At 36.5% G+C, this 121,896-nt stretch overlaps 10 protein-coding genes across 19 annotated transcripts in view; 5 read left to right on the top strand and 5 right to left on the bottom strand.

The window, feature by feature from the left end:
• The first annotated feature begins 661 nt into the window (after positions 1-661).
• On the top strand, positions 662-9,937 carry tnfrsf1a (tumor necrosis factor receptor superfamily, member 1a). Of its 2 annotated transcripts, XM_028469799.1 has the most exons (10): positions 662-1,280; positions 3,131-3,210; positions 3,291-3,405; positions 3,496-3,621; positions 4,106-4,261; positions 4,898-4,976; positions 5,653-5,708; positions 6,736-6,908; positions 7,166-7,286; positions 7,432-9,937. In XM_028469799.1, the coding sequence occupies exons 2-10, from the start codon at positions 3,166-3,168 to the stop codon at positions 7,722-7,724; spliced, it is 1,164 nt and encodes a 387-aa protein (XP_028325600.1). In that variant the 5' UTR covers positions 662-1,280; positions 3,131-3,165; the 3' UTR covers positions 7,725-9,937. The 2 variants fall into 2 exon arrangements, with proteins under 2 accessions (XP_028325600.1, XP_028325599.1); XM_028469798.1 differs by lacking the exon at positions 662-1,280 and having other exon boundaries at positions 2,863-3,210.
• Positions 9,938-10,325: 388 nt separating this feature from the next.
• On the top strand, positions 10,326-28,353 carry plekhg6 (pleckstrin homology domain containing, family G (with RhoGef domain) member 6). Its single transcript, XM_028469745.1, has 15 exons — positions 10,326-10,545; positions 13,133-13,313; positions 14,538-14,666; positions 14,903-15,040; positions 16,287-16,382; positions 16,457-16,507; positions 16,607-16,756; positions 16,991-17,101; positions 17,838-17,987; positions 18,066-18,200; positions 18,503-18,622; positions 18,705-18,837; positions 18,922-19,037; positions 23,400-24,841; positions 27,663-28,353. The coding sequence occupies exons 1-15, from the start codon at positions 10,526-10,528 to the stop codon at positions 27,841-27,843; spliced, it is 3,153 nt and encodes a 1,050-aa protein (XP_028325546.1). The 5' UTR covers positions 10,326-10,525; the 3' UTR covers positions 27,844-28,353.
• Positions 28,354-28,360: 7 nt separating this feature from the next.
• lag3 (lymphocyte activating 3) lies at positions 28,361-31,259 on the bottom strand. Its single transcript, XM_028469800.1, is given in 8 exon segments — positions 28,361-28,535; positions 28,643-28,770; positions 28,865-29,116; positions 29,186-29,287; positions 29,290-29,472; positions 30,466-30,695; positions 30,788-30,908; positions 30,984-31,259. Coding segments are annotated over 8 exon segments (1,182 nt in total). The 5' UTR covers positions 31,033-31,259; the 3' UTR covers positions 28,361-28,418.
• A 2,811-nt stretch (positions 31,260-34,070) lies between these two features.
• Positions 34,071-36,887, top strand: mrpl51 (mitochondrial ribosomal protein L51). 3 transcript variants are annotated; one of them, XM_028469832.1, is made up of 4 exons: positions 34,071-34,248; positions 34,325-34,504; positions 35,090-35,197; positions 36,556-36,887. In XM_028469832.1, the coding sequence occupies exons 2-4, from the start codon at positions 34,414-34,416 to the stop codon at positions 36,750-36,752; spliced, it is 396 nt and encodes a 131-aa protein (XP_028325633.1). In that variant the 5' UTR covers positions 34,071-34,248; positions 34,325-34,413; the 3' UTR covers positions 36,753-36,887. The 3 variants fall into 3 exon arrangements, with proteins under 3 accessions (XP_028325633.1, XP_028325634.1, XP_028325632.1); XM_028469833.1 differs by having other exon boundaries at positions 34,322-34,504; XM_028469831.1 differs by having other exon boundaries at positions 34,075-34,248; positions 34,377-34,504.
• Positions 36,888-38,238: 1,351 nt separating this feature from the next.
• vamp1b (vesicle associated membrane protein 1b) lies at positions 38,239-42,695 on the top strand. Its single transcript, XM_028469835.1, has 5 exons — positions 38,239-38,787; positions 39,845-39,977; positions 40,226-40,384; positions 40,758-40,809; positions 41,088-42,695. Coding segments are annotated over exons 1-5 (363 nt in total). The 5' UTR covers positions 38,239-38,785; the 3' UTR covers positions 41,105-42,695.
• Positions 42,696-43,077: 382 nt separating this feature from the next.
• Positions 43,078-48,780, bottom strand: tapbpl (TAP binding protein like). Its single transcript, XM_028469797.1, has 8 exons — positions 48,513-48,780; positions 46,504-46,716; positions 46,152-46,421; positions 45,869-46,069; positions 45,086-45,250; positions 44,894-44,991; positions 43,496-43,721; positions 43,078-43,413 (listed from the first exon to the last, which is right to left on the bottom strand). Exons 1-8 carry the CDS (start codon positions 48,556-48,558, stop codon positions 43,346-43,348), a joined length of 1,287 nt encoding a protein of 428 aa, XP_028325598.1. The 5' UTR covers positions 48,559-48,780; the 3' UTR covers positions 43,078-43,345.
• An 8,011-nt stretch (positions 48,781-56,791) lies between these two features.
• Positions 56,792-65,861, top strand: LOC114477481 (tumor necrosis factor receptor superfamily member 5). Of its 2 annotated transcripts, none has more exons than XM_028469811.1 (10): positions 56,792-56,845; positions 57,246-57,310; positions 57,515-57,858; positions 57,971-58,096; positions 58,772-58,918; positions 59,007-59,100; positions 60,894-60,970; positions 62,155-62,262; positions 63,232-63,333; positions 63,995-65,861. In XM_028469811.1, the coding sequence occupies exons 3-10, from the start codon at positions 57,792-57,794 to the stop codon at positions 64,174-64,176; spliced, it is 903 nt and encodes a 300-aa protein (XP_028325612.1). In that variant the 5' UTR covers positions 56,792-56,845; positions 57,246-57,310; positions 57,515-57,791; the 3' UTR covers positions 64,177-65,861. The 2 variants fall into 2 exon arrangements, with proteins under 2 accessions (XP_028325612.1, XP_028325611.1); XM_028469810.1 differs by having other exon boundaries at positions 63,232-63,357.
• A 479-nt stretch (positions 65,862-66,340) lies between these two features.
• rbp5 (retinol binding protein 1a, cellular) lies at positions 66,341-70,908 on the bottom strand. The gene is made up of 4 exons (XM_028469830.1): positions 70,522-70,908; positions 69,617-69,801; positions 68,530-68,631; positions 66,341-66,643 (listed from the first exon to the last, which is right to left on the bottom strand). Exons 1-4 carry the CDS (start codon positions 70,595-70,597, stop codon positions 66,590-66,592), a joined length of 417 nt encoding a protein of 138 aa, XP_028325631.1. The 5' UTR covers positions 70,598-70,908; the 3' UTR covers positions 66,341-66,589.
• A 3,325-nt stretch (positions 70,909-74,233) lies between these two features.
• Positions 74,234-93,345, bottom strand: ptpn6 (protein tyrosine phosphatase non-receptor type 6). Its single transcript, XM_028469775.1, has 15 exons — positions 92,540-93,345; positions 91,138-91,260; positions 89,788-89,982; positions 85,574-85,757; positions 83,351-83,467; positions 83,063-83,191; positions 81,436-81,532; positions 80,947-81,026; positions 80,714-80,860; positions 78,865-78,996; positions 78,638-78,792; positions 76,747-76,814; positions 76,469-76,620; positions 76,137-76,201; positions 74,234-74,353 (listed from the first exon to the last, which is right to left on the bottom strand). The coding sequence occupies exons 1-15, from the start codon at positions 92,545-92,547 to the stop codon at positions 74,257-74,259; spliced, it is 1,749 nt and encodes a 582-aa protein (XP_028325576.1). The 5' UTR covers positions 92,548-93,345; the 3' UTR covers positions 74,234-74,256.
• Positions 93,346-99,682: 6,337 nt separating this feature from the next.
• Positions 99,683-121,896, bottom strand: part of chd4b (chromodomain helicase DNA binding protein 4b) — a 23,346-nt gene continuing 1,132 nt past the window's right edge. Inside the window, exons 3-40 of one of the 6 annotated variants that reach the window (XM_028469727.1) lie at positions 120,274-120,416; positions 119,309-119,563; positions 119,106-119,221; positions 118,916-119,015; positions 118,612-118,807; positions 118,267-118,388; positions 118,047-118,170; positions 117,774-117,946; positions 116,986-117,231; positions 116,587-116,790; positions 115,442-115,653; positions 115,223-115,354; positions 115,028-115,127; positions 114,725-114,916; positions 113,630-113,830; positions 112,581-112,718; positions 112,297-112,418; positions 112,002-112,175; positions 111,699-111,840; positions 111,351-111,600; positions 111,119-111,243; positions 110,935-111,027; positions 110,552-110,693; positions 110,274-110,443; positions 109,999-110,176; positions 109,177-109,263; positions 108,110-108,201; positions 107,237-107,370; positions 106,138-106,282; positions 105,897-106,053; positions 104,540-104,625; positions 104,222-104,453; positions 103,843-103,899; positions 103,550-103,723; positions 103,081-103,189; positions 101,837-101,969; positions 101,554-101,749; positions 99,683-100,751 (exon numbers count right to left, since the gene is read on the bottom strand). In XM_028469727.1, the coding sequence (XP_028325528.1) occupies positions 100,549-100,751; positions 101,554-101,749; positions 101,837-101,969; positions 103,081-103,189; positions 103,550-103,723; positions 103,843-103,899; positions 104,222-104,453; positions 104,540-104,625; positions 105,897-106,053; positions 106,138-106,282; positions 107,237-107,370; positions 108,110-108,201; positions 109,177-109,263; positions 109,999-110,176; positions 110,274-110,443; positions 110,552-110,693; positions 110,935-111,027; positions 111,119-111,243; positions 111,351-111,600; positions 111,699-111,840; positions 112,002-112,175; positions 112,297-112,418; positions 112,581-112,718; positions 113,630-113,830; positions 114,725-114,916; positions 115,028-115,127; positions 115,223-115,354; positions 115,442-115,653; positions 116,587-116,790; positions 116,986-117,231; positions 117,774-117,946; positions 118,047-118,170; positions 118,267-118,388; positions 118,612-118,807; positions 118,916-119,015; positions 119,106-119,221; positions 119,309-119,563; positions 120,274-120,416 (5,855 nt within the window). In that variant the 3' untranslated portion in view covers positions 99,683-100,548. Of the gene's footprint in view, positions 100,752-101,553; positions 101,750-101,836; positions 101,970-103,080; positions 103,190-103,549; positions 103,724-103,842; positions 103,900-104,221; positions 104,454-104,539; positions 104,626-105,896; positions 106,054-106,137; positions 106,283-107,236; positions 107,371-108,109; positions 108,202-109,176; positions 109,264-109,986; positions 110,177-110,273; positions 110,444-110,551; positions 110,694-110,934; positions 111,028-111,118; positions 111,244-111,350; positions 111,601-111,698; positions 111,841-112,001; positions 112,176-112,296; positions 112,419-112,580; positions 112,719-113,629; positions 113,831-114,724; positions 114,917-115,027; positions 115,128-115,222; positions 115,355-115,441; positions 115,654-116,586; positions 116,791-116,985; positions 117,232-117,773; positions 117,947-118,046; positions 118,171-118,266; positions 118,389-118,611; positions 118,808-118,915; positions 119,016-119,105; positions 119,222-119,308; positions 119,564-120,273; positions 120,417-121,896 lie in introns of all 6 variants that reach the window. The other 5 variants (XM_028469726.1, XM_028469728.1, XM_028469725.1 and 2 more) reach the window with 5 other exon arrangements.

The raw sequence follows: 121,896 nt of genomic DNA, 5'->3' as shown, positions 1-121,896 counted from the left end.
AAGGGGCAAGCGAATCAAAAAATTCATTTAATGGTTCTTCTGAATTCCCTCATGCAGCGTACTGCGACGCAGGTCAGCAGCTGCATCCTCACATGCATTTTCTTCAGGAAATACAAATATTCTAGTTCTAGACTAGAATTAATTGTCATTCTCCGTTTCTGCTTTCTATTTGCAGATTGGGACTTTTTTCACTTTGAATAGGAACATTTTTTTTTTTTTTTATTAATTTTTGTAATGAGTTAAAAAGATCATTGCCAGAGGTTATTTTTCAAACTGCATTTTTTGTGTCTTTTCTTACAGAGGTGAAAGTATCAGATTACAAGTACTTACATTACTGTAACTGAGTTGCTTTTATGGGTACTTGTACTTTTTTGAAAATATTTCCAAATCAGTAATTTTACTTATGTTACATTTCTACACCCAACCGTCACTGAGTAAATTATAATTTTTTGTGATTATTTTTTTCATTTCTATTTAATAGCACATTGAACATAATCCATATGTTCTTTCCATTTCTGATCAACTCCCAGCTGCTTTCTTGGGTTCTGGTTGGGGTTTCTACCCATTATGTTGTCACCCACATGGCATGGCACTGTTTAAAGAGCTATACTTAGAGCCTGTCCTTTTTCTTTTTTTTTTCATTTTAAATTGAATTCATTGGTGTTCATTTATTTTAAAAAAAGAATTGTACATTTTGACAAACCTTGTATTTTATACAGATGCCTTTGTGGATAACAAATTAAGTTCCAAGCAATTATGCAAGATTTGGCCTCTTAATTTTTAAGTTTATACATGAGATATTTACTGTATGCAAGGGAACTGTGGCAAGATTTATCACCAAAAATAAACGTGGAGTGAAAGTAACTTAACTTTTACTTTGAGTACTATTTATTTGAGCTACTTTTAACTTGTACCTGAGGATTTTATGTATGACTATAGTATTTAGTAGTTCTATTTGATCTCATTTGATATCAGTATTCTTTACACTTCTGCTTTTCTCCCCTTTCCAAAAATATCGTCTTGTATCGTGAGCCCATTATCGTATCGGACTATAGTTCACTGTACCTCAGGTGACTTCGTGGCCAACAGTAGCTGTGTTTCTAGAAACGAATGGTGACGTAGGCTTCCCGTCTACAACCCGCCTCTTCTCCCCCTCCCGCCGGGGTTCGACTTCAGTTGTGACCGAAAAAGCGCTTCCAGCTCAGGCTAAAACACAGGCTGCTTTAATGTGGGACTCTGGAGGAGCAAAGACCCTGAAGTGGTAGAAAGAAGCTCCACAGGCGAGTATCGGTCTGTTGTTTGTCGGTCTGTGAGCAGATTAGGTTGTGTGACTTAAAACGAAACTCACGAGTGGAGACAGACATAATTCAGCGCATCAGACAACAGACAGCGGTCTGTAACCTGTTAGTTCCTCTAATGCTGTGCTTCTCAAATTGCGGGGCGCGGACCTTTCTGTAACTCCACAGTGTGTGAGAATTTTGACCTACTTCAGCCTATTTATTTAACTATTAGCTGGAATTGTATGACTTTGTATGTGCGATAATAATATTGATGCATTTGCAAGTTTAATTGAATACTCTTCAAAGTGTTGTTTTAATTATTTTTTGTTGCTGTCACAAACTAAACAATATAAAGATCATGTTACAAAGGCAATGTAAATTATTTAGAGTAGACTACCACAATCTGCCTATAGCCTTTCATAACAAGAGCTCTAAATATAAACTTTACACTAAGTCAATTACAGTTCAAACATATGGAAGCACATCATTAAGTTAAGATTTTGTATTATTATTATTTTACTTTCCCTAGGTTTTATAATTATTATTGTTTTTTCATCATGTTTTTTTACCGGCAGGAATGGGCTTCCATACAAACAATATGAAGTTAGAAAATGACAACAACCAAAGAAAATAGAACATATGTAGTTTTCGGTTCACATTTCACTCGCAGCTACCGTACGTTGCTTATCGCAGGCGTTTGTGTCCATGAATCATTATCACGTGGGTTTAATCAACGCTATAGTAGAATATGCTTTATTTTCTTAACAATATTTTTGTGTTTATTAAAAAGAAAAAAGTTTAACACAGTCTGGCCATTGACAGGTGAAGCAAATATGTTATATAACATAACATTATGCCATTGAATTGAGACACACCAGTTCTTTAGTCATTCATTGTGAGCTGTGGCGACACTCGTGGGATAAGTAAGGCTCAATGATGCACAATCACACGAGTACAGGACAGGACAGGTCTGCCCAGTGTGACTCACCAGAATAGAGGTATTTTGCTGAAATTCATGTTCATGCTGGTTTTGTCGGAGACATTTCGAGACCTGCTGAACATCACCTTGTGTGTGTGTGTGTGTGTGTGTGTGTAAAGAATTCCTGTGAAATGGATTCAGTGCAGTTAATAAATTCTGAATTTCTTCAGTGACACAGATATCATAATGTGGATGAAATTTCCCGCGTTATATCTATTATTGCAGAATTGCTGTATCGTGATATATAATATTGTGATGTATCGTATCGCGAGGTACCTGGCGATACCCAGCCCTAGCTATAAACTCTTTGTACAAAACATTAGTACGTTCACAGTATTGTTACTGTGAACGTACGCAGGTGTTAGCTTTCTGTTAGCATCTTTTACGTAAACGGGCCCTAAACCAGCTGTAAAATACACTAAAAACAAATATCTATCATCTTATTTCTTACCTATCTATTGATGAACTTGTTAGTCTTCCTAATCAATGAAAATATAAGTTTTAATATTTTTGGTGTGGACGTCTGAGCCTTTTTCTATCAGTATAGCCCTCAATTTCAATTTTTTTAAAATGGAAAAATGTGGAAAAGCTTGATATTAAACACATTTTAATCATTTTTAACTACATATGTATAGAACTGTACATAGAACTGTAACATGGTTTTTTAAAATTGACAATTTTAATAGAATTTTCATGGCAATTACAATTATAGTCAATTGTCTAAACTCAGTTGCAATTTAATTATGATTGCGTCAGCAACAGATTAAAAAAATTACAATTGTAAATATAATTACACTATAGTTGTCATTAATTATCAGTTACGCAATGACAGTTATAATTGACCCCAACCCTGGTTCCTGTTCTACTCTAGGTGTCTTCAGATGGATTGAATTCGTCGGAGAGAGAATGGGGTGCGCCATAGCTTCTTTGGTCACTTTTCTGCTCCTTACGGTGAGAAAAATACAACATTAACCTTCACTTTATTATTGGAGAATCATTTTTGTTTATTCATGATCAAATCTTGGTTTCAGTGCATGTCCGTTCATGCTGTAACAGTAACACCATTAGAAGAGTCAGAGAAGCAGTCGTGTCCTCATGATGACTATCGCACTGATGAGGGAACATGTTGCGACAAATGCTCACCAGGTAACTTCATGGTCCACTGCAGTCAACACGTCTTTATGTAAAACTAACAGAAAATAACATCAGACACTGAGCTTGGCTTTGGTCTTTCAGGGTTTAAACTTGAAGAGAAGTGTCACTTTAACGGCCACAGGAGTAAATGTGTGCCCTGCCCTCCAGGCCAATACAACTCTGAGAAGAACTACTCCCCCAAATGCAGAACATGCAGACGATGCAAAGGTAACAGCACGGCTTCCTAAGTTGTGGTTTAAACACTGTCAGTGCTCGATTCTTTCACGGGTCCTGATCCTTTCAACGCATGTGCGTAGAATTTTAAAAAAACGACGTTTTGTTGAATATTTTAATAGTACACATGTAAATATGTGACTGTTTTGTGGTGTTTATAATTGTTAATTAAAAAAGAAAAAGACAAAAAGAAAAAACCACCACAAGACGATATATACAGAAACGGATCAAAGCACAATACACGACATTGACACGCAAAAACCAAACAGAAAATAAAATAAAAACCAAAATAAATCGGAATTCGCTCAAAATATAAATTTAGATTCAACCTTTTACATACTACACAAACTGCCTTAAAATAGGTCGACCGGATGTAAATGCGTTTTGCGCATGCGTTGAAAGGATTGGGCACTGACAAACACTTGAGCTTTTTATTTTTAGGTTGCTCACTTTTCTGTCTTTTCAACTTGTCCTTCAGCCTCGAATTTTGAAGTGGAGGAAACGCCATGTGCCAGGCACCAGAACACTATCTGTCGTTGTGTGGATGGCTTTTACAAATACATGATTGACTCTGAAACGTACGAGTGTCGCAGATGTTCACAATGTGGATCTGATGAAACCGAAAGACAGAAATGTGAGTCTGAATTAGGGCTGGGCGATATGGACCAAAACTCACATCTCGATATTTTTTTCCAAAATGACGATATACGATATTAATTTCGATATTTTTACCTCAATAAAGTCTTACCAGAAAGACAATTCTGGGTTAAATTTGCTGATGAAAAATGCCACACAAGCATATTTATTAACAAACAGCTTCCCAATATTGTGCCACTTCAGTCTTTTCCTCCTCTAAGGACAGCACGTGTGAGTGAGTTCTTGTTTAGGGGTAATTCTGGGTTAGAAAACATTTGGAAATCCATCTAATTGTGATTTTCATCCTGTTCTGGGAAGTAACGAAAGCAGCAACTCCTAAAACGAGTATTTTTTTTATTTTTTTATTTTTTACAAAATATATATATTTCAGAAATATGTTAAAATTGTAAAGGACACTGTTTGACTGCACTCTATGATTAATATTAAAGTATTGTATGATGTGATTTTTACTGTGTGTGATTGTATGAATAAAAATAAGTCATTTACTATATCGCCAAAATAGAAAACTCGATGTTGAAACATGATATATTGCCCAGGCCATTGACAATGCATCATTCATTTTACCCTTACCATCATATCAGTGCTAACAGAATGTTTTTCTTATTGTAAACAGGCACTCCAAACCAAAACACAGTGTGTGACTGTAAGGAGAAATACTACAGAGTTAACAATCAATGTGAGCCCTGCAACAAGTGAGTATGCTGCTGCTTTTTTTTACACTCCTTTTCTACAATTCTACCGTTTCATTTAGCAGACACTTTTATTTAAAGCCAGCAGTTATGGTTACGGGACTTGCTCAAGAAGCCACAGTGTTGACCCAGGTTAGATTAGAACCCATAACCCTCTTACAATCCCGCTTCTTTTACCGTTACCCCACCACCGCAACCTTTACTTCCCTTTACGGTGTCAAGACAGTTTTACTTACACTGTTGATAAGGAAGTAGTTTTGATGAATTGAAACTACCAGCACAATTGCAACGTTGTTCAATCTTTCCATTTACTGGCTGAAAAAACAAAACAAAACCAGAAGTACTGAACTGAAATACTAAAATCAGCAGCTTAACATTTGTTGCTCATAACTGTGCATTTGAGTCATCGAGAAAAGACTCCCAAAACATCTGGATATCTTTTATTTGCTGTTTCTAGAGTTAATATTGGTAGACTTTAGGTGGAAAGAGGTGCAGAGAGTCAATAACTAGCATTAGTTGATGCGTAAATCCATAAATATTGTGCCGCTAGCATTATTAGTTTCTTTACCTCCCAGGGTGAATGAACGTTTGAGTGTCAAACTACATTTATTTGATTCTGTCTGCTGCATGTGTGTTGTTTGCTTCCTCTTCAGCTGTGAAACTTCTCTTTTCTCCACAGTTGCACAGCTGATTGTAAACATCACTGCTTGGCTCCTCCTGTTCAGAATTCAAGAGGTGAGAAACTAATCACTCGACAGGAACACGTTTAAACTTGTCTTCAAAGTGTACAAAAATGATTTGAATTTAAAAACAAAAAAAACCCTCTTTCAAACATAGCAGCTCTCACATTGCTAAAGAAACTTGACTCAATACAAAAACTTGAGTAAAAGTAAAAAAAGTACATCCTACTAAATTAAATTAAATCGGGGCTTTCGCCTTTAATTGGCCATGTAATGTTCGTACATTAATGGAATTCGTCCTCTGCGTTTAACCCATCCCTGAGGAGCAGTGGGCAGCCATTTTTGCGGCGCCTGGGGAGCAGTTCGGGGTTAAGGGACTTGCTCAACATCCCACAGTGATGGCCCAGGTGAGGCTTGAACCGGCAACCCTCCGATTACAAGCCCAGCGTCCTTAACCACTAGGTTAAATGTACTTTAGTAAAAAAAGCAAAACTAATGTCCCTTCAATAATAGGACAGGGTTTTATTTTTTAGGAACTTGTAGAAAACTGGTACATGGAAACAAAGTTAATTCTGTTACCTTTGAACACCTGGAGGATTTAGCAGTCATGATAAATAAAATATGTCAAAAAAAAAAAGTGTGAATGCTGAATAAAACCAAGAGCAAACTGGTACATGGAAAGAAATTAAATATGTTACTCTTTATCAATACCTAGAGAATTTACCATTCATTATAGATAACGTTTGTAAATTAAACGCAATTGTGAATTTGTGTCTTTTTACGTTGTGACGTCCTCTTCCAAGGTATTTAAAGTAACAAGCTCATTTTTAAAAAGTATGGAGTAAAAGTAAAAAGTCACCAAAAAAATAAATACTCACGTAAAGTGCAGATACAAAAAAACTACTTAAGTACAGTAACAAAGTCTTTATATTTTGTTACCCGTCACCTCTGCATTTGTGTAATGAAGCCAAGGTTCAATATAATGAGAAAAGCACGTTGTTGCATATTTGTCTGTAATCTTAATCTTAATCTTAAACATAAACTCATTGTGCTTTTCTCGGTTTGATCCCTGCCTCATTAAGATCCTGGCACTGGAAACCAGCATGTTATCAACATCATTGTTGGAGCTGTGTCAGTGGGTGTGTTCATGTTGTTGTCTGTGGCTCTCATCACCCACTTCATGACCAAACGTTTCACTAAGAAGCCGAAAACTCCAGCGCTCCAATCGGCCGAGGTTTCCCCAGACGTGTGCGAGGTACGTGAGCAACTTTTTGGTGCTTATTCTCCAGAGCCGACTTTCTCTCTGCGTTTCATTACCCTCGGACAGTGTTTCTCAAATGGGGGTACGTGTTCCCCTAGGGCTACGCGATGGCAATACATGGGTTACTTGAGGGAGAGAGAGAGAGAGTGGAAAATTATATATCGCTTATACTTTGAACTTTAGAAATATCGCTTTTAACTGCTGAAAAACTGTAATGGAAACACAGCTATTGATAGATGATCTGCTTACAGAAATTCCTGATCATCAATGAGGAATCCTCAGAGACCAGTGACGTGAAGGAAGTTGCTCTGAATGCCCTCTGTAAAAAAGAAACGCTCAACCTTCCTGACTGTGTTCCCTTGGAGATCAAAGGTGAGTGCACAGCTGCAGCTTCATTCAGCAACAGCTCAACTTTTTTCTTTTTTTTAATTTCAACATAATGTAATCTATTGTGCTCCACTCGTCTTTCCCACAACTCCTGCATGGTTTTTCTTTTCTTTTCTTCTGTTTTTTGCAGTCTCAGAGCTGATTTACATCGTGCTGGATCTGGTTCCTGTAGCAATGGTAAAACGACTGGTGCGTTCTCTTGGTGTGACGGATACAGAGATAGAACAAGCAGAGCTGGACTACAGACCCTGTCGAGAGGCTCACTACCAGATGCTGCGACTGTGGGCCAAAGGAGGCTTGCGCCCGGGATCCAGAGGAGAAATGCTCCACGGGCAGCTGTTCGAGGAGCTGGTGGACAAACTGAGGAAGATACACCTGGAATGGGCGGCCGTGGAATTGGAGACAAAGTACGGGGTTCAGTGACACTGCAGCATGTGCCAAGTGGAGCTTAAAGCCCGTCAAACCAAGTATTGTTCTCATTTAGGATTTGCTTTGAACAAAATGTGCCAATGGACATAGCAGTGTGTCTGAGGACTCCATCTCTGGTCCTGCTAATCATTCGCTGAAAGAACAAATAATGACAAAGAGTAAAGGATCAAATGACACTTAACAGGGAATATTATAAAAAAAACAAAAACAAAACAGAAGTTCCAAACAAGCAAACAATGGAGTGGGAAAAAAAACAACTAAGGAACAAACCTCCAGGAGAACCACAATGAAAGTTGATGACCACCTGCATCGACCCAGATTTCACAAGCTAGTTAAATTAAGATTTACCATCAGTATCTGTTCATTAAAGCAAAGATGAGGGAAGAAAATAAGAATCAGAGGACAGAGAGGGAGAGAGTAGGGCTGGGCAATATATCGTGATTCAAGATATATCGAGTTTTCTATTTTGGCGATATAGAAAATGACGTCTATATCAAGATATGTTTAATATTATTCATAGAGTATAGTCAAACAGTGTCCTTCTTTACAATTTTTCCATATCTCTGAGATTTCTTCTTTTATATCTAATTTTGTATTAAAATATGCGTTTTTAGGAGTTCTTTCTTTCTCTTTTTCTCAGAACAGAATGCAAAGCACAGTTCGATGATCACTGAGTGCGTCCTAACCCGGACCTTCTCCTTAACAAGCCACACTACAGAACTCACTCACACGTGCTGTCCCTTATAAGAGAAAAAGCCAAAAGTGCAAATTTTTGTTAATAAATGTGCCTGTGTGGCTTTTTTCACAAGGAAATTTAACCCATAATTATCTTTCTGGTAAGACTTGATTTGAGATAAAATGATCAATTTATTGTATATATCTTAAATATCGAGATATGAGTTTTGGTCCATATCGCCCAGCCCTAGGAGAGATCCTGAGCCATTTCTAGGATAGCATTAACTTCATCACTGGGCTCCTCTGTATCAACATGGAGGACGATGGCTCTACTTTGAAATCCTCACAATTATCTGAAGGATACACACTGCTACTGTATGAACTCTTTAAATCTTAATTCACATTCCGCACAGATTCTTATTACTTGCCTATGTTTCAAACAACTTTGGTGTGTTTTACATTGGAATAATCACGAAGTATTAGCATTATGAGTATATATGTTACAAATAGCACAAAGGGGCTAATTTTACTATTTCGCTAACTTTTAAGAAATAAGCTAAATGATAATTGAAGATTCTTTTTACACTTGGGCAGTATTTTACTGTAAGTATCAGCAAAAAGCAGCATTCTATTCTGATTATTGACGAGAGCTGAATAAGACTTTAATAGGATAACGCTACTATATAGCTGTCTTAAAATTGGTGCTTTTTAGATGATTTAATATTGGTTATTGACTGGTTTGTTATTTTTACTGAACTTTAACTATCATGTAAGTTTGTAATCAAGTGCATTCTAATGTTTAAAAATAATATTTTGGGGTTTATAATCCTAAAAGAAAATATAAAATACAGATATATATTTTTACTATAAAAAAATTGTAAAATAAACAAACAAATGTCTATTACACAAGTATCAATAATCAATAATGAATTTATATGGCAGTGTAATGTATTTGTAAAATGTTCATGTTTTTTTTTTTTTTCTTACAATGATTAATATGATTTTGTATCTTTTCACACCATCAGAACAATGCGTTCTTCATAAACTGTGTACAGACGAGTTGACTGACCTTTGCAAACCAACATTGGATGATAACGTGACTCCTGTCGCTCATGTTTGTAGTTTTTTATGATATCAGAAATTTCCCTTTGATCATTGGGTCCCTTTGAGTATTGGGGCCCTGTCCATCAAAAGGCGCCAGAAGCCCCGCCCACTCAACCTTTAAATAATCCCAAAGTGTATACCTCTGCTGTGCTTGTAAATAAAGGGGATTACTAATAAAAAAAAATTACAGCCCTGAAGGCATTCCTGTAAACCCCATCAATGGAGCATTACTTTTCACCAGTGGAAAAACAGGACACACCTTTTCTCCATGTGTCGCTGCCAAGAGACTTGAAGAAGATTCCTGGCCTGCAGGCTCAGACCTGAGTCACTAACTCTCAAAGAAAAACCAGAGACTTCAGGATGTTCTGCTTTGATGAAGCTTTTATTGCGTGAACATTTGAACTTTAAATAAAAAGTTTTAATGAAAATTTGTGTGCCTGGACCACACATTTGTTTGATGGGTGTGTGCTTGTGTGTTTTCTAATTTGCATGGAAGAAATATTTTAGAATTATGTTGTGTCTTTGTCCGCAGGCATGCCGTCGCTCTTCATTCCACCTCAAGCCTTAAATGTAATCACATTAGCTATGACATGTATTTTTTTAGGTATATGTTTGATGTGCGTGTGCTGACAGCAACAGTGTATCTTATTCTTTTATTCTTTGACTTTTTGCAGTTCATATGTTGCATGAAACAGCATTTCTCAGAGCACATCTTGCCAACACCTTGCCTGCAGCTTCTCTTCTAAAATGCTTTCCTCCTGTTGGCTGATCCATATGCCTGATTGACGAAAAACAACAACAGATCCATCACCAACCCCACAGCTTAACACTTTTACTTCTGAACCTCTAACCAGTGTTGAGCACCAATTTGCTTGCTGCAGAATCCAGTTGTTCCCGTCCAGCCAGTTGCCTGAGGGGCAGGTGCATGTGAAAGGAAGCGAGGGAGGGACTAGCACAGGCGAAAAGAAAAAGGAGGAGAAACCTAACAGAAGTCAGAAATGACTCTTTGAGGTGAAATGGATCCAACCAAGCCCAGGTAAACTATCATTTTTTTTAAACAGCAGTGAGTCATTCTGATTTATTCGTACAGAGGTAGCGAGGAGTGCAGGGTTTTATTTTGTCTTATCAGAAAGTTGTCCTCCTTTTGTAGTTGATTCATAGATACAGTAGATCTGTGCTTGTGAAGTTTGGATTGAGTGAAGGTGTTAAACCACTATCAGGTCTTTCTGTACAGTATTAAAGCACTATTTGTGTTAAATGTTGTTACTCTACACTTTCAGATTGTTTACAATTTGTGATTGTAATCAGGTATGGCACAGGGCTGAAAGCATTCGCCTCTGTCTTTTGATGTTTGACAGTTGACAGGAGCAGATGAGTGACGTCTGAATGACTGTGTTAAGTCTGCTTGTGTGAGCAGGTTTCCAGTGGCTCCTAAAGCTACACTGGAAAATCACTTACACTGGTCTCAGGAGGAATATGATGGTTTGTTTTCATATAGTTCTGCACTGAATAAGGGTCACTTTTTTTAAACCATGCAAACAGTGAAAAGTAGCTTCCTGTGAGATTTGGAAACATTCTTTGACTGTAACTCAAAGCTGCAGCAGGACATGCTGCACAGCTGTGTAACAGGAGCAGGAGACATGGAGACTGTTGGTGTCCTGTTCTGTTGATGCTGTCGTCCACACAATGCAACACTTCAGTTCCCTGGTGTCAATATAACCAGAAACACAATCACATCTGAGCATTAATACAGGAAAGAACAAAGAGTTATTATAGTAATATTGTGTGTTTTTTTGTTGTTGTTGTTGTTGTTGTTGTTGTCTTGCTCATTGTGCATTTCCGTAGTCCTTTTGCGTATTTTCCCTGTAATAGTATGTTTTTTTAAGTCAAATTGTGTATTTGTGCTGTTATTTTGCATTTTTTTAAGTATTTTTTGTGTATATCTGTTGTTGTTTTGATTGTTAGTGTTTTCTCATGTTTTTCTTATCTTTTGGTGTGCTTTTGTTGTCATTTTATGTAATTTTGTATATTTTTCTGAGTAATTTTGTGTATATTATTAACTTTTGTTGTAGTTTTGTGTGTTTTTGGAGTATTTTCTGTATTTTTCTGTGTCTTTTATTGTATTTTCCTGCAATGTTGTAATTCTTTGTGCTTTTTTTTATTGTATTCTTGCTCTTGTTTTGTGTATTTTTCTGTCATTTTGTACATTTACTTTGGGGGCCGCATAAAATTAGACCGAGAGCCAAGTGTGGCCCCCGGGCCGTGAGTGGCATATGCCTGTTCTATATTCTTACCTCTTAAACACCAGTGGCCTTGGGCACCAGTGTTTTGACAGCAAATCTTGATTTAGTTTGTCATAGTCTTTTGACTAAAATGAAATTTAGTCAGAACTATTTTGTTATAGTCTAGTAATAATTTCGTCCCTTGTGACAAAATGACAGTTTTGATTTTATTAGACGACAAAAATAGAAATATTTTAATATAGTTTTTTATTGACATACAGTATATATGTATTTTTAAATTAGTCACAGTCCAGTTATTGTCATTTTAAAAATGTAATTGACTATGATGAACATTTTTAGTCAACCAAATTAACATTGTCAGGAGGTTCTTCTTTAGAAAGTCGCTTTTCTCTATTTCAAAACAGAGCCTTGTAACTACTGATTAAAGATTCAATTCACAAAACCGAGACTGTTTTTTAGGCTTTTACATGTTTACTTTTTAGGTGTTTTAGTGACAGATGGACCAGGGTTATATTTTTGTTTTGAGCCCTGTGAGAGTCTGGCATCCTGTTCATGTAGAACTAGATGCTATGATGACATAGTAATTTACCAGAAGTGTTGTGCACTTTGTTGTTAATGTGAGTTAACTGTGGGGAGTTTTTGAATTGTGTGAAAGTGAAACAGAAACGTTGGGAGATTATTTTGCACTGGTTTGGTGTTGGAATAATTAGTGCAATAACTCTAATTTGTTTAAAAGTGTGAATGTAATCTGTATCTGTGTTTGTTGTTAAAGGTGTGTTTGCTGTAGTAAAGTGTCCATTGCTGTGTAAATGTTTCAGATTCATAGTTTACCATATAAATCAAAGCTAAGTTTAAGGGTTGTCTTTGATAGTCTCCATTAGGTTTCACATTGGTGGAGGGATAAAGGTTGGCAGGTCGATTCCTGTCAATATACTGAAGTGTCTCAGGTAAGACAGCGAACCAATGGAGGATTACTGCCTTTCATGGCAGATCTGTGACACGGTGTGAGGATGAGGTTTGGATCGAAGCCCTTAAGTTAAGCCACGATCATAGGCATTAAACAGACAACAGGTTAAGAAGTTTAATAACACATTCTCTTCAACAATGTACTCTTAACCAACAGACTTAAAGGACAGTGGTTTTATTTCTAGGGATGATAATACAAAAGGCTTCATACCTTTTGTATTAACCTGTTTTTTTTGCATTTGTGAAATCTTAATCCTCAAAAAAAAAAGCTAAGGTAAACACTTTAGTATATAATGTGACATAAAGTGGCTTCATTCTTGCTTTCTGATCTGTGTTCTTTGCTTTAAAGCCCTGTGCCTTTGCACACCCTGTCCTGACAATGAGTTACCCTCACTTCTTTTTCATTTTATTCAGCCTTTCTTCAAAGGCACCGAATGCAAACAACGGAGGGGCCAATGATCCAGTTATGGAGGAAACCGTACAGAGGGACTCTGAAAGCAGAGAGTCCGATGTGAACGTGTCTGCAACAGCAGAGACAAACCAACCCCACAGGGGGTCAGAAGGCCGACAGAAGTACAGCACCATAGGCCACCAGGCAAGTGTGCTACAAAACACACACACAGGAAAATACACAAACAAACAAACATGCATTATATAATAGGCAGTGGCTGTCCGTACGGTTGTCGTATCACTATACCGACATTCAATCCGTACGCAGCACCCCTCATTGGCCAGTTTAGGTCACGTGACTAAGACTAAACCTTACCCTAACCCTAACCCTAACCCTAAAAATTATGGCGATATTGGATTATAACTTAACCCTAACCCGAAACGCTACGTACGTGTACTTCGGTAACCGTACCAATAGCATCGGGGTTGTCCATACAGCAACCGTACAAATAGACACTTTCTATATAATATTACCCTTTGTGGCCAGTTTAGAGTGAATTGAAAAAGAGACTTACAAAGCTGATAGAATTGCTAATGGTTAAAAACATGAAATTTTTTTCTGTCAACATTTACGGCTGAAATTATTTCTATACCCTTGTTTCTGAAGTGAGAAATGTTTGTGTACAATTTGAAAATTAAAATTTACCTTCAGTAAATCTGCTGATATAAACACAAAGAAATTAATTTCTTTGTGTTTATATCATAACATTATGTTCCTGAAAATGTATCGTTGAGTGGTTGAATCAGTGGTTCCCAAACATTTTCTGTTGCGCCCCTCTTTGAAGAACAAAACATTTTCAGGCCCCCCCATTGCAACAAAATTTCAATGTAATTGGTAAAAAAAAATGACCTTTATTGAAGAAGGTCAAAATTGTGATTCTTCTTCAAAACTCATGAAAATAACACAAAACGTGCAATCACATTATTTAAAACAGTAATAATAAAGTTCTTTCAGTGCAAATATTTTTTTTTGTACTATTTTTCAAGCTTAATCAATATAAAGCTTTGTGTATTAAGCCCCGACGGGCAAATCGAAGTAATCTTTTGTAGCTTTTTTGACAGGAAATAATCCTCATTCGATCATCACATTTCAATGTGAATACATTTTTTAATGCGACGCCTCAGACTCAAGGATTAAGTACCATATATTTATCAGCCTCATATTCAAATAACATTAAATTTTTTGAGCTTTTAGATTGATCAATATATTGAGACAGAGGGTTTTCTCTATTTGACAACAAAGCAGGTACTTAGTTTATCTGGTTTTGTCGTCTGGCAGCTCAGTTGTATTTACTGTGGTGTGTATAGGAATGTTCAAAGTAAATTAAGGGACTAATATTAATTAATCCCTGTTTTTTCTCTTTTCCAGAGGCGGACAAAGCAGAAGGTGGTGACTGACTTTGCAACGATAAGTAAAGGATCCTCCACTGGCAACAAACCCAGAACGGCACTCAGACAGGTTCTGTTCAGCCAGGGAGTGTCTGATAAAGCGTCTGAGGTATGACATTGACTCATTAAAGTGCACACTATTCTACAACCAAACAGATATGGACATGCTCCAAACTTGCCCACCCTTTGCCTAAATCAACAGCAGCTTTTCTTGTTATTCTTTTGTGGCATATTTTTAGTTTGAACATGTAACAACAAGCATTGAGGAAGATCCTCTGATGTAATACAGCATCAGAGTTTCCTCAGGTAGTTTTTCCTCCCCTGAATCATGTTCATCTTTTACAGGAACGAGGTCAGCTGGATATGTTGAAGCAGGAACTGGAGAACATAACTGTGCCAACCAGTTTGAAATGGACGTGGAAAGAAGACAGTCAGGGTAGCACGCTGGAGACCAGCTGGACAGACATAGTGCAGTCTCACTCGGTAAAAATCTTACCATAAATAAGAATGGCAGTGCTAAAAATTTCATTAGAAGGAGCAAAAATTACTGGAACCTTCTTAGAATGTCATTCTGGAGATTTAAAACCATTAAAACAGCTTTATTTGCAAAGTAATAGGTTTAATAAACAAACATACTATAATACAATTTTCGTTCTTGGCCAGTTTAAGTGAAATGGTTGTAGATATACCATTAGTCCTTAAAGCTCCCACACTAAGTAAAAAAAACAATCTATAATTCTACAAAGGTGAATTAACAAGAGAGACAGATAATTGGGTGCAGAGATAATCAAGTATAGACGCACCAATAACTACCGATCTGTATAAGTGAAAGAGAAACTGGTGAACAAACTCCCCCATAATGGTGACCAGGTTCAACTGTGTTGAAATGACTTAAATGTGATGAGCCAGCTTTGTCCATTTGGACCTCACCTGGATCTCTAAACATGATACTTTATCATTTCTTCTTAGACTTTACCTTTTCATCTAAGTCAGAGATGGACAAATTCTGCCACAGCGAGAGCCACAAGATTGTAATTGTCTGATCCAAGGACCATAGTATTAACATTAATGTCAGCATTTAGAATAATGACCATCCTGGTGTTAATACAGGGAATAACAAAGGGTTTTGTTTATGTTGTCCTTTTGTGTTGTTTCCGTGGTGTTTTTTTTCTTCGAGTTTTTAGACATTCTGTGTGTTTTTTAATTCATCCTGCCAATTGTCTTGTCAATATGGTACATTTTTGTTGTCTTTTTGTGTGTTTTTTAAATCATTATGTGTATAATTTTTCGGTTATTGTTGTCATTTTGTGTATTACTATTTGTCTGTCATTTTGTGTGTTTAAGTGGTTGTTTAGTGTGTCTTTGTCGTCATTTTGTGTGTTTTATCAATAATTTTTTGTATTTTCTTTATTATCTTTTTGTGTTTTATTTGTTAGTTTGTGCACTTTTTGTTGACATTTTGTGCATTTTGCTGTCGTTTCCTATGTTTCTGGAGTTTTGTGCATTATGTTTGGCTTCATATAACTTCCAACTTCATGAATTATAATTTTGTTTTGGGGCCGAACAACATTTAGGTTAAGGGCCCCGTGTGTGGCCCCCGGGTCGCCAGTTGCCTTTGTCTGATCTAGGTGATAGATAGATTCCCTTGTGCCTTTTCGTGATGGTAAAAAGTCAGGTGACATCTCAGCCAATCAGAAGAGATGTAGTACTCTTATGTCTTGATTCACAGACAATGCCAAAGATGCAGAGGCGCCAACAGGAGGCACTGTGGGAGTTTGTCACCACTGAGCTCACGTACATCAACAAGCTGATTATCATCAAAGATGTATGTACCATCATGTAAATCTCTGCCAAACAGAGCTGAGTAGGATTTTCATAGCATCTCTGTCTCTCTCTCAGCTGGTCATGGCCGCCCTCTCCTATCTGCGTCAGCATGGATATCTGACAGAGGTGAGAAAAACTCACAGAACCTCTAATGATGTTAAAGTATTCCTTTCATCTGAAATACTTGTAGATCTGATTGGTAACTGTGACTTCTATCTGTAACAGGTGACTCCAGAGATCCTCTTCTCCAACCTACCTTTAATACTCAATGCACACCAGCTGTTTTGGCAGGAGGTGATTTATCCCATGTTGCATGAGGTCCGGAAAACTGGAAAGCCATTTGACCCAATAGACTTAGAGGCTGGTTGTATGCAGGTAGGAGCTCTAAATATATATTTATCTTCTGAAAGCATTTTATAAACATATAAAATATGTTTTACATTTAATAATTATTTTTTGTTAGATAGGACTTTAGTTACTTCAACAACTAAACCCAATCTACACCAAAGTACATCTGGACCACAAAATGTTTTCTCAGTTTAAGGTGTTAATCTTGTATGACTTGAAACACTGCTTCAATGTAACAATTCCCTTTCTCTTTTTCCTCAGTTCCAGGAGCGTTTCTCCTGCTATAAGGATTACTGCTGGGAGGAAGAGGACAGTGTGGAATTTTGTTGGAAGCAGACTGAGAGCAACTCACAGTTTCTCACTTTTGTCCAGGTACAGTGCAGTTGAAATAAACACATAGATAAACAATAAAGGGAATGGTTCAGAAACATACACTCACAATTTTTTCACAAATTTTTCAAACTGATTAATGACATAAATCTCTGTTATTGATCAATGATCATGTTGTTGTTTTTAATTATAGTCTGAATCTAATTATTTAGTATCTTGTTTGATATTCCTCCAGAAAAGAGCATACATTTTGAATATCCTACATTTATAACAAATTCAAAGTTCGTTAAATATGGTTTAACCATAACGAAGCCAGATTTACAGAGACCAAAAGCTTGCATAACAGTATGTGCAGAACAGTATCAAACTATCATCTGCATAAAGGTAATACCTAGCATTTGATAAAACCTGAAATGGATTGTTCATGTGGAAAGTAAAAAGCAGTGGTCCTCGAGTCAAGCCTTGGGGAACACCGTTTGTAATTGATGGAAGTGTAAAATGGGATCCTGCGTAATTCACACACTAAGTTTGGGCAAATAGAATAACTTCTTAGAGTCTATGTAGAAGGACAGTATGATCTAAAGTGACATTTAGGCAAATATTTTTTTACTTTAGAGACCTCCATAAAAGTACATCAATAAGAACATTAAAAATAATACAGCTAAAATATCTAGTCTAGTGTTACCCATGAATGTATCCCATACTTGAATCAGATTTCTAATTTTGTTGTCATCACATTGGTCTATTCATTCTTTTTTGTGTTATCCCTTTTGTTCAGTGGGTGGAAAATCACCCTCAGTGTATGCGAATGCGCCTTGGAGACATGCAGGCCAAACCCCATCAAAGGATCACAAAGTACCCTCTGCTACTCAAAGCGGTGCTGACAAACACGCAGGACACCGATGTGCAGCTCCGGCTCAGAGGCATGGTGAGAATAAGCACGACAGATCCAGGAACCCTCTCTCTCTCTCTATCTTTGTTTAATTAAATGTCTGCTTTTGTTCAGTTGTCCAACGTGAACAATTTTTTGGAAAGCATCAACGACTACCTGCGTCTGAAAGATGATGAGCTCGCTCTGTCTATCTCAGCTCAGAGGGTGGAGGCATATGAGGTGGAGGGAATAAATGAAGAAATTGACAAGGTGAAGCACATTTTTGGTGGTTGCTTTGTTTCAGTTTATAGTGTTCGGTTGCCTCGGGGGACAGATTATCTTAGATTAGAATATTTTTGATGTAAAGCCTGAAACCAAACACTTAACTCATTGACAGACTTCAAACTTGCTGCAATATTTTGCTTTAAGATAACTTAAAATGTACAACACACCTTGGCTTGAAAATGAAATATGCTATTAAATTACGGAGTCTAATTCTTCAAAGCAAAAGATAAAAAACAAACAAACAGATTTTCTTTCTGCTGAGTGCTGATGATTCATTTTGGGCACAGCATGTTCGAGAACTCTGCCAGTTCAACCTCACCTGTCCCATCAAAGGAGTGGATACCAAAGTAATACGCAAGTTGCTGTTGGAGGAAAACCTGAAAGTCCGGGGCAGGAGGGACAACAAGGTGAGCTGAGCTGTTGCATCATCAGCGTCATAGTGGTATTTCCCGCCTGCTCATTAAAATCTCTGAATTCTCTTTCGCTCAGCTGGAGGTGGTGGCTTTACTTTTCTCTGATGTGCTGCTAATTACCAAAGTTCAGAAGAAAGGGGAACGTCTGAAGGTGGTTCGACCTCCTTTGGCCCTTGACAGAACATACTGCATACCACTGAAAGATGGATGTATGTCCTGCCTTTCTACAAAAATTATGCACAATGCTTGCATGTGGTGATTATGTGTACAAACAGTATCCATGCCTCTGTCAGATTCTTTTGTTCTTGTGGAGATCGGTGAGCTGCAGAGTGTCATGAACGTCTTCATAATTGTGGCCAGCAGCCCAGAAAGCTGCTCCATGTGGGTGTCCACCCTTCACAGAGCAAAGGTAGGAAACTACAGAGCTTTAAGTCCCAAAGGGAATCCCAGACTAGTTGCTTTGCTATGATTTATTGCTTCTTTGGAACTGATGAAGCTGGATTTATCTGTATGTGTCAAATATCTCGATCAAATGAGACTTGAACTTGATTTCAAAAGTTGATTGTAGTTATTTTATAGTGTGAAAAATTTAGTTTTTATTTTTTTCAACGTATTTTGGACAATTTACCCAATACCATTACGAGACTATTTATTTACATCTTTTACATGTTAACAAACACCTAACAACTGCAGCCAATCAAGAGCCCTAAAAAGCAGTATTATTGGTAATAAGGTATAGAAGTTCATCCATGCACAAAATGTAGATATTTACTTAAGGTGGGATAATTTATCGTGCAACAAGATATACTTCACCAGATGTATCATTGAGTGGTATTGCAACAGGGGGGATAAGATAAAAAGTCTCCCACAATCAACTACACATGAGACCTACTTTTCACCCACTGAACCATTATGTGGAGTCTCAAAAATTCAAGCAAAATTCAATTGCACGCTTCTCTATTTTCTGGCTATTTACGATTTTAAAAATGCAAAAACTTGACGCACCAGCACCCCCAAGTACGCCAAAAATGCATTACGAGATAGGAACTTCCAAAAAAATTAATTCATCCAAGAATCCTGAAAATTGAAAGAGGTAGACCATGACAAGACAAGTAAAAAATATCATTAAGACCATTCATGAAGTCCAGAATCTTGAAAGGCGGCGCAGAGTGCTGAAAGCAGTGCAATTTGGTGAAGGCGGCGCGACGAAGGCATTGCGGCAAAGGCGGCACAGGAAATGGCGGCGCAGGAAAAGGCCAATTATTGTATAATATTGTTATCGCGAACCCATGGTCGTCTGTTGTTTCATATGGTGAGCTCAGAGTATTGTCTAACCCATAATATTTTACCCAAGTATTCCCTATCACTGCTTGTCCTGTCTTGTCTTGTTGAAGGTATTGATTTCACAGAGTGAATTAAGAAAACACCATAGGTAGCTATAAAATAATAAAGACTAACAATTAAAGATGCACTCGCTTTTTCGGTTAATCTAAAGCAGGGGTCACCAACGCGGTGCCCGATTTCTGCCCGACATTGTCCGGGCGGACCATCCTTCACTGAGCGTCGTTTCCAGCCGGACAATAATAACGATTACACCGCATAAGAAGAGGAAGAAGACTCTTCTTCCTCTTCTTATGCGGTGTAATTATATTATTGTAATAATAATATTGTTGTAGTAATAATAACGATTACACCGCATAAGAAGAGGTGTAATCAAATCCAACCATGTGTAGGGAAGTGTTTCTGTTATGGTTATAGCCGTTGTTGTATAGGCTATGTTTAATTTTCCTTTTGTTGATTATTTTTATTTCAAGCATACATTGCATAGATTGATGGATAAATTATGCAATGTATGCCTTTTTTGTTTAATTTTATGTTATTTATTTTATTTATTCTACTACTACCACCATTTACCATTTGCACGGGTACTGTGGAATTTGTTCTTTACTTTATATGTGTTTTTCAAATAAAAGAACACTGTGAAATTGAATTATTTCATTTTCTCTTTAAAAAGCAAGCTCTTTTGAAAATCTCCCTAATTTTGAGGTCTCAAGGTGGTAGCCCTTCGCATTAATCAGTACCCAAGAAGTAGCTCTTGGTTTCAAAAAGGTTGGTGACCCCTGATCTAAAGACTCACAATGGAGCGAAACGCTCTGCTTATTTCACTAATTTTGTTTTGCAAAATAAGAAAAACCCCAAGGTCTTGTTTTCTACTATTGAAAATCTTGTTGCACCATCACCGTCCCATGTGCCTGTACACACACTGGATGACAGTAACAATTTTTTAAACTCTTTTGTAAACAAAGTACAAGACAATAGGGCCAGTATCACTCCTCCCTTGGTTAGCTTGTGTACTGCTTCAACCTCTGTGAGCTCATGGTCCTCCTTCACTTCTGTCAGCCTTCAGGATGTTCAGGTTTTAGTTGGAAAGATTAAATCCTCATCGAGCCCTGTGGACATTGTTCCTACTTCCCTGATCTTAAATGTTTTTGACATTATCGGTCTTTGGATGGTATCATTGATAAACCTTTCAATTTTATCCGTCTCGGTCCCCAACTTCTTTAAATATGGTATAGTGAATCCCATTCTTAAAAAGTCTAATCTTGATCCGGGGGTGTCTAGAAACTACCGGCCCATGTCTAAGCTTCCCTTCATGTCAAAAATCATGGAGAAAGTGGTGGCTAAGCAGCTGACCTCATTCTTGGAACAACATGATTTTTATGATAAATATCAATCTGGCTTTAGGTCAATCCGCTCCAATGAAACTGCTCTTGTGAAAGTTTCCAGTGACGTGTTGATGGCTGCTGTCTCTGGTCATCCTGTATCAAAAACTGGTTGTCATCAAATTACCTCCAGATAAATTCAAACAAAACAGAAACTGTGATCGTTGCTCCTGATAAAAAGATCCCTCTGATTATTAGCTCCCTTGGTGATCTGGCCTCAAACAAGTCTCAGAAACCTTGAAGTTGTGTTTGATCTTTGGAGGGACACTATATCTCTAAAGTAAGGCATTTGTTATCAAAATCAGATCTGGAACTGGTCATCCACGCGTTTATATCATCCCGCATTGACTATTGTAATTCTGTTTTCACTTGTTTTAATAAGTCAACCCTAAACAGACGCCAGATCATACAAAATGTTGCTGCCAGACTTTTGACTGGTGCTCCCAGAACATCCCACATCACCCCCATTCTTTCTACTCTGCACTGGCTTCCAGTCAAGTTTTGCATAGAGTATATAATCTTAGTTCTGACTTTCCAAGCGTTACATAACCAGGCCCCTCAATATATCTCGGACTTGTTCTGCCCCTACACTTCAGGCCGCAGCCTTCGGTCTTCAGGCCAGGGTCTCCTAAAGATCACAAAAACTAAATTTAAAACCCGAGGAGACCTGGCGTTCCAGGCTGTGGCCCCCAGACTCTGGAATAACCTGCACCGGTCGCTCCGGGAGTTCAACTGTGTGGACACTTTATAAAAAAATTACTTACTTATTTACTTACAATAAAACATGATTTTTATGATTTCAAGAGTTGAGGATAACCCTTTCTCTCTTAGACAATTCTATCAAACTCTGCTCAAAAATGCCAAAACCTGAAACTTAAAACCATCCATGTGTCTAAAGGAGCCTGAATGTTTGGTGGTGCAAACTCTCATCAATCCTGGTTTAATTCGTCACAGAAGACAGACTTTGAATCAAACAGCTGTAACATCTGGAAACCTTCCATTAGAGTCTCAATCTCATGAATCACTGAAGTTGTGTTTGCACGCTAAGACTCAGATAAAGAGTTCTTAATCCTAGAGATATAGCATAACCAATCCTCTAATTAATATTTCATCCTCCACAAACTACATTCGTAGCTTACAATATCTATGATAAACAGACAGTGATTTAAGCAGTTTTTTTTTACTGATAATTTGATTTTCTTTTTATTTGTTTCTGCTTGAAAATCAAAACCATTATTTGCAGAAACTGTCTGAATCATTTTTTTTGTTCCTTATGAGTGCCTCACTCATTTTTGCCTCTGGGTGTCATAAATCTGCTTAGACAAACTGAGGCATAAACAATCAAAGTTTCACGAGAAATTATACCAACTCCCAAAGTTGACACAAACACATCAATTTATAATACATTTTTAAGACCCAATTAAAACATCAATATCTTCATTAACCTGAGCTCTCTTTAACAGCAATTATACAATAAGCATAGCTACAATAGATAGAAATCAACTGGGTGATTTTTGTCTGAGAACAAAACATGTAAATGTTTCATTTTTGCTTTATTTGTCTCCATGCTCCAACACACGTGAATCTAATGACTATGCCTTTGGATTCAGTGGCCTGATAATGAGCTACTCTTTACTATCAGCTGTGGTGGAACAACAGAGAATCTAAAATTCTGTTTTTTTTTCATTCAGAGCATGTGAATTAGATCAAATTTCAAACCGCTGTAGGACTGTTACGGATAGATAACTAACTATATTGTCACCTTGCCTTAAATTATTTGTGTAATCAACAATCAGTCTATCTTGGGCAGTGGTGGCCTAGTAGTTAAGGAAGTGGGCTTGTAATCGGAGGGTCAGCGACTCAAATCTCACCTGGGCTTCCACTGTGGGATGTTGAGCAAGTCCCTCCACCCTAACTGCTCCTCAGGTGCCGAACAATGGCAGTCCACCTCTCCTCGGGGATGGGTTGATTGCAGAGAACAAATTTTGTGTATGTAGCTCGGCATATGAGACAATAAAGTATTTTCTATTCTTTATTTCTGCTGTCAGGAAACACTGAAGAAACTGCGACTGATGGAGTACCACAGACAGTTGAGCTCCAAAGGACACCAGGATGCAAACAAACAGGAAGACACCGTAAATGACACGGAGCTAGAGGAACGATCCATCACCCATCCAAGAAGAGAGTCTGTAGTGAGTGACTTCACCAGTGTCCCTCATTCAATGAATGGATTTAACAAAGCGGAGCAGTACGTTTCTCAGGTTAAAGCGGCCTCTAATAATAAAGGATTAGAGTGGGACTCACAGCCCTCTGTCCAAAACCAGAAAGTATTGCACGGGAGCAACACAAGCCAACAACTCGAACCAGAAAGATGTGAGTGGATAGAAATGAAAGGATATCAAAGTATGAACCACATGGAGGAGGATGAAGGTAAAGTCGTTGAATCCAAAATTACTTTTGAAGGAGGTTTGACTCTGAACCACAGAACAAACTCTCCTAATCTGGACCTGTTCAATCAAAGGACTGCAGATCCTGTCAAACACAACACCAGAATTCCCAAGTTGGTTGCTGAACTACCAGATGTTGACTACCCAATGGAGGATGATAGCACTTTACAACATCGGGATCAGCCAAAAACGCTGAAGGAGGGCCCTGCGTTTGTGGGACAAAGACAGCCAGAAAAGTCAACAAAGAAGAACTCTGACTTCCACTTTATGAACCAGGGCATCCTCATGAATTCTGGGAGCAGTCATTCTGGGAAATATAACCTGCTTCCTAATACTTTTAACTTCCCCAAAAATTTGAAGTCACCAGGTTTACGGAAGAGGAGGCCAGCTGCTACATATCAGGGCCCTCAGTTACAACAGCCCTCCTCGCATGGCTTAGAAAGAAGCTGGTCTTCTTCACAAAACCTCTCCTCAGATTCAGAAAGCAACATTTCACTTGAAAGAAATTCTGTTTCCTCCAACAGCAGCTCAGAATCACACCGGGTGTTCACCTTAAGCTCCCTAAAGCCCAACCAAGGCATGTTTGGGAAAATGTCCCTTTCTGAATCAGAGGTGTCCGATGGGAGCCCCTCTAATAAAAGGCCCAATTTAAAAACCCAAAGAAGTACCTCGAACCCCAATATCAATCTCGAAGGAGTGAATATAAACCCCCTTCAAACACCCCACAAAGACAATGAACAACGACCTCACATCTCTCGAAATAATTCTTCTCCATTACTTGGTCTCTTGGAAAGGGCAAAGGAGAGAACGAGCACTAGGAACATGTCCAAAAGAGTCCAAATCCCCACAGCATCCGATGTTGTATCTAGGGTTCCTCCTCCTTCCCCATCATTTGCAACCACGCTGTCACCACCTCTCAGTGAGCAGCAGCTAGACAGAGACTTGGAGGAGGCTCCGGTGCTGATGAGGCGAAGAGCTCGGGCTGTGAGTAACGGATGGAAGGAGCAGCATGTGGATGGAGATGAGAATGACGGCAAGAAAAGGTTAGTATGAGGGTGTACACTTTAACTCAAGCTTATAGCGTGCAATGCTAATGGTAACAACCGAGAACCCATCAAAGGTTGAATCCCTCTTCATAAATTCCAAAATTAAAGCAAGAAATCTGAGCAGCTCAGAGCTCATTCAGCTAACTATGCACTAAAGCAACTTTTCTCAATGTGTGGACTACAGAGTAGACCATTGGTGTTCTTTGAGCGCCCCCTAGGGGTCCATCGGGTAATGTGCCAACATAATGAAAATCGAGGCCTTTCACAAACCATCAATGAGTTGTTTAGTGTTGCAGATATAATGATACAAGTAGCTCTGTTATTGTTTGTCCCACATTGAAGCAAAGCCTGTTTAAAGTCTTGTTAAAGACAAGCCGTCGCCTGCCATTGAATCCAGATACTTTTAATCTGTAGTCTCTTTGGCCAAGTCTTGACTTTAATTTGGTCAAAAATCTGTCAATGATGCTTGTAAAACAAATATTTTTTTAAGTTTAAGGTTATCCACACAGACGGATCCCAAATAAGTGCTTCACGGACGTCATGTAATGATTAGATTATTCTCAGATTAGAACAAGAGAAAAAATAATGAGCTATATAATGGGCATGGCAGACCATCCAAATCCAGCAACGAGGATGGTTTTACTCTAGGTGGAAATTACACTACCTTATCATCACTTCAGTTCCATCTGTAACTGAATGTTTCACACTTTAGGAAATCCTGAGTGATTTATGTACAGTTGTTCACATGTGCATGTTTTGAAACCAAGGCTGAATAATGTGAAGACAAAAGCACTCAGAGAGCATAAACCTCCACCAAGCACCAGATATCATCTTATCTGGATCAGTGATTCTGATAACAGCATCATGGCCAAGAAATGTCTATCCTTATTAATAATAATACAGTAGGTTCAAATGTATAGGCACCCCCATTTCTTTTGAATATTGCCATGAAATCGGATCAAATCCACAATTTAGATCTGATTCGGATGAAACTCAGTCAAACTTCACAAAGACTGGGCAATTATGACTGATATAGAAAATTTTGAAATTTTGTTAATGGTTGAAAGAGGGATTTTTGATTTTTGACACTGATCCAGAATCAGTATATTGATCAGGAACCTTTATAAAATTTTATGGACTCTTCCAATGGCGTAAGGTTAATCTTAAGGTTAAAATGTTGTCAAAAACCATTAAGTGCTTTTGACGTAATCCTGCTAACAGACAAAAAAACAAAACAAACGCTGATAAAAAATATTTCCTTTACATTACATTTTTTTTCTTGTGACTCCTGAACTATCGTGAGCTTGATGTTCCTGGTTTTGATGATCCCAGAGCTTGGTTATTGCTAGACCCTATCTAACTTGTCTGGCTAAAAAAGTGGCTAGATGGAAATAATTAAGGCTCTGAGTTAGATGTACTTACTCAGAGCGGAGAGACCCCGCAAACACATGTTTATGGCATCTATAAATCTAAATAGGCTGTGGGAATAAAAATCTGTCAATTGACAACTGTCTGCTTCAGAGCGACGAATAGAATAGAATAGAATAAAATAAAATAGGCCTTTATTGGTCACTGTATGATGGAACAACATTCCGTGTGCTTCATAAATATCAGTGCACTGAATAAAAAGTTAACGATCTTATATGCATAAAGTGCAACTAACCTCTCCTTTACCCTAAGTGAACTGAAGCCTGATCAACTTTGTTGTGTCGACAAAAATACTATAATTACAATACAGGAAGTGCCTCATCTATTCAATTATCTGAATAAAAAGGATGTTGAACAAATTGATTTAACCCTTCAAATTGGATTTTTATGATTTTGAAAATGTTTTATTTCCTTTTCTACATCATACTTAGTTGCAAAAGCCTCTTCCCATGAAGCTAATTAAGTTAACTGCTTATCAACAGTGAAGGAGATTAAAAATGAGTGTTCAGCAATCTTCACTGTTTGTTTGACGATGCCTGTGATTATATGTAGACCTGTGACAATGAAGACATTTGTGATAAAAGGAGTGATCAGTTGTGGTTGGACAGAGTGATCTGTGTTAATGGAAACTAAGAATAAGAGCGTAACCACAACAACACAGCCCACATTACTGCCTCTTCCTGACCTAATTTAGGTGCTGAGAAATTGCTTTTTCTGCACGAACGTGCATCTTAAATTCTCTCCAAAATCAGACAGAAAATCAGAGTTCCACATGATTCTTTAATATTTCCCACGTGATATAAAGGGACAAAAAAAAAAAAAAAAAAAAAACATTTTCAATCAAAAAAACAAAAACATTCAATCAGTGTTCAAATGCAATTATTTGGGTGTCAATTTTTTTTTGCATTTGAACACTTTTTCTTTTATTGAGAATATTTATTTATTTTTGATTGGAGTAAACTTGTTTGATTGAAAAGGTTTTTTTTTTTTTTAAATTATTAATTTTATTTATTTTTATTTAAAACATACATCTGAGCTCCACTATTTTACAACAATTTTGATCATACCAACAGTTTAAGTGATTGCCGATCACGGTCATTCCAAAAGAAAAATTCCGACCACATTCCTTTCTTTATGAGGATGTGTCCCCACTGTCCTCCCAGTTTTTAATAATGCATTGGACAGTTCTTTACATTATTTTAAATAATATATACTGTACAAGTACAAATATCATCCCTTTGGCATCTATCAAAAATATAAAACCCCAAATAGAAAAGTATTAAATGTTTCTGGTAACTCAAATGAAAATGTATCATGCCTATCTTTGTCATAAATGTTTTACTTTGGTTCCTGCAACGCACATACATGTTTGTTTTTTTTTCTTCTTCAGAAATGAGTTTCAGGAAGGAGAGAATGTGGACTGGACGGGCTGGTGCTTTGACGATGATGAAGTGATGGATCATATACAGCCCAGAGGAGAAGGACTTTTGGTGGGAATCAGCAGATCTTTGGCCTCTATAGGTTTCAATGAATTTTCAGAGCAGGATGACGGAGAGTACAGTCAGGTGTAGCTGTGGATCACCTCGTGAGGTTAGTCGTACTGAGCTGTCTGAAAGTGTCGTGGGTGAGTGCACATTTCAATGTGATGACGCCATGAGGAGAGAGAGCATGTTTTATTACAGAACAAATGCACAAACTGTTCAGACAAATGTTTCTGCTGCACGAACACTTTTAATTTATGACTTTGAATCAACATGTGAATAAAGACCATTATTTTATATATTTTTAGAAATGTGCAGATGAATGTGAACAGTGTTTTGTATAAATATCATAAAATGAATGTATGTACTTTATTTATACGAATATTGTTCTGCTGTTAGAGGAAGTCAATCTGTTCATTTATGTAAGATAATGTTTATTATTTGTTGATTATGTTTCCAAAGAAGTTTGCAGTTCATGCAATGTGCACTTATAAAACTATTAACAACAAAGGCAATAATTACACTATTATTTGTTTTATTTCTTTTCATCATGAAATATGGAACTGTTACAATGAAAATATGTACAAAATATGTTCAAACTGCAGTCTTTTGGCTTTTTGTAGGCAATGCATTTTTGCCTCACAGTTAAAAACAGTAAAAAAAAATCACATATTTACAGTGCATTCACTTTTCCTCTTTGATTCCTTCTCTCTCGTCATTTGCTCCTTTGAGATGGTGTGAACGATCTTCTCCAGTGAAGAGAACTTAGAAATCCTTTTCCTCTGTGAAAAACCAAAAGATTACATGAAAAACACAACATGCACCAAAAGTATTAAAGTAATCCCATCCATCCTTTTAGAATAAGAATTAAACAAAAGTCTGTTTTTACCCGTTGATGGTTCTTGTACAGGATGTGAGCCAGAATCAGCAGTAGTAGAACAAGGAGGAAAATGCTGATTCCTGCCACAGTGGTGGTGTTATAGGACACATGTGGAGGTGTCTGTTCACTCAAAGCAGCTACAATTTAAAAATCGAGAAAATGCTGTTTTTAACATTTTAAGCAATTATTATTTTAGAGAACTGTTCATTGTAACGTTAGGAGATAACATACCTACAGTTTCGACTTGATAAGTGACATTTCCCAAGAAGCCTTTTTTACCATAGAAACGACACATCCATTTACCACTGATGTGTTTCTCTGACATTATGGTAATGCTTGCTTTCTTTCCACTGTGGAAGATTTCTGCTGACTCGGTTCCATTGAAGCTGGAGGTGACATGAACCCAATCGTACTGTGTAACCTCAGTCGTGTTGGTCAGTTGGCAGGTCAATGTCAAAGAGTCCTTTATCTTTGAAGGAATGACTAAAAAGAAAGGCGATGTTTAAAGCACTTGTTAAAAAATGAATGATGATTATTATCTGATGAACTTACTTTCAGCAACAACCAGACGCATAGTGTGAGTCAGCCTCTGTCCTTCCACAGTCCCAACACATCTGTACAGACCCTTGTTTTCCAAGCCAACCATGGAGGCTGAACGGGTGATGATGATGGTGAGAAAGAAGGAGGAAGATGTGTGACACCAGGTCCAAACACGGAGTCCTCTGCCAGTTTCTCCCATGCTAAGCTCAGGGGCCGTGAACCAGGGTTGAAGGTGCAGGGCAGAGTGACTGAGGAGCCTGCAGCCGCGTACAGCATGTTGACAATTGGCTTAATGATTCCTACAATGAAAGGTAAACACAAAAAGCATGTACAAACTCTCTTAAAGCCTCATTACTGAAGATATGTTTATTTCACCAGCTCACCTTTAAAAGAGAGAAAAAAAATTTAGTCTCTATCATAAAAGGAGCTGCACTGTCTTTGATTGAGTTTAATGTATTTTAACAAAGTGAAAGTTGTTTCAATTAACAAATTAATTTAAATCTACATTTCCCATGAATTAACCTTTTTTTTAAAATCTAATTTGAATTTGAATTTATTTTGGCAGACTTCAGAAAAAGAAGGAAAAAAAAAAAACCGAGTAAGTATTTATATATTTTATACCATTATATATATAAAATATATTATTGCTGTCCTAGGTAAAATTGTTGCTCTTCTTCCTTATACTTACTAACAATATACGATTTTAAATTTTTTTAAACTGGTTTATGTTGCCGCTTTGTTTTATTTCATTCTTTAAGTCACCCCGGGTGGGGGGTCAAATCCCTTTTAGAGCATCCAATCTGGTCCGCAGGAAAAATTAAAAATGACAGAGAAAACATGTATTATTGTGTAAATTACCAAATAATCCAGTTGTAAATATCTCAAATTCCCCAACTCCACAATATTTTTAGGGGCTCGTATTTTTTCTTTATTTATATCACATGAATGCAGTCGTTTTTAACTGCAAATTGTGGAAAAAACTTCCAATTTCTCCACGAAACTTGCAATTTCTCACAAACAAATCCACTATTATTTACAGGAAAATTGGTAACGAAATCAAAACTTTTTGATATTAAAACTAGGGCACAATAATATTAGTTGTTCTTTTTTCTCCGCATAAATTGTACGGCCCACTTGAAGTCAAACTGGTCCATATTTGGTCCTAAAATGAGTTTGACACCCCTGCTTTAGGATGTTTACGAATTTATTTTATTGTCGAATCATTTGAGGTCATTTTTGAAATATCACCAGTGATTGTAGAGAGAATTTAAAAGTGTGTATAAAATTCTTACTTTTTATTACTTGAAGCATAACCAGACTTTCTGTCTTCTTCCTTTTAAAGACCACTTTGCACGAGTACAGTCCTCCATCCTCCTGGCTCACATTGCTGATGTGCAGACTGTAGTTGCCTTTATCAAAGGCTGTGTGGGGGCTTTGCACACGTTTGATGCCTTGGTTAAACCAGCTCTGGCCCCAGTACTGCAGGCCACTCTTCTCTCTCCTCCAAACTGTGCTGAAAACCCTAGAATGCAACAGTATGTCAGGGTTAACAGAGAAGAAAAGCTGGTGTTTTGAGCTGAAATTGAAAAAAAACGTGAAGATTTGTCTAGTCACCCGTTGTCGACTTTGGCCCAGATGATGGTTGGACTGGTGGGAATCCCAGTTTGGGTCTCACAGGGCAGAACTGCCCGAGAACCTTCTTCGGCTAACACCTTAGCTGTCTTACATGCTGTACCTGCAGAGAAAAACATGCAGTCAATATAAAAAATAAATAAAAGTACACTTTATTAGAAATCTGACAGATAATCACCTGATATAAAGAAAGCAAAAATCACAAATAAATATAACTTAAAAAACATTTTTGGGTTTTTTTTTTGTTTTTTTTTTTAACAGAAAAAATTAGGTTTCCTCTCTAAAAAGTTATGTGTGTGTCTCTGCGTGCTGTGTGTTATCTGATGTATGATTTTGGTTTGCATATTTCATATATTTATGAATGAGGCTGTGGGTGTGTTGATGAGGGCGGAGGGTTGAGTTTTTGGTAGTTCCTCTACTGATCATGTGACTTCGTGTTCGGGCTTCCTCAGGCTGGAAACTGTAAGACAGACATAAAAGGGGAGTCCCAAGATCTTACACAGTTTCATTTTCTTTTATCTGTTTGTCATATCAAATGTCACCCCTGTTATCAAGTTTCCAATTTAAAAAAAAAAAGGCTATTGATTATATTTAGATCATTTTTAAAGCTTGTTAATGTCATCGTTACAGGAAATAACATATAAGCCTACATAAGCAGGTGTTGTTGTAATAATACACATTTGCCCTCATTATTATTTGCTATGAACAAAATGTCTTTATTTTAATTTGTTTCTGTAATCAGAGTACATTTATGGTTGTTGTTACAGTACAAACAATACAGATGTTTTTATGAACATAAGAGTCCTGACAGCATTTGGTCTCAAACTAGAATAATTCAGCTTTCTCATGCAGTGTAAATGCTTGATGGATTAAACCTCAATAAAACGGAGAAATTCTCTTTACATGACGAAAAAAGCGAGTGAACAAGAAGTATTTGTTAAAATTTCTCAAAAGTAGAAAAACAACTTCCTTTGTTTTTAGCTACACATACTGTATTAGGCACATATTTAGCTTGTTGTGTTTGTTTTAATGTTTAGTGTCACTATATAACTTGTGATAACATGCACAGTCTGGGTCATATCTCAGTCATTTGGATTTGTTTTTGTTTAAATAGGTTGACTCAGTATTTCTCTAAATTAAGACATTTCAGGTATTTTAATCAATACAATTAAAGTTAGAATATTAAATGCACTAAAGCATCACAGCTTGTGGGGGAAACCTCAGAGCTCTTGTTCTTCATCTTGTGGTGACATTTTTTTTGTTCCTTGCTGCTGACTGACTGAGCGTTATAAAGCTCTAAATCGTTTAATCTCTTCCACCCGTCATCGAACACTCTCAGATTTGAGAAGATTGGATTCAATTACTGGCTTTTGTTTGAATCACTGCATGGGAAACAGTGTGAGTCACACACTAATACTCAACAATCATCTCTGCTGTACAGGAAAGGAACCTGCACATGGAAACAATTAGCACCACACCGTGAAGAGATGCAGATTATGGCCGTAACCAAGGAAAATAGTCAAATCAGAGGTTTTCTGTAAGGTTCAGCTGATGAACACTTTTTTCCTGTTTTGAGCGCTCAGTGACTTTGTGATTTAATGTATTCATCACGTCTTCTCTATGATGAGATCAACCCCAAAGTGGGACAAACACCCTGATGAGACGTGAATCTGCTGCTGTGGTAAACCGTCACTGATGGACAGAAATGAACTACAGTGATGTAAAAATAGCTGATTATTATTCTGTGTCAATAGTTTGTTCCATCTGTGCTGGAATCTATTAACCCAAAATAATTGACGTGCCTTTACAGCAAACCTGACACATGGAACAATTAATAAACAAACATGAACAGAAAACATTTAAACGCAGCTACGCATATTACATTTGCTCTCCTGTTAGTATTTAGTAAACTCTTCTACTGATTTCACAAATTAATGATTTTTAACCTCTTTAAATCCATTTAGGTGATAATATCACATATTTTAACATAATTAGGAATTATACCACAACATGGTTTTCCATATAGTGTGCATAGAAGCACAATTCTGACTGTATACTAAACCTTCGGATATGTCAATGATTGAGAACATGAATCTAACTGCATTATTAATATTATTATTATTATTATTATTATTATTATTATTATTATTATTATTATTGTAAATCAGTGCAAGTTCTCCTGGATAAGAACCATGTTTTACCCTTGGTGCAAATAATGCTACTTGTTTGAAAACAAAAATGGACATATACAGCAAAAAAATCTTGTCATAATTTTCAGTCTTTTAGTCTTATGATAATAAATGTTGTATTAACTATAATTAGATCTGAGGTTGAGATGTAAATAATGTAAATAAATCCTTGCAACATTTGTTCCAGTACCATTTTCAAGCCTTTAATAATTTAAATAGGAATAAATAAATTCCTATTGTGCATACACATGAAACAAGTCATTAGGTATAAGGCTATATAAGTCAGCTGTTCACTCTCAGTCATCTTTGATTTGTATCAAAAATAAGCTGTATGCACATTTATTAAGTTCAAAAGTGGATCTTCTGAAAAGTCTCTCAAATGCCTAATTTATGGTATGGTAGACATTGAACTGGAAAAAGCAGATTATTATTATTTTTTTTGGTGTTGTTTGGTTCATTTATTTTGAATTTTTTGGTTGTTTTGTTGTTGTTGTTGTTGTTGTTGTTGTTGTATTTACCCAAAAACTTAAACTAAATGAACTAAAAGTGCTTTTAATCAGAAAATAAATTTTAGGAAATTAACAGTTCCTCTGATTTACCTTGTTATAGTGATAATTAACCAAAAAAAGAGGAAGAAACCAGTTACTACTGTGAAATAATAGCGTTCTGTTTAGACACAAATCGCCTTCAAAATAAAAACATCCCATTTTTAAAATGCCTCGAGTTGAGAAACGCTGCATTAGAAACTATCATCAGTTCCAGTGTCTCCCTCTACTTGATGGAAATTATAAAGACGTCATTGAATTATTTTTCTTGCGCCAGTATACGAACAGTACGGTACTCGCTGTGCATTGTGGGACTTTTAGTCAAACGGAAACGTCCGTTTGAGGCGTGTTGGGAAGTCGTATTTATTTACTTCGGACAAAATAAATAAATTAATAAAGAAATCACCAATTAAATTGAAGTTATATGTATATATATATCTTTTTTTTCTGCTGATGTTATTTTTTTTTTCTGATTTATATTTATTTGTTTGGAACTGGAGTATTGAAAACTGTGCTAAATTCCACAAGGTGGCGGTAGTGCAAATTACAAGGATGCAAGCTGCCAGAAAAGACCATAGAAGAAGAAAGAGAAACATGTCGAATGTTCAATAACACAGAGCACGAGTGTGACATGGTCGAAATGAATGTTTTGTCACAGTGAAACTGACGGGGTCGTTGTTTAAAGAGGTGTCCCGACGTGTGAAAGCAGGTAATTGTTTTTTTTACTGCTGACTTTGACGAGGTCTGAGAGCTAAAGCTAACGCTCATGCTAACTGTGCTAGCAGGTGTGTTCAGACCCATACAGACAGGTCGTCTGTTGCTGTGTTCTACTTACAGTGCTGGTGACTGGTGGTCTGTGTCGGTAAGCAGAGACATGTCTGTACTGGGCGGTTTGCTGAGAGCTGGATGGACCTTCTGTCGGTCTGCAGTGACCGTGTCCTCCACAGTCAGGAGCTTCTCCACAGGTCAGTAACTGACTCTGGGACTCAAACTTACAGTTTATACACGACAGTCACTCGTTAATGCATCACATGTTAGCAGACTAGACGTAGCGTCATAAAACATTGATGCTTTCTAGTTAATTGCTCTAGAAAAGGTTAATTTCTTAAGGTTTTAATAATCCTTCTGGTCTTCGTGTGCCTACGACTCCACCTATTGGTCAAAAGTCGGTATTACCTATACTTGTCGTGTATTCATCTTTAAATGTCTGATGTATTAATAAGTTTAAAAGTGTTTTTAAAATAAAAATAAAAAACACATTTGAAATACTTTTGTTGAACGATTTTTACTTTAAAGCCATGTTCAGCAGCCATATTTGATTTTCCTTATTTACTTGTTGCAAAATAAAACTTGCATGATAATGTAGTAATCTGATTGTTTTCAATATGATTGTTACATGTGACACTGATTAAGATTGTGAATTGCTTGCAGACAGACTGAGATCCATTAATAACAGTACACTAACCTTTTTATGATTAATACCAATATTTTACATTGTTTAATGGTTGTTGGCTAAACAGCTAAACAAACTATTCTCTGACTGTGTTCAGGTTCCTGCTGTCACATCAAGATGCACGCTATTCCCAAACTAAAGGTAGTGGACAGGTGGAATGAGAAGAGGAGCATGTTTGGAGTTTATGATAACATTGGTATCTTGGGTAAGTTGTCCCTGTTTTTTGTTATTGTAAATATTTTCTCAGGATTTGCTCAACAGCTTCAGACTAATTCCCATTAAAAGACTCTGAAATATGGCTACTAAGAACCATCCACTTCATACCTTATAGATCATTTTCACAGCCATTAATCTCAATTTCAGTCTAAAAAACTACAGGTGAAGCTTTTTTGAATGAGATGATTTTGGTTTAAATGGACTTGCATTTTATAATTGATTAATTAATTGTACATTTTCCAAGCTGAGAAATGACTGTTATCCCTTACTCTTACTGGGGGTTTCCACTGGATACGTCTCCGCTGCGCCACGGCACCGATCTGGTTTTGCCCCCCTGTCCCCCGTCCGGTATTCCCCATCGGTTGCGTTTTAAGTGTGCCACGGTGCACTTCGGTTGGACGACTGTGATGTCACGAGACAGAGGCGTTGTCACGATATTTATATAATCGCACGAGAATGCAGTTAAAAGTGTTACAAACTTTTTACACATTATGACGTTTTGTGATGTAGTTACTTGAAATATAATCTGAAGTGTCTTATTTTCAAAAGTAACCGAATATTTTATTGTGGAGTAATTTCCTGTTTAGCTTCATTTGCTCTGTGCTGATTGATGCGTCATACTCCGGTGTCTACCTGAAATAGAAGACCTGCATATATCTGGCGGAGGGCACCGGATTGTCAGAGCTGGGAAGGAGCAGACACACACCACAGCGGACCCGGTGGAAATTAACACATAGACTAAAGTGGAAACCTAATAACATCCAGTGGAAATTGTAATTATAATTGTATTATAATTATATATCTTTATACTCAATAATCCTGTTAATAAAATATATCTTCAGTCAGGTCAACTGTTGTCAAAGCTATTTTCAGGACAAAGACAATCAGTCCTCTTTCATAATATTTCATGAGATGTCTTACTCTATTTTTTACTTGTTCTTGTTCTACATCCCCCTGTTTTTATTATTTGTTAAATATTTTTTACTTGGTGGTGTTCAACCTCACCTTTGTTAATTTCAATAAATGTTCCTTTTTTAAAAAAATTGAGACTTGTAGCATTTGTTATCATTGTGTAATTTTTATGATGTAAATTGAGGGATCAAAAGTAGTATTGGCTCAAGAAAATAGGCATTCCGTATCGGTCATCGGCTAAGACTGATGGGAAAAAAATCGGTATCGGTATTTTATGTTCAGTAAAAATAAAGAGGAAAGAAGACAATGTTATCTTCTCTCTAATTGTTGCTTAAATGTAATTTTTACCTCAGAGCATTCCCTTCTTAAGCTTTAGCACCTGCTTTTTCACGCTAACTGTGGGAATCTGAGCTCTTTTCTGTTTTGCGATTGCAGGGGACTTTAAAGCTCACCCTAAGGACATGATTGTGGGCCCCTGCTGGGTGAAGGCCTTTAAAGGTAATGAGCTGCAACGTGCCATGAGAAAGCACAAGATGGTGGGAGAGAGAATGATGCTCCAAGACAAACTCAACCTGGAAAAGAGTATCCGCTTCCTCTACAGACGCTACAACCGCACTGGCAAACATCGCTAACGAGACCAGTCAGACAATGCTGTCAGACTGGCCTCAAAGGACTGTCGGAGTACAAATACTGCTTTGTCATCTTTTTTTTTTTTTTAATTTTCCATAAGTCCTGTTCATAATAAATGAAGGTCAAAGTGTTTCAAAGTTTGTGTAGCTCATTTATTTAAAAGCTTTACATTGCAACATGAAAACAGGCTGACAAACACATTTTCTTGCTTTCTTTAGCATCTGTCTATATGATCTTACTGGAGACATACCTGGGAAATTGATTACAGCACATTAAAATCCCATTTTCAGTGTAAACAAGTTTTATTAGGAGGTCGAACCTATATTTATCCTTTAAAGCCTGCCTGATTTGTTCATCTGATATTTGTTTGACATGATGTCCCTTTCAAAGGTCTAACCTTCACACATTACCTGTCCATCACAGAGAAAACGAAATACAGTACACAAGATACACTCACTCCTACAGTTCAGAGACTGGTCTAACCCAACATCGTAAGCCAAGAGTTTCTTATATACAGTAGATGTCGCCAATGGTCAAATGTTTTAAGTTTAGGAGAGAGAAAATCAATTAATACGTAATGTGTTGTAGAGAGTATTTCAGCCTTTGGATTTTGTTTTTTTTATTTTGTCCCACATTTTGTATAACCAGTTTGATGTCATGTCAGTCAATGAAGATCTGAGTACCTGACCATCCTAAATGTAGCTTTTGAGTACAGTTATAAGGGATATTCAACGAAATACAATTAGATTGTCCTAATAAAAGTATAATGAGGTTAAAGGCTGTGGTGTGAATAAATGGAAGACTCCAGCAATCCTCTTAATACTGAAGAAAAAAAATTGTTTATTCACAATATTAAAGAACGTATTTGCAAACAGTTGTTTTTTTTTGTTGCTGGTGCAGATGGAGTCACGACTATTTAAAAAAAAAAAATCACATTTCATGTATTGATGTATAGTAAGTTAAGCCTTTTAATTAAATCTGTATCCTTTCAGTGTTGAAACATGCAATTGAATTTTGAGCCGGTGCACCCTAAAACAATCACATTTCAATTAAAAACAATCCACATTGAAAATATAAGGTGTTTCTTCTTTTGTAGTATTTTGATGAGATTTTAGGTTCCAGCGTTGTTTTACAAAATACATTTTGAAATTTTTTATTTTTTATTTTTTTGAGTCGTAATAATGCATGGTTCCAGTTTATTGTGTGAATTATTGAGCGACGACATTATGCCTTCAGTTTTAGAGATACATCTAATAAAATTATAAGAATAGCCCTGTCTTACTCCATATATGGCTTTGTTGTGGTTTTTCCCTCTGTGTGCTTTGTAACATGAGTCCCGATGGAGTCGATGTCTGACAGGCACCTCGTGAAACAGTTGAGTCAACACTCTGTGAGCTCTTCGTGTACCGCAGTGTGGTCCCGCACAGAGAGCTGCAGTACTGCAAAGAGTGAGGGAGGAGGGGGGAGGAGAGGAGAGGGGGAGGGGGCTGCACTGAGCTCCACGTCCAGAGGAAGAGAGACGCATTGTTGCAGTACCGCGAAATCCCACCACACACACACCCCCCTACAGGACCCACACAGAGAGGTGGATGTACAGACGGGGTCCGAGCAACACCTCTCCGTGACTTTTTACTCTTCAAACATCCTCCAGCACATCCCGAACATCCAGCCAATCAGCGCTGCGGCTGCCTCAGCATCAGGACCAGCATCAGCATCAGCCGGAGGACCCGCAGCAGCAGCATCTGCAGCATCAGCCGCTCCGTGGATCTGTTCTCAGTGGATTTTACTCCTTACAGCCGCTCCTCCCTTGATGCCGCATCGCTCCTCGGTGAATTACCGGTTCTCGGTATTGCGGTAACTTTGCAGCCCCAATGCATCGCTAGGATTTTCTCCACTGCGACTGGACCCGCCTTCTACTGTCAGTGCGACACTTTAGCGTGTTTTCTCTTCTAAGAATCCAACTTTTGGACGAATCTGGACAAATAGCTGCTTTTTCTCCTTCACAACTCGGACCAATCAGAGAGCTGCGTTAAAGATGTGAGTATGAGTCATAATGTTGTTCATATTTTTGGCACAAAAGTATAAAATATGTAAGACCTTCAGATGGATGAATGTTGGTTTCCATAAGGATAGATGATGGGAGGGGGAGGGGGAGGGGTACTCGCTGATTTCCGTTAACTTGATGGTTATTGCTGACGTAAGCAAAATTTTCGGTCACTGCTTCACTAAATTATTCATCCAGTGTGAAATCTACAGTAATGTTCTGTTGATTTTAGAGACTTTAGCACCAACACATAGATATTATTTAATAAACACTTAATTATGTACGTTTTCTTTTCTTTTTCTTCATCTTTGTTTAGTTTTTATTCTTTCCTTTGTAATATTCCTCGAGCCTCTGTGACACAAGTAATTTCCCCCTGGGATAAATGAAGTAATTATGATTGTGATTCAGATATGATGAGATTATTAGAAGGTTTTTAAGGCGCTTTTTTGTGTGTGTCTGTTCATCTGGGTCTTGCAATTCACCCTCATCTTTGGGTGTTTGAAGTTCGTTTTTGTGCCAGCTTTGTTGTTTTAATACACTTGTCTTGTACAGATGTGTAAAAATAAGATTTCTTTCCCCTGCAGTGGACATTTATCAATGGCTACAATATAAATTGAATTTTTATGCTTCTTGGCTGCGACTCAGATCTAGTTTCACCAGATCATTAGCATCCTCAGCCTTGCTTTCCCTCAATGCTGCTAACTCCCCAGTATAAAACCTTGATTTTCTCTCCATCTTCCCCTCAGTGCTAGAATTATGACTTGTGGGGATAAAAATAATTATTAAAAATTGATTACCCTCCTTGTATCTCTGCTGTTACTTGCATTGACCTTTAAATTTTAATTTCCACTGAATTCATCTCCATTCACATTATTTTCACAAATGGCCAACAACAATAACTTCACATTATTTGTTCGGTTTAATCTTCTATTTAGCTACAAACACTTAAACCTAATTCTTACTACATCCAATGTGAGTATATTCCTTAACTATATTTCTGCATATTTTAATCCCATTACCTCCACAAACCTCTCTGGTGTCTTTCTAAAGGTCTGCCCCAGATGCTGCGGCTCCACCAGCTGGAGCTCCAGGTGCTGATGGAGCGCCAGGAGGTGGACCTCCAGCCCCACCCAATACGAGCAGCAACCGTAGGCTACAGCAGACACAGGCCCAAGTGGAGGAGGTGAGCACAGTTTAACCACAGACCCACAGCACCGTTGATGTTACTTTTGTTGCATCAAAATGATCAATCAGGAAAGGTTTTTTAGATGGGACACGTGTGCATGGCTGCTGCTCTGTTGTAGTTGTATTGAAACTGCAGTTTTTTAATGCTAATTCCCTTGAGTTTCTGTCCTTGAGTCTTTTATATTTCTGATCTCATTTCCCCTCCCCTTCTCTGCCAAATGCTTTGTCATCCTGTCTGCAATCTAGGTGGTGGATATCATGCGGGTGAACGTAGACAAGGTTTTGGAAAGAGACCAGAAGCTTTCAGAGCTGGATGACAGAGCGGATGCTCTCCAGGCCGGAGCCTCCCAGTTTGAAAGCTGTGCAGCAAAGCTAAAAAACAAATACTGGTGGAAGAACTGCAAGGTGGGCCTGTTCACATGAGGTCCATTACTGAGATTAACACTGAGAGAGAGAGAGAGCGTGAAAAAGTCAGCCATGTCTGTCAATACATATCTGTTTATTTGTGGTGGTGCGCAATGAAATAACATGAACGAGTCTTTATATAATTCCAGCAATAATATGTTCCTAAAATAAACATATTAGGAACGAGTCACTGCTGTTGAGTTGCTGTTGATTAGTGAAGTTCTTCAGGCATAATTAAGAAAAAAACTATAACTATATATTTTTCACTCCTAAAGAGACCAATACTTAAAAAGATCATAAATGCAGAGAGCTTCATGACTGCCTTGACCAGACATGCATCACAGCAATAATACACTGTATGCTTGTTTTTCAGATGATGATCATGATGGGCATCATTGGAGTCATTGTGGTTGGGATAATATTCCGTAAGTCAAAAAACACTTGTTAATAAAGACTGTAAGAGTTGGTAAATCAGTGTTTTCTCCTTAAATCCTGCACTAAAAATTTTAATTCAACACATTAACATAACATGTATGTATTGTTAAATACAGATTTTTTTTTTTTATAAAGGTTCTTTCCATCCCAACAACCTCTCACTGCAGCAAAAGAAAGGGAAGCCATTAGGTTTGTTTTGGTGTGTCCAGATCCATTAACTGCATTCTCTCTCCCTCTCTCTCTCTCTCTCTCTCTCTCTCTCTCTCAGTGTACTTCTTCTACTGAGTGCAGTCCATTGCCACTGATGGATTTGGACTTGAGGATGATACCAGAGGGAAGACGAGTAGAAAAAAGAAAACACAGACACAGCTCCTCCCCTTTAATCCATCCTCCCCCCCCCTCTCTTCACACAAGCTTTCATCAAACTGCACCTTTACATGACGGTAGTATGTTATTCAGTGTCCCAGCTCAACTTAACCCCATTGTTTCCCAACCGGCTACTTGGAGCCACGGTTTTTGGCTGCACTTCATGTATTATTGAAAGCTGAGGCAGGTTGTGAGTACTCAAGTGTGTTGAGGTGAATAAAAAGAAAAGAGAAAACCCCAGTAACACTGGAACAAATGGGATACATGGGAGGAAATTACACAAAGATGTGTTAAGTCTTTTCACCCCCAATACTCCAAAGCTTCAAATTACCTTTTTTTTCATTCACACAATTGTAAATGAATACTGACACGTCTAACACGCTCCTTCTATCACCACTACTACAACCATTGCTACTTACTAAAACAAGTTTTCTTAAATTAAGATTATTGCCATTTTTCTTGTCTGGGCATGCCTGTAATTGTGATCCAAAGCAATGTAGCTATTACGGTAAAAAATAAAAAAAAAAGAGCCTTAAAGTTTCATATAATAGGTGTTACTGTTTGTATAGATTTTGTCTTTATTGTTGAACTCAACTATAGTCTTTTATTTCTGGGAAAAACTCAAAGAGAAAAAGAAAAAAAGAAACACAGTGACAGTTTGTAGGTGATTTAGGAGAAGAGATGTTAGGATATATTTTTCTGTAAAGGTTTAGTAAGTTGAATTTAACTGTGGAATGATAAGTAATTATAATAAGGTAGATTTAGCATTTCTTATATTTTGGGTTTTATTTTGCACCACAGGTAGTGTGGCGCCTACGATTAGCATTAGACTTAACAGGCAGACAAACAAGCAAATCATAACAGGACAATCTTCTTTATACATGAACTAACTGCTACAACCAGAGGAAAAGTCTCGGATGAGCCTCAGCCATAGACGGATGAATGTGTAGCCTCTCATTAGAAAATACTTTAAATGTTGGTTTCTTTTAAGAATTGTTTAATCTGAGTGTTTAAGTCTGATTTTTGGCTTGTTCTTTAATAATGAACTCACCCGGCCATCCAAAAAAAGTACAAGTGAAAGCCTGACCAGTCTTTCCCTCAGCAGGATTACAGCTAATGTAAGGTGTTTGTTTCTAACTTGCATGAGGAAAAATGTCCATAGTTCTGCCTCTTTCTGTGACCTGTATCTGCCATTACTAAATCAAACTGCCGATTGTACGCTTTCTTTTGTCAGTGGTTTAAATGACCCGTGTGTGTGTTTGTCTTTCTGATATTCTCATGCAATGCCGTGACGCTCATGGGTTTGCCAACATTTGGTAAACTCTGCAAATGATTGCTACTTTAAACCCCTGTAGTGTCACATGAGTAGAAACATAGCACCCTACACATCTGTCACTTCATGCTCCTGAAATATGTTGAAATTCTTCCAAAGTGTTGGAGGGCTGTTTGTTATGCAAGGGGGGTTTCTTTAGAAGTTGTTTAAAGTTGCTAAAAAAAAAAAAAAAAAAAAGTAAATCCTGTGTACAAGGTGCATTTATGAAAGCAAGGGTTATCTGGTGACATTGTGCAACAATGTGACAGGAAATGAGAGTTGAAGTAATATGCGATTTAGATTCTGGGAATACAGTCAATGCAATGGGATTTGCAAATATAAATGCATGTTTACCACTTTTGCTGATGCCAATAAAGACGCCATGAACTAATTTGTGTGCAGAGTGCAGGTCAGTTTACCTGTCTGTGAGAAAATGTATTTAAATATTTGTACTTAGGGATAGAAGTCAAATAATAATAATAATAATAATAATAATAATAATAATAATATCTAAAAGAAATATAAACCAAACCATAACATAATTTTCTATTTTTCTAGCTGAAGGACAAAAAATAGCCAGTTCAAAGTTAAAACCAATTTATTACACCATTTAGTATGACCAAAGATGGGTTTGGGAGGCTGAATTTTAAGTTTGACAACTTTACAATAATAATAATTACATTTTAAAAAATACTAAGCCAAAGCATGATACCATCATAACCCACCTAGATTATCCAACAAAAATTTGTTTTTTTCCTCACAATCAATACCAAAGATTTTACACACAGTCATTCAAAGCAGTAACACCTTAGAGACTCAAACTAGTCTACATGCATGGTTTGACAAATCTATCTCATAACTTGGTAGAAGAAGAGCACAGTGATGATCAGGAAACCCAGAAACCACCAGTATGAATCTGTAATCAAAACCAATAGGACCAGTTAAGTATAACTTACAGCAACAGATGTTAGATATGTCATTATGCTGGTGGTAAATACCTGAATCAGGCCTTTGTACTGTCGCACTGACATGGACTGGAGAGTCAAAAGCCTCATGGGTCACTCTGCAGGTGACTTTGGTACCTGGGGCGAGGGTTGGCTGTACTGTGATTTGAGACGATTGGGAGAACGTTCCGTCCCCGTGCTGTCGATGGCCTGACAAGGAGCCTTCTTGTGGGAAGGGTTTAGGCTCTGTGTCTGTTGGAGAAAGTGTAAACCACTCCATCTGGAATACAAAGAGCACAAAAAGTAAAGAATTTTTAATGAATTTTATTACACTTTGAACTCAAAGGCCTGAAGTCCATCACACAGCTTGCACACAGTGGCAAACTATCACAGACACACATTCTAAGGCTGTTTTCGAAAATGCGTACTAACGTACTATGCATTACAAACTCAATAAGTATATACTGTCTACTATAGTTTGGATGATTATGATGAGCATTCCCAATGAAGTATACATTGCATTTTGAAACTACAATAACAAAAACCTGAAGCACACCGAGGTTAAATATCTCTGTTGATTCTCCACCTTTGAAAGTTCTGGAAACATTTTAAGCAAGAAAGTGACCAAAGAAAATATCAACGTGCACATTTGATCCATAAAACTCGCGGAAACACATTTCATGCCAACATTTTGAAGATTTTTGGAGACCCACCATTGTGCTACTGACTGAACTTCCAGTTAACTTCAAAACAAGAACCCTATTTACAAAAGCGTTAAAAACTAACAGAAGACAAGAAGAGATGCTTTTATTTTGAAAAGGGAATGTTTGACTTTTAGCTTGAAGCCGGTGTCACATACTGTGTTTACCTCCGTACTGAGATTATAACTCTAACTCTAACCCTAACCCTAACATAATCCAATAAACAAATAAAACACGTGTCCAAAGATAAACAAAAATGATTTTTTTTTTTAGCAAAAATTAATTTTAGGGTAGTGCGCATGTGCAGGCATGCCCATATACAATCTCAGTAAGATATGAACTCAGTACATGACACCGGTCCCAGGACGATTTTACGTTCCACTTGCAATGCATCATGGGGAAGTTGAGTATGACTAGTATGCCCACTGTGCATACCTAAAAAATTTCCCAATATAGTATACATCTGGGTATTCCTTGCATACTCAATCTTTCCATACTGACGAACATATGAGCACTACATACTCATTTTGACATCAGACTTAGTCTGAGTAGTACGTTAGTATACGATTTTGAACACAACCACGTGAAGAAACCCAAGGCACCAAAGATGCCTCAATCTTTCGTAGGTTTGAGTCTTTAACACGTTATTACATCAACACACATCATTAGATAAAATCCCTGTATATTTTTACTTCACAAACTGAGAAACAAGTAGACTTAGTGTTAACAGCTAAAGCCAACAGAGACTGACCTGAGCATCTAAAGGGTAGAATTTAGAGCAGTGACAAATCAGTGTGTGAGGTGACTCCAGTACCAGCTTGTCCTCTGACAGGGAAATATATGGCGACTCTAGAAATAAACAAAAGAAAAAGAAACAATGAACAGAGAGCACATGCTGTCTGAGGATGTTTGAGTGGTTAGAAAGATGAGTCTTGAACCTTACGAAATAACTTGAGCTGAATGACCTGCTGGGCAAAGAACTGTCCGATGCCGACTGTGCAGATGTAGGTTCCCTCGTCCAAAACTTTCAGCTTGTTTAGTGTAACCGATGCGTTACCATAACGAAGACCATCTGCATCAAGGCTAGAGTCCTTTCTCTCACTGTGCACTAGATGATAATGAACCAGAGACACATTGTCCTGGAATCAGTCTTTGCTTATGACCATTTTTCTCTTTGCACTTTACTTGAAGTTTTATACATAAAAGGTGTCATATTTTAGTGAAAGGTGTCATAATTTAGCAAACGACACTTAATGACACCTTATTCATGCAAATGACAGATAATGACGACGTAATGTCAGCCATATGTATAAAACTTCAAGTAACGTGTTACCAAAAATGATTTTGATAATTTCCTACAGCAGGATTTACTCCAAAAGTAAGTACTTTGCTGACACAAAATATGTAAAAAAAAGAAGAAAAAACTGCTCTTTAAGTATACATTTTTTCTGTAGTTTCTTTCCTTCTATAAACAAATAACAATGTGAATGCTAAAAATCATATATACACTGAAATGACCCTTTTTTTCCTGATTCATATATATATATAATATCTTTGTTTTCTTTATTCATCTTCCACACCTTTATGAGGTTAATTCATAATTTAGAGTTAAATTGCAATTGATCATGTGTTTTTTACCTTGTGCACCGCATGGGCCTCAGGAACCTGCTTAGATTTATTTAACTAGAAAGCCATTGTAGCATTCTGGGGATAAACACTTGCCCACCTTCTGGGTTCAGCTCCTTGTCATCCAGCTTTGTCTTCATTTCAACCACTTTCTTGCCTTTCCCTCTGTGCTGCAGTCGCCATTCGACAGTCACTTCCTGTCCCAGTGGGACCGCCGGCTGCTTGAAACCACAGTAAAGCACAGTATCCCCGTGGACGAGCGCCGATACGAACTTCACGTTGGAAAACACCACAAATATCACTGACAAAGAAGAAAGATCCAGTGTTGAGAAGGACATTTTTGCATTGAAAAGCAATAAAATATAATTATTTTCCTTACTCACATTTAGTCAGGACAGTCCCCGTCTGGCTAAGTGGGAGACCAAGTTTGTTTTGAATCAGTGTCAACTCGTTTTTCTCAACTGTCAGCGTCTGCAGAATTAGTGTTGTGCTGAAATCCACTTCCTTTATATTGAGCGACACCAAAAAATGAGCTGGATCTGAGCCTTTCTGGCTACCCGGGGGAGAGTAAAGACTTATTTCACAAGTCACTTCCTGATCATTGCATTCAGCGTGGAGCAAAACGTGTGCGTCAAAGATCCCTGGAGTCGACACTGCCACAGAGCAACAAGAGAATTTCAGCTTTGGGTTTAGTTTGCACACTAAACTCTTTCATACACAGATGGGAAGACAAACCTTTGGTCTCAAACACGATTAAATCTGGATTGGGGACTAAAGGCGGGAAAAAAGGAGTGAGCGTGTCAGGTGATTGATCAGAACCAATTTCAATATCTCGTAAGACGAGGGTGACTGGAGTCCGTCCAAAGAGAGAACTGCCTCCATTTCCACCAAGTCCAGATCCTTCCTCCACCAAAGTACAGGAAAGTACAATGTCCACAACCTCAGCAGCTGCAAGCAGAGAAAATGATCATTTCATTATTTAGAAAATTATCTTCAACTTGTAGTTGTTCATCTTTGATTACAATGGATTTGAAATACATAAGTATACAATATAAACCTATTCCTGATTCTTGGAAAAACTGTTTACTGAAAGGTAGGGATGTAACGATTCACTCAACTCCCGATACGATTCGATTCATGATACTAAGTTTACGATACGATTCTCTCACGATTTATTTTACAAAATGGGACTGGACACAAATGACTGAAAAATATTCCTTTATTATTTTGGGGGAAAAAACTAGAAAATACTGTGCTATTTTTCTTTTATTTTTCATTATCAAAAGAAACCCTTGATAAACTATTCAAAACAATGCAATTTAACTAAAAATAAATCTTGAATGAAATAAATAAAGGAATAATACAAATGAAGAAGAAGCCTATTAATTTAGATTCTGGTTCTTTAATAAACAATGCAAAACTGCATAATAGTTCTTTTTCTTTTTAAAGTGCAACTGAAAATGTATTTTGTACCTTAACAATTAGACTTAAAAAAAAAAAAAAAAAAACAGTCATTGAGCTGATTTACGTCAGATATTTGTTTGGACCAGCAGAGGGCGCTGGTAACCCAGTGGTCGGTTGGTTATTCTAGCAGTGAAGAAGAAATGCTATGCTAGCAAACAGAGCTAATAGAAAAACAGAACTTTTACAGATATTCACGTAATATTTCAGGGATTCTTTCGGTGCTAAAGGGGTAAGGAATCACTTATGAACATGTTTAAGAGTAGAAGAGAGTAGCAGATTCTGCCCGCCGCGTACACTGCTGGACAAGAGAAGGGATAAATATATATAGCGCCCTCTGCTGTTTAAAAAACTGCGATTCAATTTTCAAAGTATCGATGTCAACCGTGATACCTATGAATCGATTTTTAACTGCCTTACGATTAATCGTTACATCCCTACTGAAAGGGATGCTTTCAGTATTTCTATTGCACGTTCTCGAGGGCCCATAATCAGCATGTTTTAGATCAGGGGTTCTCAACTGGTCTCACCCTGGGACCCACATTTTGTCACGGTCATTAAATTGCGACCCAGATTTTTTTTAGAATTCAACCAACCAAATTACGTTTTTAAAAAAATAGATGTTGAAAACCCACATATATGATCTTTTTTTTAAAAAAAAACATAAATCTACATATTTTCCTGTGCAACATGCATTCCACAGCATGCCTGTCAAAATAAAAATGTCTTTCGAAGTAAAAGACAAGTCCAACATGAGAGACATTAAGTATTTATTTATTTGTGACCAGCTGTTTGCGACCCACATTTGGGTCCCGACCCACCAGTTGAGAATCTAGCTAGATTTGGTCTCTTCCTTTTTAAGTTTATACATGAGATGTTCACTGTATGCAAGGAAACCGTGGCAAGATGTATTACCAAAATTAACATGGGGATCAAAGTAACTCGTAACTTTTACTTTAAGTACTATTTAATTGTGCGACTTTTTACTTGTTGTTGAGTATTTTATGTATGACTTAAGTTGTACTTGTACTTGAGTGGGTTATATCGGTACTCTTTACACCTGACCTCTGTCATTACACTTGTTGTAATCAATGGCTATTTATCATTCGCTCATACAAAGCTGCATGATAACGCATGCATTTTAGTATCTGATAAGGGAAACCTATAAACCTTGCTTATACATGAGGTTAATAACAAATCTCTATTTAAAGAAAGAAAGAAAAATTTCAGTAATAATAATAGAAATATCATTAGGAAAAAAGGAACAACCTTTTAAAACCTACCGCAAACGCACATCATGAAGTATCCAAGTAAAATTATTTGGATCATTATCCTTGAAGAGAAGGTTGACGCGTGCAATAGAATAACAATGAAAAAATGACTGCCAGTGCTTTCACTTTTGATTTTACCGTTCAAAACATTATTGTGTCTCTGCCATATTTTTACAATAAGAAATAAAGCATGAAAATGATATAAAAAATATCACGAACGTAAACTCTAACTAATAAACAAATAATTACATTATTCAAAAATAAATAAACCAGGAAACGATTGCGTTTTTTTGCGCATGCGCAAACAGCAGCTTCGTGACCAAAAGTGAAAGCAAAAAAATGTCAATACGAGTCACACAAACAACCAGGGTTAATCTTCTTTTGTGATGTAACCCCAAAACAAAAATCGAAAAACATTATATTCTATTTGTTAGATCTAAAATATAGATCGATAGATAGATTTAATAGATAATGTAAAAAAAAAAAAAACACAAGATTGCATAGGAAAAAATATAACTGAAACATTCCAGCTCCTTTAAAAGCTTGCATTTGCAAAGATGAAAAAATAGGATTTGTTCAATTCAGCGTGAGCCTTAAAAAACACTGTAACATGAAGACTTGTGTCCGGTTTAAGATGGAAAATAGAGGACAAATAATAAAAAATAATGAATAATAAAAAATGGGCAATCATTTATTTTTTAACAGAATATATATATATAAGATATATTTATTTTACAAATTTATGCCATACTATTGTCTTACCTCAAAATAGTTTTTCTCGACAATGGTATGCCTTACTATAGCCTGACCTAAAAAAAAAAAATCTAAATTATTGCCATGCTTTAGTCCTACCTCAAAGAAAGAAAAAAAAAGCCAAATTTATGCCATACTTTAGTCTTACCTAAAAAAAAAATTCTCGACAGTCTCATGTCTTATTACAGTCTTACCTCAAAAAAAAAAAAAAAAAAAAAAGCCAAATTAATGCCATGCTTTAGTCTTTCCTAAAAAAAATGCCATACTATAGTCTTACCTCAAAAAAAAAAAAAGGAAAAATAAGCCAAATGCCCTGCCTTAGTCTTACCTAAAAAAAAAATTCTCGAGAGTCTTATGCCTTATTATAGTTTTGCTTCAAAAAATTTTTTTTTTTACATTTTTGGCCATACTATAGTCTTACCTCAAAAAAAAAAATTCGCACAAAGTCATGCCTTAACCTCAAAACATATTTCTGGACATTTTAAAACCTTAAATGATTAAGATAATACATAGATGGATTAGATTGGGATTGAACCTGAGACCACTAATTATAAGCTTACCATAATGACCACTACATGACTTTCATAACATTTTCCAAGATAAAAAAGTTAAAAGAAACATTTTATATTTATATATAATTTTTGCCACGCTATAGTCTTACCTAAAAAGCAAAACAAAAAAAGACAAATTTATGCCATACTATATTCTTACCTCAAAAGAAGAAGAAAAAAAGAAACAAATTTATGCCATTCTATAGTCTTACCTAAAAAAACCACACATTTATGCCTTACTATGGTCTTACTTAAAAATAATGAAATAAAAAATAATAAAAAATTGGACAAATGTATGCCTCACTATAGTCTTACCTCAAAAAAGCCAAATTTTTGCCATACTACAGTCTTACCTCAAAAGCAAAAAAAAGACAAATTTATGCCATACTATAGTCTTACCTAAAAAAAAAAAAAAATTTGACAAATTTATGCCTTACTACAGTCTTACTTTAAAAAAAAAAAAAGAAAGCCAATTTTATGCCATAATATAAATATTACCTCAAAAGAAGAAGAAAAAAAGAAACAAATTTATGCCATTCTCTACTCTTACCTCAAAACCCACAAATTTATGTCATACTATAGTCTCACCTAAAAAAAAAAAAATTATAAATCACACAAATTTATGCCATACTATAGTTTTACTGCAAAAAAAAAAAAAAAAAAAAAGAAATTTTATGCCACACTATAGTTTTACCGCAAAAAAAGCCAAATTTATGCCACACTATAGTCTTTCCTAAAAAAAAAAAAAAAAATTTGACAAATTTATGCCTTACTACAGTCTTACTTCAAAAAAGCCTAATTTTTGCCATACTACAGTCTTACTTCCCAAAAAAAAAAAAAAAAAAAAAATTATAAATCACACAAATTTATGCCACACTATAGTTTTACCGCAAAAAAAGCCAAATTTATGCCACACTATAGTCTTACCTAAAAAAAAAAAAAAAATGTGACAAATTTTTGCCATACTATAGTCTTACTTCAAAAAAAAAAAGAAAATTATTTTTTGCACAAATTTTTGCCATGCTATAGTCTTACCTCAAAAGCAAAAAAAAGACAAATTTATGCCATACTATAGTCTTACTTCAAAAAAAAAAAAAAATTATAAATCACACAAATTTATGCCACTATAGTCTTACCTAAAAAAAAAAAAAAAAATTTGACAAATTTATGCCTTACTACAGTCTTACTTCAAAAAAAAAAAAAAAAAAAAAATTATATTTTGCACAAATTTTTACCATGCTATAGTCTTACCTAGAAGCAAAAAAAAGACAAATGTATGCCTTACTATAGTCTTACCTCAAGAAAGCCACATTTTTGCCATACTACAGTCTTACTTCAAAAAAAAAAAAAAAAATTAGAAATCACACAAATTTATGCCACACTATAGTCCTACCTAAAAAAAAATTTCAACAGTTTTATGCCTTGTTACAGTCGTACCTAAAAAAAAAAAAAAGACAAATTTATGCCATACTATACTCTTACCGCAAAAAAAACCTTTTTTATTTTACATTTTTTGGCCATACTATAGTCTTACCTCGAAAAAAAAAGTTTGCTCAAAGTCATGCCTTAACCTCAAAACATATTTCTGAACATTTTGCAACCTTTCATGACTAACATAATACAGAGACGGACTAGGTTGGGTTTGAACCAGAGATCCACTGATTATAAGTTCACCACATTGACCACTACACTATTGATTGAACTCTTTTCAGAATGTTTTCTGGACATCTCATACTATAGTCTTACTTATGAGCTAAAAAAGAGTTTACAAATTTATGCCATACTATAGTCTTACTTCCAAAAAAAAAAAAAAAAAAATTATAAATCACACAAATTTATGCCACACTATAGTCTTACCTAAAAAAAAAAAAAAAAAAAAAATTTGACAAATTTATGCCTTACTACAGTCTTACTTCAAAAAAAAAAAAAAAAAAAAAAAAAAAATTATATTTTGCACAAATTTTTACCTAAAAAATTTTTTACCTAAAAAAAAAAAAATTTGACAAATTTATGCCTTACTACAGTCTTACTTCAAAAAAGCCTAATTTTTGCCATACTACAGTCTTACTTCAAAAAAAAAAATAATTATAAATCACACAAATTTATGCCATACTATAGTTTTACTGCAAAAAAAAAAAAATATATATATATTTTTCACAAATTTTTACCATGCTATAGTCTTACCTAGAAGCGAAAAAAAGACAAATGTATGCCTTACTATAGTCTTACCTCAAAAAAGCCAAATTTTTGCCATACTAGTCTTACTTCAAATAAAAAAAAAAAATTATAAATCACACAAATTTATGCCACACTATAGTTTTACCGCAAAAAAAGCCAAATTTATGCCACACTATAGTCTTACCTAAAAAAAAAAAAAAAAAAAATTTGACAAATTTATGCCTTACTACAGTCTTACTTCAAAAAAGCCACATTTTTGCCATACTACAGTCTTACTTCAAAAAAAAAAAAAAAATTATAAATCACACAAATTTATGCCATACTATAGTTTTACTGCAAAAAAAAAAGAAAAAAAAAGCCAATTTTATGCCACGCTATAGTTTTACTGCAAAAAAAGCCAAATTTATGCCACACTATAGTCCTACCTAAAAAAAAATTTCAACAGTTTTATGCCTTGTTACAGTCTTACCTAAAAAAAAAAAAAGACAAATTTATGCCATACTATACTCTTACCGCAAAAAACCCCCTTTTTTTTTTACATTTTTTGGCCATACTATAGTCTTACCTCAAAAAAAAAAGTTTGCTCAAAGTCATGCCTTAACCTCAAAACATATTTCTAGACATTTTGAAACCTTTGATGATTAACATAATACAGAGACGGACTGGGTTGGGTTTGAACCAGAGATCCACTGATTATAAGTTCACCACATTGACCACTACACTATTGATTGAACTCTTCTGAGATGTTTTCTGGACATCTCATACTATAGTCTTACTTATAAGATAAAAAAAAGTTTACAAATTTATGCCATACTATAGTCTTACTTCAAAAAAAAAAAAAAATTATAAATCACACAAATTTATGCCATGCTATAGTCTTACTGCAAAAAAAAAAAAAAAAGCCAATTTTATGCCACACTATAGTTTTACCGCAAAGAAAGACAAATTTATGCCATGCTATAGTCTTACCTCAAAAGCAAAAAAAAGACAAATTTATGCCATACTATAGTCTTACTTCAAAAAAAAAAAAAAAAAAATTATAAATCACACAAATTTATGCCACACTATAGTCTTACCTAAAAAAAAAAAAAAAAAAATTTGACAAATTTATGCCTTACTACAGTCTTACTTCAAAAGAAAAAAAAAAAAATTTGACAAATTTTTGCCCTACTATAGTCTTACTTCAAAAAAAAAAAAAAGAAAATTTTTTTTTGGCACAAATTTTTGCCATGCTATAGTCTTACCTCAAAAGCAAAAAAAAGACAAATTTATGCCATACTATAGTCTTACCTAAAAAAAAAAAAAAAAAAAAAAAAATTTGACAAATTTATGCCTTACTACAGTCTTACTTCAAAAAAGCCAAATTTTTGCCATACTACAGTCTTACTTCAAAAAAAAAAAAAAAATTATAAATCACACAAATTTATGCCATGGTATAGTCTTACTGCAAAAAAAAAAAAAAAGCCAATTTTATGCCACACTATAGTTTTACCGCAAAGAAAGACAAATTTATGCCACACTATAGTCTTACCTAAAGAAAAAAAAAAAAAATTGACAAATTTATGCCTTACTACAGTCTTACTTCAAAAAAAAAAAAAAAAAATTTGACAAATTTTTGCCCTACTATAGTCTTACTTCAAAAGCAAAAAAAAGACAAATTTATGCCATACTATAGTCTTACCTAAAAAAAAAAAAAAAAAAAAAAATTTGACAAATTTATGCCTTACTACAGTCTTACTTCAAAAAAAAAAAAAAAATTATAAATCACACAAATTTATGCCACACTATAGTCTTACCTAAAAAAAAAAAAAAAAAATTTGACAAATTTATGCCTTACTACAGTCTTACTTCAAAAAAAAAAAAAAAAATTTGACAAATTTTTGCCCTACTATAGTCTTACTTCAAAAAAAAAAAAGAAAATTATTTTTTGCACAAATTTTTGCCATGCTATAGTCTTACCTCAAAAAAAAAAAAAGCCAATTTTATGCCACACTATAGTTTTACCGCAAAGAAAGCCAAATTTATGCCACACTATAGTCTTACCTAAAAAAAAAAAAAAAAAATTTGACAAATTTATGCCTTACTACAGTCTTACTTCAAAAAAAAAAAAAAAAAAAAAATTTGACAAATTTATGCCTTACTACAGTCTTACTTCAAAAAAGCCTAATTTTTGCCATACTACAGTCTTACTTCAAAAAAAAAAAAAAAAAAATTATAAATCACACAAATTTATGCCATACTATAGTTTTACTACAAAAAAAAAAAAAAAAAGCCAATTTTATGCCACACTATAGTTTTACCGCAAAAAAGCCAAATTTATGCCACACTATAGTCCTAACTAAAAAAAAAATTCAACAGTTTTATGCCTTGTTACAGTCTTACCTAAAAAAAAAAAAAGACAAATTTATGCCATACTATACTCTTACCCAAAAAAAACCTTTTTTATTTTACATTTTTTGGCCATACTATAGTCTTACCTCGAAAAAAAAAGTTTGCTCAAAGTCATGCCTTAACCTCAAAACATATTTCTGGACATTTTGAAACCTTTGATGATTAACATAATACAGAGACGGACTAGGTTGGGTTTGAACCAGAGATCCACTGATTATAAGTTCACCACATTGACCACTACACTATTGATTGAACTCTTCTGAGATGTTTTCTGGACATCTCATACTATAGTCTTACTTATAAGATAAAAAAAAGTTTACAAATTTATGCCATACTATAGTCTTACTTCAAAAAAAAAAAAAAATTATAAATCACACAAATTTATGCCATACTATAGTCTTACTGCAAAAAAAAAAAAGCCAATTTTATGCCACACTATAGTTTTACCGCAAAAAAAGCCAAATTTATGCCATACTATAGTCTTACCTAAAAAAAAAAAAAAAAAAATTTGACAAATTTATGCCTTACTACAGTCTTACTTCAAAAAAGCCAAATTTTTGCCATACTACAGTCTTACTTCAAAAAAAAAAAAAAAAATTATAAATCACACAAATTTATGCCATGCTATAGTTTTACTGCAAAAAAAAAAAAAAAAAAGCCAATTTTATTCCACGCTATAGTTTTACCGCAAAAAAAGCCAAATTTATGCCACATTATAGTCCTACCTAAAAAAAATTTTTAACAGTTTTATGCCTTGTTACAGTCTTACCTAAAAAAAAAAAAAAAGACAAATTTATGCCATACTATACTCTTACCGCAAAAAAAAACTTTTTTTTTTTTTTTTCATTTTTTGGCCATACTATAGTCTTACCTAAAAAAAAAAAAAAAAAAAAAAAATTGACGAATTTATGCCTTACTACAGTCTTACTTCAAAAAAGCCTAATTTTTGCCATACTACAGTCTTACTTCAAAAAAAAAAAAAATTATAAATCACATAAATTTATGCCATACTATAGTTTTACTGCAAAAAAAAAAAAAGACAAATTTATGCCACACTATAGTCTTACCTAAAAAAAAAAAAAATTGACAAATTTATGCCTTACTACAGTCTTACTTCAAAAAAAAAAAAAAAATATATATATATTTTGCACAAATTTTTACCATACTATAGTCTTACTTAAAAAAAAAAAAAAAAAAATTTGACAAATTTTTGCCATACTAATAGTCTTACTTCAAAAAAAAAAAAAGAAAATTATTTTTTGCACAAATTTTTGCCATGCTATAGTCTTACCTCAAAAGCAAAAAAAGACAAATTTATGCCATACTATAGTCTTACCTCAAAAAAAAAAAAAAAAAAAAAATTTGACAAATTTATGCCTTACTACAGTCTTACTTCAAAAAAAAAAAAAAAAATTATAAATCACACAAATTTATGCCACACTATAGTCTTACCTAAAAAAAAAAAAAAAAATTTGACAAATTTATGCCTTACTACAGTCTTACTTCAAAAAAAAAAAAAAAAAATTTGACAAATTTTTGCCATACTAATAGTCTTACTTCAAAAAAAAAAAAGAAAATTATTTTTTGCACAAATTTTTGCCATGCTATAGTCTTACCTCAAAAGCAAAAAAAGACAAATTTATGCCATACTATAGTCTTACCTCAAAAAAAAAAAAAAAAAAAATTTGACAAATTTATGCCTTTGAAACCTTTGACACTTAACAATACATGGAGATGGACCAGGTTGGGATTGAAAAATGGATAAAAAAAGATATATATAGGAAAACAGATTATTATTATTTTTTAATTATTCGGAAAACGGATTGAAAAAAAATAAAATTACATTGGAAAAAAAAAAAAAATGGGCAATATTTTTCAAGGGATTCATTTTACTAACAGATGCTTTTTTTTTTTTTTTTTAAATCTAATGACAAGTTAAACCTGCTGGTAATATCATAACTCTTACAATATTTAAGACCACAGTTAATCAGTGAAATGAAACAAAACAATTACTGATTATTTAATTTCTATCAACTGTTTTGTATATGCTAATATGACAACGTTATCACATTATAATATATCACAGTATATTACAAACGTGAATCATGATCGTGAATAAATGGACAGAACAGGTGAATAAATGAATAAATACATACATGTTATTTGATAACGCCAATTTCCTACTTTAGAAATAGTCTTATTTATCTACCTTTTTTATTATATTTATTTATTTATTTTTTACTGTAAATAAAAACTTTTTGTCCTTCAAATCATGTCTGTTTATTCCAAGCCACCAGAGGGCGCTAGAGGTAGACCATGTTAAACATCTGCCGAGGATAATAATAATAATAATAATAATAATAATAATAATAATAATAATAATAATAATACATTTTATTTGTATAGCGCTTTTACAGTGCTCAAAGACGAAAAGACGAAAGAACTGCAAGGAAAATCACTGATAGTGAACAAGTAAGTACGTCACTCTGCACATACACTTTAAAACTGCGTACAAATAAGTCATTGTACTTAAATAAGTGCATGATAGTTATTTATATATAGTTATATAGTTACTATGTTAGTAACTGCTGCTAAAATTTCAGCTGGGCCATAACGGTTATGACAACTTGCAAATGTTGCAACTTTTTGAAACATTTAGCATCTTTTTTTTCTCTTAAAAATATAATGTCAATGTTAAATCTAAATGCTAAATGATAAACCCTGAATGTTAAATGTTAAATCTCAATCTAAATTTACACATCAAACTATTAGGAAGATTTCAAGTGATAATAGTTGATATGCTTACATCCAGTAGTATCTATTTGTATTTCTTTTTAGACATTTGTCTAACTGTTTTTTTTTTTTTTTTTAGGACGAACCACCTATAGTGTGAAGACTAGGATATATTGATGTGTGCCAAACTCCAACCAATAATAAGTAAGTAGATATAAAAACAAAATCTTTACAGCTTCCTTTTAACATATTTATCTCAACTTCATTATTGGCCACTGAGACAAAGGAATGGGCAAAAACAATAGAATTATAGAGAAAGGAAGGGGTGCAGTGGAGAGAGGAAACATCTCATTGTGTTGTTTTGCTTCGTGCAATTAAGAGAGCCACAATCTGTTTTTGTGTCCCGAGGTAACGGAAACACATGCACAGCTCACTATGCAGTGAGGGGACAGGAAGGAAATAAGGAGACGGAGTGGAAGAAGTACAGAAAGAGAGAGAGAGACAGAGACATATATGTCAGAGGGAACACGCACACAATAGGAAACTAACGGAACTCGGAGAAGATACAGTTTTTATGGCGTTTTAAAGGATCTTTTCACCAGGGAAGCTGTCTAAAGTGTAAAGAAGACCTTCATAATCTCCATCGGACACTAAATTGTAATCATATGGACCACTTCTGTCTAAGATGATTTGCACAGACAAGGATAAGTACTTAAGTAAAGCTGGGATCTGCTGTGATCGCTGTCCTGCAGGTCAGTCATCATCTGAGTTTTACCACTAACATCTATTTTCTCTACTTTTTTTTGTTTTTTGTTTTTGTTAAAATGTCGTCGTTTCTCTCTGTGCCCTTTCACCTCACATCAGGAGAGCACGTAAAGACAGAGTGCACTGGCACTAGGGCCACAGAGTGTGCTGTGTGTGGCCGAGATCTCTACACGGCTACAGTAAATCACTTATTAAAATGCCATGTGTGCAAGGACTGTAGTCTCAGTGAGTCACACACACACACACACACACACACACACACACACACACACACACACACACACACACACACACACACACACACACACACACACACACACACACACACACTTTGCATGGAGGTAGATTTGTGCCTTTATTAATCAATCGAAGGGGAAAAAAAATTTTCAAACGCAATTTTTTGGGGGTTACATTTTTTTTTTTTTCATTCAAACACTTTTTTTCTTTGAAACATTGATTTTTTTTGATAGAAATGTTTAGTTTTTTGATTGATTGATAAAGACACAAATGTACTACCTATAAAATGGTCCAAATACAAAAAGATTACTTCAATAAAAAGAAATAAAAAAAATGTTCAAATGCAATTATTGGAGTCTCAAAGATTATTTTGCATTTGAACACTTGTTTTCTTTGATTGAAAATGTTTTTTTTTTTTTTTTTTATGCATACGAGAAAACTGTTGCAACAACACATCATCAGTAGGGTAAAAATAATCATATATTTACTTTAGATTGAAGTCAACATTTTTTTGATTGAAAAAATGTATTTTTATTGAAAAGTTTTTTGTTATTGAATAAAAAAGACACAAATCTACCTCCATACTTTTTTTTTGCCGCACTGCAAACACACCTCCACACACAGGACAATCATTTTATTTTCGTTTTTTTTTTACCATTTCAGAAAACAACAAAAGAACTCTGGATCACTGTTCATCCAAAAAGGATACAGTGTGTGAGTGTGTGACAGGTTTCTATTGTAATAATGACGACTGTGACCACTGTCAGCCTGTGGATCGCTGCCTTCCGGGTGAAGGAGTCAAACTTCCAGGTATAGGCTGTTGTTCAAATGTAAGTGATCATCCTCCTTGGCCAGACCGAGACCCTGATATAACTCTATGTTTCACCTTTTCTTTCAGCCACGCGCACAAATAACACAGTATGTGCACCATGTGTGAATGGGTCCTTTAGCAACGTCACAGATTTCACTTCACCCTGTAAAGCACACACAAGGTAAAATAACAATATTTTTTTTATTTTATTTTATTTCAAACATGAACAATTTTAATTCCAAAAGGAAAAAGAAAATAATGGAAAAAAAATTTGGAAAATTTGGAAAGAAAAAAAAAAACACACACTTCTGTCTGTAGTTATGCCTGAAAAAGAGCAGGATGAAGTTTACACCTATTTCATTCCTGCCCCTAATTCTGTACCTGTTGTCACCATCATTGTTCTCTGTAACGTCATGATTGTTTTTAATATTATAAATACCTAGTTGTAGTATTATCATTGTCATCATTATTCAACATCACATCATTGCCACATTTATAAATACTATCACTATTAACTCAAACATTATACTATTAATTATTAGTACACTAAGGACCAAGCCAAAATTCACAATCAATTCAGGTTTATTAATCTAATAATAATAATCTAATCTAAAAGAGAAATGTGATGCACCCATCTGACATTTAGAAATGTTTCTTAATGTAATGATGATGATAAATATTATGAGTTTGGTGGGGGGATTAAATTAAACAAAACGACTTCATATCAACGGGCTTCTGTCATCAGTCAAAGCTGTGGTTGATGATATTGAGGAGACAGATGTGCAGATGTCGACCCTGTACAGCAGTCTTTGGATGGCTATAGCTAGCTTACCATTTCAATAGACTGTAATACAGAGCTTGAAAACAGACTTTAGTTTTGTATGGTTTTAGGTGTAGACTGTAGTGTCATCGCGTACCCCTAGGGGTAAACGTACCTCTGTTTGGGAACCACTGCCATAGAGGATCAAGCAGGCACAAAAGATGACTGAATGAATTAAACAATTAATGAATGAAGTGCTTCCACCCCACTTTCAAACCACTAGCTGAGTTTTAGGCAGATGATCAGTGGAGGTGATCGATTGACATTCTGAATCAAATGTTGGCGCAACATACTTTTCATATTTATTTAATGTTATCATCACGAAGCCTGGAGAGAGTCGTGGAAATATTTTTGAGGCTATGGTTTTGTTTTGTTTTTTCTTAAGACCTTTATTTTGAAACCCGAAACTGTGTCTTCACCCACTATAATGAGTTTAACTGGAGCAGCAGAACTTTTACAGCTTTATCACAACCTACACACTGGGTTGTAGGTGTTTATCTACTGTATCTATAAATACTTTGGGGACCACTAAGGTGTGAGTGGTTTAGTTTTTTTTTGTTTTGTTTTGTTTTGATGTTGTTTATTTGGGAAAAATTCTGTAATCTGTGAGCTTTTATCAGGTTATTATCTTAGTCGATAAGTGTTTGATTCGAGCTTTGAGTTTTTACTAATTCTGTTACAGTTGTGGAGTGTGTTTCGTGCTTATAATCTTTGTTTAAGACTAAACTTAAAGGTGAAGAAGAAAAAAAGTGCAACTTGATAGCTTGTTGAAAGTGTTATACTAGTATTAGACATCTCCAAAAACAAAACGAAGATATGAAGACAACAATGACACCAACAGTTTGTTCCTTAAAATGGTTTCATGGTCTGTTTTTTTTTTTTTTCTTCTTCTTCAGAACTGTCATAGATTCACTTAAACAAACAATTTTTGCTTGAAAACCACATGAAATTCAGTAATTCAGAGAGCCCAACAAAACCCATTTATCCTAATGGGAAACTCTGTGCCAGTCATTACGTTATTCCTCAAGGGTAGCACAAAGAGTTTTTAACTCATCTCAGAAATGGATGTCATCAAGCTATGGCAGTGAGTTGCATTTTTGTTTGTGGTTGTTTTGCTACGATGAGTAAAAATGTAATTTGCATTATATTTTCAGATGTGAGGAATATGGAAGGCTCTTAAAAACTCAGGGAAGCCCGAAAGCTGATTCTGTCTGCGGGAACTTCAAATCTTGTAGGTTTTACCATCTCACACATGTTCTGTTTTAAAATGTTTATTCAAGGCAGCAGGTCCTTTAACAAGTGACTCATTTACTTCCTGTAATTGTGTCGCGGAGTTTGTAGAGGAAAGTCTGTCTGTGAGATGTTTTTTCTCCATTCAGACTAAATTATAGCCCCTTTGTTCTGTTGGATATTATTAAGCTTGTTTGATCATGTTCTTCAATCTATATATATTGTTGTCAAAAGATCCCAATTTATTTATTTTTAATTATTATTATTAAATTCTTATATATTCTCATCTATTAACCGAAAGGTTCCAGACCTATTTCAGGTCATGACCCCATTTTGATATCATAAATGTCCGGCGACCTCAGACATTTTTTCTTTCTTTCTAGAATTAGTTTTTGATCATGTTTATTACTATTTAAGTGTGTTACAAACACAGAGTAGCCAGCATTAGTGCACAAAGTGACCTCAGACATACTCTATTTTATTTCAACTAGATTACGTTTAAGTATAGAATACAGTTATTGGATATTTATTGTGTGTGATGTGTATTTGAAAAATAATGATCATTCAAAAAACCTAAAAAATAGAATTTTAATCTGTTTTTACCTTTTTTTTTATTGTTGTTGTTATTTTACCAATTACTAGATTATTTCAGGGGACCCCATTTAAATTCAAGGTGACTCCACATGGTGTCCCGACCGAAAGGTTGAAAATCACTATTAATCTATTTATTAAATTATATAAATTGTTTTAGCACTACAAGATTGAATATTGTTGCAAATAGCGATATATACAGAAAGTTGAATTGATTTGAATCATTAATAATTGTTTTTTTTTTTTTGTTTTTTTTTAAATTAAAACACAACACATAATTTTAAACAACTGTAGTCTGTCCTTTCACTTTTTCAAATATGAATCTACTTAAAAATAAAATGCAGTATATAAATATCTGAGCTGGTGCAATTTGTCACTAATCCTGGCAACTCTGTATCTTTAATGCATTGGAAACATTTTTGTGATATTGAAATGGGGTCACAATCCCAAAAAGGTAGGGAACCATTGCCCTATAGTACCTCCCAAAACACAAAGTAGCGCTAAAATGATGAGGGGTTTTTTTGTTAAAAAGTTGTTAAATCACAAATTCAAAAAAAAAGTTCAAATGTACTGGTCTGTCCTTTTGTCTGTCAGATTGTTCATGGATGCTGCCAGCAGGCCTGTGGTCAGGACTGGTTGTGACCATAATTATCGTGCTGGTTTTTATCTTGTGGCGAGCAAAACGTAAACATTACAAAACAGGTGAGCCTATGACATCAGGTGTATTGTGCCATTTCCCTTTCTCATGGTTTCCCATTTAAAGCGTCCCAGTTTAATTACTGAGGCTGTGTGTACATGATTATAGTTGGTCAAATTTAACATATAGCTCCTTTTATTTCTCCCAGATTGAATTTTTTTTTTTTTTCAGTTTAAAGTCAGGTGCTGCGCCCCCGTCAAGCTTGAACTAACATAAAATAAAAACCGCATCCTGTGAATACCCTGCCTGACATAGATTCAATCTGTGAAGTGACGCACACGCTTCAGAAGCTCATTCACTGAACCTTCTCTGACTCTTATATGGAGGTAGATATAATTTATTATTCAATCAACAAAAACCTTTTCAGTAAAAAACAAACACTTTATTAAAAAAGAAAACTTTCAATAAAAAAAAGTTTACTTCAATCAAAAATAAATCATTTCAAATAATTAAATTTCAACACTTTTTTTCTTTGATTGAAAATGTTTGGGTTTTTTTTGGTTGAAGTTTTTTTTTTTGTTCATAGAATAATAAAGACCCAAATCTACCTCCATACTCTTACTGTATTTACTCACCTACTAGGGTCAATGTTATAATAAGTAGATAAAAAAAACTAAAGAAATACATTAAAAAAAACCTCCAAAATGTCAATGTTTTTTTAATTATTATTTTTTTTATCTGCCTTATGTTTTTTTTTTTTTTGTACAGAGAATTTAACTCCACAATGAATGTTTGACCTGGTTTTATCTACATCCTGAAAGATGTTTTGGTTTCTAGCAATGACTCATGTATTGACTTCCTCTCTTACTGGCAATGTATCATACAGCCTTTGATCTGCCGACGTGTACAGAACAAGTGTCTTTCTTTCAGAATAAGTGTCTTTCTTTCTTGATACGTATCAGTGTTATCTGCACTAAAATTGCTGGATTCTTAAAGTAAGAAAAATAAATAAAAATTGAATGATTTCTTTTCAGAGCGCTCCAGTCCAGCTGCTGTGAAGGAGATCATCTCTACATCTCCTCTCACTCCACTCAACAGTGTTTCTCACTGCTGTAACAGCTGCACCAAGGATGAAGGCAAAATATGCACTTTTAACACCGGTGACTTTACTTCCAAAAAATCTTAATCATAAGCAGGCCTTTACTCTACTAAAAAAGCAGGAAAACATTAATAAATTGGTCTGTGGTGTGTCTCTTATGATGTGAAGTTTACTGTCTGATCAGGTTCCATCACCTCCAAACTAGCTTACATGTTCATAATTTCCTTTTTCTTTTCGGGTGGTGTTCTTGTTTAATTTGGCAGAACAATGTATACATCATTGTCACAAAGACATGGAAAAATGTCATGCATATTGTCTATAATAGAAAAAACAATGATGTAGTTTAGATTTAGTTCATTTTAGTTAATTTGCTGACCTTACGAGAGAGAAAGAAGCACTGATTCTCAAAGAAAGCAACTTAAACATACAGCAGCATAACAAGAGAAAGTGATTCAATATTTTTTTGTGTGTATGTGTCCTAAATATACTGATGATAAATTATTTTTTCTTTTTTCAGTTCTTGCATAATATTGTAAGATTGTTGCGTCTGGACTGTAGGATCTAAAGTTGCCCATGACTGTCTAATGCCCAACTGCTCTCACTTCCTGTGTGACTGCTTCTTCAACGCATTATAAGATGCTTTAAAGCAGGAAGCCTCATTTAACCTTTGAATTGTGTTTTTTTGTTTTGTTCTGCAGATGACGTCCTGCTCAGTTGTGCTGTACATGAGAGGCTAAACACCATTCCTGCTAAATGTCTACCAATGGCCTCTGCTTCACCTGCTGACTTCAAACGCACCAATAAAGAAGAAGGATGCTGTGACGTCCTGAAGTCACACTCAGAGCCCCAGGAGGACGAATGGTGCGGGAAATCCCCGTAAACTAAAAAACTATTCCTGACATGCAAACAACAAACCCATTAGTGTGGCTGTGAAAAAAGAGGATCTTCTTATATCAGGGAGAGGAAATGCTACAAAAGGAGAGTGATAATGTGCTGCCACCTACAGGCTTCAATGAGAACTACATAACTCCAGACAATTGTTAGACATATAATTATGCACACCTGCCTAATATTGTGTAGGTTTCCCTTTCGCAGCCACAGGAACAACAAACTGCAATTCAAGCTGTATTCTGACACCTTACATCAGCGTAATCTCCAAATCAGTACAAAGAGAAGTTATTCATAATAATCATAGTATTTAGATTTCTATACAGTAGCACCTTTTCTAGATACTCCGGAATGCATTACAGAAACAATAGTGCACCTTTCATACGCAGTCTTGGTCAAATGTCATGCGAAGTGGTCGTAAAAGTTTCCCAGTGCACAATAATTATATTGTGAATCAGGTGACACTATAGCAATAACTATTTGCAATAGTGTCAGACCTTTGACTGCGTCGCTGGTTGTTTAAAAACTGTAAAATTATTCTTTTTAAATGCTGTTGTGTTTACTGGCCTGTACTAAAGTTTTAGGGAATATTTTCAGATCATTTTCATAACTTTTATTACAAAATGTTATTCTTTGCCACATCCAAGAGCTTCATCCTCAAACCTTTCAGAAGGTGAATTGAAGACATATTTGTGGATATTGCCTCGCTGTATGAAAAGTTCCCAATACAAGTGGTTATACAGTAAGTCAGGCACAAATGGCGAGAATTGAATGAAATCACCTTTCTAAAGGCAGCTTTCATTTAACTGTTGAGGCTTTAAAATCCAATACAGTAACCAGAAGCAGTCTAAATTAATCAGACTTTAACCCTGATATGAGTGTTTGTTTAACTTTGTGAGGAAAAGAAAGGCAGCAACAGGTAGAAGATGGTAACCTCTTTAGAATAGAATTAAATGGTTTTCTTACCAAATGCTACCACATCATCCATCCATCTAAGGCACATATGCCAAACCCAAGGCCTGGGGGCCAAATCTGGCCCTTTATACCATCCAATTCAGCCTGCAGGAGAAAGTACAAAATGATTGTGTAATTTACCAAATAATTCAGTAGTAGATATCTCAGCCCTTCCATCAATGCAACTCCACACTATTTAGAGGATGGCGGAGGATTTTTCACATTGTCTTTACATGACTTCAGTTCAAATTGTTCAAAGAAGTAAATTGTCCTCAAATTTTTAAATCAGCATTGGTCAGAAAAATCAGTGGAATTTAGAAGAGAAACTGATGTCTGTCACTTATTGCCTGGTTATTGGGGGCACCTTACATACTTTATGTATACGTCAAAGTACAAACTTGGGGACATTAATATTGAAATTGCTAATTTTCCTGCCTAAAATCTTCAGCCCACTTAGGATCAAACTACTTTATATTTGTCCCCTGAACTAAAATAAGTTTGACACCCTTGATCTAAGGGCTTATCCTAAGGCTGCTGGAGCCCATCACAGCACATATATAGTCCTTTTAACTGAGAACGCTCTACTAGCAACAAAGTGCTAATATAATGTTTGCCGTACAAATTGGACTGTAGAAATATTGAAATATTGTTGCTTTTCCTTGTACGCACAGTGATGCAAATGTTGATGTTCTACACTTTTTTGGGAGAATAAAAGTACATTATAGAACGCAACACAAGTTTACCATTTTTATGTGAAAACATTGTGTATCTGGAGCCCATGAATTCAGAAGTCTCTGGTAGGCATCATACTTCATCATAAGACTAACGCTCAAGACATTCTTGTTTAAAATTGCAGGCTTGATCACCCTGTAGTTGGCCACCTTTGATGATGGTGTCTAGTGTTTAAAAGGCCTGATTCAAAGTAACACTACTGATTATGCGTTCCAAACATACATCCTTCTCATATTTGAGAGACAGCATCCACGCCACTCTCAAAAGGTGAACCTCATGTGACTACCATCTTTTGGCACAAAGAACGGCTTAACGTCACGTCCCATGTTTAATGATGATTCCAACCACAATAACAGAGACATTTTGGGAACAAAGAAAACCTTCCTGCTGTAAGACAGCATTGAATCCACAGAGCAAATCTGGACAAGATCAGAGTTTGGCAGATTGAATACATCTTTGGAGCTATATTGTATAATCACACAACACATTATTACAAGATTTATTTAGCAGTCAGCACACATGGATCAAGATTTTGTGAAGAGAGATGATTATGTAGAATAAGAGGGAAGTTTGCAATCATTGGCTTTTCTGGCATGTATACCGAGTAGACGTCCAGTCCTTCTCTGATCTTTAAAAACACAAACTTAAAATACTACCAACATGATTCGGCTTCTGCACCAGCTACTTTCAGTGGTTTGCTGAAACTTTTCCAGTGATTTTCAACTCGCCTTCTTGAAGAGTTGCTTGGCAACCACGCCTTGAACTCGCATCTCCTGCAGAGAGTAGGGGGAAAAAAGGGAAAGAGTGTAAACTAACCAATAAGAATCACAGTTTGCCACATCAAAGAAGTGCTAAATGAGTGATACACACAGTTGGGGGGCTGTAGCCAAAACATCCCCCTTTCATCTTTTGACCTTCTAATCCTTCTCTTCTGTATACCTCCCCCCCTTCCTTCATCATTCGTCTCTTGTTGTTCCCTTCCCCGCTGCTTTGCGTAAACCCTGAAATCCACCTTTTAAGGCTTGATCCCCCCCCCATCATTCCTTTTCCCACAGTTGCATCAACAAAGCATTGTTTTGTCCCGCGTGTACACAGAAGAATTAGAAATCCTCTCAGAGCCTTTCACTGAAACAATGCCGTTTGTTTCACATCTTAATCAGCGCTGGCACATATTCTATAAGCTTCAACCCTTTGAGTTAGACTTGTTAAAATCACATAAGATTGTCCAGTAATGTTCACCTTAAGACTTTAAAAGCACTGCAATGCCATTCATATCATGTTTATTTTGCAGGTTTTTTTTATTTAGAGTTGACCTTTCACTTTTTTGGCCATGTTTACATGAGAGCTTTAATTCTGAATAAAAGTTAACTGACCTTGTAATTCCAAATGAAATTAGGTGGCTGGTTTATTCCAATTTTAATTATGAATTAAATAATTCCTTGATCTTGTAAACATTTAATTCCGCTTTAAGGTAATTACGTTTGTTCTGCGCATGCTCGTCCTGTCGCGATGACTCACTGGTGACGACCGTGGCTCAGTGGTAGAGTGGGTCGTCCAAAAACCAAAGGGTTGGTTGTTTGAATCCCACTCTATCCAAGTCATTGTCATTGCATCCATGGGCAAGGCACTTTACTCAAATTGCCTCGTATAAATTGTGCATGAATGTTAGTGGTGGTCAGATAGGCCGTAGGCGAGAAATTGCAGCCACGCTTCTGTCAGTCTGCTCCAGAGCAGCTGTGGCTACATTATAGCTTACCACCGCCGGTATGATTGATGTGAGTGACTGGTGTGAATGAATAATGGTTTCTGTACGCGCTTTGAGTCTCCTCAAAAAAAGTGCTATATAATCTAAGCCATTGTTATTATCATAATCCAAGATGGCCGCCCGAAGCAAGCGTTGCACTCGAGTTGGGACTATTTATTTAATAAGAGTCTTAGAAGACATGGATATAATGAAAAGAGTGGATGGACGGAAGCATAAACGTGCAGACTTTTAAGCTGACACACAGACTTATTACACACACGGACATTAGCAAATGGAAGAGACTACATCGGGGCAATGAATGAAGCCCTGCACCAGGATACAGAGCTTCACTAATGACGTGCGGGTCATAAAGTTCTCCTTCCACTCAACGTCCTGTATAGTGGAGGTAGAGCAGCCGTTGCACTAATCGCTGGCTTTGATTGGTCAAAGTACGGTCTTGTGCCTCCCTTCTCCTGCTCATTGGACAAAAGTTAAACATAAGAAGTGAAAGAAAGTGTGTTATTGTCGAGCTGCTGCTTCAAAACTACAATCAAGATAAAAATGACAACAGTTCCGATAATGTGTTTTTTTCCCCCCACCTTCTCCCCCTGTCAAATCAGAACACTTCCTAACCCCCAGACCTAAAGCGGAATTGAAAAGAGCCAAATAGACCTGCTTTTCATGTAAACCTCAATTCTGAAATACTAATTCCATGTAAATACAAAGCAGAACACTTTAATTCGGAATAATTGAACTCAGAATAACTAATTCAGAATTAAAAAAACATAAACGTGGCCATTGTTCCTTTAATATCTTCTCTCTTCTCAGACCTCCCCCTCCCTTTCTTCTCTCTTCGGTTCACTCCCCCTGCGTTGGCCTCTCCTTCACCCCTTTTTCCACCCCATACATCCTCACCAAATGCAGCTCGTCTCCATCCAGCCAGTGTGTCCAGCCTCGCCCCTCTTTCTCGCCCCGCTGTACACAGACCAGCTTGTCTCCTTCCCAGCTCACCGTCGTCTGCACAGAGATGGGAGTGATTTGTATGTAAAGCACGCAGCGCAGTGGGGGCTTAGATGTCCTTTTGTTGCCCTTTTCTGTCCCTGCATCAGTTTGTAAGTGTGAGACTATACAAGGATCTTTCACACATAAGCTTGCAGAGGTGTAAATTAGAACTGATATATTCTAATCAAGTAGAAGTACTGTTACTTGATTGAAATTGTACAAGTAGAAGTAAGTCATACAAAAAATACTCAAGCACAAGTAAAAAGTAGAGCATTTAAATAGCACTCAAAGTAAAAGTCACTAGTTTCTTTCACCCTAGTTACGAGTTACTTTTTTGGTAATACATTTGCCACGGTTCCCTTGCATACAGTAAACATCTCATGTATAAACTTAAAAAGGAAGCGATGAAATCTTGCACAATTGGAATTTAATTTATTTTCCGCAAAGGCATCCGTATTAAATAAAATATTTGACAAAATGTACAATTATTTTTTAAATAAAATAACCCCAGTGAATTCAATTCAAAATAAAAAATTCTCAGGCTCCCAGTATAGCGAAATTTATTAACTCTAAAACTGAGAAAATAACCAGCATTCAATGCTTTACTTTTAATCTGATTAGTTCATTTTTTGTAGTTTCACAATGTTCATTAATCAATTTAAACCAAAAAAAAATGATTTACTCAGTAACTGTTGGGTCTCGAAAAGTAACAAATTACTCTACTTGTTTTAAAACATACTAAAGTAAGAGTAAAATTACTGATTTAGAAACATACTCAAAAAAATACAAGTATCCATAAAAGCAACTCAATGACAGTAACGTGAGTAGTTGTGATTGCAACACTGAAAATCAAAGCAGTATAAGGGTCAGATGTTAAATACACAAAGAAAGCTTGTGTAATACATGCAACCTAAAGCATCTGTGCATGATGTAGGGCAATGTGCACATTCTGGAAAAAGAGAAGAATATATAAATATACTGTACACATGCACAAACAAACCTGACAGGTCCGGCCGTCCACTGGTCCCAGGTCCTCGGTGAACTCTGTCCCTATAGTAAAATCCATTAAGAAGTTCTTGAAGGTGGTAAGGGTTTTGATTTTCATGGCTCCTGTGGCAACGTCATGGGTGATTTCTTTGGTGGGCTTCAAAAGACACACAATCTTCCTCAGGGCAAAATTGATATCTGGGAGAAAATGGACGAGACACAACATGCAATGTGAGACATAATTGGAGCTTCCCTGAGGAGAACCTCTTTGCAGTTGCAGTAATGGCACACACAGTGGGGTCATGCAAAGGACAGCCTTTGACTTTTTGCAGATGAAGATGGTCCTCGTGATAAAAACAGTGACTCACCATCTCATCCACATGATGAACTTTAAAAAATATGAACCCTCTGGAGTCCAGTCCAAGGCTGTTTTTGACTCACTATAAAAACTGTTTACCTTGCTTTGTTTGGTGTAATTCATTCAGCACAACCTCAGCTGTATGAATGTATATGTAATCTATCATTTTTGACATATTACAATGACATATTGGACCTAAAAATCACACAACAAAATATGTTGTATTTTTTTTTTTTACTGTGAAAAACCCAAACATGTTTAAAGAACCTTTTTAATTATGTAGAATGCAAATTTAAATGGTCATTTTTAATTACTCAAATTTACAAAACAACAAAATGAAAAGCGCTTCACTCATTGCCTAGCAACCAAACGTCATGAGTTGCCATTGACTTTTTTTGATTGGTTGATTTTGTGCATTTTACCAACAATGAAAAGAACACTTTCATTTTGCGAGAGAAGGAAGTACGGTCCGTGTTTACGGTTTGTTTCTGCACCGAATGCAAGCAAAAAATAATCAGAACATTTTGATCACTTTCAACACAACTTTAAGGAACACATACCTAAAGCTGTGAGGTAGGAGTCCATATTCTGGTGCTCCACCATGTGATAGGTGCCTGTGTAGTCGGGCTTGGCCATGATGTTCTGCTGATGGATCTTATTGGTACCAGATGTGGATCCAGCAGAAAAAAGCTCTTGGATCGCTTTCACAACTTGTAGACAGCTTTGTGTTCTAGTCCTACCTGTGGCTCCACCAGTGCAGCTCCTGTCTGACAGACAGACAGACAGACAGACAGACAGACAGAAGCGGTCCGTCGGTACCAGTCAGTAGTGATCAGTAATGACTCACTGAAGAAGTGTTGGGGGATGTTTTTCCCCTTCAGGATCGCATGCAGGGGGAGGTTCTGTTCTCCCTCTTTACCAACGATCCTGCAGCGCACACAGAGCAGGGGCGGTGCTAGGGATGGGTGGATCCGTATTACATAACAGAGCTCTATCATTCATTGGAGGATAATCCACATGAATAAACCTAGACCCAGCAGAGCACGTGAGGTATGGCAAGCCCTTTTAACATTTAATAAGATATCTGAAATTCAATTGCTGATATCTGCAATTCAATTGTTACATGTAAAAATGTAATTGCAGATATCTGCAATTCAATTTTGACATGTGGCAATTCTAATTCATGATATCTACAACTCAATTGTTACATGTAACAATTGAATTGCAGATATCTGTAATTCAGTTTCTACATGTCGAAATGACATTTTGACATGTTGAAATATATTTGTTACGTGTGAAAATGGCTTTACAGATATCTTGAATTAACATTTCAACATGTCAAAATTACATTTGAACATGTTCAAATGTAATTTCCACTACTGAAAACTAAATTGCTACATGTCCGCCAGACTTATTAAATGTTAAAAGGGCTTGCCATACGTGAGGAGACTCTATCTGCACAAGCGCGGTATTAACTTCTCAAAGTCTATTATCATCATCCAGTGTTAGAGCCTTGGCTGTATGTATCTGATGGTGTTTGGGATCCTGTAAATCGGATGTTTTCAACATTGGGGCCGAGGCCCCCTGTGGGGTCGCCTGGAATTAAAACGGGGTCTCCTGAACATAGGCAGAGTTTGAGGCCCCAACCATAGTTATTCCGAATTAAATTCTTCGAAATTAAAGCGTTCTGCTTTGTGTTTACATAGAAATAGTAATTTCAGAATTGAAATGTATATGGAAAACCGGTTTATTTGGCTTTACTCGATTCCGCTTTAGGTCTGGGGGTTGGGAAGGGCTCCGATTAGACAGAGGGAGAAAGAGACGTGTCACTTCTTTCGGGATAAATCAAACAACAAACCTTTTCTTGTCGGCTGCAACATAAAAGACCACTTGAGAATTGTTTAATCTTTTGTTTTTATTGTAGTTTTGAAGCAGCAGCTCAAACATAACACATGGTTTTACTTTGCTCCGTGGAGTAGAAAAGAGAAAGAACAGACGTTTGGAGAGATAGAAATCTGTAATTTGGTAAATCAAAGCCAGCGGTTAATGCTACAGCTATTCTACCTCCACTATACAGAACGTTGAGTGAAAAAATAACTTTATAATGATCTGCGCATAATTAGTAAAGCTCTGGTGCTTCATGCCTTGATGAAGCCTGTTCCATTTGCCGACATCCGTGTGTGTATAACAAGTCCGAGTGACTGTGTGTGTGTGTGTGTGTGTGTGTGTGTAATAAGTAAATATGTCCTTGTGAATGTCCGCATGTTTATGCCATTCTTTTTATTATATCCATGTCTTTTAATGCTTATATTATATAAATAGTCTGGGCTTCAGTCCAGGTGTCGTCGTCACCAGCATGTCATTCCGGCCAGTTGCGTATTCGCAGAACGACCATAATTAATTAAAGTGGAATCCCGAGAACTCCATGAATGCTCCTGAAATGTCTAGTAATTGATAAAAATACATTTATAGTGGTTGATTACCATCTTGTTTCGAAAAACAAAAAATAAAATGTTAAGACAGAAAATAATTGTGCGACCGGAAGTTGCCATTTTTCAATGTAAGTGCATTACTCTGATGTTATTTTTGACACGGCAAAACAAGGCTTGTCATCTGCAGAAATCTCTGCAGATGACAGGGTGTGGACAGTGGGAGAGGTTTTTCTGCAATCATGTCCTCTCTTCCCTGAGACACAATCTTTTATTGTTTTGAAAAACAACATACTGATCCAACTGTCAAATCTTTTTTCCTTCTACACAGAACAGCACCGCCTTCAAATGCACTCTTATTACGGCATTTTCCAGCAATTTTTGCTTTTAGAAAAAGAAAATTAAAATCAACCAGTTTTCAGTTTTTTTTTGTTTGTTTTTTTTTGTATGCGTCCTTGACCCTGATAAAAACAAAAATGTCTTGATTTTCAATCTCAATTCTAGACCTTTTGTTTTTTACCGCACGTTGGAGTGACCGAGAATATATTCACTAATGCATTGAAGTAATGAGATAATGACCTAGTTTTACTAGTAATTACTGGTTCTATCACTCTTATTAAGATTATTATTGTGTTCTGGTTGAAATTGTAGTTCCACCTGTGAGAATGTTTTATTGGAAACTGGCCATCAGTGGCTTTCTTGCAAACTTTTTAAATTAACTATGGACCACCAAGCACTGAAGTGTCGCCCTTACAGTAATCTGCTACAGCATGTGTCAGTTTGATGCATGGCACATGGCCACTTGGTAAAATAATCTCCTATAAAGTTTTATTAAAGCAAATCCTCAATTGGATTTATTAGCTCAATACTGATTGGGTCTCGCACTGTGCTGAAAGTGCTTCTTGAGTCTAAAAAAACAAAAAATAACAACAAAGTAAACATTGTGTTTTCCCTCATGGTATTTAGTGTGCATTCTTATATATATAGTGATTGTTTATGATTGTCACACACAAAAATCAACTATTAATATTAAATGATTTATTTAAATACGGTAAAAGTAAAAAATAACATGTCTTGCATGCTTCTATTTACTTGCAGTTATAGATAAATCTATGCTCGTACATGACTTCCTCAATACTGTTTTTTTCCACTCGAAGGAAAAATTAGCTTTCATGCCCGTTTTTACAAGAAGATTAATTTATTGTCACATTCAGGTACAAAGCATAACATTAAAAATGTCTCTGCATTCAACTCATCCCTGAGGATGTAGCTGGGCTTTCAGCGGCCTTGCTAATGAGCCCACAGCAGATTCAAACCTGCTACCCTTCACCTACAAGTCTGCACTTTTCACTAAATATGCTTAAATGGCCCAGACTTCTGAATAACCTCCCTCATTCTATCAGGATGTATTGCTCTTTATCATTCTGTTTTTAAAGATTAAATCTCTAAACTACAGTTTTTAATGCAGGCAAATGCCTGAACAATATTTACTGTTAAGTTAAGTCCTTAAGAATAGACTTCGATGGACTGGTGCCCTGTCCAGGGTGTACCCCGACCTATAGTACACATTGCGAGCTGGAGATATGCACCAGCAGATCCTCGCAACCCTGAACAGGAATAAGTGGGTGGAAATATGAATGAATGAGGTTCAATCAGTAATTATGGCTGCAAAGTTTAATACATTTATTCAAATGGAATGCAACCCAGGAAGTACACACTCAAACATATCCATACAACAAGTCATTTAATAATAATAATTATTTAGTCCTAATTTTGAAATGACTTTTATTGAGTATGAGCTCTCCAAAAAAAAAAAAAAAATGCATAAATAAAACACCGCATGTTGGTCAAACCTCTTAGGGTCTTTTATTTTTTCCTCAGTGAACCACTTTTCTGCTCCGACTTTGGTTTCTTTGGTACTTTTTTTCCCTTTGACAGATTCTCATAAACATCCGGTTGATTCCTAAAAAGAAAGAATGATTCATGATTTTAATCATCTCAGAGAGGAGGCAGATCTACAAAGGATGACACAGAGAATAAAGAGGCTAATGAGCAGAAGCTGCAACATGAGAACACAATCAACCAGCGTCATTCAGGCACTCAAAGCTCCTGGGTAGCCATTCTGTTATCCCAGTGGGTCAGATGTTATGCCCAGAGTCTATGAACCTTTTGATCTTTAAATTGGGTAATCAGAAAATTGTAGGTTTCACACATGAGTGATTCATTGGCCCAGAGGTCACAAACATTTTCCAACCAACAAAGCATCATTGTTTGGCTTTTATTAAATTACAACAGAAAAGGCTGCACATTGTCCAGTACAATCCTAATAGATACAGTTTCAATAACTCACTAAAAAAAACACAAAGATCAAAGGCTTTCTTGTTCTATAGAGGTAAAAACTTAACCACTTACCTGGCTGAAGACATTGAAATCTAGTGCTTGTAATCTAGTTTGGTCTGTCATCCAATAAAAAACTGGTACCCATAATAATAATTAAAAATAATAATAATATAATGCACAGACTAGACATCTCATATCAGTGTTGACTCACTGCGAGACAATCATTCTTTATTGATACTTTGAATAATTAAATCACTGTTTAGACACCTGTAGCTGACTAAGTCCAGGATGTAATGTTAACAAACGGATGTAGGAATTACTTAGAATATATCTCTCGCATGTGACTACAAGCTACAGCTACTTCTCCTGCTTTCCAGTTGATGTGCTTGATGCTAGTATGGATGCTGTGTGGGTATACGGTGCCGTGTAAAAACTTGTTTTTTGGAGTTTGGAGCAGGAAACAAGGCCTGGTGTGTCTCTGACCAGCTTCACTAATGGAATGAGCTTTAACCATTAGAATAGGCTTAAGCTAGGGTTTTTTCATCTAAGTACTCAGCTGTTTATTAACAACGATGCATGGGTTTTTTGGTAGGTTTGGTGAGGAGCAGTGGATAGGGTCTGCATGTCTGCATCGGTGTGCTTTAGTTTTCCTTTTTAGTTTTTATACCTCTTTATTTTGTTTAATTCTTGTTTTCAACTTGTAAAGTTCTTTGATTTTCCAGGAGGTGATTTGACTGAAACTGTTGGGTGTTGTGTTTGCCTTCAGAACAGGGGTGGACTGGCTATCTGGCACTCCGGGCATTGCCCCGGTGGGCCATGGACCCAAAGTGGGCCGGTCCGGTCTGTTATGTTTGGGTTTTTTTGATGAGCGAGTGGAAGAAGACATTGTAACAGGTGGCCAAAAATGGTCCAAACAATGGCAAAACCGTGAAGAAAAGAGTGAAAAGTGGGCAAACAAAGAGGAAAAAGGTGGTATGTAATAGCAAAGGGTAGCTTAAATGGGCAAAAACTGGCAAACAATAGTGAAAAAGGGCAAAAATGTGGAACAAAAAGAGGCAAAATGTAGGGGTAAGAGGAAACCAGTGATATTTAATGAGCAAAAGTTAGCTTATTTGGATGAAAAGTGGCCAAATTCTTTTTAAGAAAGGACTAAATTTGAATAAAAGTGTCAAAAAGAACCAGCAAAAATGTACAATTCTGGCGAATAATAATTAAAATTAAGACATAAAGAGCCACATGTCCACTGATGACGTCGTTGGCTGGTCTGGACAAAACGCCAGGGCTGATTTTTTTTCCCAGTCCACCCCTGCTTCAGAAGCTGCTAACATCAAGGTGAGAGCCATAACTCAGCCTTTTAGGCATTAGTGCTTGGTGCAGCAGTGTGATTGGATCAAAGCCTCACTCACTTGGACACCTTACTCTTGGCGAGCTGATGTTTGAGCTGCAGGTTTCCATACTCTGTTTCAGTTTCCTAAAAAAACACAGAGACAGTTACACACCAATGTAACCCAACACACACACAAAGTTTGCCATTTATTTTAAGCTTCAGGGTCAATGTTCATGTTGACACTATTACGTTGTCTCTGATACTATACTAAGAAACTAAAGTAATTGGCACGCAATCGTTTAGTGTTTACTTTCACTGGCTTTTCTTATATCCAATTAAATATACTAAAGCCGACTGTGACTGACTGTGTGTGTAGTCTACATCCTTTGACTGTCTGTTGTATTTACTCACCAAGTAGGCGCTACTTGTGGCCTTACTGCTCTGAATGTACGCGGACACAGCCAAGTAGATGAACTTGTACTGGGCTTCAGTCTGGACCATACCTGAGCGCTGCTCTCGCACCATCTGTATGTGCTTTGGGATGTCAATATCACAGTCCAGACCTGTAGAGAGGAAGGGTATAATTAGTAAATAAATAAAAAGTAGCCTTAGGATTTGGGAAGTTTTTGTTTCATTTTGTTAGTCAAAATCTCAACAAAAGCTTGGAAATTTTAAAATGATCTTTTTACCGAGAGTGTCAATAGTCTGGAGAATCATGTCGATCACCACAATAGTCCCCGTCCGTCCGATTCCAGCACTGAAAAATTCAAAGTAGAAGGACATAACAGTGGTGAGACACATTAAAACATCACTCACACTTAGCTGACATTGATTTAGATACACATTTACATTCTATGAAAACTAGAAATTGTCAGCCAATCATTGGGGCTACAAAAAAAATCATTATTGGCATTTTGTGTTTATGTAGTCATTTTGCGTATTTGTTTTTGGGGGTCACACAAAACTTTATCAAACCAATTTAGTCTAATAGAAATAGAAAATAAAACCAGTTGCAGATGTCGTGCCCGAGTGCTAATAATAATAATCCTACATTTCTAAAGTGGATTTATTCCAAAAATCTACAGAACAAAGACATTTGAATAATTGTTAAAACACAAAACCTGATGTGTTAAGGATGGTCATGGAAAATGAATTGTACACAGAAACCTACAGACTTAAGGAAGGACAACAACAAAAAAACATGAAAAAAACAGTAAGATAATCTATCAGTTGACTGAAAAACTTAAGGTTATTCACATAACCCCGGTTCTATAAGTTATATGAGTGAGATGTCTCACTATGGGATGCACACTCCATCTGCAGCCCTCAGAAGCATTTTTCTCAATCTGCCAATCCTGACTGGCTGGTGAAACCTGTCTGTCGACCAGGACACTCCCATCTCCTATAAGAGGAGGCGGCGGACGGGCACACATCATTCAAAATAAGCACCTCTTCTCACTCGCCCAAGCAAGAAGGGTTGTCTGGTGGACATCTCACTCATATTAGTCATAGAACCGGGGTTATGTAAATAACCTAAAGTTCTATTTCATAATACTTACTTTTAATATTACTTTGTTTCTGTAAATGTGTTTTGTAAGCTTAAGCCTTAACGTATGCACCCTTTATAGACTTCACTATTGTTATCTTAAAAGTCAAAAGACTATTGTATAATGCTGAGCAGTGGTTCTCAACTAGTGGGGTTTAAAAGTGGGTCACAGTCATAGTGGGTCATAGGGCGGCAACATCCTTTTTCTTGTGTCCTGCGCATTAAAAAACATTTTTCAAAAAAATCTTGTGATTTTATTTTGAAGGGGATCTGGATATAGTGCAGCCTCTCATTTAATTGCACATCAAACAGTAGATGGCAACAATCTGTCACTTTTTTCCAAGAGTATTCACATTATAGTTGAGGGTAACTCTTCCGTTTCATTTTTCTTTAGTCTCACCATCTTATCGGCATTCTTCTTTTCATCTTATCTCTGACTTAAAGTGCTAAGTTTAATAATATCAAGGACGTTGACAAATTTTCCTTGGTTTTTGTCATGGTTTGTTATAAAGGAGTGAAGGTGGATCTCAAGGTTGGACCAGATGAGAATCACTTGTAGAGATGATGTTTACGGGCCGAGAACAGTGAAGGAATCATGTTATTGAACCACTAAGTTGATGTGTGTCTGCATGTTTAGTCATGATTTGGGATTTATAAACACTAACTGTAGTGAAGTATGAAATTAACACTAGAGTACAACAATATATCCATCTTTCTATCCCTGCTTTTCCTGATCAGGTTTGATAATTTTATTCATTAAGAATTGCTGAATTAATGCATTTCCATTACAAATATGGAGATTAACAACACAGTGAGAGGCAGAGCCTAGCTACACAATCTCTGACCAAATGAGCTGGCATGATATAAAATATATTTGTATTTTTCCAACATAATGTTTTAAATGAATAAGTTTTGACATTTTTTTTATTAAATAGTGAAAAAGTCACTGCCCCACCAGCCTTGAACTTCATCATAGGTCAGTGTCAGTATTATCAGTGCTAACACCACGACAGCTGTTCAGGCTGTGGTTTTACCTGCAGTGGATGATCATGGGACCAGAGTCAGGATATTCATCCTGTTTAGAGTTGACCTGAGTGAGGAAGCTGAGAACACCTCCAGGCTCCTCAGGAACGCCGTGATCAGGCCAGCTCAGATACTGGTAGTGCCAGATGGTGCGCGGCGGTTCAGCCTGATAAATAAAAGTTAGTTATAAGTCCACTCAACCACTAATGAGGAGGTCAGAGGTCCTTTGAATGGTTACCGTGACTATAGGAACAATCTCCAGCACTCGCACTTTATAATCAGCAGCCTCTCTTTCTGATTGACTGGTCACCCTGTAGGGCCCCATATCCTTAGTGGTGTGAAGCTCCGGCCAATACGGAACACACTTATTCTGCAGCAAAGACAGAAAAACATAGACTTAAATGTGCCTTAACCTTTAAGTTAGGGTTTCTTTTTTCAGGAGAACAGAAAATGTTCAGCATTATGTTGCTGAGTTGCCATGGTCACATGATGCTTTTTAATTCAGAATGAAATATTCATAATTAAAGTGTTCTTCTTCGTGTTTACATGGAAATAGTAATTCCGAAGTGAGGTTTACATGGAAAACAGGTTTATTCGGCTATATTATTTATGTGTTTTTTTTATTTTCAGGTTGTATCTTCAGCTTTTTTCTCACTTTTTGCATTGTTTCAGACCTTCTATCAGTAAGATAAGAATATTTACTTAGTTGCTCTAATAAAGGACAAAGTTCAAATGTTCCCTTTGAGCATTTGCTAGGCTTTTGTTGAGTCTCTACATTACCGTACAGATAATGTTTGTTCGGGTAAACGAGTGATAGGGACATGCACTTCCACGTAAAATTGTGTGTCTGAAACAAATAGTGATTTATTTTTAGTTAAACAGGTCAGTCTTGTGAATGAGACTTTGGTCCCATGAGTCTAACAGTATAAAAAAAGGTTATAAATAATAACCTCAGAATGATACTGTCGAAGGTGGATTGATATTGTGTGAAGATGTTAACACCCTAGAGTCAAAGTTTGAATCAAACCCGTCTGTTGTATGACATTTTTGATTAATATGTCATGTGAATAACCTCTGTAACAATGACAAAATATACGGTTATTTAAGGTCTGATTTGTATCTCTTTAACTGTAATATTTGAAGTAATTTAATGATCTCTCACACTTAAAGCAGCATGAGATGAACATTTTGATCAGATAAAGATATAGTGTAGGCCTCATAGAATTTATTGATTATATAAAATGGATAATGCACATTGATAAACAGACATGCTGTAAAAAAGCCAAAGTTAGCCAAAATATGCTAGTTTTCATCTGGTGTCCCTGGCCAGATATTAAAAGACAACCTAAAATGTAAAAGGTATTTAAATACAGAGATAATACAACATGACATAAGATTTAAAAAATATATATGATAAATAACAAAATATTACTGATAAAACAAAGCACCAAGCCAGGAAAAAAACTCTCAAAATTGCCACACAGTAAATTACAACAGGAACACAGTTCCACCAAAATAGTTAATCAATCCAAATCGAACGTCAATGGATTGAAAAAAAAAAAAAAGATGTAAAAGGTTGAGATTGCCACTTGAAAATTTGTTTTGATCTCCGCTGTAAACACACTGCATTGTGGGATGTGGAGTCCTGCAGACAGATGCATAGAAGTGTTTTTCCTCCATTCTTACTGTGATCTCTTGAGTTTCTTCACCAGACAGGGTGTGCAGTGGTTTGCTTGACACCATTTTTTGTTCTAGTTTGTTCCTTATTTCCCATTATATCAGAATGAAGAAAAAACACTTATGCATCCATGTCTGGAACTCCACATGCAATGGGCAAATAGACAATAGAGCTCAAAACCAACTTTCCACTTTGCATCTTTTTTTTAGAGCAAATGATCTTTGATTTGTTGATCTATGAGGCTTACACTATGTCTTTATCTGATAATTATGAAACAACTCAAAATAATATTAGTTTCCATTCTTGTTGCTGGGTAGAAACTGGTCTACACCTTTTAGACGCACACACCTGTTCGCTTGTTGGTCAACTAACAGACTTGTAATAAAAGGAAAGCTGTTTGTGCACCAACCCGCCCTTTCTCGACCTCCCTCGTTGTCATGACGATAACCCTGGTGTTCTCCTGCCAAACCATTTGCCAGAAATCATTAACAGTACCGGCGAGGCAGCCCTGGCAAGCGATGTAGAGTTTCTGCCCTGGGGACTCCCACAGGTTGTTCTTGAACATGAAAGCAATGAGAGCCACACTTTAAAAGTGTTACCACAACAACAAAAATGACACCTGGAGCGACTTTGACAACTTACTTTGACAAAGTTGGCATTGATATAATCTGAACCGATGACGTTGGGATCAGCACCTCTCAGGGTGACTCTAGTATCATTAACTTTAGGGAATAAAAAAAAAAAAAAAAATGAATCTTCACATGAATCAGACAACAAAGAAAGGTTTGGTTCATTTCATTTCAATTTCTTTAACTATCCAAGGCCATATATTTCCTTTTTAAAAATGTAAAACGTATTACATGGATTCAAAAAATTGTAAATCCAAAAACTGGAAGTGTTGCATAACGGATAGAAAAGATTAATTTATTAATTTATCCTGAAGACTCAAATCAGATGTTCTCAATGACCCAAAGAAGCAAATCTGTCAACATATGCATCAAAAATTCCACCAACAAGATGACTAACAAAAACAATAACTTTCACCATGGGTTTTGTTGTTTACAAGGATGAAGAAAGAAGAAGCGAAATAAAAATAATCTAAAAAGTAAAAGGAAAGGAAAAGAAGCTCACAGGGAAGGATGTTCTTGTATCTGTTTTTGCTCTTATTTTCCGGTCTCTGGCCTTCTGCCCGACTCTTCTTCACTTTTGCCTCCAGTTTTTGAAGAGCCTGGAAGAGAGATGAAGAGCAGCAGTGTAGCATGCTAACATAAAGTCACCACTACTTTTAGAAATGAAGACATGGGTCTTTACAGTGATGGAGCCACTTTGAAAGGTGTCCAGGAATTCTGAAGGGTCAGCATCAGTGTCTAATTTCTCATATCATTATTTCACGTCCCAGAGGTGGTACAATGTTTTAGACTCAGTTGGACACTTTGGAGACCGCCTAGACTCACCTCTAGGAAAACCATGTCTAGAACTGTCACTTTTCATCAAATGTTATGAAACTTTGACTGAAATAAGCCAAGACTTTGTTCTAAAAGTTATGTTAGATTCTAAAACCGTAACTCTATTTTTCAGTTGTACAGCATTAAAACAAAATTGGGTATGCTTGAAGGATTTTGGCCTCCTATGGGTTTCATGTTAAAGAATCACCAAATGGTCCAAGTGTGATCTTGGTAGTTTTTCCAGTTTTTCACCCACAATGGCAATAACTTTAATCCAGTTTCTCACTCCTGACCAGTTGATAACTTCTCTTTCCTCTTCTCTTCTGCACTAGTGGGAAAATACATGGATTCTACTCAGACATCATTGTGGGCATTTGTTTTGCATGGCATCATGCAATCCCTCCCCATGACACACTTGTCACACATGGACATTTGTGTTAAACCAACAATGTCATCATTGTCTTGGGTTATTTCCTCATGGCTGCAGGATGATATAGTATCGTTTGCTTTAAAATGTAAATTTTAAAAACCAAAAAAAGGCAACCAGAAACCACCAAAACGTCACAAACCACCATTTTCAGCCAATAGCAAATTAAATTTTAATAGCCAGGTTTCAACCATAGAGGGCAGACCCTTACATTTTTATGACAAAATATGCCAAATTGAAATACTTCGACTAAAATGGCAAGAGTTGGAAAGTAGGATCAATCAACAACACTACTTTGTACCTAAATACATTTGTTTTTTGCAGTTCTTTGGTGTTCAGTTACTCATTAAAGCAGACATGGGAAATCGGTGGCCAGGGGGCCACAAGCCGCCCTCTGACTAATTTTGTGCAGCCCCCATAGTAAACACACAAAATGATACCAAAAAGTAAAACAAAAATACACAAAAAAAGAAAAAATACACCAAATGACAGCAACATTTTACAAAAATGACAACAAAAGTACACAAAAATTCTCCAAAAACACAAACTGACAACAGAAAAATACACACACAAAAACACACAAACAAAATGATTCACAACATATGTGGAAAGAGCAAAAACACACAGAAAGATATACACACAAACCCTTTGTTCTTCCCTGTATAAATGCTCAAATTGGTCATTATTCCCAATGCTGTTATGAAAGTTGACAATGTGGCCCCCGGATTGGAAAATCAGATTTTTGTGGCCCCCAATGTAAAAAAAATTGCCCATCTCTGCATTAAAGGTTCTGTGGCTGACAGCAGGTGGAATCTATAACAGGGCAAGTAAAATTGTATGGATGGGCGTGATTTTATGGATGCTTTATACTGAGGTGTAATCTTACATCAAATTCCTCCCAGAATCCTGCTTTTTTCTTCTCATCTTCACCCTCCAGTTGTTTCTGTGCGGTCTGATCGAGCTGCTTCACTCTGTTGTCGATGTCGGCTGCGTTCACTCTGGTGGAGTAGTATGGCTGCCGGAGTCAGAGGGAGGAAAACATTTAGAACATCATGCAGGGAAAGGAAATGGCCAGAGCACATGGCACATCATCTTTGTAAGCCGTCGATTTTCATGAAATAATTTACGAAAACTATATATTACATTCTATCATCATATCGTGTGTCCATTTCACCTGTTTGAGTTGAACCCAGTTCCCAGAGACTTCCTCGATGCCTTTGCGTTTGTAAAACTCAACCAAGTCGGTCAGAGATTCAAAGGCGTCCGAGCCTCCCACAGTGTATCTTTCATTCTGCACAACAAACAACAAGCAGCTCAGCACAGTCAGAAATTGATTTTTTTTAAAAACAGCAAAAGAAAATAATAATGGTTGCAACAAATCAGGGTTGGGGAAAACAATCTATTTCCATTGTAATTTTAGTTGAATTGTAATTGAGTTTAGATAATTGATTTTGAAATTGTATAATTTCCACGAAAAAAAATTTTTTTAAAATTGTGTTAGTGGGTTAGAGATAGAACATAATTTTATTCAAACTGGGATGATACAATTTACCAAAGTAAAAATAGTGTAAATTGTAACTGATGTTTAGTAGAAATAGTTTATAGCTATTGGTAAGTTCCAACTCTTGTCCTTAGTTGGGCTTTTACATAAGATATTATAATCAATGCACTAAAATGTAAACATAAAGATGTTAAAACGACACCATGCACATACAGTACATACAATCATCACGATAGGCCTATAAATGACAAGCATGCACAGCACACCAAAATATAAACTACTGTATAGGAGATCATTTGTAAAGCGCTTTGGTCCTGTGTGGGCTGTTATTAAGCACTATATAAATAAAAGTTAGTAAAATTGTAATTTAACTTTTGTAATTGAGAATGTAAATGTCGTTGACTTTCAAGGGAAAAATAATAATTGGAATTTAATTGGAAAAGAAAAAAATGGAAATCACCGTAATCATAATTGAAAAATGTAACTGACCCCAACCCTGCAACAAATGGATTTACCCTAATAACACAATTAGTTAAAAAAGAAAAAAAGAAATATTTTTGTTGTTTCAAAATACAAACAAGCTTTCAAAAAGGATGACTGGTGATTTTGGTGATAGTTGAGTTGTGTAACTGTAAAGATTGTCCTTTGATGCACTATCACTACTCTGGCACCTTTGTGTCAATAACAGGCTGGAGATCAGTGCAACGTGCAACCAGGAAACTCACCTGATCTCTACATGCCACATGTTCATGAAAGAGCCTCTGTAACCCTTCCACTAATCTCACAATAATCGTTTTAACCTCTGCAAAGTGCACAAACACCGCTTATGGTTTAGCACATTTTTTCCCCTTTGCTATAAATACCACAAACACCCTGACAATGTGAGAAACTGTAGCACCCGATCGATATGTTAGATTATGTATGTTATATATTTGACATGTTAATGTGAGCATTGTTTACAGCAGTGGTTCTCAACCTTTTCAGAAAGTGACCCTAAAAAAAGGTGCCAGAGACCAGGGACCCCCGCTGTACCTGAAGGTGGTTGAACACAGACATGAACATTAAAGAACAGTCATGTGGAGACAGGGCCATCTATGAAGGGGAATAAAGGGGAGATCCATCCATCAAGTCAGCAAAATGATGGTCCATTGTTCTATGAACCTGTGACAACCACATTTATTAATTTATCTGAATAATATCCACTGTCATCCAGGAAGTTTGTTATTATTTGGAACATAGTATATATTCATCTTAAAGATGTAACTCCTTGTTTTAATCAGGAATAAAATGGATTAAAAGTGACCAAAAATGGTGGAAAAGGTGGTGAAATGGGATTTTAAAAACCACAGAGAAAAAGAGGTAAAAATTCAAAGTGTCACTATTGGAACAATTAGTTTAAACTGGCAAATAATGGGCATGACAAATCATGAATGTGCTTAAAATGGCATAAAAAATAAGCATGAAAATGGTGAGAAGAAGTTAAAAGTGATGATGGGTCAACATATGCGACATTAGGTGGAAAAGTGGTAAAAAGGGTTTATAAGTGCTGAAAATGTTTGGAAAGTGGAAAAAAATGTGTAGAAGAGGCATTGAAATATGATGGCGAAGTGGCACAAATTAGAGTAATGTAGCAAAAATGCATTAAAGTAAGAAATAAGCAAGAATGGGCTCAAATTGTTCAAAGAATATCCTTAGTTTCTTGAAGGCATCTTAAAACACTATTGCAAAAGTGCTTAAACATATTTAAAGTAAATGATGTTGCACAAAATGTGACTCTTTTTCATTGCTTAAGACAAGGAAATGAGAGTATTTCAGTCTTGCGAAGCACAGTTTTCGGAAGGGCCGTCAATATTTTTGATGTAACGTGAACTGTTTTCATGGTGTCCTCACACCCACCTGACACAGTATCTTAATGTGGGAGACCCTCTTCCCTCCACTCTTGCTTTTCTCGTCTGTTAGCGACGATAAGACAAAGTCTCCAGGTTTGGACAGCGATTCTCGAACCAGAAAGGTCCCGGGCTCATCTCGTGCACACAGCAGCTTCTCCGCGTTTGGCCCAGACAAGTGGCCATGGTACCACCTGAGAGACACACAGGAACATCAAACATGAGCCTTGTTATATTAGCAACAGGAAGGGCTGAGGACCAAGAATAGAAACCCAGCACGAACACGCAGCCTAAATGTAAAAACAGCAACACAGATGTTGAAGATACCAGAAGTTGACACATATTTCTGTTAGTGTGTGTGTGTGCGTGTGCATGTGCCGCTGCAACTGCTCAACAAGCTTGGCTTGTGGCTAGAATTTAGGCCCAGTCCTCAATTTCGACAAGACTTCCTGCATTGCGGTCGGAAAATTTTCTGATTTTCTGGCTAAAGAGGGCGTAGTATTTATAGCTACTACCCCCCCCCACCCCCCCCCACCCACACACACACCACCACCACCACCACTACCCCATCCTTCTTCCTCACCCCAGCCCTCTGAATATAGCTCATGCTTCTATAAATGATCACTTTTAGTCTATTTCTAATCAAATTTCAGTGCACATTGAGCATTGTGGCTCCATCTTATGGTAATTCCAGCAAGTTTATTTTGTCTTATATTTTGAACAATATGTTAAGGTGTCATTACTCAGACAACTATTTCAGGAAATGTATGGTAAATTGTAAATGGACTTGATTTATATAGTGCTTTATCCCTACACTATAGTAGTGTAGTGTACATAGCTCATTCACCCATTCAATACCAATGGGACAGAGCTGCCATGCAAAGCCCTAGCCGACACGCCCACTGGGAGCAACTTAAGGTTCACTGTCTTGCCAAAGGACAGTTGGACACATAGACAGGCATAGACTGGGATCAAACCCACAACCTCGATCAGGAGACGACCCTTTTATCACCTGAGCCACGGTTTATCAGATAAATAGATAAATGTGGTTATCATAGATTCATTTACTTTGATCTCCTGACAAGGTTCGACTGCCAACTGTCAGTCTTCCTCAGAGGCATCTACTGATGCTTTGAGGTGTCCTTATGAGTTCTTTTTTTAATAAAATCAAACTGAAATAAATAATTTATTTTCCACAACTTTTTTTTTAAGATTGTATCTTAACCAATATAACAGTAGCTTTAAGTAAAAAGACAACATAATACAAACCGACACAAACTAAGCTTGGCCGTTCAATGATTTACAACAATAAATAAATAGACGAGGTATAATCTAAATCAAATCTAATGGCTTTATTTCATAGTCAGTTGTAACTAGAACCGGTAGGGTTGGAGCACCTTTGACCGAGCAGAAAGAAAGGCAATCTGCAGACAAGTTAAAAAAAAAAGAAAGCATGTCTTGATGCCAATTTATCCTTAATACAACTTACCACACACTCAGCAGCAGTCACAGCCTGCTGATAAAGGTTGAGTGGAACGAGGTTACAGTTTAGGGTTAAAGAGGAAGATATAGAACATGATGAAGTGTGCAACAGAGGAAGGAGAGCAGCGTCCAGCTCATGCAAAGTGTCAAAACTTAAAGTTTCCAACCGCAGCAACAAAAGGGAAGTTAGACAACCAATGTAAGGGGGGTTTTGGGGGGAGGAGAGCCTTCAGCTTGGGTGAAGCGTTGTCTCTTACATACACAGTGTAAAAAGTCCTGCCCCTCTTATAAAGGGACAAAATATGAAAGTCAGCATCTGTTTGGTGCAAGGCATTAATATTTGTGCAGTTGTTTTGACAAATAAAAATGTGCTGGATGCACATATCACTCTTGCTATCAGTTATTCTTGTGCATCTGACAAACAGCATTTAGATTAAAAAAAAAACATTGTGTCCTAGCACATGTAAAAGCAGTCATAATTTATGATTATATCACAATGATTTTCAACTCACTGCATTTAAAAAGGAAAGATATCAAAAGAAACATACCTACTTACATTTGTACTTGATAATCGGTACAAATTAGTACATTTGTGTGTGCAGGAAATGCTCGATTATACAGTGGAAAACAAACTATTTAAAAATATTAAATAAAAATGACATAAGCAATATGTTATGTTACAACAATTATTATATTAATCATCAAATGTGCGTTCATGTGTGCAACTTTTCATGTGTTTATACACAATGACTACATTATTCATTGTACTTTTGAACAGAAAAGTTGTTCCATTGCTGAGTCATGTTAGATTGGATTACGTACTGGCAGTACAGACAGATTGTGCTGTATTCACAGCGCCAGCAAAAACCAGTCTCTACTCAAGGTCTCATAACAAAGCTCTGTTAAGCAGAGCTCTGAAGAAGCAGTCATTTTCCATCAAAATCCTTCCTCCCTTCACACATGCTATAAAATATATTGCTTTACTCTTTCAGGGTTCAGCGTGTCACCCCTCCTGCGGAAGAGGGTCGTTGTATTTATCCTTTGCTCTTTTCTTTATTAAATATGTTTTTTTTAATATACATTCCCGTCTAAGCGTGGACTTCATCAATACAGAACAACTGTTGTGGGTCTACGAGGACAGCTGAAATTTTGCCTCTACAATTGGTGTCAGAAGTGGGAAAATTAAGGTTTTTATTTATTAATATATTAACTAACAATTCACACAGAGACAGACAATCACATTCAGACATCATTCACTCCTTCAATAAATGTAGAGAATGAAATTACGTCAATCAAGTAAAAATAAATGAATGTATATAACAACTGTCATATATATATATATATATATATATATATATTTATTTATATATACAGTATATATAATATACCGTATGAGTATATAACAACTCACCATGCATGAGATCATAAAAATACACACAGAGAGAAGAGAGGACTTGAAACTTATAGACTGCAGAGAAAATTATATTAATCATTTCCTGAAACTAAGACCTAAGTTGGTCCCATTTTGCTAATTTCAGTTATTTGCACATGGTTTTATTGCAGGACACATATTGCATAAGGCTGGCACAACAAGCAAAAAAAACATTTAAATAAAACAACCTGTCTAATGTTGCTCTGAAAAACAACATCAGCATTATTAATTCATTATTCATCTATAAATTCTCCCCTTCCATCTTTTTAAGGAAAGGTTATATTATGATTTGATTTTAATTTATTATATAGAAAAATAACTGCTGAAGGGTCAAATCTACTGTATTATCACTTCCCTTCCCACTACAGAGTAAAAATAATCCTTTTTAATTCTTTCATTCAATGCTAAAATATTATCACAGTTTGTAACTCATCACAGTCTGTTATGATGTATCAAACTTAAGCAACAGTTTTCAACTACAGTTGCAATCACATACATGGGTGAGCAGCCACAGTGTAGCTTTCTGGGAGCATTTGGGGGTTAAGGACCTTGCTCATGGGCCCACATTGGTCAATATCAGGGTGGAATTTTTAAACACTGGTCCACAGACGTTGTCGGGGAGCAAAGAAAAAGGTTTCCAAAAATGACATGTGTTCTATTTTCCTGTATGTTCCAGGTGTTTTTATTTTTGAAAAATTGGGGCCCACTGCCTTCAAAGTCTTGTTATTTAACCTTTAGCCTTGTATTTTTCAATCATGGGGTCGTAACCCCATGTGGGGTCACCTGAAATGTCTAGAAATTGATTCAAAAAATGTACTGATTATTATTTATATCATCAGAGAATCTCAAACATCTGTATTCTATACTTTTACTTCCTCAAATATAAATCTAGTTTAAAAAAAAATATGTGTAGAAATATCTGAGCTGGCACATTTTGTCACTAGTGTTACTTTTATCACTATATCACAAACATGATCAAAAAGTAATTTTTTTTAAAAAAAAAAAGTCTCTGGGGTTGCCAGAAATTTGTGATATCAAAATGGGTTCACGACCCAAAAAGGGTTGGGAACCATTAATTTAGCACATCTCTACAAAGAGATATTTGAATTCAGCAGAGGTTAGTGGTTAGTTTTGAGTAAAATATGAAAATGATAGCATTCATAATTACAATAATGAAAATGCTGGCAAATGATGTAAGTGGTGATTTGTGCAGCAAACCCTAATCCTTTCACCAGAATTCTAATTAATGAATTAATTTCATATTTGGGTTCTGTTCATGAACTCTGCAGGGTGTAAATGTGGGCACAGACCTCTCTGTGGTGGGGTCGGAGCAGTTGAGCGGATATTTGAGCTCGATAGTGGTTCCGTCCTTGTCCTGCAGGAAGCCGTTATCTGAGGTGTAGTATTCCACCAGCTCTGACAAAGTGGCAAACTTCTCCCCACCATACAGGTCATAGAAGTCGCCTGTGTTCTGGATGCGGATGTGGGTCACCTGATCGTACACTCTACAAAAAAAAAAAAAAATAGCATAACAACAGTCATCATGTTGGAACCCATAAACCTGCTGAAGATACAAAAATCTTCACAAGCACCAAAGGCTGAACTCTGTAGATATTTAAATCCAACAAAGCCATGTATCTTTGGTTTCAATACTTCTAAAAAATAAATAAATCTGTGTTTAGTCTTAATTGCAGACAAATTTCATCCATCCATCTTTTTCATCCAACCATATTATAATTAAGCTAACAGTAACACACATTCACCATTAAATGTAAATGTAATTCCAATGACCCCAACATAAAAGCTGTTTCTTTTAGGACTGTGAGAGGAAAGCACAAGTTAGTAAATTCATTGCTTTATTCTCTTTATGAAGCAAAAGAAGAACTTTCAGTATAGAGAGTTTCAAATGTATAAAGCTCAATGATTAGAAAACTGTAAGCATGCCTTTTGCAGACCGTATATTGCCAAATAAACAACTTGATTAGAGGCCTAATTTGCACAAAAAGGAGAGATTATCCTTTTACTCAATAAAATTGGAGAGAAAGTGAGTTGGAAATATCAAATGAAACAATGCTGTTAATTAATTTCATATTATTCCAGCGTTTGGAGTTTAACCTGCAGAGCTGTTTCATGATGAACTCTAACCTCAGTGACATTATTGACACGTATATTTGAAATTTTAACTTTTACCTTCAAAACACATTGGTGTGCAAATATTTCTTTAATTTATAGGTTAATTTAAAGCTAAAATGTAAATAAACAGTGTCAAGAACAGTGAACAATAAGTCCTTTTTTTTGTTCGTCCGAATACTGAGGAAAAACCAAAAAATTACAAAGATGAAAGCAAGTTAATAATTTAAACTGTGTACAACACAACTCTCACTTTAAAGCAGTGAACCCACCCTGAATCCCTCTTCCCTGTCTTTTCTTTCCGTGGTAGAATGATAATAAACATTGCGCATGTTGACAGATACAATAGTACTTTTCAAATTGTGTCCTGCGAGCCACTTGTTGCTCACCATTAACCCACAACTGTCTCTGCTTGAGATCCATGACTGCTCAGTATCTCCAACAAATCATGAACTAAAGACTTTCCTTAGTGCACACATGGTGCTACTAAAAGAAAACACTTACGGCCGTTTCTCTACAGTCATACGTACCGGACAGAGAGGGAGAAATCTCCTACATTTTTCTTGCTGGGTCGAGCCAAAAAACTGCCGTGGATGCCCCGAGTTTTGAGTATTTCCTCGGCCTCCAGGCCACTGATGTCCCTGTGGAACCACCTGCACCAACACAAACAGAACAAAGGTGAATACAACCAAACCCTGCATATATGAGCCGACAATGAGGAGAAATGCAACAATGGATCACCGTGAGACTGATAATCATCATCATAAAAAAAAGGTCAATAATTAAGCAAGTATTATGTTGTATGATTGTTGTTTATCTGCTTGTTGTAATGATTGTGTGTGTTTAAGTACTGTATGTGTGTGTGTGGTGTATGGTGTTGTTTTAGCCTTTGTACTATACATTTTGCCTCATTGATTTTAATATCAAATGTAAAAGCCCAACTACGGACAAGAGTTGGAAATGATCAATAGCTATAATCTCTTTGCATTCATTGTATTGGAACTTTCTATAATTGTACCATCCCTATTTAAATAAAATTGTACTCTATTGCTTTTTTTCTTGCGACACCACAGAAAGTTTTAAAATTGAAAAAGCTTGTTAACTGAAACTAACTCTGTCAACTTCTGGTTTTGCACTCATTTATCCTGGATCTGTTTCATTACTTATACTTTGGTAAACGCTTCAGGCAATGTTACTTCTTTTTTTGGTCATGTTTTTTGTTGTTCACCAATAAACTCTGAACACCAATTTTGGAAACAAGTGGATTATTTCACATTCATTCCCAAATACGTTATGAAATATCAAACGCTTAGTGTCATAATTCTTCTGCTTGTTCTCTCGCAAATAATTGACTGTCAACACTTAATCCATCACATTACAGAAGAAATACTGATATTACTGTAGACTGCTACAGAATTTATTTTTGTGTATTATTATTATTGTCATTATTACTTTTTATTAAACCAACAACATATGTATGTTTTAAATGTGAAAACCTATTTAATTCCATTAGAAGCAGGTTATACAGACTCCAAGTTGCCCAAAACACACTGTTTAATGTCACAATACAAAGTGTGAGTAGTGTGTACAATCTGAAGCTCTTGGAGGTGGATGCTGTCATTAAGTTCAATGAAACAACAGAAGCATGTCGACAAGTATAGATGAATAAAGTTTAACAATAATTATAATACAAATAATATAACATTGAATCAATCAATTGAAAACACTTTTTTCTACGATTAATCAGCACATGAGGCCTTGCACATCACATGATTGAGAAACAAGGTCAGTCTGAGTGGAAAGCCAGAGGAAGAGAGGAGAAGGAGGAATGGAAACAGAGAAGTTGTGATCCCGCTCTTGCACAAAGCATGCTGAGCACAGACAGTTGATGACTGAAGGCGTGCCGTGGTGTCCGGCAGTGACTTGACTCACCGAACCATGTCGCCTTGTTCACCTCTTCCAAGAGACAAGAGAAGGAGAGCAGGTGGTGAGGAGTCAATGTGCAGAGGAACTACTTCTAAATCTCTAGTAACACACTAGCTCTAGTCCTTCTCTCCAGTAGGTTCTTCTTCTTTTTTTTTTACACTATTGCCACGTCTAACATCTCATATCAAAGCTATCATCTCCATCCCTGCATAATTCAGCATAAAACAACCAGCATCACTCCTGCTCCTAACTCCCTGCACTCAGACCTTCTTCTCAGGTGGAGACACTTACTCTTCTCAGCTGCTTATAAACAACCAACATCCAACCAGACGAGGACGGTGACGCGTTTGCTTCTCCTCCCCTTCGTCCTTCTCTAACTCTACTCCCTCCTCTTCCTTTTTAACATCTCCTTTCACAAAATAGTGAAAGCAATACAGGAACCAAAATAGCTGACGTACTGTAACTCCCCCAGCAGATCCGGCCACTGGTGTGTTTAGTGTTTATTTTGGATGAATGATGATAGAAATAATGAAACAAAAAAAAAGGGCATTACACTTTACAGTGCAGAAGGTTTGAGCTCCACAGATCAGATCCACCCTCAGTGTGCTGCCGGTGCTGTGTTCTCCACACAAAAAGGAGATCAGTGTCGGGTCAGCAGCATTACAGGTACATTACATGAGCTTCTTTTTCCTCCGAGATGCGTCTGAGGTTTGCATTGTTCACAAAGCGTCCCGTATTCTGCCTGCCTACCTGTGTGTCGGCTCGGCTGTCTGTGTATTCTTAACTTCCAGGTGTGCAAAGGTCACGCTGCACTTCCTCATTTGAGGCCCAGTGTGTGTGTGTGTGTCTGTGGCTTTTACTCAGTATATCATTTACAACCCTGAACTTGTTTACCTGTCGTAAATAAGAGAACTGACACTTCAACACAAACTACAGTAGAACGCCACCGTGAAGTGAATCATAATCAGAGATCTAAGTTTCATCAAAATGCAAAAACACAAAACCACCTACACAAAAATAAAAGGGTCCAGTTTCACAACTATACCACACAAACACAAACGGGTAATCTGTTTTAAACTTGTAACTCATATTCAGTCCCCAACAGGTTGCAGATATGGGGCGGCGATTGTAAAGTTGCACATGCTAAAATAAACGGCAACTTTTTGCAACATTTAGCAACAAACCACATTTAAAAAACATATGTGAATTATTTTTATGCTACTTTTGACCATATTTACAGCAATATATGTGAAAATTACGATATTTTTTCTTTGGTAAAAATATAATGTCAATGTTAAATCTAAATGATAAATATTAAATCAAAATCTAAGTGTTATATATTAAATCTAAATCTAAATGCAAAATGTTAAATCTAAATGTTAAATCAAAATCAAAATGTTAAATCAAAATCGAAATGTCACGGGTGGAACAACATATTTAGCTAATATGTAAATTCACCAGATGTACCGAAATAAAAGTTAATTGACGCAAACGAGTGCTATTCGTGTAGTGGCGTTACAGATGGTCGACTTGGTTGGAGCTTGGAAAAATGTGGCGGTTGGGAAATGTCCATGTGTGCTGGAGTCACAGGAGGAAGAGTCAGCGGACGAGGAGGGAAATGCAGACTCAGACTGGTCTCAAGTAGCTTTCTAAATATTTATTTCCCCCCCGTGACATTTAGATTTAACATTTAGATTTAATATTTAAAATGTGGGTTTAACATTTAGATTTGGATTCAGTGTTTAACATTCAAGATTTACATCTAGCATTTAGATTTAAAATCCAGATTTAACATTTAGATTTACATTTAGCATTTAGATTTAAAATTCAGATTTAACATTTAGATTTAGCATTTACATTTAAAATTCTACTTTAACATTTAGATTTAACATTTGGATTTTGATTTGACAATTAGATTGAACACTTAGCGTTTACATTTAAATGTAACATTTAGATTTAATGTTAAACCTTCAATATTTACATTTAGCATTTAGATTCAAAATTTGGATTTAGCATTTAGATTTACACATTTACATTTAACATTGACATTATTGTTTTACGTGAAAAGTAAATATCACAAATTTCACAAATATTGCTGTAAATCTGGTCAAAAGGAACTAAAATTCACATACGTTTTTAGTCTCGTCATTGTCATTTTGAAAAATGTAGGTGACAAAAAAAATTTAGTCAACAGAATTAACACTGCATCAGACTTAGTTATATGATCTATTTATGCTGCAAGGAGAGTTTGTGTGCAACATAAGTTTTATGCATTTACACAAACATACATGTGTATAAATCTACCTATAATAGCACATAGTCTGGAAGTAAGCTCAAAGTTGATGTTCAGGAAGCTTAAAAAAACACTCAAGCATAAAGTTTTAAACAAGGCAAGGCCCTAAATACTAAACAAGGTTAAGAGATCATCTCCAAATACAGCTTTTGTTGGATGCTCCCATTTTGCAGTGTTTAAAGACAAAATAATTGATCCTTGTAATAGATAGTGATGACCCAGCAACTGTCACAGGTGACTCAAGCTCAAAGATTTAAGAAAGAGCCTCAGGGCAAAACAGATTAGTATTATTATTTGATTTATTTGAACTGTTTTTAACTCACACGGCTCCACAACCACAGTAAAAGCTTTTTCTGCCACACATCTTCAGAACGAGTACATTTTTTTTTTTCAAGTTCTTGAGTGTGTTGTAATGAATCATTGTGTTAACTGCTTCTGCATAATGGAATCTATTGCATATACGCACCTCCCCTCTATTACAACATGTTTTAAAATAACACATATTACGGATTTACTAATCTAGGATTTAAATAGTGTAAATTATTTAACACTTTCTTCATCAGAGTCTTGCACTTCATCACAAAAAATGTCAGTCCAAGGTGCCCAGGACAAGATTTAAGGGGGGTAGCCTTTGTATAATGTCTTCTTTCCCCACATCTGTCCATTATAGTCAGTTTTTAAATTCCATGATGACATGCATGAATCTCATTGTACCATGCTACTTTTTGGAAGCAATATTTAATCCCCCATAAATCAAAAACAGTAAAAATTGTGATAGTTGTTACTAAAGGCTTCCTGATCCAATATTGATATTGAGTAAAAGTCTGATTTCAGAAAAAAATGTGTATCTCATTATATAGACCTGCATTTAAAACCTCCTATATTTTTACTCATTTGATTCAATTGTAGATTATTCTTATGTTAAAGGTTAAAATAAATATATGAAACCCATTGTTATTAATAAATGTGTTTTTTTTTTTTTTTTTTTTTATACCCACTGTTGCTGACTTTTGTTCTCTGAGTAATATCACTTGATCAGGCCTTTTCTAACACTTACACTACAAAAATAAGTAATAAAAGTGTGTATAATGTTCGCTGATGTTATATCAGACTGATATCGGAATCTGCCAATACTCAAGAATACCATATAGGTATCGTATAAACAGCTTGGGACAGCTTTAGTTTTGAGTATATATATATATTCTTTAATTAGTAACATGGTATTAAAAACCCCTACCAGTGTAAAGATAAACATCTTGCTATAGAGAATAAAAGACTTGTCGTGAATGTCAATTGTTATTAATGGACAAGATGTTTTATAGGGTATACAGACTAGCTTCCTAACTCTTTGTTAACATTAATGTTATTCTATAACCAATTCCGATTTACATACATATATGTATATATACATTGACGTATATATACATATACATATATATACATATATGTATATATATGTATATATATGTAAATACATTCATTTTCCTAAAAAGTAGTTAATTTAATAGACATGATACAACAGCGCTTCATTAAACCTCTAATTTTTAACTATCCTGTCACTATCGCTCTGATAGTCGTTGACTGTGAGCGCCCCCCAGTGGACATTGAATGTAAAAACATTTTAAAGACATGAACAAGCAGAAATAACTGCGCAGTGACGTAAAGTTTATTTCAAAATAAAGATGTTTTTTTTCCCTCTTACATAGATGGAGTATAAATGAGCACAAACAGCGGTACCGAACACTGACTGTCTTCATCCTTCTGTACAATGAGTTAATAATAATAGTTTTAATATACACTAAATCAGACATGCGCAATGGTGACCCTTGTGCGGTCCCCAAAGTAAACACACAAAATGACACACTACACAAAATTACTCCAAAAACACACAAAAATGACTTTAAAAACACAAAATGGCAACAAAAATAAACAAACTTTAAAGCCATAACACGCAAAACAGCAAAACTACTCAGAATTACAGAAACGTTTACAAAAAGATGACAAAAAATAGACGAAGTGAACATACAAAAAAGCAGAAAAATACAAAATCAACATTAACACATGAAACAAAAACACTCAAAACCTTTTGTTCTGTCCTATATTAATGCTCAGACTATGGTCATTATTCTCAATTCTGAGATGAATGTTGATGATGTGATTTTATTTTTTATATTTTTGTGGCTTTCACTATGATAAAAGTCTTCTATTTCTGCACTAAACTTTTGGTGTCCAACTCCAACACTAAATATATTCCTTTATCATATATTAAATGGCTTTTTGCTCCTTTTCTCCTGCTTGTAAAAGGTATCATCACAATCAGAAACCAGATTGTCTTTCCTGTCAACAGACCAACAGAAAAAAGGTGAAACACATAAATTGACACTCACCCACAAGACATTGTTTCAAGTCTTCACTGTGGATTTCTGGTCTTCAGATTTCTCCAGGTTCAGGAAGTTCAGGCGTGATCCAATCCTGCTTCCTGTGTGTCTTTGTCTGAGATGATATCAGTTTGTCTCTGAAACTACACAGTGTGTTTCTGAGCCCAAATTTGCTCCTCATCCTGGTTGTTAGTGTCATTCAGAAAGTGACTGAGTTTTCCTCTGTTACAGCTTAATGTTAACAGGCTTCAATACTAGAACAGCCAGCCCTCCCACTCTGTATTTTACCATCATTTTCCTTAATTATCCTGCTATCATGGGAGACAATGTGTTGGTTCCTGTTCGCACCGCTCCTCAACTTAAATATGGAAGTATTAAAACTGCCACGTATGATTATAGCAAATAGCAGAACAAGATTAATGGTAGTTACAGTATATTATTGAAGATTTTAAGCAAATGAAAGCGAGCGCCAGCAAGACGGAATTATTACAATACAAATCTAGATAACATCAATGAATAAAACAAAGTAAAAACTTCACAGATATCCAGTATCATTAACATCACTGCTCAATACTGCTTTTAAATGAAAGGATAACTCAACTCAACTTTATTTATATAGTGCAAATTACAACAAAGTCATCTCAGTGCGCTTAACAAAATATAAAGTCCATAGTAAGAAAAAGAACCCAACAAGATCCACATGAACAAGCATTTAGCGACAGTGGGAAGAAAAAACTCCTATTTTATAGGAAGAAATCTCCAGCGGAACCAGGTTCAGAGGTGGCAGCCATCTGCTTCGACTGGTTGGGGTTAGTGAACAGAAAATAGGATAGAGGGATAGTCCATCCGAGTGTTCCAGACTAGTTGAGCCGCAAACCAATGATCAGTCCATCTAAGTGTTCCAGACACATTAAATTAACAGATTAATGCAATGTTTTTCAACCTTAAGGTCATGACCCCATGTGGGTCACCTGAAATGTTTAATTGATAAAAAAAAATTTTTTTTAAAAAGACAATAAAATTTTATATATATATATATTTATTTTTTTTTAATTGTTATTAATTTATTTGTTATTCTTGATGAATAATAACAGAAAATAAGAAGTGAAAAAATGTGCAAAAATTGGGAAAAAATGGAGGGGAGGGGAAGAGGAACAAATATCAACTCTTAACCACACACAATCTCAAACAAAGGTATTCTATATTTTCACTTTCTCAATAAAATACAGCATAAAAATATCTGAGCTGGCACATCCTGTCACCTTGTTCACTAACCATGACTACTTTCTTTGTTGTTTTTGTAACACAGTATAACAAACATGATCAAAAACTAATTATAAAGAAGAAAATGTCTCTGGGATCGCCAGAAATTTGTGATATAAAAAATGGGGTCACGACCCCAAAAAAATTGGGAGCCACTGGATTAATGGCATCATTTTCAGGACACGAATGTAATCCCACGATTGGTTTCAGACAGTATGCGGCGGTGACTCTGATTAAATGAGTGGATAAGATCTGAGATGATAAACGGAAGAAAAATAAAATCAAATGAGCTTCATGCCCTGACCTGATCAGACAAACACCTTAAAGATCAGTTTTCTGTGGTGCAAAATCACAACTTATCTTATGAAATTCACATAGAAAATGCTTTTGGGTTTGTTTTTTTAACCGTTCATGTAACTGTCACTCATGTCCAGGACAGTTTCTCCTACGCTAAAGTAGATTTGTGTCACCATATAAACCAGGTGTACCACTTTTAAAGGCACTTGTTCTGATGATCATTTGCTATGGCATACTGAGAAAGCCTTCCAGGCTAAACGCACTACGTAGATGTAACTTAATCAGCTTTTTGCTTTAAAGTGCTGTCAAACTGTTGTATTTAATAAAGTGGACCTTAGGTACAAAACTGTGGAAGTGTATTGCATTCACAATCATTTTTTTTGGGTTTATTTTTCAGGCTATTTATTTCATGTTTTGTAGACATTTTTTTTTTTCTTCTGTTATTTGGAGTAAAATTTTTTCTGTTTTTTGTGCAAATTTTTTCCCTGTTCTTCGGACTATTTTTTTTCTGAGCTCAGAAGGCATTTGAAACATTTATTTCTTTATTGCGAGCAAACATGGCCGCCTGGTTTAATTTGATAAAAATGTACTTTCAACTTGGTTTAAGACACTGGGAGATAGTTCTGTCTTTAAGCCATATTGATGGCATTACAATTAGTTTATCGATTGTACGCAGGAACCTGAGGACTTTGCTAAGAATCTTGATCATTCAGAAGAAAAGAATTACTCCGAAAAACTCAAATAACAAGCCCAAAAAACAAAGCAAAAAATGTGTTATTCAGAAAAACTGGATGGTTTTGTTTTTGTTTTTCAAGTGAATGCAATACGCCTCTGTACAAGACCTTCATTTTAACCCATTATCACACTCTAAACTCCTGGGTTAGGGAAAACAAGGCTAAACACACAAATACACCAATAAAACGTTGACCAACTGTTGACTTTTTATTGTAGTTTGTAAAAACAACAAGGTGGTACCAACAATAATAATAATATCCAAGTCTGTAAAACAACATAATGACAGTACGAAATCAAATTAACTTAAGATTGCCATCACTCTCAAAACCTTTCCTTGTACCTGCTTCCTGTTGCGTCTTGGTGTCACAGCAAGCTTCCCAGGAGAAAGTCAGGTGGTACAGTCAGGAATGTGGAGGTGCTGGTCTAACACCTCCTCCTGGGTCGGGTCACCTGACACAACATCGTGGGGCACTACCAGAAAGTTACAGATGTGACGGATAAAAAAGTGACCACAACAGTCTGTGCTCACCACTAGGCCCTGTTAGCACACACTCACGCTGAACACACTCACACACACTTTACCTCCATCCACAGATACAAGACAAGGACGTTTTTAAGATGAGAAGCAGTACAATAAAATCCTTCCAATTGTTCAATAGTTCCAAAGTTGCTCCAAGCCTCAGGTTTATTCTAAGTATGCAGCTGTATGCATACTTGCTGCTTCGTACTTACAGTTTTACACGCTCTGATGTTCTAAGGAGCTGCTCCGAGTCAGTCCAACGCTCAGAACAGAGGACCTCGATTGGATTAGTGAAGGAGAAAGACCTGACGCATTCAGTTCATTCACTCCCATCCCATCCCATATGTACAATCCCAGTGTGCTCACTTCCAGTTGATGTTCGTCCGGAAGCAGAGATCAGTTGTGGGTGTCGAGCAGGGAATGGCTAACCCGCTAACAGTGCTGTACACGGTGATATCTGCTACATGGAGGAGTGATGGAGTGACTGGATTCAGTCAGTCAGAGAAGGAAATACTGATACATCAATCAATCAGCGTGGCACCTGCATCTGCTGGGAGGCCTGGGATTGGCTCTGAGCGGTGACCTCGGGCCCCCGGCTCGCTAATCTGCTCAGGATGTTCCTTTCAGACATTTGTAGCCGCACGGCCACGGGAGGTATCCTGGCAATCGTTGCTGGGAGACGAGTGACGTCAGCTTTCATGTCGCTCAGCAGTTCTTCAAGCTGTTTGAGAACTGGATACAGGAAAATATGAATGAATTGTTGTGTTGGGGTTTTGCATACTTTTATTATTTTTGGAGTTGTCTCCTGTGTTTTTTTGAGTCATTTTGTAAAATGTTTTTGTGTATTTTTGGTTGTCTTTTGCAATTTTTGGTTTTTATAAATTATAGTATACATTTGTATATTTTTTTCCTATTATCTTTGTGTATTTTGTTGTCTGTATGTATTTTTGTGGTATTTGAGTTATTTTGTATACTTTGGTTGTCAGTACATTCCTCAGTTTTTTTGTGTGTTTTAGTTGTCTTGGCTGTTTTTTTGGTTAGTTTTGTGTATTTTGTTGTTGTTTAATTAATTAATTAATTTTGTCCTTTTGTGTATATTCCTGTAAATTTGTACATTTCTTTTTTCTTTTTTAATAATTTTGTTCTTTTACTTTTACATTTTGAAGCTCCAGCCTATTACTGGATTGCACAATAGGAAGTAAATGGAGTAGAACTACAATCTACTTGTTGTGAAGCAACGTACTACCGTGCCGTCCTCTGCTGGTTTCCATTTTGTTCCAGTAGCTTTCTTTGCCACTGTAGCAAACTACTGTACAGTACTGATCATTTAATGACGTAAAGTAAATTTGAAAATGAGCGTCACACTTTAAACACGCTCGGTTTATTCCTGTATTCTGCATCTACTGCTGTGTGGTCATGTAGTGATCTAAACTCTAATCTTAACCATCTAACAATAATATCCTTAAAACCACACAGGCTCTTTTAATGTAAAGGATGTTGTAAACATGTTTTTTTTCCCCACATACTTTCTTACCTTTATGCAGCACTGCATTGGCAGGCTTGTTCCCTGACATGGACTCTTTGCTGAGGTGCTGATGGGACTCGGCGAGGCACTCCACCTCACTGAAGCGGGTGTTCAGGGCCATGGACGGGTGAGCCGGGTCCTCCGTCATGTTCAGGTAGGCCGCCCTGCGCAACTGCTCCTCAATCACCAATGCCTGCTCCAGTAACTGCACACACAGAAGACAGTCATGTGATTTCCACCACCCTACACACACACACACAGACTGAAAGTGACAACATCAGGTGAGCTTTACCTTAAACCTGCGGGCCAGAAATTTGTTCTTTATTTCCAGGAAATTTCCTCGGCTCATTTCCCCTTTGAACGGCTCGTTGAGGATAGCAAACCTTACGTCATTCTGCACATCCTGCCAGCGAGCGTAGCCGTGTCTAAAAGTCACCTAAGTCAAGTGAAATAGTGTACATGGTTCATAATTGGATCAAGCTTTTTTTGATGCTCAGTGACGTGGTGATTATTATTGATTCACATTGATTATTATTAAAATCGGGGAAGTTTGTTTTATTTGCAAACAAACAAACTTCCCAGATTTCAGATATCTACAAAACATGAAGCTTGGCGCACATGAGAAAAAAACTATTATTAATACTAACTTTGAGTTGTTTATAAGAATATATTTTATATTGTTTTGTACAAAAAATAAACAACTTTTTGGTTGAATAATCTAAAAGAATCGTGATTATTATTTTTTCTATAACCGAGCAACCCTAGAGTAAACCATGGAGAGTCTGTTACAGAGCCAGTAAAGAAAAAAGCATGGAATTCTGGACAAAACTAGACTACCAAAAAAAAAAACCAAGCAAGCAAAATGAGAACATGCAAATGCAATACTGACAGGTCCACGACACCAGTGTTTATCAAATGGGGGTACGAAATTAATTATTGAAAACATCAAAAATATGGGGTTTTATAATGTTTATTTTTAGTTAAAGGAGCATAGGGCAGGATCAAGAAATAACGCTTCATCACACATTAGCATTATAAGACTTAAAATGAATGTTTATTTTTTCACAAATTCTGCCCTATGTTCCTTTAAAAATGATAATCATAATAATAATGATGGAAATGATCTTGATTAGAACATGAACTAAAAATACAATTCTCAGTCTTGGTCCCACACCAGGTGGGAGATGACTGGAAATAAAATAAAAACTAGAAATAAATCTATTCAGAAAACACTAAATACTGTTTTATTCAACTTATTTACAAAATGAGATTCTTTAAAATGTATGTTATCACTCTTTCCATCATTATGATCTATAGTTGTTTATTCCAAAAGCAAATTATTACAATATTCTAAGCAAAAATGTTGTTGTGGGACAAATCGGTTACTTAAATTAAAAAGTAAGAGAAAGGCGGGGGTAAAGTTTGAGAACCACTACATTACACATATCATTACGTCTAATTATTAAACTGGACATCAGACCCTGTCAGGCTCACTGTCATCTTGTAACTGTAAAAAAAAATGGCAGGAAAGGATACTGTATGATACCAGCCAGCAGCCAGTAGTCATGGCGACGATGCCAAATCTCAAAAGTCTTCTTTGTGACGGTGGCGGCTCTCTCCTCATTCTGCCACAGCGAGTGGAGCTCTAAAAGGAGACGTAGAAAAGGTTGGAACAGAGAATAAAGAGACAACCCAAACCAATTAGCCGCCCTCGGCAAGATTTCTAGAAATGCAAGTGTCCATCACACTTAAACTAGATTATATTAGAGTAGCATTCTGCGCAGTTAGAAACCACTGTACCCAGCAAAAACTAGAATACATACCGTCGAATGTCTGTCACTCAGTGGTGGGGCTCAAATCCCAAAGAATCTTGATCAGGATAGGTTAAGTATTCTTTAATTTATATATATATATATATATTCTTTTTTTTAGGTTTTGCTTTATAGTTAGAAATGATGGAAGATCATATTTCATATAAATTAAACTGCTAAAAGCTGCTTTATACCTGTGAATCCTCCGTCTGCGATGTTGAACATGAACCTCTGCTTGGTGGCTTTCTTCTTCTCTTCGCTGACGTTGACGACTGACGCAGCTGTAGCTCCTCCTTCTTTGGTGCTCTCGCCATTCTGCAGTTTGCTCGGCTCGTCTGTTTTCAGTCCATCTTTCTCCTCTTTTTGCTCTAAAAAAAACAAAACAAAACAACTAAGGTGATTACTTTGATGGTCAAAGGGCTACACATCATCTAAACATGAAAGTATCACAATCAGACAGACAATAGTGTGTGAACATGACTGTTACCTTTTTTCTCGTCTGTTGGTAAGCTTGTGTCCATCTTTCCATCTCTGACATCTTCTGCTAAAATAAGTTTAAGTAAAACGTGAACATTCGAAAGGCGATACTTGAGTACATGAATGTTAGCTATTAGTTTGTTGCTTTGTTTTAAACCTGTTTTTAGCTGTTGATTCATTTACTTCGTAAATTATACGAACATCTGATGTCTATTAAATACTGTACGTTTAACAAACACTCTTGTGCGTGTTCACATTTTCACTGCTTCTATCAGTATATAGTAATTCCCACATTTAATACAGATGTTTCAAATGTTTTTAAGCATTGGCTGAAATAAAGAATCATATTTTATAAACTCACAGGCGACAGCACTCCACATTTGTCTCACCTTTTGTCGTCTCCTCTTCTGAGGTCATGTTGCCCTTCCTATCAGCAGAAGAGTCATTTTCCGTCGCTGCTACACTCTTCTCCTCCTCCTTTGGTTTGACATCTTCAGCCTCCTTCTTTTCTTCCAGGCCGTCTGACATCTTCTCTTTTTCTTCCTTCTCTACTGCAGCATCAGTGTCATCTCTCTTCTCAACAACGGGTGATTTTTCAGACTCATCTGGGATTTCAATAACCTGGGAAAGAGACACTCTCTGATGAGTAAAGTGAGATGGTTCATCTATGATGACAGCTGTGAAAACAATTGCAGAGCCAAGTCTACCTCTGAATCCTCTGATTTTTTCACAGATTTGACATCTTCCTCCTCCTTCTTCAGGAATTCTTTGTCGTCTGATTTGGACAAATCTTCTGTAAAGGCAGAGAAACAATTATTTTTAATGGAGTGTTTTAAAAAACTAATTTTCTTTCATTTTTTTTTCTTTTCTTGCTCTGAACAAAGGAAAACACGTTTCTCTCTGCTCCCTCCCTCCATATCTGCCCTTGCTGCTGCTGCTGCTTGCTTGTTTTTGTGCTGTCTTTTGACAGAATCTACCTCTCTCTACATCTCAATCCAAAAACCAAAACTATTGAATTGATCAGCTGGTCTCTCAATGCAATAGACCAAAATTTATCAACTAAAGAATGGGCAGAGGTGAGCCCGCCTGTCCGGACGGAACGTTTTCGGCGGGATACACGAGGACGAGTAAAACGTCTACATAATTGGAATAATGGTAGCAGGTATGCTGCTGATTGGAACTGGCAGTTTCCCGATTATCGCAAAGTCTGGATTACATTGGCAGCTGTTTCGGGAAGGCTGCCAGTCACTATCTGATGGATAGGGCAGGGCTCTTAACACTCAGACTCATGCGATAAACATACTCAAATTAAGCAGATGCTACTTGGAACTATGCGGAATGGAATCCAATTTGGAGTTGTTAAACTGCTCAGTTTTCAATAAGGCCACCATAATGGATTACTTAAGTTTGAGAGATGGACCCAAAGGCTCAAGGAAAATTGTGCTTAGCCTGACCGAAAAACAAATTATCTCATTTGACTCCCCACAAGCCAGCCATTCAAGGCCAGCTTATCTGACTACCCTTCCCCAACATCACCTGGAACTTTGTTTCTGAATCAGAACTGCCCAAGGTCATTTCATGTCATCTGACTGAACTGTACAGAATGAAGTGAATGGATCATATTTCAACGCCTTCTTTGCTATGTCTTTGAATTTTGTTGTAATTGTGTCTTTGGCGCTTCCGTGTGTGCGAGGATTTTTTTTCCTGCCTTTTTCGCTCTCCTTACCTCATGTTTTTCCACTTCTTATGTAAGATACGGGGAACTGCCTCAATGGCTTGTGACCCACAGTACTTCGGTCCTGTACTCCCATGTTATATGTGATTGTCTTTTCATGTTTCTTGGACGGGATGTAACTGGTACCAAATTTCTCCTCAGGAATTAATAAAGTATTCTGAATCTGAATTATTGGCATTTCAAATATAATCCTTTGGCTTTAATGAGTTACAGAAAGTAAATATAGCATATGGCAGTCATAGATGAATTGTACTCATTTAAAATTATGGGATTTATTTAAAATAAATGCTTCCTTATACAATGAAGTGTGCGTGTCTGTGTGTATTTACCTGGGACAGGAGTGTTGGGCTGTGTGTCACCAGGAGTCCCAGTTGAAGGAGTCTTTGGGTCTTCACCAGCAGCTAAAGCAGCAGCTCGTTTGTTTTCCTCCAGCTCTGCCATCCAGGGCATCGACCACTGACCGTTCACATGTTCAAACTCCTGGACCTGTTCATTAAAATTCATCGTCATCATCACATAACAGCCCCGATGCATTATTAGCACTCATTAATCAGGGATGTTTGTTCACACCTTTTTTCTAATGAGTGACATTACACCGATGCGCGTGAGCACGTGTTGCCTCGATAGACCCTCGCGTGGGACTCCATCTGCGAAGGTCTCGGCTCCATCAGCCCCGGGCTCACAAAGGTGACGCATGAACAGTGACACATAAGCCCTGTGAGGGACAAATAGACACAATGTTAAAACAACAGGAAGTAATCCAAATGTACTAAGAAAATCCCTACAGCGTGATCATTGCAACAGTGATTAAATGTATTGACGCCAAATGACGCAGTGATGCATATGAGCTCTAACTGAGGTCACATGTGGAACTATCTATTTCTATCATTGGCTTTCAATCATTTTTCTATGGCAGTAAAAAGAAAAAATCTAATTTGCAGAACTTAAGAAGATTTCTCCTACAGGCATTACCAACACTTTCAGCCAATGCTGCACAATGAGAAAATGGGTGGGGGGTTGAAAAGAAAAAAAAAAAACCCTGAACATTTATGCCACGTGTCAAACTCATGGCCTGGGGGCCAATTGAGAGAGAAAACATTAATCTTTGTGTAAATGAACAATATTTGCAGGGGTTCACAGTTTTCCCAATACTTACTGTACATCGCATGATTGCAGTTATTTTTTTTAATGTTAAAAAGTTGAAAAAACTCAATTATTACAAAATCCTTCAATTTTCCTCATATTATGAGATAATATTTCCGTTAATTAAATAGAAATTGGTCATAAAAACAAGGCAATTTAAAGTGACGATCTGTTAGGACTGATATCTATCACTTATTGCTTGGATATGGTCGGTTTCTTACATATTTTGTCATTTATGTATACGTAGCACAATAATGTTGAAAATTACTTGTGTAATTAAATAAAATCTGTGGCCCACTTGAGATCAACCTGCTCTGTATTTGGCCCCTGAACTGAAATGAGATTGACGCCTGGTCTATTTAATACTCTAAAATGTTGCTATTATTTTTGATTCATTTAATCCAACTCACAAACTACCTGCTTTAATTTATTTAAACATGATCATTTTAAGAAAAGAAAATAAGAGTTTGATACGCAGAAGTATATAAACACATTTTTAAGAGAAATGAGAATCAAACACACTTACTTGAATTCTTTCTCAGACTTCCCCCGCAGGTCTCTGACCAGCCACTGATTGGTGAATGCATCCTGTGGAGGCATCCCATAACGCATCACAGCATTCAGGAAAGCCTTCCTTTGGCGTGCATTAAAACCCAAAACCTGAAAGGTAATATGAAGAGTTGAAAGAGTAAAAAACTAAACAACAATTCAATGTTGAGTGAGCGATCTGGTGCTGATTGGTAGGTGAAACATCTTTTCTCATGTTTGTGGTCATGTTCTGTGCTCTCCAAAAGTCACATCCAAAACTTCAGCAAAATTTCAGTATTCAATATTACTCACAAAATATCTTTACATAATACAACCATTTTGAAAGTGTGCAATATGTTTTTGTGTGTGTATTTAATCAAAATCATATAAAAATTAGACAAAATTTGTTTAACAGAAGCACTGGTTGGAAAACAGGACGCTGAAAATTGATTATTCGTTATTGTAATGTTTTTACTTCCACCCACTCCCTTTTGAACACAAAAAGTATGTGTATGCAGTAACATATGTAGTTATTATGCTTTTTTTTTTCTGGAGGAAAGCCATCTGCATCAAATATTTTGTTTATTGTAATAGTATTTCCTGTATAATTGCATTTGTTCAAAAATAAACAGTATATCATCGTCATAAAGGCATAACTGGTTTTAAATGAAGAGAAGTTAATGCCGAGGGGTTATAAATCAGTGTGCGTTTGATTGTTCATTTTCTATCCAGATCCTTTTGAAGGAATTAACTCTACTTTGAGAGAAAACTACTTATTCTTTGCTTATTTATATTACAGAATTATTTAATTTCTGAGCAATTGTACCTCTACAAACCCTAACCACAGGATGAAGCTACACTGAAATCTTACCTCGATATTACCACCGACCCTGGCCAATAGAGGAGGAAGGGGTTTATCCCTGTCGTTCCTCAACCCCCTGCGGTTTGGCCTGCGAGCATTGGCTGTGAGAAAGGAAAAGATTTAATGTTACTTCCATCATAGGAAGACACAAAACCAAAAGTTTCAACTCAGTAAAACATGTCCATGAATGCTTTTTATTCTCCTGATGTTTCTCTGTGGGAGTGATCCACTTACCCTACTCTCACCGTTAAAATTAACGCTTTGAGAAAACCTACAATGTCCTGCTGTCGGGGCCCAGCTCGTCTTTCTCTGTCTGTTAGCTCTGTGACCAGCTGGTGGCCTGTCCAGGGAGAAACCTGCTTCCCTCCCTGAGTCAGCAACACATTCTCACTCCCAACTCGTCACATATCGAGGTTCGGGAGGGTACCTTTGGCGTCGATATGTGACGAGTTAGGAGTGAGACTGGGTTGGAGTCAGTTGGGATATTCTCCAGTGGACAAATGCAACCCTGTTTACGACGAGCGGGTTTAGAAGGCAGGACAGCTACGACTGAAAACAGTGGTGCTGATGAACTACATTTAATTCAAAGGAAGACATACACAACCATAATCTTATACACTTCAACAATTAGTGCAAAACTTGCATTCAACACTCCTGCCACATGTAAAATATGACAGGTTTAGCAGCTTTTATGAACAGAGAAAATACAACTGCATAAACCACAATTTTCAACCAGGTACAGTCTTATTAAAGCTCCTGCAAAAGGTTGGGCTTGCTGCGATTTTTGTTCCTTTTTGTTTCTGTCTTTTTTGACCGTCGGACAACGCAGATGACGCAGCAACATGTGCTGTTCCAAGATTTGCTGTTGTGGTTGTCAAGCAGGATATCATAGCTGTCGTCTGAATCTGAATAAGCACCTGCAGGAGTGGTTAGTATGGTTAGTGAATGACTACAGAATGCCTCTGTGTTAAGCGGACAAATTAATCCATCATATTCCACATGAACAACTGACATCAAACCACTTCAACAGGGTTAGTAAATCAAATTATTAACAGCAAACCTGATCGAGACTTTACCTTCAGCCCGCTCATCAAAGTCTTCATCGCCCTCCTCTGAGGCTACGGAGTAATCGGATTGATTATCCGACTGGTCCTCCTGCCAGTCTGAGGAAATCATACAGAAATCTGAGTGAGTACATGATTCACATTTTTTTTTCCTCTTAAATTAATGTAAGACATCAAAGTTGTTACTTTTAGCTTGATTTCATTAAAAACACATTGCTGTAGTTTAACAAGAAGAAAAGTTTCCATATTTTTAATTATTAACTTAAAATTAATCATTAGCTTGAAAAATATACAAAACAAAGCAACACAAAGGTTCAGAAAAAAAAATTAAGGTAAAACTAAAACATATTAGTTTATAACATGTAAAAAATATACATTACATACAAACGGTTAGTCCTCTTAACTGCCTTTTTATTGATTGCGGTCTGCATGTCAGTGACATCACTCTAAGATTTATTTTTGTTGAAAGTTTATAAACAATAATCTCATTTGTTTCACTTAATCAAGTAGTTTAAGGATAAAAAATATTAGTGTTAAATGGTGACACGTGTCAGATTACATGACGTGTGTCATCAGGCCACTCTTGTAATGGTATAATGTAAGTAAAATAAATTGATAACTGATACTGAATATACTTTTGTGTTATGCTATTTTGCCAATTCGATGTCTTCCAAAGCCACATGCTGAGTATGGGGTAATTAAAGGCGTTAAGAGCTAACTTTCTCAACACACAAACATCGAACATGACTAAAATTCACAAACACAACAACACTGCACAACACACACACACAAAGAGAAGTGGCATGATATAATGTTCTGTACCCTGTCTTATACCTCGGTCCTCCTGGGAACCGTCATTGTAGTTGACCGGCTTTCGAGTTCTTTTGCCTTTGCCCAGATTGCGGGCGAGATCCTCTTGCTGCTGTTCATAATGATGCCGCAGCAGCTTCTCCCAGTAATCTGGATCAACACTCTCCTCCTGCTTAATCACTTCCCTTTCTACCTCCTCCTCCTCAATGGTAGAATAGAGATAATGTAGAGTACAAATAAGCTTTTTAATACTCTCTAACACTAGGTTGGTGCACGCTTTGCAGAAACACAAAATATACCTCGTCATCTTCATCTTTGACCACATACTGGGCTACTTTAAAGGAGCTAAGGTATTCATTCATGCTCTGGAGCTCAGTGTCATCTGTGGCATCCTGGTTCCTGTCTAGTAAACGATCGATTGCTTGGTCATCGTAGTGGATCACACTGCTGTCGTCCTCTTTGTTGTCTCCTAAAGGTAGAATAAATCAAATCAGAATAAACCTCAGCACATGTCTTGAATCCTCTCACTTCTAAGATTCTTCTCCAGTCTATCTTGGGAAAGTTAAACTTAGCTCACCTTCTCCGATCTCATCCTTGAACAGTTCTTCTGTTCCAAACTTGAGGATGTCGTCCAACTCCTGTTTGGACATGGAACCCGTCTTTGAGCCTAGGCCGGGCCGCACCACCAGATGTGTGAGCATCATCTTCTTCTTTGCAACCTAGGTAGAAAGAAAGCTGTGAGCTTGATATCCTAGAGAAGGGGTGTCAAACTCATTTTAGTTCAGGGTCCAAATACAGACCAGTTCAATCACAAGTGGGCCACAGGTTTTAGGAAGTTAGCACTTCCAGTTTTAAATTAGGTGGAAAGTACAGATGACGTCAACAATATCCAAGCAATAAGTGATAGATACTTAAATAGAGCTTCATAGCAGACAATAATGACTGTTCATATTTGCAGACCTGGGTGATTCTCTCCTCCACAGAAGCTTTAGTTACAAAACGATAGATCATCACTTTTCTGTTCTGTCCAATACGATGAGCTCTGCTGAACGCCTGTGAAAGAAAAACACAAAAAGTAAAACATGCGATTACACATGCAAAAATATGACTATGCAGTGTGAGTGCAGGCCTATGGCAGATGTACCTGGATGTCATTGTGAGGGTTCCAGTCAGAGTCATAGATGATGACGGTATCAGCAGAGGCCAGATTTATACCCAAACCTCCAGCTCTTGTGGAGAGGAGGAAAGCAAACTGCTGAGCACCCGGTGCTAAAAAAAAAAAAAAGAGGAAGAGAAGTTAAATGAGATCAGACTACATCTCAACAGACCCATCTGCTAAAAGACTTGCAAAAAACCTGTGCGTAATCACGTCTTACCATTAAACCGATCAATGGCCTCCTGCCTCATGTTGCCAGTGACTCCTCCATCAATTCGCTCATATTTATATCCCTCGTTTTCTAGGAAGTCCTCCAGCAGGTCCAGCATTTTGGTCATTTGGGAAAAAACCAGAACTCTGTGGCCTCCATCCTTCAGTTTTCTCATCATTTTCTGAAGTAGCGTCAGCTTTCCTGAAGATTTGGTCAAAGCGTTGCCCTCATACATCCCGTTTGGAAGCTTTGGGGCCTCCTGCAAATGAGAAAATTAAAATGTAAAATAAATACCAATTGATTAAATTAATCTAGGACATAGTAGTGTTTCAATGCACAACTTTAGGTCGAACTCACAGTAGCAGCTGCTGGAAAGAGGTAGGGATGATTACAGCACTTTTTAAGGTCCATCACAACATTGAGTAAAGAGACTTGGTTTCCTCCTCCGCGAATGTTGAGGGCTTCAAAGTTACGCGTAAGAATGAATTTGTAGTATTTCCTGAATGACAAAATCACAATGAAATGTCAAAGTCCCCTTTAATTCAGTGCGCAAACAGACATTGAGACATTTTTTTTTTTATATTTGGCATTTTATAGTTTATTCTTTGTACAATTTACTTTAGCGATAAATATGATTCGGAGCATTTTCTCAACACCTACTTTTGCATTGGGCTCAGTTCTACTCGTACAATGAGTTCAGTCTTTGAAGGCATGTGTTTGAACACATCAGCCTTCAGTCTCCTAAGCATGTGTGGTCCCAGCATGTCATGGAGCTTCTTGATTTGGTCCTCTTTGGCAATATCTGCAAACTCCTCCAAAAATCCTTCAAGGTTGCTGTAAAAAAAAAAAAGAAAAAGTGGGAAAAAAATGTTGATTAAGTGACAGAGATAAAAAATAAATAAATAAATAAACCAACAAAAAAAAACAGTATAATTAAATAAATGAGGTGACTGACTGAAATCTCTCTGGGGTCAAGAAGTTGAGCAGGTGGAAGAGCTCCTCCAGGTTGTTCTGAAGAGGAGTGCCAGTCAGCAGCAGTTTGTGCTGCAATGGGTAGTTGTTCAAAATTCGGAAGAACTGTGAAAAAAAAAAAAGACAAAACATTTAAATTTATGTTAAATGTAATCCAGCAAACCATAAGTTCCATATTTCTAATAATGCAGGCATACCCACCAACATGGCAATAGGAACCTAATCCTAAACTAGATCAAGAACACAGCAGATCACTTCTGTGGTTACCTTTGACTGGTTGTTCTTGAGTCTGTGCGCTTCGTCAACGACCAGACAGGCCCATTCAATTGAGCCCAGAATGGCCTGGTCGATTGTGATCAACTCGTACGATGTCAGCAGAACATGAAACTTGATGTTTGAATCTTTCTGCAAAGTAAAATGCAAAAGTTTGCCTAAATGTCATGGCCAAACAAATACATAGCTTTTATTAAATGTACGGGTCCCTGAGTCTACTGGTAAATATCAGAGGAGGGTTGAACTTGGTATCCTACGTCTAAACATCTGCTTAGGTCAGTAGCCCCAGAGCTACTAGTGTATCCCTTGCTGCTCCCCTGTGGCTCAGTGACCAATCATAAGTACATCAGTGCTGACCATCAAGTACATCATTAGGCTCATTTGTTGTCATTCAAATTAAAGCTTAGGGGCGCTTATTTTTATCAGATAAAGACATCATAGATCAATAAATCGAAGATCATTTGTTCAAAAAAAAAAAGACGTAAAATGGTAACAAAAGTTTGTTTTCATTTCCACTCGGAAAACTTGGTTCATTGACGTTTCTTGCATTGCATTGTGGGATGTGGAGTCCCGTAGACGATGCACAGAAGTACTTCTACTTCATTCTTACCGTGATTTATTGTTCAAAGAGTAACACTCCCTCTTTATTCATTGTTTTTATTACAACACAGTAAATCTGTAACAAGTACCTTAAATAGTGTTTTGAAACACACCGGCTCAAAAAACAGAACCGTGTGCGAACCAGTCATTAGTAGAAAGTTTTGTCCAAAAAACAAAACACAAACTGTGAAACTTCTTATTGTGTTTCAGGGTATAATTGCCCACAGTGCAGATATATAAAATGATTATTTATCTGTGGCTCACAGCCTCCTGGTATTTTGTGGGTGGGGCTTAAGTGGCTCTTACGATGGTAAACGTTGGTGACCCCTGCCTTAGGTGATACTCAGGATCACAAGTGTAAATCCTCACAGAGTTTGATTAAAGTGACCTGATAACTCTCACATCTTTAATTCATCAATCACTCCTTGACTTCTGCTACTCACCTTCATCTTGGAAGCTTTTTTTCCTCCCCTAATGGCGTTCCCTTCAAATGAGAACTCATTCTCTCTGATGACGGCCCTGCTGTCTTTGTCACCCACGTAGGTCACAACATACATGTCCGGGGCCCACATCTCAAACTCTCTTTCCCAGTTAATGATGGTGGACAGAGGAGCGCTGACCAAAAAGGGACCTTTGGAGTGACCCTGTATTCAAGAGGCAAAAGGTAAAAGCATTTAAAGCTGTCATGAAAAGGGGGGGTTGAGGATAATTATGAGACACAGAACACATTAGAACTAGGTGTCAAACTTATTTTAGTTCAGGGGCCAAATACAAAGCAGTTTGACATTAAGTGAGCAACAGATTGAAAAGAAGAAAAGCAAATTCAACATTATTATGCCCTGGTTAGCATTTACACATATAAATGTTGATATATATATATATATATATATATATATATATGAATTTTGGGAAATTTCGTGGAATATATTGAGGAAAATTTGCCAGATTTCGGAAAAATTAAGAGTTCTTACAACAATTTGAGATTAAAAATGACTGCTGCCAGTGATATAAGAATTGGAAGTATTGTGGATTTTAATTGATTTTTTGTATTTGGAGGGGCTGAGATATCTACAACTGAATAAGATGGTAAATTAAAAAATGTTTCATGTTTTTTTACATTCTTGGGTGGCCGAATTTGATGCTCTAAAGGGCCGAATTCGGCCCCCGGGCCTTGAGTTTGACACATCAGCATTAGAATATGATTATCCAAATAGCATTTGTCCTACCTTGCATTTAGAATAGAGCTCTTTACTTTGGACTCATCCCCTATAATAGGGGACATTTCTCTGACCCCCCAACACTAATGTCTTTAATAGAAGGCAGCAGACCAGACAAAAGTACTTCACTTTTCAAACACATCTTAGTTATTTATTCCTTTATAACTTTTTATTATACAGGTAAGTCCCATTGAGACAACAAGGTGTCATTTACAAGAGAAACTTGTTTTGGAAAATATATTCATTGAAAACATAAAATTTTAGAGTTATAGACATACAAGTCTGTTAAGTTCTCCCAGTGCTGTATGTATCATATTTTACCTCTTTATACAATGAGTATAGGAAGACGGCTGTCTGAACCGTCTTTCCTAAACCCATCTCATCAGCCAGGATTGTGTCAGTGGCTTGAGCCCAGGAAAACCTCAGCCAATTTAAGCCTTCCAGCTGGTAGGGATGCAGAGTTCCTCCTGTACTGTCCAAGTAATCAGGCTGACGATCAAATTTACTGGTGGGCTGAAAACAAAACAAAACGTTTATTCATTTCAATTGATTTTTTGTTGTTTTTTTCAGTAAACATAAACACTAAGCACACAGAGATGCACAAATGGCGCAAGAAGTACTCACGTCCACCACTGGATTAACAGGTGGTCGCTCTGTCTTTTTAACTTTAACAGGCTTCTTCAGCTTCTTGCCAGGTCTGCCCTCCTCGCCCATCATCAGCTCCCTTATAGAAGAAGAAGAAAAAAAAAAAACCACATTTCATTAATTCCACTAAATATAAGCAGAGAGCTGCAGAGAACACTGTACACCTCTGCTTACCTGTGATTCCAGTAAGTCTGTTTGAAGAGATCAAACTCAGGCACATCCATTTCTTCGCTCTCCCAGGTTGACTGGTCATATGCCAAGTCTCTCCATTTGATTAAATAATGTACGTTGTTCTTTTTATCAACGCTAACAGGAAATATGAAGAACTTCATTGTAACTGCTGATTTTCTACAACACGTTGTTGTTGTGCATGGTGTTGCATCTCTAACCTACCTGTGGTTCAGTATACGGTGAATCATCAGCCACTCCATCTTTACACCGAATCGGTAAAACTCTTCCTCCATGTGTACAAACAGAGGATCCTTGTTCTTCCTCTTGGTACTCTTAACCTCATCAACTTCTCCTCCAAAGTCGACGGGTGGAGGTTCGTCCATATCCGTCTTCCTCTGATAATTTCTGAACATCACCTGACAGTTCAGCTCCAACTGCCAAAGAGAAACAGGAGGGTTGTTTGAGTGCTTGGGTCCTTCAATTTATTTATTTATTTAGCACACATTAAAGAAAAAAAACTACATTATAAGTGCAAGAAGGGAATTATATATCAGAGTTTCAACCCTTTCAATAAACACAAACAATTTAAAATAAGGGCTAACAAATAAACCCTTATGAAATCAGGAGACAAAATGCACAATTAAGCTTTGCTCTATGAGGAAAAATAATATATGAACAAAGTACACAAAAATCAATATCAAAACACAATGAAAATATCGAACAAAATAATAATTGAAAATCCTAAAAGAAATGCAAAATGACGGTAAAACATATACATACACCCATATACACATGTGAATACAAACATACATATTACAAGTGGATTGTAATCATGATGAAAAGGCATACAGTAAAAGGAGAAAGGGCATGAAGTAATTAGATGTAATGTAGGAGGACTTGTAAATGGATAACTTATTTTTTTAACCGTCTTTTAAAGAGTGAGTAGGAGGATATGAATCTTATTGGGGAGGTAACATATTTCAAAGCAAAGGGCCTCAATAGGATATGTTAAATTGATGACGTGATGTACGGGCAAAGGGTAGGTATAGAGAATAATTATTGTCATTACTGTGTCTTGTAAGGTATGATAGCATATTTAAAGTAAAAGTAAAACAACTTTGAAAAGTGACGGAAACAGCTTGCTTACTATAGATAAACTTATGTAAAAACATAAGATAGATGAGATAGATGTTTAGCTTGTGAATTGGTAGAATCGCATATCTGGTAATAAGTGGTCCTGACGGAGCAAATCTTAAAAAACATTTTCTGAATAATACATAATTTCTTGAGATGGGTGGGATATATACTTGTACCATTTACCACAAAAACATGCACATAGAAAAGATGAGAGCATGTGTGCGTGGTACCTGTAGCTCCTGCACCCAGGAGCAGTGCCAGTAAGACAAGTTGCACCATTTGACGAAAAACTCCCTCTCTCTTCGTCCAGCTAGAGGCGGAGGATCTGGGGCATCAGCAGGTAAATCAGCAGGACGGGGAACAGGTGTGGGGGCTGGAGGCTCAGTCCAGCGCCAGGTCAGAACTTTCTGTACTTTTCCCTTCATAGGTGGACACTGAAGGGAAGTAGGGAAGATGGAATGATTTTTAATGAAAGACAACAGAAGTTTGATTTTTTCTATAAATATTTTTTGGGGACATCACAAGCTAAAAAAACAAGTTTATCTCAAGCACAACATCAAATCAGCAATCCAGATGCACACCCACCTGAGCACCCACAGAACTGGTATGCACCAGTGCACAGCGCTCACCTTGCAGCGGGGGCAGATCCACTCCCCGTTAGGGATCTCAGGAAGAGGAGGGTTGAGGCAGTGGATGTGGTAGGAGGAGGGGCATGTGTCACAGCAGAGCAGCTCTCCTCCGTCCTTACACACGCGGCAAAACTCAATGTGGTGGTCGTCCTCCTCCTCCAGCCCTTCGTCTCTCCTGTCATCATCATCCTCTGCTTCAACCTCGGACAGATCATCTCTGGCCTCCCACTGGATGCCCTCCTTCTCCTATTGGTAGAAATGCAGACAGAAGGAGCCAGTGTGTGTGTGTGTGTGTGTGTGTGTGTGTGTGCGTGCGTGTGTTAGAAAAAGGAGGGGGCAGTCAGGCAGGGAAGGTATGCAGAACCAAGAGAGAAAAAAAAGAGGAGGGGTGAGCAGAGGAGAGTTGTGAACATGAGGTGGGGGTGGGGGGGTTGGGTGGGGATGTGTGCGCGTGCACGTTTTCATGTGCCGAGAAGAAGGAGGGGAGGGACAAGAAGAGGAAATGGAGGATGGGGGTGGGGGGTGAGGTGTGTGGTGGGGGAGAGTACAAGCAGAAACACGAACAGGAGTGGGGGGGACAGAAAAGGACAAAGAGGGACGGAAACAAAAACAATTGGTCAGAGTCAAATTGAGTAAAGTTAATTTCCCAGAAATCAAGTGTGTGTCAGGACTAGTTACTTGAAATTAATCTCTGTAAAAACAACATTGTTTGGAATGAAAGTGTGTTTCAAGAATCTCATGTATGTATTGTGAAGGCGCTTTAGAGTTATGGTGGTGATGGAACTCACGCAGTGTGGACAGCTCCACTTGCCCTCAGGTGCCTTCTCCATGTCTGGGTCCAGACACACCATGTGATAAGCTCTGGGGCAGGTGTCACACAAAATGATCTCCCCACCCTGCTGGCACACCTCGCAGTAGTCCTGGTGATCCGTCTCATAGCCGTCACCATCTTCCGTCTCTACTGAGAAAGTAGATTTACAAAAAAACGCAGAATTAAATAAAAATGAACTATAACTTCCAACATAAGACATTTAAAAAATAGTTGTATTGTCTTTTCCAACCTTTCTTTTTCTTCTTTGCACCCTTAGGCTTCTTCTTCAGGCGGCTGCTGCGGTTGGAGCCGTCGGAGACGGAGAAACCTCCATCATCAAAGTCACTGTCAGCTTCCCCATCATCTTCATCACTCTAGTGAATCAGCAGAAGGGAAGAATCTTCTTATACAAGTGCAAAAACTTTAATTTACCATTCTGGATGAGTTGATAACGATGAACTAATACATACAGAGGAACGCTTTCTCTTGCTGTTGAGACCTCCCAGTTTGATCTTCAGTGGAGCCACCTTCTTTGGTTTTGGTTTAGGCGGTTGTTTAGATGCAGGTTTTGACCTCCTGCGGGCATTGGGACCTAAAAGAAAAAGAGGAGGATCTTGTATTTACCAAACTGAAACAACTGAATAAATGTATTTTCTTTTTTTTAAATATATGTTAAGGTTTCATTTATTCAAACAAGGTTTTTCAGGAATTAAAAACAAAAACAAAACCTTAACATGTAACTCGAAATTTACACTAACCATGAAACAGTTTGTCATTTTCATTTTGAATCAAATAAAAACTTAAACATACTGTACCTTTGCCCTCTTTTGTCTTGGCCTTGCGAAGTGGGGGTGCAGGTGGAGCAGGAGCTGCAGGGGCAAGGACAGGCGTGGACGCAGGGGGAGTAGCGGGAGCTGTTTCGGCACCTCCATCCGTACCTGCAACCACCATGTTCTCCACCGCTGCAGCCACGTTGGCAGCTGCCAGAGCTGCATTAGCAGTGGCACAACCCTGCACAGAATGATGACAACATCTACTTTATATCTTCAAGCACATTTCCCTGCAAAATGTCACATATCAATAAGCCAGGCTGAGTAGACAAGATTAAAATTAAGTTACCTTTAGGGGGTTGTTGGTGCTAAATTCTCTCCATTTTGCCATCATTAGAGTCATCATCTTTGATACAGCAATTTTGGGGTTTTTAGCAGCGATTAATGGTCTGAGGACACACACACGAGACAAGGAGCAGAAATATGTCAATACTTAGCCATATATTTTGGATAAGATGTTTTCCCTACATTTCATTTACCTGACGAACTGGCTGAAGGCCTTGTAGTTGGTGAGGGAGCTGTAGTCTTCCTGAGTAAAGGCATGGTCGATGTCTTTCATGCCCCAGGCTTGAAGTAGCTGGGTTGAGCTTTTGGGCTTCAAAGCAAAAGAGGAAAGTATTCGTTTTAAATTTCAGCCTTGCAAAAACATGCTACCTGCAGATAGGTTAAAGTGAATCTTTACCTGGCAATCATCGTCGTCATCTTCGTCCTCTTCTGGTTCTGGTTCTTTACGTTTGGACTTTGAGCTGGATGAGCTCCCCTTCTCAGCAGCAGCGCCTCCTTTCTTCTTGTCTTTGGCAGAGCTGGAGCGTTTCTTCTTCTTTCTCCCAGGTGCATAATCGCTGCCTTCACTCTCTGAGCGCAGGCCTCCATCTTCAGCATCCCTCTCCACTGCTTCCAGTCCAATCAGGTGCTCTGGGGAGCTTACGGGAAACTCCTGTGAGACAAATGACCATTACACTGATTAAATGAAGATCCTGGTTCAGTCACGTTTTATATCGGATAAGTTATAATGACTCATCACCAAAATCAAATGGGGATATGGGGAAACTAAGTTGGTTTGAAGATGTTCATGAGATGAACAGCACTGAGGTTCACATTTTGTTGCATACATGAACATTTAACCTGTCACCTGCCTCTGCTTCTTCCTTTTTAAATTAACAAACAAAACACTAAGTTGGCTTTGTTTGACTGTTATCAAACAGTTGTAGATAAACTTATTTTATAGTGCTAACAAAACTCTATTGTTTTCTTTTTTATATGAGTTTTTCCAGTTTTAAAAATGAACTTAGTTTACTTCATTGTGAATTTTTGTTTTGAAATAATTAAACTACTAGTTATTGCTATTTTAATTACCAATTTCCATTTCTTTTAAATGTTTTGACAATAAAACATATCATAAATGTGTATCATCATTACAATAATTCACATTATCATTTACAGTTTCTGGGGTTGCTCTTTTACTGAGTTTACATGTCCAATCTGATAGTGTGAGGGTTCTTCATTGGTTATTCCGCTTTCCTTCCCCAAGTCCAAACTCATGCTTGTTGGAAACATTGGAGAGTGTTTTACACATTAAACTTATCTACCATGATTGGGTTTTCTAATGGCATGTCTGAAAATGCATTTGGGGCTGTGGAAACGCACCTCTCTGATTGGTCTCTGCCTCTTGCTGCTGCGGCTCTCACGGTGGCTCTTCTTGGCTTTCTTCTTCTTCTTGGACTTTGGCACGTCTTCTACATCTGACGCCACATCCTCGGGCCCGTCGTCATCGGCCAAAGTGTGACGTGCTATCATTATTGGAAAAACACAGTGAGTTATCACAAAACGTGTATGTGGATAAATGAAAAAGTCATCCCTGTTGTAACAAGTCATTACGGCCCAAAAATGCAAGTATCAAAAAGTGATTGCTTTGAATAAATATTTCCTTGATTACCATCAGAATATAAATGAAACTTTCTATTTATTATTGTAAGATGTATTAACCCTTAACATTTGACAAACAACAATACTTGGACCACCACACGGTGAAAGCTTTTCTTTCTAACATCTATCACCAGAACTGAATCAAGTCCTGCCAACTAACAAACATTCTAAACCATTATGCAGAAAAGATTTTTTTCCTATGGGTTTTTGCATGATTCAGTGAAAGCCACAATCTATATGTAGACATAATGATTGCATACATTTATTTACTGCTAAAAAATATCCATTCAGTATGGTTGGCAACTAATAAATGACTAGTTCCATGCAAACAACCAGATAATTTGCTGTAGTGCAGGTTTACAAAAAATAATATTGATATAATAATTATGTATCAAATATAATGCAAAACATAATGTATTGTAGTAGTGGAAGTAGCTTACTGGTGCGCAATTTTGTGTATATGCTTCAATATTGTGAGAACTTCCTTGAAAAAGAGTCTTGCGTATCCTTTTCTTATATTGCACTGCTGCAGAGTTTTGAGCAAGTACTGCACATGGTTAACAAAGAGGAGGTGAAACACCTGTTAAACCTTTTATAATGTTATATATTAATCTAATAGAGACATACAAGGTTTTTGATGCTTACATATATGTTTTAATTCTTAATAAATTCATCAGTATAGGCCGTTTGGTGCACCTATGAGGAGCTATGCTCTTTTAAAGCTAAAAAAGCTTGGATTTCATGGCTGAGTATAACCCTCCTTAATGCAAACTGGTTTCTCCAGGCACACTAATTTTCTTCTAGAGTCCAAAAATATGTACAGTACAAGGTTAAGAAGATGGTCATATAAAGACAGTAAATGAACACGTTTATTTGCTGTAAAAATAAACAAACTACTTTGTAAGATACAAATAAGATGCAGCAGTTTCCCTGCATTAGTTGCAGTCATAAACAAATACATAATAATAAAAATAATAATATCCTGAGGTGACAGGTCAGGCATAAATATAATATAAACTGTAATTACTTTTAATCAAATATTTCATTAAAAAAGTAAAGAGTCTAGGAATTATTTCACAAAAAGTGTTTTCTTTATAATCTGAAGGAATTTGTGAAATGTTTAATAGTGATTATTAGTAATGAATGAATGAAATATCTTCTGTTATTTCTACTAAAGCCACAACAAAGTCACAATCCAAGATTTGCGTCTCTTTTAATGTCTGCTGTTCAGTCAAACCTTCCCACTTTACAAAGTCAACTCTCTGACATGTCACTAAATTGTGGTCCGCGGGCCACGTGTTGGTCCCCATGTTTGGCCCCTGTCAGTGACAGACGCCGACCTGT

Source organism: Gouania willdenowi, chromosome 16 (assembly GCF_900634775.1).
Source record: "Gouania willdenowi chromosome 16, fGouWil2.1, whole genome shotgun sequence".
In the NCBI taxonomy this organism is placed as follows: domain Eukaryota; kingdom Metazoa; phylum Chordata; class Actinopteri; order Blenniiformes; family Gobiesocidae; genus Gouania; species Gouania willdenowi.
The sequence above is the reverse complement of the archived record's forward strand: the minus strand, read 5'-3'. Positions and strand labels throughout refer to the sequence as shown.

Bases quoted from the DNA above. Each gene is read 5' to 3' on its own strand.
- tnfrsf1a (XM_028469798.1), top strand. From the start codon at position 3,085: ATGACAGTTATAATTGACCCCAACCCTGGTTCCTGTTCTACTCTAGGT. The intron at 3,406-3,495 runs GTAACTTCATGG...TTGGTCTTTCAG, and splicing joins TTGCGACAAATGCTCACCAG to GGTTTAAACTTGAAGAGAAG. The intron at 7,287-7,431 runs GTGAGTGCACAG...TGTTTTTTGCAG, and splicing joins TGTTCCCTTGGAGATCAAAG to TCTCAGAGCTGATTTACATC.
- plekhg6 (XM_028469745.1), top strand. From the start codon at position 10,526: ATGGATCCAACCAAGCCCAG. The intron at 14,667-14,902 runs GTATGACATTGA...CATCTTTTACAG, and splicing joins TGTCTGATAAAGCGTCTGAG to GAACGAGGTCAGCTGGATAT. The intron at 17,102-17,837 runs GTACAGTGCAGT...CCTTTTGTTCAG, and splicing joins AGTTTCTCACTTTTGTCCAG to TGGGTGGAAAATCACCCTCA.
- mrpl51 (XM_028469832.1), top strand. From the start codon at position 34,414: ATGTCTGTACTGGGCGGTTTGCTGAGAGCTGGATGGACCTTCTGTCGG. The intron at 34,505-35,089 runs GTCAGTAACTGA...GACTGTGTTCAG, and splicing joins AGTCAGGAGCTTCTCCACAG to GTTCCTGCTGTCACATCAAG. The intron at 35,198-36,555 runs GTAAGTTGTCCC...TTGCGATTGCAG, and splicing joins TGATAACATTGGTATCTTGG to GGGACTTTAAAGCTCACCCT.
- vamp1b (XM_028469835.1), top strand. The intron at 39,978-40,225 runs GTGAGCACAGTT...TCTGCAATCTAG, and splicing joins CACAGGCCCAAGTGGAGGAG to GTGGTGGATATCATGCGGGT. The intron at 40,385-40,757 runs GTGGGCCTGTTC...CTTGTTTTTCAG, and splicing joins ACTGGTGGAAGAACTGCAAG to ATGATGATCATGATGGGCAT.
- tapbpl (XM_028469797.1), bottom strand. From the start codon at position 48,558: ATGATCCAAATAATTTTACTTGGATACTTCATGATGTGCGTTTGCG. The intron at 46,422-46,503 runs GTTTGTCTTCCC...GCTCTGTGGCAG, and splicing joins AATCGTGTTTGAGACCAAAG to TGTCGACTCCAGGGATCTTT. The intron at 44,992-45,085 runs GTAAGGTTCAAG...GTTTATTTCTAG, and splicing joins CATTCAGCTCAAGTTATTTC to AGTCGCCATATATTTCCCTG.
- LOC114477481 (XM_028469810.1), top strand. From the start codon at position 57,792: ATGATTTGCACAGACAAGGATAAGTACTTAAGTAAAGCTGGGATCTGC. The intron at 59,101-60,893 runs GTAAAATAACAA...TTATATTTTCAG, and splicing joins CCCTGTAAAGCACACACAAG to ATGTGAGGAATATGGAAGGC. The intron at 63,358-63,994 runs GTGACTTTACTT...TTTGTTCTGCAG, and splicing joins AATATGCACTTTTAACACCG to ATGACGTCCTGCTCAGTTGT.
- rbp5 (XM_028469830.1), bottom strand. From the start codon at position 70,597: ATGGCCAAGCCCGACTACACAGGCACCTATCACATGGTGGAGCACCAG. The intron at 68,632-69,616 runs GTTTGTTTGTGC...ATCTCTGTGCAG, and splicing joins TGGACGGCCGGACCTGTCAG to ACGACGGTGAGCTGGGAAGG. The intron at 66,644-68,529 runs GTGAGGATGTAT...TACTCTCTGCAG, and splicing joins ATGGAGACGAGCTGCATTTG to GAGATGCGAGTTCAAGGCGT.
- ptpn6 (XM_028469775.1), bottom strand. The intron at 80,861-80,946 runs GTAAGTTGTCAA...TTCATGTTCAAG, and splicing joins TCAATGCCAACTTTGTCAAA to AACAACCTGTGGGAGTCCCC. The intron at 76,202-76,468 runs GTGAGTAAATAC...GTGTTTTTTTAG, and splicing joins CCACAAGTAGCGCCTACTTG to GAAACTGAAACAGAGTATGG.